General features: G+C 54.6%; 5 protein-coding genes across 23 annotated transcripts in view; 2 read left to right on the top strand and 3 right to left on the bottom strand.

The window, feature by feature from the left end:
- The window catches only part of LOC105489768 (Pim-3 proto-oncogene, serine/threonine kinase), a 3,276-nt gene extending 778 nt beyond the window's left edge, over positions 1 to 2,498 (top strand). Inside the window, exons 4-6 of the mRNA XM_011754851.3 lie at positions 1 to 259; positions 1,109 to 1,285; positions 1,360 to 2,498. The exon at positions 1 to 259 is cut by the window's left edge and continues 111 nt beyond it. Of these exons, the coding sequence (XP_011753153.2) occupies positions 1 to 259; positions 1,109 to 1,285; positions 1,360 to 1,547 (624 nt within the window). The 3' untranslated portion in view covers positions 1,548 to 2,498. The remainder of the gene's footprint in view (positions 260 to 1,108; positions 1,286 to 1,359) is intronic.
- Positions 2,499 to 29,345: 26,847 nt separating this feature from the next.
- On the bottom strand, positions 29,346 to 52,512 carry LOC105489767 (interleukin 17 receptor E like). Of its 11 annotated transcripts, none has more exons than XM_071080791.1 (17): positions 51,360 to 52,505; positions 47,389 to 47,416; positions 38,787 to 38,936; positions 38,458 to 38,567; positions 38,182 to 38,296; positions 37,885 to 37,929; positions 37,522 to 37,661; positions 37,270 to 37,341; positions 37,141 to 37,195; positions 35,973 to 36,145; positions 35,861 to 35,905; positions 35,540 to 35,597; positions 35,160 to 35,323; positions 34,837 to 34,917; positions 34,508 to 34,642; positions 33,322 to 33,376; positions 29,346 to 31,528 (listed from the first exon to the last, which is right to left on the bottom strand). In XM_071080791.1, the coding sequence occupies exons 1-17, from the start codon at positions 51,459 to 51,461 to the stop codon at positions 31,233 to 31,235; spliced, it is 1,824 nt and encodes a 607-aa protein (XP_070936892.1). In that variant the 5' UTR covers positions 51,462 to 52,505; the 3' UTR covers positions 29,346 to 31,232. The 11 variants fall into 11 exon arrangements, with proteins under 11 accessions (XP_070936892.1, XP_070936894.1, XP_070936893.1 ...); XM_071080793.1 differs by lacking the exon at positions 51,360 to 52,505 and adding an exon at positions 49,100 to 49,869 and having other exon boundaries at positions 38,888 to 38,936; XM_071080792.1 differs by lacking the exon at positions 51,360 to 52,505 and adding an exon at positions 49,100 to 49,108.
- Positions 52,513 to 53,828: 1,316 nt separating this feature from the next.
- LOC105489766 (tubulin tyrosine ligase like 8) lies at positions 53,829 to 91,684 on the bottom strand. 5 transcript variants are annotated; one of them, XM_024795387.2, is made up of 14 exons: positions 91,290 to 91,683; positions 89,741 to 89,842; positions 87,617 to 87,708; positions 86,905 to 87,043; positions 86,043 to 86,116; positions 83,968 to 84,096; positions 82,525 to 82,639; positions 81,925 to 82,056; positions 77,983 to 78,169; positions 69,659 to 69,807; positions 68,461 to 68,704; positions 66,962 to 67,385; positions 65,711 to 66,206; positions 53,829 to 54,325 (listed from the first exon to the last, which is right to left on the bottom strand). In XM_024795387.2, the coding sequence occupies exons 1-14, from the start codon at positions 91,621 to 91,623 to the stop codon at positions 54,165 to 54,167; spliced, it is 2,778 nt and encodes a 925-aa protein (XP_024651155.2). In that variant the 5' UTR covers positions 91,624 to 91,683; the 3' UTR covers positions 53,829 to 54,164. The 5 variants fall into 5 exon arrangements, with proteins under 5 accessions (XP_024651155.2, XP_011753138.2, XP_070936889.1 ...); XM_011754836.3 differs by having other exon boundaries at positions 53,833 to 54,325; positions 81,925 to 82,059; XM_071080788.1 differs by lacking the exon at positions 53,829 to 54,325 and adding an exon at positions 55,129 to 55,214 and having other exon boundaries at positions 81,925 to 82,059; positions 91,290 to 91,684.
- Positions 91,685 to 94,236: 2,552 nt separating this feature from the next.
- LOC105489808 (modulator of VRAC current 1) lies at positions 94,237 to 119,736 on the bottom strand. 3 transcript variants are annotated; one of them, XM_071080797.1, is made up of 13 exons: positions 119,585 to 119,734; positions 119,220 to 119,278; positions 118,590 to 118,825; positions 116,958 to 117,047; positions 114,299 to 114,352; positions 113,889 to 113,990; positions 111,400 to 111,501; positions 110,481 to 110,552; positions 107,078 to 107,194; positions 103,282 to 103,338; positions 101,190 to 101,312; positions 97,990 to 98,154; positions 94,237 to 94,704 (listed from the first exon to the last, which is right to left on the bottom strand). In XM_071080797.1, the coding sequence occupies exons 3-13, from the start codon at positions 118,764 to 118,766 to the stop codon at positions 94,630 to 94,632; spliced, it is 1,134 nt and encodes a 377-aa protein (XP_070936898.1). In that variant the 5' UTR covers positions 118,767 to 118,825; positions 119,220 to 119,278; positions 119,585 to 119,734; the 3' UTR covers positions 94,237 to 94,629. The 3 variants fall into 3 exon arrangements, with proteins under 3 accessions (XP_070936898.1, XP_070936900.1, XP_070936899.1); XM_071080799.1 differs by lacking the exon at positions 114,299 to 114,352 and having other exon boundaries at positions 119,585 to 119,736; XM_071080798.1 differs by lacking the exons at positions 119,220 to 119,278; positions 119,585 to 119,734 and adding an exon at positions 119,001 to 119,190.
- Positions 119,737 to 122,864: 3,128 nt separating this feature from the next.
- Positions 122,865 to 138,659, top strand: part of LOC105489765 (Mov10 like RNA helicase 1) — a 70,453-nt gene continuing 54,658 nt past the window's right edge. For all 3 annotated transcript variants that reach the window (XR_011614255.1, XM_071080785.1, XM_071080786.1), the window contains exons 1-5: positions 122,865 to 123,022; positions 124,841 to 125,025; positions 134,094 to 134,253; positions 136,879 to 136,991; positions 137,519 to 137,706. Coding sequence is in view for 2 of the 3 variants with exons in the window: in XM_071080785.1 (XP_070936886.1) it covers positions 122,926 to 123,022; positions 124,841 to 125,025; positions 134,094 to 134,253; positions 136,879 to 136,991; positions 137,519 to 137,706 (743 nt within the window). In the remaining variant the exon portion in view is untranslated. The remainder of the gene's footprint in view (positions 123,023 to 124,840; positions 125,026 to 134,093; positions 134,254 to 136,878; positions 136,992 to 137,518; positions 137,707 to 138,659) is intronic.

Raw genomic sequence — 138,659 nt, forward strand, 5'->3', positions numbered from 1 at the left:
CTGCTGGTGCTGGAGCGGCCCGATCCGGCGCAGGACCTCTTCGACTTCATCACGGAGCGCGGCGCCCTGGACGAGCCGCTGGCGCGCCGCTTCTTCGCTCAGGTGTTGGCAGCCGTGCGCCACTGCCACAGCTGCGGGGTCGTGCACCGCGACATCAAGGACGAAAACCTGCTGGTGGATCTGCGCTCCGGAGAGCTCAAACTCATCGACTTCGGCTCGGGCGCGCTGCTCAAGGACACGGTCTACACCGACTTCGACGGTGAGCGCGGGCGCGGGGCAGGGAACGTTCCGGGGGGCCGTGCCGGCGGGTTAACGCCTGCGGGGGGCGGCGCATGGAGGGGCTGGTGACTGTTGGGCGGCCGCGCGCCCTGGGTCTGTTCTCGTAGGGGCAGCGGCCCACGCGCTGCCCTGGGGAGGACTGAGCGAGGGATCAAGAGAAGGATCGTGCTGGGTGGGGGCTAGGGGCGCGCTCAATATTTCTCCCTCCGCCGGGTTGGGGGTACGGGGCCTCCTGCCCCGGTGTGGGAAGCGCGTGACAAGCTTCCGGCCCGAGAGACCCCCGGCTGGGGGCAGTAGCGGAGGAGTTTCTGCAGGGCTTGTGCGTGACGCAGGGCGCAGCTGGGCTGAGTCTGTGCTGGGAGCCTGGAGGCCCCAGCGGCGTGATTGGAGTGGCGGGGCCTCCCCTGCGTGGGGGCGGGAGCTGCGTGCGTGCGGAGCGCGGGGGCGCCGCGGCAGAAATCCCCGCATTGCGGAGCTCGGGGAAGCCGGGGCTCCCCGCCCGCCCCTCCTTCTCCCTCCCCTCTCCCCCCGCCTGGTTCCCGCAGGCAGGCCTGGCGGTAAGGGACCCGCGGTGGCCCCGGGTAGCCTCATAGCGCATCTGTTTGTTGTGAAAGCTGAACCCTTGCTCATGTGACCTGCTCCTCCCCCGCGGCCCCTCCCCCAGCCCCCCCACGCCTGCTGGGGTTTTTCCAGGGTGATGACGAGCAGGATTTTGAGGCCTGGCTCTGCTTCTTGTGACTCAGGCCAAGGAGTTAACCAGCAGGGCCCTCGCTGTCCGTTGAGCGGCTCTGCCCCTGTGGTGGGCGTGCTAAGCCCCGTTTCCCCTTAGGCACCCGAGTGTACAGTCCCCCGGAGTGGATCCGCTACCACCGCTACCACGGGCGCTCAGCCACCGTGTGGTCCCTGGGCGTGCTGCTCTACGACATGGTGTGCGGGGACATCCCCTTCGAGCAGGACGAGGAGATCCTCCGCGGCCGCCTGCTTTTCCGGAGGAGGGTCTCCCCAGGTGCGTGGGGGCTCGAGGCGGGGGTGGGGGCCTCGCCCTGCCCGGGACCTCCCTGACCTCTCCGCTCCGCACAGAGTGCCAGCAGCTGATCCGGTGGTGCCTGTCTCTGCGGCCCTCAGAGCGGCCGTCGCTGGACCAGATTGCGGCCCATCCCTGGATGTTGGGGGTTGACGGGGTCGCCCCGGATAGCTGTGACCTGCGGCTGTGCACCCTCGACCCTGATGACGCGGCCAGCACCACGTCCAGCAGCGAGAGCTTGTGAGGAGCTACACCTGACTGGGAGCTAGGGGACCACCTGCCTTGGCCAAACCTGGGACGCCCCCAGACCCTGACTTTCTCTTGCGTGGGCCGTCTCCTCCTGCGGAAGCAGTGACCTCTGACCCCTGGTGACCTTCCCTTTGAGTGCCTTTTGAACGCTGGTCCCGCGGGACTTGGTTTTCTCAAGCTCTGTCTGTCCAAAGACGCTCCAGTCGAGGTCCCGCCTGCCCTGGGTGGATACTTGAACCCCAGACGCCCCTCTGTGCTGCTCTGTCCGGAGGCCAGAGGGGCCTTCCATCTGCCTGCCGACCCGGAGCTCTTTCCGCCGGCGCAGGGTCCCCAGCCCGCCTCCTGCCCTCAGTCCTGCGGTGTGCGTCTGGGCACGTCCTGCACACACAATGCAAGTCCGGGCCTCTGGGCCCGCCCGCCCACGCGAGCCGTACCTGCCGCCAACTCTGTTATTTATGGTGTGACCCCCCTGGAGGTGCCCTCGGCCCACCGGGGCTATTTATTGTTTAATTTATTTGTTGAGGTTACTTCTTCTGAGCAGCCTGCCTCTCCCAGGCCCCAGGGGACAGTGGGGAGGCAGGGGAGGGGGTAGCTGTGGTCCAGGGACCCCAGGCCCTGATTCCTGTGCCTGGCGTCTGTCCTGGCCCCGCCTGTCAGAAGATGAACTTGTACAGTGGCTAATTTAAGGGGAGTGGGTGACCCCGACACTTCCAGGCACTGTGCCCGGGGTGCGGGTTTTAAATTATTGACTTTGTACAGTCCGCCTGTGGGCTCTGAAAGCTGGGGTGGGGCCAGAGCCTGAGCGTTTAATTTATTCAGCACCTGTGTTTCTGTGAATGCGGTGTGTGCGGCCATCGCAGATGGGGGTTCTTTCAGTTCAAAAGTGAGATGTCTGGAGATCATATTTTTTTATACAGGTATTTCAATTAAAATTTTTTTGTACATAGTGGATAATCCTGTATTTATTGGGCTGGGCATCCTGCGGGGAGAGAGGGGGTTCTGAGAAAGGGGCTTCTGGCTGTTGGGTGACCTGATGGCTTTCCTGTGGGGCTGCTAGTTTCGCCCACAGGGAAAATGGGGGAGGCCCAGCTGGGTGCCAGCCTCCCTAGTGCCAGAGGCTACTGCATGTGGCTTGTGGCCCACCCCACTACCCCATGCTGCACCCAGGGAGAGGAGCAGCTGGCTCCTGGGGTGCCTCTGGGAGGTGGATGCAGGGAGCAACCCCCACCAGTCAGGAGATCATCCCTGGGTGGTCCCAGGAGGATCTCTGCAGCCCCTGCCCAGGGAGGCCTTGCCGGTGGGAATGACCAGATTTGTACCCTGGTTGGTGGAAACAGAGATGTCTGGGGGTGGGGAGGGAGTCCATGCCGCCTCAGACGGTGGCTGGGGGTTTTGAAGGATGAGGAGGAGTTTGCCAGGCACATGGGGTGGGAGTGTGTTCCGGGCAGTGCCAAGGACGTGTGGAGGACACGCGGGTGGGGTCTGGTGGAGGGTATCGGGGTGTTCAGTCATAGACCCTGGCCTGGCAGGTGTGTGGTGAGACAGTGGGTATGAACCAGATCTGGGTGTGGCAATGGGCCTGGCCACAATGTTCCTGGTGGGTAGAGGAGGCCTGGGTGGAGGGTCCCAGTGAGACTGCTCCCCCATCCCACCTCAGGGACCTCCTTCTGCTCAACTGCTAACCCCGTGCTGGGCTGTGGGGTGCCCCATGCTGGCAGTGGGCCTGCACCTGGGACATCACCCAGTCTGCCAAGCGCACCCACTCGGCTCTCTGGCTCCTGGAGCCCTGTCTGCCCCCTGCCTCCCATCTGCCCCTCCAAATAAGAGCCCCTGCCTAAGAGCCCCAGGCAGGCTGCACAGCGGGACAGAAGATGTCCCAGGTCCAAGGCCAGAGGCTGCAGCAGAAACGGGAAGTTTGGGAAACTGAAACAGGAGAAAAGGAGTCACCCTTCCTCTGGAGAGCAGGCAGGGAAGAGAGGGCGTGGGTCGGGGGGGTTCCCGGCTCAAGGTTGTGACTGTTCAGGGCATCAGCGGGTGTCTGTGGCCTCTGCTATGGAGGCCCAGGAGCGCCTGGAGGGCAGCTGCTCAGGCAGGTCCCTCGGGGCCCTCATCTCATCCTATAGCCTCAGCCCAGCAGGGGAAATGAGGAGGTGCCGGGAAGGATGCGCCACCAGTTCCCATAGACCTGGCCCAGCCGGCCTGCCCTGAGTCCAGCCTGGTCCAGTGAGGCTTTTCCCATTACCCCACCCCCCACCGCCAAAATAGGGCCCTCGGGCAGCAGCAGTCCCAGGCAGTTGCCGCCCACCTGCTCCCAGGCCAACTTCCATGGGCATTCCCCAGCCCCAGCTTCATCCAGGCAACGGCCCTCAACGCAGGTTGCTTTCGGGAAACTGAAGCCCAGAGAGGTAAGAACCTTGGGCAGACGTCAGAATAGGACTCTGGTCCCTCCCACTGCCGTGCCCCACACACTGCTGCTGAGGGCTGGCTGGGGACCCCTCTAAGGTGGCCAAGGCCTACAGGGTGGGGACATGGGCCAGGGCTCTGGGAATGGGTGCAGAGTGCTGGGCTGAGGCTCCCAGCGAGACAGCTCTGGCCTTCTAGCACAGGGGATGGAAGGCCTTTGGACAAAGCCCTGCACTCCCTGACTCAGGAGGAGACAGGGCCCAGCCAGCCTTGGGTCCATCCTCAGGCTCTCGGCCACAGGTCATCTGCCTGGCTGAGCACCGCGGCCCAGGGGTGGAGGGAGCTGGTGGAGGATGCCTGTGGGCCTTTTCTGACTCCTGGGGGGCCCACAGTGAGCTTCCAGAGACGTCTCTGAGGGCGCCATCCTGGTCCAGAGACAAGCAGAGCTCCAGAGCCCCAGCGCCAGGAATCAGCTCCCCTGTGGGCCTGGCCCACCACAGCTGCTTTGGCTCTGCTGGGCCACTTGACTTTGGGTGCAGGATGAGGGGAAAGGATTCAGGGCCTCCCCAACCCTTCTCTGGCCCCCTCCAGCCCCACCACGGCAGTCTGGGCTCCCTCACACCCTTCTCCTAGACGCTCCCTGCGGCTCTGGTAGGATCCAAGTGACCCTAGGCCTGGTTCCTCCCCCCGGTCCCCACCCTAGACCCTGAGGTCCGGCCCCTCCCTGGGGGTTGAAGCCCAGCAGAATCCACTGTGTTCCCGCGGGGCCTCTGTGGGCTCCTAGGCGGGATGTGGCTGGGGGTGCTCAGGCCCCTTCCCTATGGACTGGGACCCTCCCACCCTGCCTGGGAGCCTCCAGGGCTGCAGCACCTCTTAGCCACTCCGGTTGAGAGATGATGCATATCCCCAACCATGCTCACCCCTGCAGGGTGTACACCAACAGGTCTGGACCTGTTGCCTGCAGGATCTGGGACCAGAGTCCAGGTCAGAATCAGCCACCGCCCTGAGCCTCTCTCAGGGGAAGATGGGGCACCCAAGCACATCCATCCCAGGGCACCCTCCTCCTAGCTTGCAGACCTGGGCCTGCTTGGTTGCTTATGACCAGATGGGCGCCTGGCCTCTGAGGCTCAGTTTCCCCCACCTGGGTCATTCAGAGCTGGGTCCAGGTGACCCATCCCCAAGGGAGGCCCCTTGCTTGTTCATGGGGGAGCAAACCCTCACCCCAGCCATCCTGGCCGACATCTGGGGCATGGTGCCCCTGGGAGAGGCTTTTCTGCAGGGCCCTGGCCAGGAGGAGGGCAGTGGCCAGGCTGGAGGGGCAGGCCCTGCACCCGCCCTGCCCAGTCAGGCCTGACTGCCGGGAACCCTGGGGGCAGAGGCTGTTTGGTTGTGAAATGAAAGCTCACGTTTTCACCAGGGCTGCCTGGGAAGCAGTGGGCCTGGAAGCCACGTGCTGGAGGATCTAGCACTGCTGAGAGGCCTCTCTGCAGAAAGCGGAAGGACTCATTGAGAAATTCCAGGGCTGGGAATCTGGCTTGGGCCCTGTACTCTCAGCCCCGGCCAGGGGTCAGGGATGGACAGAGACCCACCAAGCTCTCGTCTCCCCTGTGCTCTGTGGGGAGACTGGCTGACACCCTTCCCTAACACCTGCCTGAGACCCTAGGCCCAGCAGCACCTGGACGCTGCCCACACAGATCCCCCAGCGGCCCCCATCCAGCCTTGGGTGACCTGACTGCTTCCTTTGGAGGACCCTGGGTGCCTCAGACCCGGTGTGGGCTTAGCACCCGCTTCCGTTTCCCTTTCTCTCCCCGACTTCCCGGGGCCCAGTGTGATGCTGGTGTCATATCACACCACGGGCTCGGCCCGAGGGTCAAATGGGTGATGGTCAGCCCTCAGCCCCTGCCTGTCCAGGCTACCACCGCCAGTCCAGGGAGCTGCTCAGCCTCTGCCCACAGGACAGCCCCGCACAGCTGCACAGGTGGCTTCCTACAGTTTCCTTTTGTGCTGTTTCCGCTACAGTTCAGGGGCTCCCAAGCCAGTTGGGTGCCCGGCAGGGGGTGGGGGAAGGTTTTCAGGGGCTGCCAGGGATCACTTCCCTTTGCCGCGCAGCTGTGGCACCAAAGCCATGCCAAGGTTTCGTTTCTGGAGCTGCTTTGGAAGAAAGACACTGAACAGGGCCCTGATGGCTACAGAAAGTCTGTGTCCCAGTCTTTCTTTCTGGGAAGTTGGGCTGGCCTTGGGCCCAGAGGGTGAGGAGGCCAGGAGAGGCGGTAAGGCAGGGTGGTGAGAAGAATGGACCTCGGAGCGGAATCTTGCCCCCCATGTGGGTGCCAGGCAGGCTGTGGGGCACGGTCAGCCTTGACCCCTCCCCTGACCTATTTACTGACCTGTGGACAAACCAATCCATTCCAAGGTTGCCAAGTGAGCCAGGACGGCATCCGTGTGGCCCAGCCTGCACGGACAGCTGGAATGGCGCACTCACCACAGTAGACGGCGGTCATGTGACACCGAGGGCCACGGCCTGCTCAGGACTCCCCCCGGGGAGGATGCTTTCCAGAACTCGGCAGAATGTTTCTAAAGGACACCTTTAGACAGCAAATGAGCGAAGGACCAGCCGTGCAGAGAATAATTGGACCAGGTATGGGAAGAGAGGCCAGCGTGTGGACATGGGTGGGGGGGGCACGGAGCCTGGGCACAGTCTCCTGGGAGTTGGAGGCGAGGGACAGAGGGTGGAGAAAGAGACCCAGGAAGCTTCTAGCCTGGAGGAGGGCAGGTTGGAGTTTCAGAGGTCTTGTCTCCCAGACAGTCCTTCCTAGGGCAGCCTGTCTCCCTCCCCTCCAGCCCCAGAGCCCAGGGTCCCGCCGTGGCCCAGCCCCATCCTGGACCTGAGACAACCTGGGTCTCAAGGAGCCCCTCCCAGACCCAAGGCTCCACACACAGGCCTCGTTCTGATGAGCGATCCTGCTCCTGCAGAGGAGGGTGTCCTGCAGATGCCAGGGACCTGCAAAACCTGGCACAGGGCAGCACAGACCTCCCTGCCTCGCCTGCCCTCCACAGAGCCTCCTGGCCCCAAGCAGTGGGACAGCTGGGGGCAGTTGGAGGCACCTGCAAGCACCAGGTCCAGACCCGTCCTCCTGGCCAGGTCCCTGCAGGATCTCCCAGGGGTGCTGTGCCCCAGGTGCCGGCCAGGATGGGGGTGGGTGGGTGTTTGCTCCCCCATGAACAAGCAAGGGGTCTCCCTTGGGGATGGGTCACCTGGACCCAGCTCTGAATGATCCAGGTGGGGGAAACTGAGGCCCAGAGGCGAGGCGCCCACCCAAAGTCATAAGGGGCCAACCAGGCTCAGGTCTGCAAGCCAGGAGGAGGCTGGTCTGGGGTGGGCGTGCTTTTGGGAGCCCCGTCTTCCCCCGGAAGGCCAGGGTGTGGCTGGCTGTGAGGTGGCCCTTAACCCTGCCGCCTGCCCTCCTGCAGGGCCCTGGGCTGCCCTCTGCTGCTCTATTGACATGAGTGGGGGCCAGTTGAGGAACCGGTGGCCCTCCAGGCCCAGCATGTGCTGCAGCCCCATGCTGCTCTCCTGGCCTGAACCTCTGTGGCCACTATGCTGAGGCTGGCTCTGCGGGCTTCCTCTGGACTCTAGGGGTTGGCCTATGCAGGGCAGGTGCACGGATGTCCCGGAGGAGCTCCTGGGCAGCGTCCGTTGGGCCCCTCACCAGAACTGCTGTGATCAGTGACCCCCACCCCACTGGCCACTCCAACAGGTGGCAGGGGGCATGGAGAAGGGAAGTGCTGGTGCCCCAGTCCTTGGGCCAGACCCAGCCCAAAGGTGGTCTGAGCGTTCCCTGAGGCCTCTGAGCGTCCTGCCAGGGTCCGGGCTGTGGGACTGCCCTGGACCGCACCTGGGAAGACACTCCCATCAGGCGGCCGGGCCTGCTCTGGTTTGCAGGTGCCCTGGGTCCTGTATTCTCTCAGCCTTGGCAGGGGTCAGGGATGGACAAAGACCCAGCAAGCTCCAGTGACTGGCTCCACCCCTTGGGCCAGCCCAGGCAGAGCTGTTTGCCTGCAACCACGGACCGGGGGTCCTGGACCACTGGATGCTGCCAAGGCTACGATGTGCCCTGAAAGCATCGGGACCTTTTCTGGGCCTCTATGTCTAGAAAGGACATGAGATATGGGCCCTCATATCCCATGGGGGAGCAGGTCAGTGTAGAGAGGACCAGGGACCTGGAAACGCCAGGATTGAGTCTCAGCCCCACATGTACAACCTGCTGGCCAGGACCCCACAGAGGCAGCCCCATCCACGGAGCACCCCAGAGGGGCCACCCCAAGACTCCCAACCCCTACATGCCCCTGTCTGGTTTTCTGCTCACCAAACCCTCCCACTTTTCACTCAGGAGGGAACCAGACATTCCTGAGCCTGGGGGCTCACACCTGCCTGAGAGGTATGACTATGTGGCAGGATGATTCCAGATGCAGCAGAAGCATGTTGAGGGCTCTTTGGGGCCACCATCACTGTCAGCCTTTGCACAGGAGCGCTCCCGAGCAGGGCCTGGGAGACAGCACAGGCAGCTCCGCGGAGTTCTGGGGAGAGGGGCTTGGCAGTGGGAGCAGCAGGTGCAAAGGCCCTGAGGCAGGCGGAGGGGCAGGTGCCAGGACCACAGTCCCATCCAGCACTCGCCCTAGGCCCTGCCTCCTGGTCTGCTCCATGCCCAGGGTCCCCCTCAACAGTCTGTTCTGTGTGGGGTGAGCTGAGGGGAGAAAGAAGGGGCCTCAGAAGCACAAGGGTCCTGAGCAGAGCCCTGGGGCTACAGGCCTTAGCTCCCGCTGTGAGGACTGGGCAGGGGTCAGTAGGCATGCCTCCGGGTGGCCCATGCCAGCCATGGAGCAGGCCAGGGGCTGCTCTGGTGTCCACAGGACTGCCCATTTGCCAGCACAGGACCTGGCCCTGGGGGGTCCTGGAGTCCCAGCTCTATCCTGAAGCAACCACCTCAGTCCTCCCTCTGGAAAGGACCAGCAGGGACTACAGGGCCACCCAGGAATGCAGGCAACTCTATGATGTGTAGGGACCTGTGCGTCCATGTCTGTACACGTAGAAAAGTGTCGGTGGGTGTGTATATCTATACATGCTCCAAGTGTGTGTCTCTGAGTTTTTGTGCATGTGCATGTATGTGTGTGTGTGGATCTGTGTGCAGGTGTGATTTCGTGTGTGCATGTCTGTGTGTATATGCATGTGGGCACGTGTCTGCCATGTATGTGTGTGCTCCAGTGTGTGTGATCCTGTGTGTGCGCACGTGTGTGTGCATGCACGTGTCTGCACCTGGGCAGGACCTGTCCTAAGCAGAGCCTGGAGCCAAGACTAGCAGTTCTCCCCTCTCCCGCCCCCAAATGACGTGGCTGCTGCCACCGCGTGACTCACCCTCCCTTCACTCAAAGGGCACAGCAGCACGTGGGGGCGCCTCCTGTGACTCAGCACCTCCCGGAGGCGGGGAAGGGGGACGCTGGTGACAGGGGAGGAGCCTGGGGCTGAGAGGTGAACGGAGAGGCAGCGGAGCACACGGGGCCTGCCCACCTGCGTGTCCTGTCCAAGGATGCCGGGACCCCGACCAGTCGGTCACAGGCGCGTCCTAGCGTTGGGGGCACACGTGTGTTCCCGTGTGTGATGCTGGCTGGACCGTCCGGGGCCCCGGACGGGGTTTAAGAACATTCCCGGGCCCTGTGTCCTCCACAGTTAGGGGATCCGCTGCGAGCGCGCACAGGGGAACGCGAGGCCGGGGTGGGTTCTCGGGCGCCGAGGACGCAGGAGGGGGCGGACCCAGGGGCCGGGGGGCGGCGCAGAGACAGGGGCGCGTGGGGAGCGGGAACGCGCTTTAGGGAGCGGCGCAGGCGGAGCCGGCCAGATCTCTAAGGCGGGGGAGGATTGTGCGGATTGGGAGGTAAAACTTCGGCCTGACCCGGGAGCCGAGGAGGCCGGGCTGGCCGAAAGGACCCCGCCCACGCGAGGACGCGGCCCACGCGAGGCCCCTCCCTCCCCAGCGCCGAGGACGCGCTTGTCCCAAGCGGGCATGGCGCGGGGTCTGGGGAGAGAGTGAGGACTCGGAGCTGTGGCCCGCGGACCTCCCCGCCCCCACACCCTGGCCCAGCCTCGGTACGTTGTGTCCCCGTCCCCACCACACGCGGTCTCCAGGGCCGGCACCTGACTCCAGGCCCTGCTGCGGCCGCTGCGCCCGGCGTCCAGATGAGCTGTGGGCTGCCTGGGTCGGCAGGGGGGCCCTGGGGCAGGAGAAGGGAGGGGAGAGGGGCCAAGGTTCCACCCACCAGGGCACCTGCGGGCGCACTGTCTCCAGGACCACAGGTGCAAGCACTGACGGGGCCCCAGGCCAGCACTCCACGGAGAGCCCGGTCCCAGGAGGGCTGCGCGGCAGGTGCGGGGCCGCCCTGCGTCTGGCTGTGGGGTGCCCGTGGGGTTCTGCCCCTCGGGTCTCCTGCCTTCTGGGGAAAAGGAGCTGGAGACGGCCTGCCCTGGGGTCAGTCTGTAGGGTCGGCCCAGGTAGCAGAAGGCGAGCAGGTTGCTCACTGGCCGGTGGGTGGGGAGTGGGTGCCCCCTTCCTCCCATCCACAGCTCAGGCCCTCGTCTCTGGGGACCTCGGGGCACCGCGTGGAGGAGCTCTGGCCTGCGGGGAGGGGTCTGCGGTGGGAATGGGCAGCCAGGCTGGGGGCACCGTCGGGGCGTCTCCACCACCTCGGCGCCCACGTTGGGTTTTGCGGGGGCTTCCCAAGTGGGCCCCTGGGTGGGCGCCCACGCCCCATGCGCCTCCCTGCGCCCCAGGCGGGCAGAGTCCTCCAGGTTCCTGCCCCTCAGGCAGCCGCACCCCGCCTGGTCCGTGAGATCCCCTACAATGCCCTGAGCTTCTCTCCTGGACCCTCCTACCTGGGCCCGCCGCCCCCACCTCGGGCTGCGCGACCACCCGCGGACACCCTCCTCTCGCAGCCTCGCTGCGGCCCTCTCGCAGCCGGGACCCCCTTCCTAGCTTTGCCATCCCCAGACCCCGGCCCCACCGCCCCCAGCCTCCTGTGTCCCTCTAGCGCTGCACCCCTACCTCCTCCAGTCCGGCTCTGTGTCCCCGCGAGGTGTCAGGTCCCTTCCCACCCCCGACTCCTCCTCCCTGGTCCCACTGGAGGGGGAGGCAGGGCCGGGGCCGAGTCTCCACACCTGAGGAAATCCCTTCCTGGCCTGGGGTCCCCACGGCTGGCCCGGTCCCACCCAGAGCCACCTGGTAACCTTGCAGGCCAGTGGCCACCCTCTGGGAGGTCCCAGCAGATGGGGTGTGTGTGTGCATGTGGTGTGTGTGTGTGGTGTGTGTGTATGTGGTGTGATGTGTATGTGATGTGTATAGTGTGTGTGTGTGCGCGCGCGCTATGTGTATTGTGTGGTCTGTGGTGTGTAGTGTTTGTGTAAGATGTGTGGTTGTATATATGGTGTTTGTGTATGTTGTGTAGTGTGTACATATTGTGTGTGTTGTGTATGGTGTGTGTTGTATATGTATCGTGTGGTGTTACGTATAAAGTATGTGATGTGTGGTTGTGTGTGGTGTGTGTATCGTGTTATGTGTGTTGTGTGTGTGGTGTTTTGTGGTGTGTGGTGTTTGTGTGTTGTGTGTGGTGTTTTGTGGTGTGTGGTGTTTGTGTGTGGTGTGTGTATATCGTGTGGTATTGTGTGTGGTGTGTGCTGTTTGTATGGTGTGTGTTGTGTGTGTGTGATGTTTTGTGGTGTGTGGTGTTTGTGGTATGTATATATCGTGTATGGTATTGTGTGTTGTGTGTGTGTTTTGTGGTGTGTGGTATTTGTGTGTGGTGTGTATATATCGTGTGGTATTGTGTGTGGTGTGTGTGTGGTGTTTGTGTGTGGTGTGTATATATCATGTGTGGTATTTGTGTGTGTGTGTGGTGTGTGCTGTGTTTGGTGTGTAGTGTGTGTGATGTGTGTCGTGTTTGTGTGTGGTATGTATATATTGTGTATGGTATTGTGTGTGTTGTGTGTGTGTTTTATGGTGTATGGTATTTGTGTGTGGTCTGTATATATCGTGTGGTATTGTGTGTGGTGTGTGTGTGGTGTGTATGGAGTTTTGTGGTGTGTGGTGTTTGTGTGTGGTGTGTATATATCATGTGTGGTATTGTGTGTGGTGTGTGTGTGGTGTGTGCTGTTTGTATGGTGTGTAGTGTGTGTGATGTTTTGTGGTGTGTGGTGTTTGTGTGTGGTATGTATATATTGTGTATGGTATTGTGTGTGTTGTGTGTGTGTTTTGTGGTGTATGGTATTTGTGTGTGGTGTGTATATATCGTGTGGTATTGTGTGTGGTGTGTGTGTGGTGTGTATGGAGTTTTGTGGTGTGTGGTGTTTGTGTGTGGTGTGTATATATCATGTGTGGTATTGTGTGTGGTATGTGTGTGGTGTGTATGGAGTTTTGTGGTGTGTGGTGTGTATATATCATGTGTGGTATTGTGTGTGGTGTGTGTGTGGTGTGTATGGAGTTTTGTGGTGTGTGGTGTTTGTGTGTGGTGTGTATATATCATGTGTGGTATTGTGTGTGGTATGTGTGTGGTGTGTATGGAGTTTTGTGGTGTGTGGTGTGTATATATCATGTGCGGTGTTGTGTGTGGTGTGTGTGTCATGCGTTTACTGGTGTGTGCTGTGTATGGTGTGTGTTGTGCGTGTGTGGTGTTTTGTGGTGTGTATATATCATGTGTGGTATTGTGTGTGGTGTGTGTGTGGTGTGTATGGAGTTTTGTGGTGTGTGGTGTTTGTGTGTGGTGTGTATATATCATGTGTCGTGTGTGTGTTGTGTGTGGTGTTTTGTGGTGTGTGTATATATCATGTGTGGTGTGTGTGGTGTGCGTGTCATGTGTTTTGTGATGTGTGTGATGTGTGGTGTGTGCTGCATGTGCTGTGTGTGCTGTGTGTGGTGTGTGCTGTGTGTGCTGTGTGTGGTGTGTGTGCTGTGTGTGTTGTGTGTGCTGTGTGTGGTGTGTGGTGTGTGTGCTATGTGTGCTGTGTGTGTTGTGTGTGCTGTGTGTGGTGTGTGGTGTGTGTGCTGTGTGTGTTGTGTGTGCTGTGTGTGGTGTGTGGTGTGTGTGCTGTGTGTGTTGTGTGTGCTGTGTGTGGTGTGTGTGGTGTGTGTGGTGTGTGTGGTGTGTGGTGTGTGTGCTGTGTGTGGTGTGTGTGCTGTGTGTGGTGTGTGTGGTGTGTGTGGTGTGTGTGGTGTGTGGTGTGTGTGGTGTGTGTGGTGTGTGTGATGTGTGGTGTGTGTGATGTGTGTGAGATGTGTGTGATGTGTGTGTGGTGTGTGTGGTGTGTGTGCTGTGTGTGGTGTGTGGTGGCAGAACCCAGCTGGGAGGCAGGGAGGGTGGTGGAAATTCCTTTGAGGAAAGACTTCCTTCCCTAAGGAGGCCGGAGGGGAGGGGAGGCGGGCAGGTGCAGGCAGGGCTCCGGAATGGTCGCTGGGGGAGGCCATGGGGCCAGGACCTGCTGCTGGGGTGGGGACAGGCCGTGGGGCCATGGCCATGGTGGGAGACCGTGGGGCCAGGACCTGCTGCAGGGGTGGGGATAGGAGTCCTTGTCCAACCAGGGGCACCTCCAGGGCAGGCTCATTTCTTTCCACTGGCTAAATTAATTTTTAAAAAAAAATTCCTCTGAAATGAATACTGACTCACTTTAAACATTTCTCAGATGTAAATGGAAATCTAATAAAATCTGTGAAAGGTATTTTTAAAACAGCTTTATTGAGGTGTGATTTACATACCATAAAATCCACCCACTACCAGCAGTTTCAGTGAATCCACCCACCACTCAGTGATTTTAGTGCAACCATCACCGCCCTCCAATTTTAGAAATTTCCATTGCCTCGAAGTCCCCTCACAGCCCTGAGTAGTCACTTCCTCTTCCCACCCCCAGCCCTAGGCAAACACTAACCTGCTTTCCGCCTTGATAGATTTGCCTTTTTTGGACATTCTGTATAAATAGAATCATACAACTGGTAGTCTTTGGTGTCTGGTTGCTCTCACTGAGCATAATCCTTTGAGGCTGGTCCACACTGTAGCATCATGGGTGGGTAGTTCCTATAATCCTCTCCCATTGTACGGCAAAGCCACATTTTGTTTAGCCACTCACCAGTTGATGGACATTCGAGCTGTTTCCACATTTTGGCGGTTATGAATAAAGCTGCTATGAACATCGAGGTAGAATTGTTCATTGTTTTTTGTTTTTGCGACAGGATCTAGCTCTGTCACCCAGGCTGGAGTGCCATGGCGTGATCATGGCTCACTGCAGCCTCCACCTCCTGGGCTCAAGCAATTCTCTGGCATCAGCCACCTCCTGAGTAGCTGGGACTACAGGAGAGCATGACCACACCAGGCTAATTTTTTTTTTTTTTTTTTTTTTTAAGTAGAGACAAGGTCTCACTGTGTTGCTGAGGCTAAGGTATACTTTCTTGTGTGGACATATGTTGTCATTTCTCTCAGATGGAGACATAGGAATGGCATTGCTGGGTCATATGGTAAATATACATTTTACTTCTGAAGAAATTGGCTATACTTTTTTTTTTTTTGAGACATAGTCACACTCTGTTGCCCAGGCTAGAGTGCAATGATGTGATCTCCGCTCACTGCAACCTCCGCCTCCTGGATTCAAGTGATTCTCCTGCCTCAGCCTCATGAGTAGTTGGGATAACAGGCACCTGCCACAATGCCCAGCTATCTTTTTTCTTTCTTTTCTTTTCTCTTTTTTTTTTTTTTTTTTTTTTTGAGACAGAGTCTCCCTCTGTCACTCAGACTAGAGTGCAGTGGCATGATCTGGGCTCACTGCAAACTTTGCCACCCGGGTTCAAGTGATTCTCCTGCCTCAGCCTCCGGAGTAGCTGAGATTACAGGCATGCACCACCATGCCCAGCTAATTTTTGTATTTTTAGTAGAGACTGGGTTTTACCGTGTTGACCAGGCTGGTCTTGAACTCCTGACCTCAAGTGATCCGACCACCTTGGCCTCCCAAAGTGCTGGGATTACAGGCGTGAGCCACCGTGCCTGGCAGCTATACATTTTTCATATGTCTGAAACATATGAAGTTTCCAGTGTTCCCACGCCCTTGTCACCCCTTCTTATTGTCGCCCTTTTTTATTACAGCTAGTGTGTGAAGTGGCAGCCCACTGGGTGTTTTCCCTACTGCCCTTTGCGGAGCGGGCCTCACCCATGGGCATGTGCCAGAGCTGGCTCCCACTGGGCTTCAATTTGAATTTTCCCAGTAGTTGATGATGTTGAGCATCTTTTCATGTGTTTAAAAGCCAAAGTCATTTATATATCTTCTTTGTTGAGATGTCTAATAAAATTTTTGCCTTCTCTTTTTACTTGGGTTGTCTTATTTATTTATTTTTCTTTTTTGAGACGGAGTCTCACTCTGTCCCCCAGGCTGGAGTGCAGTGGTGTGAACCCGGCTCACTGCAAGCTCTGCCTCCTGGGTTCACGCCACTCTCCTGCCTCAGCCTCCTGAGTAGCTGGGACTACAGGCGCCCGCCACTATGCCTGGCTAATTTTTTTGTATTTGTAGTAGAGATGGGGTTTCCCCATGTTAGCCATGATGGTCTCGATCTCCTGACCTCGTGATTTGCCCACCTCGGCCTCCCAAAGTGCTGGGATTATAGGCGTGAGCCACCATGACTGGCCAGGTTGTCTTATTTTTAAAAATATGTTTATTACTAATTGTAAACTATATGTAACAAAAAACTTTTCTTTCTTTTTGAGACAGAGTTTCACTCTTGTTGCCCAGGCTGGAGTGCAATGGCGCGATCTTACCTCACTGCAGCCTCTGCCTCCCGGGTTCAAGTGATTCTCCTGCCTCAGTCTCCCGAGTAGCTGAGTTTACAGGCAGATGCCACAATGCCCAGCTAATTTTTGTAGTTTTAGTAGAGACGAGGCTTCACTGTGTTATCCAGGATGGTCTCGATCTCCTGACCTCGTGATTTGCCCTCCTGGACCTCCCAAAGTGCTGGGATTATAGGTGTGAGCCACCACGCCCGGCCAGGTTGTCTTATTTTTAAAAATATATTTATTATTAATTGTAAAATATATGTAGCAAAAAACTTTTCTTCCTTTTTTTTTTTTTTTTTTTTTGAGACAGAGTTTCACTCTTGTTGCCCAGGCTGGAGTGCAATGGCGTGATCTTGGCTCACTGCAGCCTCCGCCTACCGGGTTCAAGTGATTCTCCTGCCTCAGTCTCCCAAGTAGCTGGGTTTACAGGCAGATGCCACAACACCCAGCTAATTTTTGTATTTTTAGTAGAGACAGGGTTTCACTATGTTGGTCAGGCTGGTTTCAAACTCCTGACCTCTGGTGATCTGCCCGCCTGGGCGTCCCAAAGTGCTGGGATTACAGGCGTGATTTTTTACATTTCTATTTTGTTTTTGTAGAAACAGGGTCTCACTATGTTCCCCAGGCTGGTCTCAAATTGCTGGGCTCGTGATACTCCTGCCTTGACCTCCTAATGTACTGGGATTACAGGCGTGAGCCACTGTGCCCAGCCAATTTTTATTTTCTTAATGATGTTGTTTGAAGGACACCGTTTTCAATTTTGATGAAATCCAATTTATCTCTATTTTCTTTCATGATCCTGCCTTTGGTCTTGCATCTGAGAACACTTTGCTTCACTCAAGGTCGGTCACGAAGATTTCCCCTCATGCATCCTTTTAACCATTTCATGCCTTTAGCTCTTACATTTAGGTATCTGGTTCATTTCAAATTAATTTTTGTGTATGGAGTGAGGTAGGGGTAACTCATCTTTTTACATGTGGATATCTAACTGTCATAGAACAACTGTTGAAAAGAGTGTCCTTTCCCCAACTGAAAGCCTTGGCACCTTTGTCAAACATCAACTGACCCTAAATGTTTGGGTTTATTTCTGGATTCTCCATTGATCTATATCTTGATTCTCATGCCAGCATGCACTCTATTACTGTAGTTTTATAGTAAGTTTTAAAATGGAAAGTGTGAATCTTCCAATTTTGTTCCCTTTCAAAATTATTTTGGCTATTCTGGATCCTTTGCATTTCCATATAAATTTTATGATCAGGTTGATAATTTCTGCAAAAAAAACAAAACAAAACAAAACAAAAAACAAGCAAAACCAAAAAGCTTGTTCACATTTCAGTAGGGATTGCATTCAACCTACAAACTAATTTGGAGAGCATTGTCCTCTAAACACTGAGTCTTATAATCCATGAATACTGACTGTCCATCCATTCATTTAGATCTTCAATATCTCTTTGAAATGTTATATAGTTTTAAGCGTACTAGTCTTGCACTATTTTCATTAAACTTATTCCTAGGTATTTTACTATTATTATTTTGAGACAGGGTCTCCCTAAGTCTCCCAGGCTGGAGTGCAATGGCACAATCTCAGCTCACTGCAAACTTTACCTCCTGGGTTCAAGTGATTCTCCTTCCTCAGCCTCCCGAGTAGCTGGGATTACAGGTGTGTGCCACCACGTCTGGCTAGTTTTTGTATTTTTAGTAGACATGAGGTTTTGCCATGTTGGCCGGGCTGGTCTTGAACTCCTGACCTCAGGTGATCCACCCACCTTGGCCTCCCAAAGTGCTGGGATTACAAGTGTGAGCCACAGTGCCTGGTTGGTATTTTACTGTTTTTTAATGCTGTTGTGAATAAAATGCCTACAACTCCTGGGTTCACTCCTAATCTGCATGTGTGTGGATCTTCTAATTAGCATATCACATGCTTGGAGAATTGATCTAACAGGCCGACCTCCCCTGAGGTCTCAGAGTGACCAGTAGGTGGTGCACACGAAGGTTATTCCTGAATAGAACAGCAAAGGCTTGGAAAATGAACTGATAACTGGAACCACATTGCACAAGAGACTAAAATAAGAATGACCAAAAAAAGACCCAGAGAATCATCATTTACCACTCAACATTTCCACGATAGAAACAAAAATCACTTGATATATGAAGAAAGCGAATATCTAAACTCATGAATGGAAAAACAACGGACACCAATGATACGATGGCTCGCATGAATCATCTGACAAGGACTTTAAAACAGCTGTTGTAAAAATGCTCAAACCAGCAACTGCAAACAGTCTTGACACAAATATCAAAATAGAAGGACTCAGAAAAGAAATAGAAGATATAAAGAAGAACCAAAGGGAAATTTCAGAACCGAAAAATGTAACTGAAGAAAAAACTCACTGGATGGATTCAGCAGCAGAATGGAGGTAACAGAGGAGTCAACAGCCTCAAAGGTATGGTCACAGAAATTAATCTGAACAAGAGAGAGAAAAAATAATTTCAAAAAATGAACAGAGACTCTAGGACCTGTGGGACAGTAACAGGGCTAATATTTATGTCACTGGAGTCCTAGAAGGAGAGAGACCATGAGGCTAAAAGAACATTCGAGGAAGTAACAGCTGAAAAATTTATCAAGTTTTGTAAAAGACCCAACAGATTCAAGAAGCAGAGCAAATTCCATCCAGGATAAACCAAGAAATCCATTCCAAGACACTTCAAAGATTAAATTGCTGCAAACTACAGACAAAATAATCTTAAGACCGGGCGTGGTGGCTCACCCTGTAATCCCAACACTTTGAGAGGCCAAGGTGGGCAGATCACTTGAGGCCAGGAGTTCGAGAACAGCCTGGCCAACATGGAGAAACCCCCATCTCTACTAAAAATACAAAAATCGCTAGGCATGGTGGGTGTTTGTAGTCCCAGCTATTTGAGAGGCTGAGGCAGGAGGCAAAACCCTCCTGCCATGTTTGGCCAACATTTTTGCCATGTTTGGCCAACATGGCAAAAACCCATCTCTACTAAAAATACAAAAATGAGCCCGGCATGGTGGTATGCGCCTGTAGTCCCAGCTACTCAGGAGGCTGAGGCACAAGAATTGCTTGAACCTGGAAGGCGGAGGTTGCAGTGAGATTGTGCCACTGCACTCCATCCTGGGTGACAGAGTAAGATTCTGCCCCAAAAATAAAAATAAAAATCTTAAAAGCAGCCAGAGAAATTTGATGTATTATCTATCTACAGATGTATTATCTATAAAGAAAAATGATTTGAATGGCTGGATTTCTCATCAGAACTCATAAGGGCTACAAAGAAAAGACACAACACTTTTCAGACTTCTACGTCCAGCAAATTTCCTCAGCCTGACAAAAGACATCAACAAATATCCTACAGCTAACTGCATACTTCATGGTGAAGTCCTAGATGCCTTCCTCCGGTTCTAAGACCAGGGTCAAGGTAAGGATTTCCACCCTCACCCTCTTTATCAACACCCTGCTGGAAGTTCTGGCTACTGCAAAAGGGCGAGACCAGAAATAAAAGGCATATCAGCTGGAAAGGAAGAAATGAAAGTGTCCTGATTTGCAGACAAGCATGATTATCTATGTAGAAAATTCCAGAGAACCTATTAGAAACCAAGAACAAGGCCGGGTTCGGTGGCTAACACCTGTAATGCCAGCACTTTGGGAGGCTGAGGCAGGTGGATCACTCAAGGTCAGGAGTTCAAGACCAGCCTGGCCAACATGGAGAAACCCCCATCTCTACTAAAAATACAAAAATCACTGGGCGTGGTGGGTGTTTGTAGTCCCAGCTATTTGAGAGGCTGAGGCAGAAGAATCACTTGAGCCTGGGAGGCGGAGGCTGCAGTGAGCCAAGATTGCGCGACAGCACAACACTCCAGCCTGGGCGACAGCGTGAGTGAGACTCTGTCACAAAAACAAAAACAAAAACAAAAAACAAAAACAAAACAAAACAAAAAAACCCCAAAAACCTAGAACCAATGAATGATTTTAGCCAGGTTGCAGGTTACAAGGTCAACACATAAAAATCAATCATGGCCTAGCGCAGTGGCTCATGCCTGTAACCCCAGAACTTTGTCAGGAGATCAAGACCAGCCTGACCAACATGATGAAACCCCGTCTCTGCTAAAAACACAAAAATTAGCGGGACGAGGTGGCAGGTGCCTGTAATCCCAGCTACTAGGGAGTCTGAGACAGGAGAATCACTTGAGCCCAGGAGGCAGAGGTTGCAGTGAGCTGAGATCATGCCACTGTACTCCAACCTGAGTGACAGAGGGAGACTCTGTCTGAAAAATAAATAAATAAATAAATAAAACGTTTTATTCCCATATACAAACAATGAACAATAGGAAGCCAAAAAAATTTTAAGGTTATAATTTACAATAGCTCCAAAACATGCCTAGATGTAAATCCAACACAACTTACGAAACCTGTGCACTGGAAACTATAAAATGCTCTTGAAAATAATCAAATAAAGGGAAAGACTTATTGGGTTGGTGGATTTGAAGTTTCAGCACAGTAAAGAGGTCCATTCTCCCCAAGGGATCTACACATTTAACACAAAACCAGGCAAAATTCCAGCAGGATTTTTTTTTCCTTTGGTAGATGTAGACTGATTTTACACTTTATATGGAAGGGCAATTAATTAGAATAACTGAAATTTGAAAGCAAGAAAACAGTTGTAGGATTCAGACTATCCGATTTTCTTTGTTTTTGAGATGGAGTCTGGCTCTGTCGCTCAGGCTGGAGTGCAGTTCTCCGCGGTTCTCCTGCCTCAGTCTCCCGGGTCACTGGAATTACAGGTGCCTGCCACCAGGCCCGGCTAATTTTTGTATTTTTAGTAGAGATGGGGTTTTGACATGTTGGTCAGGCTGGTCTTGAATTCCTGGCCTCAGGTGATCCGCCTGCCTCGGCCTCCCAAAGTGCTGGGTTACAGGAGTGAGCCACGCGGCCGGCTGACTATCTGATTTTAACACTTACTCTAAAGCCACAGCAGTCATGACCACGTGGCCAAAGTGATAGAGGCGCAGATCCACAGAAGGAAAAGATAGTCCGGATACAGCCACAGACTCACCATCTCCTCTGACCTTTGGCAAAGGGGCCATCCAGTGCAGAAAGGAGACTTCCCTCAGCAAATGGTGCTGGAATAACTGGTCATCGTTATTCTGAGTTGAACCGCTTTGGGTGTTCCTGGGAAGGCCTAGGGGAGCTGGGGACGGGGGCATTTCCAGATGAGCCAACCGGCACCTCCCACTGCTCCAGGGTGTGCGGAGCTGCCTGAGGCCCTGCCCGGGTGGGAGCCCTGCCCGCTGGGCAGCCTGCCCTCGGGTCCTCGTTCGTGGATAAAAAGGCACAGGTCAGAGCTGGGGAAGCTCTCCCCGGCCACCCAGGTGGTGAGGGTCACCCCGCAGTCACCCAGGCTGTCAGGGTCACCCTACGGCCACCCAGGTGGTGAGGGTCACCCTGCGGTCACCCAGGTGGTCAGGGTCACCCTGCAGTCACCCAGGTGGTCAGGGTCACCCCGCGGCTATCCAGGTGGTGAGGGTCACCCCGTGGTCACCCAGGTGGTCAGGGTCACCCTGCGGCCACCGAGGTGGTGAGGGTCACCCTGGGCCTGTGTCCACCCGGCTCCCTCCACTGCCCGGGGTAGGGAAGCAGCGCTGCCACGCAGTGGAACCGCCAGCTTCGCAAGACGCAGGCGCCCGTGGGGTCCCTCCTGGGGTGAAGGGAGGGTCTTTCTGGGAACGCCCCCTTGGGGTGGCTCAGCTGCGAGGGAAACATGAGTCCTGGGAACCTGAGGCTAACGCAGGTGCTTGTCCTCAAAGACACCTCCCCCAATAAACGCTCAAGCGAGGGGGCGGGGAGACGGGAGACCTGGAGCCCGGCTCCCGGTTGCTGCGCGTGGAGGGAGCATCACGCCCCGCCCTTATTCCCGCCGCCACGGGGCTCCAGGGAGGCCGTCGCTCACCCACAGCAGCTGCGGGCCCGGCCCGGCCCTCCCGCGCCTGTAAGCCACGCCCGAGCTTCACCCCCCGGGCCCGCCCCTCCTCCCGCCCCTCCTCCCGCCCCTCCTCCCGCCCCTCCTCCCGCCCCCTCCTCCCGTCCCCGTAGCTGCTCCCTCTCGCCTTTCCCGGAACCGCGACCCCCGCGCCTTCCCTCAGGGCCCCGGGCGGGCGGACGCCAGACCCAGAAATCCGGGCGGGAGGTCGGGTGGTGTCTGCTCCGTCGCGGACAGGTGTCGGGGCGGGTCGGAGCCACGAGGACTCTCCGCAAAACGCCCAGCGACGTCAGTCTTCGCCAAGAGGCAGGTGGCTGCCCCGCTCCCCAGCTCGAGCCGGTTCGTCCCCACGTGGGGTGGAGGCGGCGCCGGACTCCCGTCCTCGGCAGGGCTCAGGCTCAGGGCCGGGGCCTCCTGCCGCGCGCCCGGAACGCCCTCCCCGTCCTCCCCGCAGCCCGTCCCCACCACCCGGGCGCCCCTTCTCGCCGGCTGCCACCCGCGGCCCCGCTCCCCTGGAGAGACGGGGTTTCACCATGTTGGTCAGGCTGGTCTCGAACTCGACCTTAAGTGATCCACCCACCTCGGCCTCCCAAAGTGCTGGGATTACAGGCGTGAGCGACCGTGCCCAGCCCACATTATTATTTTAGTAATAGCCGTCCTAATGGATGTGAAGTGGAATCTCACTGTGGTTTTGATTTGCGGTCCTAATGACTAACGATGTTGAGAGCGCTTTCATGTGCTTATTGGCCATTTGTGTATCTTCTCCAGAGGAATGTCTGTTCAAGTCCAGTTTTTCGTTGGGTTGTGTGTCTTTTTGCTGTTGAGTTGTTGAAATTCTTTATATGTTCCAGATACTAGAGCCTTATCAGAGATGTGATCTGCAAATATTTTCTCCCACTCAGTGGGTTGTCTTTTGTCTTTTCACTCACTTGATAGTGTCCTTTCATGCACAAAAGTTGTTAATTTTCATGAAATCCAATTTATCTATTTTTTCGTTTGTTGTTTGTGCTTTCAGCGTTGTTTTGTTTTGTTTTGTTTTTTGACAGAGTTTTGCACATGTTGCCCAGACTAGGGTGCCATGGCGCGATCTCGGCTCACCACAACCTTTTGGCTCCTGGGGTCAAGCAGTTTTTCTGCCTCAGCCTCCCGAGTAGCTGGGATTATAGGCATACACCACCACACCCGCCTAATTTGGTATTTTTAGTAGAGACAGGGTTTCTCCATGTTGGTCAGGCTGGTCTCAAAGTCCTGACCTGGTGATCCACTCGCCTCATCCTCCCGAAGTGCTGGGATTACAAGCATGAGCCACCGTGCCCAGCCTTCAGCATTATGTTTAAGAAAACATTGCTAGCTGGGTGCGGTGGCTCATGCCTGTAATCCCAGCACTTTGGCAGGCCGAGGTGGGTGGAACACCTGAGGTCAGGAATTTAAGACCTGCCTGGCGGACATGGTGAAACCCCATCTCTACTGAAAAATACAAAACTGTGGCATGTGCCTGTAGTCCCACCTACTCGGGAGGCTGGGGCAGAAGAATCACTTTAAACCTGGGAGGTGAAGGATGCAGTGAACCTACATCATGCCAGTGTACTCCTGGGCAATAGAGTGAGACTCTGTCTCAAACAGAGAGAGAAAGAGAAAAGGAAGGGAGGGAGGGGAGGGAAGGGGGAGAAAGAAAAAGAAAAAGAAAGAAAAAAAGAAAAGGAAAGAAAACATTGCCAAATCCAATATTTTCTCCTGTCTTTTCTTCCAAAAGTTTTTGTAGTTTTAGCTCTTAAGTTTAATGTTTAATCCATTTGGAGTTACTTTTTGAATATGGGTTAAGGTCAGGGTCCAAGTTCATTCTTTTGCATGTGGTTAACATTTTCTCAGCACCATTTGTTGAAGACACTGTCCTTTCCCCCATTGAATGGCCTTTTCCCCCTGTTGGGAATCAATTGATCATATGTGAGAGTTTAACTCTTAATTCTATTCCATGTCTATCCTTATGTCAATACTATACAGTTTTGATTACTGTAGCTTTGTAGTAAGTTTTGAAATCAGGAAGTATGAATCCAACTTTGCTGTTTTTCAGAATTATTTTGGCCATTCAGGTCCCTTGAGATTCCAGGTGAATTTTAGGATAGGGTTTTCTTTTTTTTTTTCTTTTTTTTTTTTTGAGACGGAGTCTCGCTCTGTCACCCAGGCTGGAGTGCAGTGGCGCGATCTCCGCTCACTGCAAGCTCCGCCTCCCGGGTTCATGGCATTCTCCTGCCTCAGCCTCCCGAGTAGCTGGGACTACAGGTGCCACCACCATGCCCGGCTAATTTTTTGTGTTTTCGGTAGAGACGGGGTTTCACCGTGTTAGCCAGGATTCTCGATCTCCTGACCTCGTGATCCGCCCACCTTGGCCTCCCAAAGTGCTGGGATTACAAGCGTGAGCCACCGCGCCCAGCCAGGATAGGGTTTTCTATTTCTGCAAAAAACACCATTGGGATTTTGATAGGGATTACACCAAGTCCGTAGGCTACTTTGGGTAGTATTGCCACTTTAGCAGTATCAAGTCTTCCAATCCATGAACACAGATGTCTTTCCATTTATTTAGGTGTTATTTAATTTCCTTCAGATGTATTTTGCAGTGTACAAGTTTTACAAGCCTTCCATATTTTTGGTTAATTCTCAAGTATTTTGCCTCTTTGGTGCCATTGTAAATGGAATTATTTTCTTTTTTTTTTTTTTTTTTTTTTTTTTTTGAGATGGAGTCTCGCTCTGTCACCCAGGCTGGAGTGCAGTGGCCCAATCTCGGCTCACTGCAAGCTCCACCTCCCAGGTTCACACCATTCTCCTGCCTCAGCCTCCCGAGTAGCTGGGACTACAGGTGCCCACCACCTTGCCCAGCTAGTTTTTTTGTATTTTTTAGTAGAGACGGGGTTTCACCGTGTTAGCCAGGATAGTCTCGATCTCCTGACCTCATGATCCACCTGTCTCGGCCTTCCAAAGTGCTGGGATTACAGGCTTGAGCCACTGCGCCCGGCCAATGGAATTATTTTCTTAGTTTCCATTTGGGATTGTTCATTGATAGTGTATACAGATGCAACTAATTTTTGTGTATTGGTTTTGTGTGCCTTGCAACTTTGCCTAGTTTGTTAGCTCTGAAAGTGTTTTTCTTTGTGAATTATTTAAGATGTTCTGCATATAAGATCGTGTCACCTACAAATAGAGATAATTTTAATTCTTTTCTAATTTGAATGCTTTTTTGTTTGTTTAATTGCTCTGGCTAAAATATTCAGTACTATGTTAGATAGAAGTGTTGAAAGTGGGGATCCTTGTCTTGTTCCTGATCTTAGGGGGAAAGTTTTCAGCCCTTCACCATTGAATATAATGTTAGCTGTGGCCTTTTCATATATGGACTTTGTCATGTTGAGAAAGTTCCCTTCTATTCCTAGTTTACTGAGCATTTATATAATGAGTGTTGGATTTTGTGAAGTGCTTTTTCTGCATTAATTGAGGAAATTATGTGTTTTTTTTCTCTTCATTCTATAAATGTGCTGAATCGCATTGATTTCTGCATGTTCAACCAACCTTGCATTCCTGGAATAAATCCCACTTGGTCATGGCATATATCCGTTAAATACACTGCTGAATTCAGTGTGCTAGTATTTTGTTGATAAGTTTTGCATCTATGTTCATAAGAGACATTGGTCTGTAATGTTATTTCTTGTAGTGCCATTCTGGCTTTAATATCAGGGTAATGCTGGCCTTACAAAATGAGTTAGGAAGTGTTTGTTCCTCCTCAATTTTTTGGAATAGTTTGATAATTCTACTTTAATTCTACTTTAAATGTTTGGTATAGTTCACCAGTGAAGTTCTTGGCTCCTGAGCCTTGCTTTGTTAGAAGGTTTTTGATGATTGATTCAATCTCTTTGTTATAGATCTATTTAGATTTTGTATTTCTTGAGTCAGTTTTGGTGTATGTGTACATTTAAGAATTTGTTCATTTCATCTAGGCTATCCAATTTGTTGCTTATAGCATTCTTTTATAATCCTTTTTATTTCTGTAAAATGAGTAGTAATGTTTCCAGTTCATTTGTGATCTTAGTGATTTTAGTCTTGTTTTATTCCTTGTCAATCTAACAGTTTATCAATTTTGTTGATATTTTCAAGTACTAATTTTGCTTTTGTTGATATTCTCTATTTTTTAATTCTCCATGTCATTATATGTCATTAATCTCCACTATATATATATATAGTGATATATATATATATATATATATATAGTGATATATATATATATATATATATATATTTTTTTTTTTTTTTTGGACACAGGGTCTTGTTCTGTCATCCAGGCTGGAGTGCAATGGCATGATCATAGCTCACTGTAACTTCAAACTCCTGGGCTCAACCAATCCTTCTGCCCCAGTCTCCTGAATAGCTAAGACTACAGGCACATGCCACCATGCCTAGCTAATTTTTTAATTCTAATTTTTTGTAGAACCAATATCTTGCTATGTTGCTCAGGGTGTTCTCAAACTCCTGGCCTCAAGTGATCCTTCCACCTCAGCCTCTCAAAATGCTGGGATTATGGCACGAGCCACCGCACTCAGCCCACACTAATCTTTATTATTCTCTTCTTCCTGCTAGAGTTGGGTTATTTTAGTTCTCTCTTTTTTTTTAGTTCCTTAATGTGGCCTGTATGAAGATGTAAAGAGATATACTTCTTTTTGACATTTAAGAAAATCTCTTATTAGATCACTGGCTGACTGCAGAGATAATGAAATAAACTTAAATGACTACTCATAAGAAGGGATACAGATTTTGCAAACATAGTTTGGAAAAGTCACTAAACATATTTCCAGGCACCATGGCTCACACCTGTAATCCCAGCACTTTGGGAGGCTGAGGCGAGCTTATCACCTGTGGTCCAGAGTTCAAGACCAGCCTGGCCAACATAATGAAACCCCGTTTCTACTAAAAATACAAAAATATTAGCCTGACATAGTGGCAGGAGCTGTAGTCCCAGCTAGTTGGGAGGCTGAGGCAGGAGAATTGCTTGAACCCAGGAGGTGGAGGTTGCAGTGAGCTGAGATTGCACCACTGCACTGTAGCCTGGGTAACAGAGTGAGACTCTGTCTTCCAAAAAAAAAAAAAAGATAATTGGCTGGGCATAGTGGCTCACACCTGTGATCGTAGCTGTTTGGGAGGCTGAGGGAGGTGGATCACTTGAGGTCAGGAGTTTGAAAGCAGCCTAGCCAACATGGTGAAACCCTGTCTCTATTAAAAATATGAAAATACTAGCCAGGCCTGGTGGCGGGTGCCTGTAATCCCAGCTACTGGGAGGTTGAGGCAGGAGAATTGCTTGAAACCAGGAGGCGGAAGTGGCAGTGAGCTGAGACTGGACCACTGCAGTCCAGCCTGGACAACAGAGTGAGACTCCATCTCAAAAAGAAAAAAAAAAAAGACAATTGTAGCCCTCAACAGCAATTTTTGAGGAGGAAGAATCTGATTTTCAGAGTTAACCACATTTATATAGCTTGGATATTTGTCCTCCAAATCCCATGTGGAAATTGGATCCCCACTGTTGGAGGCAGGGTCTGGTGGGAGGTATTTGAGTCATGGGGTGAACTCCTCGTGAATGGTTTGGCACTGTCCTCATGGTAGAGTAAGTTTTCCCTCTAGCAGCTCCTCTGAGATCTGCTTGTTAAAAAGACCCTGGAATCTCACTCCTTGTTTCTGTGTCTCTCTCACCATGTGATATGCCACCTCCCTTTCACCTTCCACCGGGAGTAAAAGCAGCCTGAGGCTCTTGCCAGAAGCAGGTGCTGGTGCCATGCTTCCTGTACAGCCTGCAGAACCAGGAACAAAGGAAACCTCTCTATAAATTACCCAGCCTCTGGTGCTCCTTTGGCAACACAAGTGGACTCAGACACACCTTATAATACTTGAAATGTCCAGTTCCAACACAAAATTACAAAGCATACAAAGAAACAGGAAAGCATGACCCATCACAGGAAAAAAAAGGTAATTTTATAGAAGTCATCTCTGAAGCTGTCCAGACATTGGAAGTACTAGACAAAAATGTTACATCAACTATCTTAAAAATATTCAATAAGCAGTCCTGGTGTGGTGGCTTATGCCTATAATCCCAGCATTTTGGGAGGCCGAGGAGGGCAGATCACCTGAGGTCAGGAGTTCCAGACCAGCCTGGCCAACATAGAGAAACCCTGTCTCTACTAAAAATACAAAAATTAGCCGGATGTGGTAGCACACACCTGTAATCCCAGGTACTCAGGAGGCTGAGCCAGGAGAATTGCTTGAACCTGGGAGGTGGAGGTTGCAGTGACCTGAGATCACACTAATGCACTCCAGCCTGGGTGACAGAGCAAGACTCCATCTCTCTCTCTCTCTCTCTCTCTCTCTCTCTCTCTCTCTGTGTGTGTGTGTGTGTGTGTGTGTGTGTGTATTTATATTCAATAGGCTAAAGGGAAATATGGACATGGAGCTAAAGAAAATCAGAAGAATAAGGCATGAAACGAGGCAATCTCAATAAGATACATAAATTATAAACGGGAACCAAGTAGACAATATAGAGCTGAAAAACAAAATAGCAGAAACGAAGAATTCAGCTGGGCATGGTGGCTCACACCTGTAATGCCAACACTTTGGGATGCTGACCCCAGGAGTTCAAGACCAGCCTGGGCAACATAGTGAGACCTTGTCTTTACAAAAAAAGTATTTTTCTTAATTAGCCAGGTGTGATGGTGCATGCCTATAGTCCCAGCTACTTGGGAAGCTGAGGTGGGAAGATTGCTTGAGCCCAGGAAGCCAAGGCTGCAGTGAGTCACATTCATGCCACTGCACTGCAGCCTGGGCAACATAGTGAGACTGTCTCAAAAAAGAAAAGAAAGATGTGAAGAGTTCACTCAAGGGGTTCAATGTCAGATTTGTGCACATAGAAGAAAGGATCAGGGAACCTGAAGACAAGGCGATTGGAATTATCCACTCTGAAGAGCAGAAAGAAAAATGATGCAGAAAAATGGAATAACCCAAGGGACCTGGGACACCATCAAGTGTACCAACATACACATCACGGGAGTCCCAAAAGGAGAAGAGAAATAAAAAAGGGAAGAAAAATTATTTGAAGGAATAGTATCCCCAAACTCCCCAAATTTGATGAAATAAATGAATCTACATATCCCAGAATCTCAACAAACTGCAAACCGGATAAACTCAGAGATCCACAGTGAGAAACACTGTTGTCAGAAAAAAACAAAGACAAAGAAAGCAGCAAGAGAGAAGCAACTGGTCTCGTACAAAGGAGCCTCAATAAGATTTTTAGCAGATTTCTCATCAGAAGCCTTGGAGACCAGAAGGCAGTAGTATAAGTAAACTACACAAGAAAATATAAAATCAAGGATTATGATAGTTTTGGTTTGTAACTCCTGTTTTTTTCTATATGATTTGAAAGACCAATTCATAAAACAGTAATTATAAATCTGTGTTAATGGACATAAAATATATAAAGATGTATCTGTGACCCCCAAATATCTGAGACAAGTGTGGGTCAATTCAGGAAGTTTATTTTGCCAAGGTTGAGGACGTGAGCCCGTGACACAGCCTCATTAGGTCCTGATGCCACGTGCCCAAGGTGGTCTGGGCACAGCTTGGTTTTATACATTTTAAGGAGACATGAGACATCAATATATGTAACGTACATTGGTTCTGTCTGGAAAAGTGGGACAGCTCAAATTGGGGGGGGGGCTTCTGAGTCATGGATAGATAAGTGACAAACAGTTGCATGCTTTTGAGTTTCTGATTAACCTTTCCAAAGGAAGAAATCAGATATGCATTTATTTCAGTGAGCAGATGGATGACTTTTTCTATCCTTTGTCCACAAAGAATTTTTCCACAAATTTGTGCACACAAATTTGTCCACCAGGAGCTGAGGCCAAAACGTTGGTCTCTTTTATTTACACCTATGTGCCAGGAACACCCCGATGGCCTCGGCGTCTGCACTTCTCCCCACCTGCCTGCCCTCCACAAGCTCACTCTTGATGCTCTTCCGCAAGGCAGTCAGGGACCTGTTAGAGCCGGGCAACGCAAAGGCCCTGCCTCTGCAGTCTCTGTTCACACTTTTTTTTTTTTTTTTTTTTGAGACGGAGTCTCGCTCTGTCGCCCAGGCTGGAGTGCAGTGGCCGGATCTCAGCTCACTGCAAGCTCCGCCTCCCGGGTTCACGCCATTCTCCTGCCTCAGCCTCCCGAGTAGCTGGGACTACAGGCACCCGCCACCTCGTCCGGCTAGTTTTTTGTATTTTTTTTAGTAGAGACGGGGTTTCACCGTGTTAGCCAGGATGGTCTCGATCTCCCAACCTCGTGATCCGCCCGTCTCGGCCTCCCAAAGTGCTGGGATTACAGGCTTGAGCCACCGCGCCCAGCCATCTGTTCACACTTTACCTTGTCTGAGCCTCCCAGGGACCACCCTATTTTTGAAATTTTATATTTTATTTATCTATTGAAATAGTGTCTTGCTCTGTCACCCAGGCTGGAATGCAGTGGTGCAATCATGGCTCACTGCAACCTCAATCTCCCAGGCTCAAACAATCCTCCTGCCTTGGCCTCCCAAAGTGCTGGGATTACAAGTGTGCAACACAGTGCCTGGCCTCACCCTATTTTATTTCATTTTAATTTTTAGTTTATTATTTTTGAGGTGGGGTATCATTCAGTCGCCCAGGCTGGAGTGCAGTGGTGTGATCTCAGCTCACTGCAACCTCTGCCTTCCGGGTTCAAGCGATTCTCCTGCCTCAGTCTCCTGAGTAGCTGGAATTACAGGCGCCCACCACAATGCCTGGTTAATTTTTGTATTTTTAGTAGAGATGGGGTTTCCCCATGTTGGCCAGGCTGGTCTCAAACTCCTCACCTCAAGTGATCCACCTGCCTCAGTCTCCCAAAGTGCTGAGATTACAGGCAGGAGTCACCACGCCCAGCCCCACCCTATTTTAGATTGCAGCTCCCCACACTCCCAATCGCTCTCCCCAGCCTCATTCTTTACCCCACGCTGGCACCAGCCACGCCCCTTCGCTTACGTATGCCACCTGGCTCTGGTTGTCTCTCCCATGCAAAGGTCAGCTCCATGATCCCAGTTTGCCCGGGACTGTCCTGGTGTCAGCACTGACATTCTGACCCAAGACCCTCCTTAGTGCCAGGCAGCCCCAGACTTGGTCCCCCAGCTGCAGGGCCCGGGATCTTTGCCAATGTTGTTTGTTCCCAGTGCTGGGTCGGTGCCCAGGGTCCTGGGCCTGCTCAGCTGTGCGTGATGAGTGAATGAGGAAGGCGGGTGTCCAAGGCTCACCCGTGTTAACACTGTGGCCCAGATGTGAGCAGGGCTGTGCGCCCTCGTGCAGCTGCTCCCGCCCGCCCCTACTGCACCCCCCATTTCTGGGGCCTGGGGTGCTCAGCACTTTTCTCCTGGCAGGTGTGGGGGTGGGTTTCCGGCGGTGGTGGTGGAGAGCGGCAGCGACGCTGGCCGAGGAGGCGGTGAGTGCACTGGGCTGTGGACGCTCTGTGTTGGGTGCTGGGGCGCCTGACCCGGCTCAGCACCGGCACTGAGAGCCACTGCCACCTGGTGGCAGCATGCGTGTATCCTCCAGCAGGTGCCTCCCTTGTCTGGGAGGGACAGTAGGACAGCTGAGATCTGAACACAGCCTCTTAAGAGTCCCAGAAGACTCAGTTTCCCCCATCTGTGGAAGGCTTGAGGGAGCCCACACCCAGTCAGGCAGGAGCTCAGCTCCGTGACCCTGCTCTGGCAAATCCTCCCTAGCTCCAACTCCACACTGGCCAGGATTCCCGGAGTAGCCCCGGGTCAGAGCAGGGGTCTTTGTGCACCACAGGGAGCACCCCTGGCTGGTCCAGGAGGCAGGAGCAGGAACCTGGGTCGGGGGCTGCCCTGCTGAGCTGGGACACTGGTCTTCTGGCTGGGGGTGGACAGGGGTATCCAGAGGAGACACGGAGAGAGCAGAGTGGCAGCCTGTGCTGAGCCCCCCGCCCCCACTGTGCCCCTGACCTCCTCCACGTTAGGGAGGGGCACCTGGGCAAGTGGCAGCCTGCATCCCCCCATGCCCCCGATGTGCAGGTTAGGGAGGGGCACCCTCTCCATGCCCCCACTGGCCTCCCTGCCCCTTGTGCCCAAACCCAGCTTCTCAAGCCCCTGACCTGGCCTGACCTCTGCATCCCCAGGGTGTCCCCACCACTGCTCCTTTATGGGGACACTTGGATGAGGATGTCTGGTCACACCATGTGACACTGACCTTAGCTGACCCCAAATCCACTCCCAGAGACCCTGCCCCTCCCCTGAGTCCCAAGGTGCTGCCTGCCCCTGACATGCCCAATGGGGTGTGGCCTCCCACGCCTTTGGGGTACTCTCGGGTCCAGCCTCATGGGGATGGCTCCACGACACCCACAGTCCAGACTTGTCCCTGATGCCGTCACCATCCAGCCAGGCCCAAGCTCCATTCTGACAGCTACCCCTGGACCAGCGTTTACTGAGTGGAGGGGACTTGCTCGCTCTGCAGTCCCCTCTCCAGTCTGTGGGGCAGAGCAGCCTCCATTGCAAGAAGGGAAAGAAGGCCCAGGGCCCATGGCAGGCTGGAAGACGGCAGCCTGGGCCCAGACTGCGGTGGGAGCGCATCTGCAGATGGGGTGCGACCACCGCCAGGACAGGCCGGGCACGCAGCCCTGCACAGCACTCAGGTGAGACGTCCAGGCTCCAGAGGGCGGCTCAGCGGGGAAGCCAGGGAGCCTACGTGACCCACACAAGAGGTCTTCGAGGGCCGACCCCACGGCCCACTGCACAGGCCACTGCTGGGGACCCCTGGCTGGGGTCTAGATGTGCCACTTGGAACGTCTCAGAACCACACATCCCAGCAGGTGGCCCCCAGGCAGGTGGCCTCTGAGACTACGGGAAGTGACTGACCCTTGCTGGGTGAGTGGGGCTGGGATCTAGGGAAGCTGAGACCCTCTGGAGGGGTCCAAGTGGGGCGGGTGCCCCAGTGAAGCTCAGCACCCAAGGATGCACAGATAGGGGAGGTGGACTCCAGCCAGTGTGGGGTGCCCCGGGCAGAAACAGGTGCTCCTTGACCACCTCGGGCTTGGTCAGCTACAGGAAGGGTGGGGTTGCACCTTGCACCCCAGAGCACTGGGGAAGCTCTGGGCAGCTGCCAGGGCCTTGTCTTCAGGGCCAGGCTCAGTGGCCATGACCATGAATTGTCTGAGAGGGAGGCTGGGGTCCAGCACCTGGGCCATTCAGGGAAGGGGTAGCCCACCCGGCTCCTGCTATTCCCAGGGGACTCAGGACAGGGTTGAAGGTCTTTTTTGTGACCCAGAGCCCCTGAGGGCCCCATGGAGCTGTAGCCCTAGGAGAGCCAGCAGATGCCTGGGCCCCACAGTCAGGTGAAACCACCCCACACTCTGAGGGGGGCCTGGCTCAGCTGTCCGAGGCTGTGCCTTGGCCTCCTGCCCCCCAGCAATGTGTCCCTGGCACCTACTTGTTCTTGAGGAGATTCCTGGCCTCAGGCTGCCATCCCATGGGGGTGGGTGCAACTGGAGAGAGATGTGGAGGTGGTACTGGCTGGGGCACCCCCTCCCAGCCCTGGCCCCACTGTGCGAGGCTGAGACAATGTGAGGGAAGGGGAGGGGGCTGCCCAGTCCTGGGGGTCAGTGGCTGTGGACAGCAGCCTCCTGTCTCCAGGGAGGCTCAGCAGACAAGTGAAGGAGGGGCCCACCCTGGCCCCAAAAGCAGTGTGTGTTACCTCCAGATCCCCCCACCTGAGCCAGGCCCAGTCCTCCTGCTGCCTCCAGGCCTGTCCCTGGGGCCGTGGACTTGCCCAGCATAGCATGGGCACTCCACAGTGGCAGGTGCCAGCCCCAGGGACACCTGACCAGCAGGTGTCCTTTGCCCCTTTCGTCTGTGAGCTGCTGGAGGTGACCTTTGCTGGGGAGGGGGACCCAGGCTTGGCCAAAAATTATTGCTGGGAGAAGGGGGAGCTGAAGGTCTGCGGGTCCTGCCATGGCCCTGGGCATGTCCTGTGGGCAGCAGGCCAGAGGCTGCCCTGAAATGGCTGTGGCTCGGCTGAGCTGAGGAGACATTCCAGAGACCCCTGCCTGGCGCACTGGTGCTCCCTGGAAAGGGTCTCCAGAGGCCCTGGGTGCCTGGCTGTCCTATCCACCCCCTCCCACCCCTCCCACCTCTGTGGCTCTTGCGATTCACCCCACCTGAAGCTAGGCAAGCTCTTGAGCTCACAGGGAGGGTGCAGGTGGGAGTGCCAGCTCTGACCCTTCCTGGACTCCAAGGCAGAGCCACGCTCCTGACCACACCCGGACACACGTGCTTAGTTCTATCCACTGGGCAGAGTCCTGTCCTGATGTACCCTGGGTCCTGGGAGCCTGGGCCTCAGTGGCTCGTTGGCAAAGGGACATCCCAAGTCACTGGTGGTTGGAACCAGAGCTCTGATCAGGGAAGGTGGACCCCCAGGGAGGAGGAGGCAAGGCCAGTGACAGAGTGAGACCAGGGAGGGTGTGCGGGAGGCCCAGCGGTATGTGGTGGAGGGAACTGCGAGGCTGGAGGGCAGTGGTGGGCACAGGCCTGGGTTTGGCACGGAAGCCTGACCTGTCTCAGGGCTGGGTGGTCTCCCCGTCTCCCCCACCCAGTCTTCTGTTCAGTGCACGCCATACCCAGCCCACTGTGGGAGGCCGGGAGTGCCTGGGTCTAGTCCTCAGCCTCCTGTGGCCCCTGAGAGCTGGGCACCCGCTGGAGTGGAGGTTGCAAAGCTGCTGGGGGACGGAGAAGTGTACATCGGTCCTCCAGCCCTGCAGGCACAAGGCAGCTACGTCAACACGGCCTCCTGCTTCCCCCGAGGATGATGGGAAGGGGGGGTGTGAACTGAGCTCCATCAACACGGCCTCCTGCTTCCCCCGAGGATGGGGATGGGAAGTGGGGGGTGTGAACTGAGGTCCTGCAGTGGAGGAGATGGGTAGGGGCTGGGCACAGCAGCAACACCCACCTGGATGCAGATGCCTGGGGCACAGGCCTCCTCCCTGGGAAGGTCCAGGAAGGCAAAGGCAGGGGCGGCTGCGGGGTCACCCTGGGATGGGGGAGGGCAGGTCACAGGCAGTGGGAGGAAGGGCAGATCAGGCTAAACCCTGTCCTTCTCCCACATCCTCTCAGCACAAAGCAGGGCTGGCCCCCTACCCCTCCCTGCCAGGTAGGCTAGACCCTGGGTGGGCTCAGGGCCCAGGTGGGGCAGAGACCACTACAGGGAAGTGATGGGGTCCTGCTGTCCCCCCCCACCCACTTCCCCAGGATGGAGCCCCTCTCTCGGCTCACTGAGGCTGGAGGGAGCGGGCTGGCCTGGAGTGCGGGTTGGCAGGCAGGGAGCTGTGACTTCCTCCTGTGACACAGGTGCACCTGGAAGTGGGCGGGGCTGGACGAGAAGAAGGTGGCCCGGAGGTGGCCCTTCATGGGCGAAGGCTGGATGGTCATTTTCCAGGCTGTGGGGAGTGAAGGGTGAGACTCCCATCTGGCCCAGCACCCCACTGCCTCCCTTCCTTCCCCAGAGGGCCCAGTGCCTGCCCACTGTACCTCCCCCAACCCACCCGGTCCCTCACTGGCCCAGCACTGTTATCCCACCTCCCCGACCAACACAGAGTGACATAAAGGATATTCTGTGCTGCGTCCACGCTGTGCAGGCCCCATGGAGAACTTACTTGGGAAGCGACGCTGTTCAAAAGGGCACCGCACCCAGGACCCCCAACTGGTGGAGAACTGCAAAGTGGGGTGAGGGGTGCAGGAGGGTGGAGTGTGTGCAGGGCAGGGACAGAGACAGGCTGGGTCAGCTTCAGGGTGCTCTGGCCCAGATCCCCTCCTTAGGCCCTTAGCTCACCCACTGTCAGACCAGAAGGGGGCTCTGAGGGACGGCTGGGAGGGTGGGCTCCAGGGCTGGGCAAGGGCCCCTGCCCCACTTCCTGTCCTGATGCCCCCTGGCCCCTCCCCAAATAGGGCACTGGCAGGCTGTGGCAGCCCCTCACCTTCAGGCAGAGCTGGGGTTGGGTGTCCACCAGCGGGTACTGCACCTGAGGAGGGCTGGGGTCAGGCTGTGGCATCCATGCCCACCCCCATCCCTGCCGAGCAGGCACTCACTCTTCGATGCACCAGCTGGCTGGATCGCTGCAGCTTACGACAGCCGGCCCCGGGCCCCGGGCGCCAGCACAGGCTCACATGGCCACTCACAGGGCAGGTGGGCTCCCAGCTCAGTGTCTGGCTCCCTGGGTGGTAGTAGACCATGTCCCACAGCACCTCCAGTGCCTCAGTGTCTGCAGGAACCCTCCCCCAAACACAGGTCAGTTGGCCCCTACTCTTGCTGCCAGGCCCATGGGGTCTAGCACCCACTCAAGTGACCACTGGGCCAGGGTCCAGAGCAGTCCTCCTATGGGTTGCTGAGCCCTGTCCCAAGTCTGTGCATGTGTGTGCATGTGTGTGCGCGCCTATGTGTGTGCCTGTGCATGGGTGCGTGTCCATGGGCATGGGTGCGTGTGCCTGCCTGTGCATGGGTGTATTCATGTGTATGTGTGTGCACGTGTATGGGTGTGTATGTGCATGGGTGCGTGTCATGGTGTGGGTGTGTATATGCATGGGTGTGCCTGCCTGTGTATGGGTGTGCGTGTGTGTGCATGTGTATGGGCGTGCATGTGCATGGGTACGTGTGCATGTGTGTGTGCAATGTCGCTGAGCAGAACCGAGAGCAGGGCATCTCTCTTTTATTTTTTTCAGACGGAGTCTCTCTCTGTCCCCCAGGCTGGAGTGCAGTGGCGTGATCTCAGCTCACTTGCAAGCTCCGCCTCCCTGGTTCACGCCATTCTCCTGCCTCAGCCTCCCGAGTAGCTGGGACTATAGGCGCCCCCCACCACGCCCGGCTAATTTTTTGTATTTTTAGTAGAGACGGGGTTTCATGGTAGCCAGGATGGTCTTGATATCCTGACCTCGTGATCCGCCCGCCTCAGCCTCCCAAAGTGCTGGGATTACAGGCGTGAGCCACCGCGCACGGCCTGGGCATCTCTCTTGTGCCCCTCAGACAGCCCCTCTTGACAGCCTTGATTTTCCCAGGTGAGCTGGGCCACGTGAGCACACACACACACACACACACACACGTGCACATCCACATCTGTGCACAGGTTCCCTTGGTGACAGGCCCAGGGATTTAGGCTGGGCCTGCCCCTTATCTCATCCCCCCACGTCAGTCCTCATGGTGGGATCAGCCTGGCCGCAGCCATTCCCACCCTCCCGCCCTTTGGCATCGCAGGACACTTGCCGTTTTCAAAGGGGCAGATCTGGGTCCGCACCGCATCAGGGGTCGCAGACCAGCCCTGTGGGAGGGGTTGGGGTCAGCGCAGCCCGCCCACCCCTGTGTTCCCCCACCTGCCCCAAGTACAGGCCACACCTCCAGGCACAGGCACGGCAGTTCCTGGCTGTAGGGCAGGGAGACGACCCGGGAGACGTTGTTGGCGGTCACCTGCAACCCAGAAAGGGCGGTTGAGGGGCTGCGCGGGAGGGCGGGGGTGGTCTGAGGTGGGCGGGGCCTGGGCCTGAAGGGGCGGGGACGGGAGGTGGGCGGGGCCTAGGCCTGACCGGGGCGGGGACGGGAGGTGGGCGGGGCCTAAGGTTGACCAGGGCGCGGGGCGCAGGCGCTCACTTGCACCGGGGCGCCCACGTCCTCGCAGGTGAACCGCTTGTGGCAGAGCCGCACGTAGTAGTCGGGGCTCCCAGAGGCCCTGGGCACCTGCACCAGAATCGCCTTGCGCCTCCGGTCCACCCAGTAGCTGAGCTTCCCGGCTGCAGGAGGCCGCAAGTCGGGGCCGCGCTGGGACCAGGGGTCACCGACACGGGGCTCTGTCCCGAGAGCCCCGACGTGGCGGCTCCTGTTTGGTTCAGGCGTTTGGCAGCCGCCCACCCGAGGGCCCCTCAGGATTTCCCAAACGGTGCAGAAGACCCCGGGAGAGGAAGCCTGTCGCAGCGTCCAGGGGTCTTCGCCAGGGCGTCGAAGGAGGGAACTCACCGAGGCAGTCAGGCACGTTCCTCCCCACGTCCTCCTCTCCGCAGTCTGCAAAGCGCAGAGGCAATGGCGGGGTGCGGGCTGCCCTGCCCTGGGGGCAATCCTCCTCCACCCGCCCCCTCCGCACCCCCTGCCCCCACCCCGCGCTGTGCCTCCGCCATGCGACCTCGAATTAAGCCAAAGGCCTTGCGGGGATCTATCCAGTGTGAGGGCCAGGCCCCTGCCCTGGGAAGTCCCACCCCAAGCCAGGCCCTGGAGGCTGAACGGCAGCTGTGCCCAGGGGGGCCCTGGGGACCCTACCTTCCACGAGGTGCTTCTGATCCAGCTGGACCCCGCAGAAATGAGGGATGGTCCTCAGGGTGACATAGAGGTGCTGGGCCACGCTCACCGCAAAGCAGCCAAAGTACACCTGGAGCTGAGCAGGTGCAGATGTGAGCTGCGTGGACTCAGAGGCACTGCCCTCCCCAGCCGGCCAGCTCCATTTGCGTGGCTGGAGCTCAGAGCGAGGGATGGCGCCCAGGAGGAGCGGTGCCCAGTCTTCGGGACGTGGGTGGCAGAGCCCTGCCCTGGCCTCACCTGCTGCCCCACCTGCTGCCGGTGGGAGGCCCTGGCCACCCACACGCTCTGACACTGCGTCTCCTGGGTGTCCAGGCTCACGGTGCAGGCCTCCAGGCCCCGCAGGTGCTCTGGGTGGAGGAAGGGCCCAGCAGGGCACGTCAGAGTAGGGCTGCCCCTGGCTCCAGACGGGGCCGTGGGACCCTGTTCCTCTGCCTTCTCTCTGTGAAGTGCGGTTAGCAGCGCCCCGCTCCCTCACCAGGCTGCCCAGGGTTTGATGGGAATAAAAGTCACCTGGGCCCACTGCTGGACCTGTGGGTGTTACTCCCACCCTCGAGGCCACCTCTCACCATGCAGGGTGATGGAGGCGCGTACACGCAGGAACAATGAGCAGCCGTCAGAGGGGATACATTGCATGGCAGTGTAGGACGTCAGGGCCTCCAGGACTGACCTGGACATGGACACAGGGCGTGGCCGGCAGAAGCTGTTAAAAATGTTCCCTGGGGAGAGAGAAGGCGTGTGAGGCCTCGAGTTCCCTGGTGCTTGGAAAGGCTTTGTGGTTGGTTCTGTGAAGGGCGAGAGAGCCCTGGGACTGCACAGTCTTTGCTGGGGGGTCTTTACTATCTTGCCCCAAGCCAAGTGGGGAGCACGCCCTCTGGCATGTAGTGAGCCCACCCTGAGACACACTCTGAAATGTCTGTGGGACCCCAGCAGTGGGCCCAGGTCAGTGGGGCAGGCTGCACACCAGTCTGCATCAGAGCAGTAGAAGCTGCTGCCCCACCTGGCCAGCAAGGGGGCAGGGAGCCCACCTTGACTTGCCGGCAAGCTCTGTCGCCTCTGCTCAAAGACGAACAGCAGAAAAGGCCAACGTGGGCTTGCTGGGACACCTGGGAGGCGACCGCAAGGTTGCTGCAGCCCAGACCTCTGTCCACAGGGAAGTGGCCACATCCTTGCAGGGAGGGTTTGCCTCCAGGGCCTTTTGCTCGGAGACCAAACACCATTCCAGGCAGCCGCATCAGACCTGCGCAACGGGGAGCTGGGGTATCATTTTGGGCACCAGGGGCTCAGCAATTTTGCTGCCTTTGCTCAGCCAGGTTTGCAGGTGGGACTCAGAGCAGAACTTCACGTGAGCCACAGAGCCTGGCAAGCCGGCATTCCACAGGAGGACTGCCACCCTCTTTATAGAAGGCCTGGCCACCGAGGCATGGCACCTCATGCTGTTGGTGAGACAGTGCAGCTGCTGCTCAGAGGAGCCCACACTGAACACGGCACCCTGCTGAGGCAGGAGAGGAAGGAATGAGGGTAACCAGGAACGAAGGGATAAGCAAAAGAACAGCAGGTGCAGCCAGTTCCAGGCAAGATGAGGCAGCACACAGGCCACAGCCTCCCTCCTGTGATAATGAGACTCCACTTCAGTCTCTGATTGTTGCAGACTCATCCTCCACAGGGTGTAACCCACTGGAAACCTCCAAAGGGCAGCTAGGGGTGTTACCAAATTCTTTTAGCTTTATGAAAACCTTGGGGCGCATTGCAATCGGGGTCCTTGGCCGCTCGCTTGAGCCTGCTCCCACTCTGTGGAGTGCTCTTTCTCTTCAGTAAATCTGTGCCCTCCTTACTCCATTCTTTTTTGTTGCTTTACTTGTGTGTTTTGTTCAGTTCTTTGTTCAACACGGCAAGAACCTAGACAACTGACAGCTGAGACCTTCCACCCAGTAACTCTGTGCCTCAAAGGGGCAATGGGAACGAAGAGGTCCGAACATACTATGGGTAAGAAATCCAACTCTTTCTCCTTTTTTTTTGTTTCAAGACGGAGTTCCGCTCTGATGCCCACGTTGGAGCACAGTGGCGTGATCTCGGCTCACTGCAACCTCTGCCTCCTGGGTTCAAGCAATTCTCCTGCCTCAGCCTACTGAGTAGCTGGGATTACAGGCATGCACCACCACGCCCGGCTAATTTTTGTATTTTTAGTAGAGACAGGGTTTCACTATGCTGGCCAGGCTGGTCTCAAAGTCCTGACTCAGGTGATCCGCCCGCCTCGGCCTCCCAAAGTGCTGGGATTACAGGTGTGAGCCACCACGCCCAGCCAGAAATCCAACTCTTACAAATTCCCACTGCAGTCCAGAGAGACTCACAGCAATCTGATTTACCCTCCTGCCTGAGATAGCGGGAAACCAAGGCAAAATCCATGAGCAATGGTTTCAAGACAGTGGGCGTGAGGAAGTCAGGGCCTGTGAGTCCTGGGAGACAGGAAACAGTCACAGTGAGCTCTGGGAATGTGCCACTGTCTGGGAAGTGTTTCCAGGCAGTGGTGGGGGTGAAGTCCCAAGTGGAGCTTGGCACACTCCCTGAGAGGAGGAACTGGGATGGAGGGTCTGGGCAGCCAGGGCCTTCAGGACCGAGTATGAGAGGGGAGAGGATAATGCAGAGAGAGAACTCTGGGGAGCATCCACTTTGCTAATAATCAGTGGAGTATTCATGAACACACGCATGTGAGGGAACACCCAGAGGTGGAGAAAGAACCACCCCAGGGAATTTGAGGGAGTGGCCGGGCAGGGCTCACACCTGCAATCCCAGCACTTTGGGAGGCCGAGGCAGGCGGATCACCTGATGTCAGGAGTTTGAGACCAGCCTTGGCAACATGGTGAAACCCCGTCCCTACTAAAAATACAAAAATTAGCCGGGTGTGGTGGCGGGCGCCTGTAATCCCAGCTACTCAGTAGGCTGAGGCTGAAGAATCACTTGAACCCAGGAGGCGGAGGTTGCAGTGAGCCGAGATCGTGTCACTGCACTCCAGCCTGGTGACAGAGTGAGACTCCATCTCAAAAAAAAAAAAAAAAAAAAAAAAGGCTGGGCATGGTGGCTTACGCCTGTAATCCCAGCACTTTGAGAGGCCACCGCACCCAATCAACAAAATTTTAAAAATCACTTATGATTATCTCAATAGTCACAGAAAAATTTTTTGACGAAGTTCACCATCCATTCCTGATTTAAATAAAAATCTCAGCAAACAGGGAATGAAATTTCCTTAAACTGATAGAGACAATCTGTGAAAAACCTATATCTAACATCACATTTCATAGTGAAAGAATAGATTATTTCCCTGCCCCCCAGATCAAAAACAAGACAAGGATCCCTGCTCTTCTCACTTTGACTCAATACTGCAGGGGGGACCCTACTCCATGCAATGGGGCAGGAAAAGAAATAGGCTTCTTGCTTGGAAATGAAGAAGTAAAGTTGTGTTCTTTTGTAGATGACATGATTGTCTCTGTAGAAAACGCTAGTATCTACAAAAAAGGCACTGCAACTAATAAGTTTAGCAAAGTTGCAGGATACAAGATCAGTATACAAAAATCCACTATTTTTTGTTTTTCTGTTTTGTGTTTTGTGTTTTTTTGTTTTTGTTTTTGTTTTTGTTTTTGAGACGGAGTCTCGCTCTGTCGCCCAGGCTGGAGTGCCGTGGCGCGATCTCCACTCACTGCAAGCTCCCCTGCCTCCCGGATTCACGCCATTCTCCTGCCTCAGCCTTCCGAGTAGATGGGACTACAGGTGCCCATCAGCACGCCCGGCTAATTTTTTTGTATTTTTAGTAGAGATGGGGTTTCACCGTGTTAGCCAGGATGGTCTTGATCTCCTGACCTCGTGATCCACCCATCTCGGCCTCCCAAAGTGCTGGGATTACAGGTGTGAGCCACCGCGCCCGGCCATGTTTTGTGTTTTTTTGAGACAGGGCCTCACTCTGTCGCCCAGGCTGGAATGCAGTGGTGCGATCTCGCCTCACTGCAACCTCTGCTTCCCAGGTTCAAGTGATTCTCGTGTCTCAGCCTCCCGAGTAGCTAGGACTACAGATGCGTACCACCACACCCAACTAATTTTTAAATTTGTAGTGGAGACGGGATTTCGCCATGTTGGCCAGACTGGTCTTGAACTCCTGACCTCAAGTGATCCACTTGCCTCAGCCTCCCAAACACTGTATTTCTATATACTAGCAAAGAATAGCTATAAATTGAAAATATAGAAATAAAATAAAGCCGGATGGTTTGGGGATAAAAAGCCAGGCTGTGCTAGGGAGCGGGGCGGGGACTGAGGGGAGTGAGGAGCGCTTCATCCCCAAGGCTGGTGTTTCCTTCCCTTGGAGGATCTTCCCTGGGGCTTGGTATGCAGCAATCTTCAGAGAAATGACTGTGCCTTAGAACTCGGTGTCTATGTTGTCATCTGTGTGTGTTCGGCCAACAACTCCCCTTTGATGCCAGCACTTTGGGAGGCCGAGCCAAGCAGATCACCAGAGGTCAGGGGTTCGAGACCAGCCTGGCCAACATGGCGAAACCCTGTCTCTACTAAAAATACAAAAATTTGCTGGGGATGGTGGTACGCACCTGTAGTCCTAGCTACTCGGGAGGCTGAGGTAGGAGAGGAAGGGAGGCAGAGGTTGCAGTGAGCACAGAGCACACCACAGCACTCCAGCCTGGGTGACAGAGTGAGACTCCATCTCAAAAAAAAAAAAAAAAAAGACAACCTCCTTTATGCAAGAAATGAGAAATCTGCATCTTTTGACCCTTTCCAGAAAAAAGACAAAGACTTATTCCAGACAACCAAGAAAGGAATCAAAACCAGAAAGTTAAAAAAAAAAAAAAAAAAAATGGTAAAGCCACAGAGGAGAAGGACTCACGGTGAGCACGGAAAATGAGGACATGTACAGAGTTAGTGAAACGCGTGCAGGAGGAGAAGCTGCTCATTGAGAAATAAAATGTACAAAAATAAGAACAGGCTCTTGTCCCAACTAAGCTGACAAAATGAAGAGGAGGCTATGTGGAAGGAAGGGTGAGTAAAGCAGAAACACACAAGATTAGTGTGGTACAAAACAGAATTCATTGTTACTGTGTGGAAAAAGCTGTGAAACTACAATTCATCATAAACTCTTAGAAATAAATGTTTTGCCTCATCCAAAATAAGGCACATAAATAACACCCAGAGACTTACCAAAAGAGTGCCTGACAGATGTGCTTCCTCCAGGAAGGAGAAGGGAGCTCAACAGGAACAAATCGGTTACGGAAAGGACTGGCGAGCGCGGAGAATGGGAAACACAGTGGGGAATTGGGAATTCAAACTGGTGTTGACAGAGGAGGAGGCTGAGGACAACTGTGTGTGTTTAAAAACACCTGGGCCGGGCATGGTGGCTCACGTCTGTAATCCCAGCACTTCGGGAGGTCGAGGCAGGCGGATCACTTCAGGTCAGGAGTTTGAGACCAGCCTGGCCAACATGGTGAAACCCCATGTCTACTAAAAATACAATGATTAGCTGGGCACAGTGGTGCTGGGAGCCTGTAATCCCAGCTACTGGAGAGGCTGATGCAGGAGAATCCCTTGAACCCGGGAGGCGGAGGTTGCAATGAGCCGAGATTGCGCCACTGCACTCCAGCCCGGGCAACAAAGCAAAACCTTGTTCCCCACACCCCTCCAAAAAAAAAAAAAAAAATACAGTATAACAAAAATAAAAATTAAAACACGCTGGGACTACACTTCCCTAATATGGGAGACCAGGCCATTTACACCGACTCAACTGCTGAAAAGTACTAATTAGGCTGGAGAAAAAACATACTTTTTAAAAAAACTTCCTAGGCCGGGCGCGGTGGCTCAAGCCTGTAATCCCAGCACTTTGGGAGGCCGAGACGGGTGGATCACGAGGTCAGGAGATCGAGACCATCCTGGCTAACACGGTGAAACCCCGTCTCTACTAAAAAATACAAAAAACTAGCCAGGCGCGGTGGTGGGCGCCTGTAGTCCCAGCTACTCGGGAGGCTGAGGCAGGAGAATGGCGTGAACCCGGGAGGCGAAGCTTGCAGTGAGCTGAGATCCGGCCACTGCACTCCAGCCTGGGCGACAGAGCGAGACTCCGTCTCAAAACAAAAAAAAAAACAAAAAAAAAAACTTCCTAGAAAGGTATGAGAGCTGCGAATGTATCAGGATGGGGGGCTGAGGAAAGCGGGGCGTAGGAGGTTGCTTTACAGGGATGGGGGATTGGAGGGAGGGTTTCTAACCCAGTGGGAGCTGAGGGCTTTGTGGGGAGGCCCCAGCACATGGTGAGGGAGAACTTCCCCAGGTTGAGCTGGGCCTTGACCTGGGTTAGCGAGAATTGGACCGATCCTCTCCCCAAAGCCCAGAGTCACTGAGTGGAGTAGCGGGGAGTAGAAAGTTCCAGAGTCGCTGAGTGGAGTAGCGGGGAGTAGAACGCTCCCCAAAAGCCCAAAACCGAGTACAGATTCACAGCCCAGGCTGGGCCCACCAGGAAGACCCATGAAACCTCAATCTGTGAATCTGGTTTAAACGGCGGACAGTCAGGCACTGCTCCTGGCGCCACCCAGCAACAATGGGAATCCAACCCCGGGGAGGCCCTCCATCCTGGGACTTTGAGCCACTGAAGGTAAACAAGCACTCCAGGAAGCAGAGAGCCTGGAGTGACGCTGCAGAGAGGCCTGGGCCCACGGTGTCCTCCAGTGACCAGCCACAGGCCAAGCAGGAGAAAAAACAGGCTTGAAAATACAGGCAGTGGGAAAGGCTGTGACGAAGGACCGGGCACACTTGAGAGAAACGGAATTCCTAGAAACAAAACCACCGCGACAGAATTAAAATGCAATGGGTGATTTTTAAGAGCAGATTGGGGCCGGGCGCGGTGCCTCACGCACCAGCACTTTGGGAGGCCGAGGTGGGCGGAACACGAGGTCAAGAGATCGAGACCAGACTGGCCAACACGGTGAAACTCCGTCTCTACTAAAAATACAAAAAAAGTTAGCCAGGCATGTTGGCACATGTCTGTAATCCCAGCTACTCAGGAGGCTGAGACAGGAGAATTGCTTGAACCTGGGAGGCAGAGGTTGCGGTGAGCCCAGATTGCACCACTGCACTTCAGCATGGGCAACAGAGCGAGACTCTGTCTCAAAAAAAGAAAAAAAAAAAAAAAGGTGGGGGAGGTTAAAGTAAAAAACCTATATGATAATTTTCATAGATGCAGACATTTTACATAAAATTCAATACCTATTCATGATAAAAGAATGCTTAGCAAGCTAGGAAAAGAAAGGTACCTCTTTGTCTAGATCAGGGACATCTAGTGCAAACATCCAATAAACTTAACACTGAGCAGTAAACCTTCGGAATCATTACCACTAATATACCATTAATATCAAGACTCAGACAGGAATTCCCTCTTTCAACATTGCCCTGGAGATCTGAACCAATTCCACAAGATCCGCACCCTCCACCCAATGCACAGGTTTACAAGCTGTCATTAGCTGCAGAATATGTGATCAGCTATTTAAAAAAGGAGACTCAATAGGAAATCTATTAGAAATACTGAACAGGATTGTATTTTTTTACTTATTTATGTTTTTTTGAGGCAGAGTCTCACTCTATCGCCCAGGCTGGAGTGCAGTGGCACAATCTCGGCTCACTGCAACCTCTGCCTCCTGGGTTCAAGTGATTCTCTTGCCTCAGCCTCCCAGGTTGCTGGGATTACAGGCAAGTGCTACCATGCTCAGCTTTTTTTGTTTTGTTTTGTTTTTGAGATGGAGTCTCACTCTGTCGCCCAGGCTGGAGTGCAGTGGTGCAATCTCGGCTCACTGCAAGCTCCGCCTCCCAGGTTCACGCCATTCTCCTGCCTCAGCCTCCCGAGTAGCTGAGACTACAGGTGCCAGCCACCACGCCCAGCTAATTGTTTTTGTATTTTTAGTAGAGATGGGGTTTCACCATGTTAGCCAGGATGGTCTCTATCTCTTGACCTCGTGATCCACCCACCTCGGCCTCCCAAAGTGCTGGAATTACAGGCGTGAGCCACCACGCCCGGCCTTTTTTTTTGTATTCTTAGTAGAGACAGGGTTTCACCGTGTTGGCCAGGCTGGTCTCGAACTCCTGACGTCAGGTGATCCGCCCGCCTCGGTCTCCCACAGTGCTGAGATTACAGGTGTGACCACCGCGTTGGCCATGCTTTGCGTTTGTTGTTTGTTTGTTAATATCATCTACTTTGTGAATTAGCATTTCATCCTTGCGCTGGGACCAGGCTGGTCTAATCTCCTCCCCTAAACTTAGAGGTCCTTGAGGCAAAGAAACATTTAATTAAAGTTTAGCCATCTATTTTTCTGTTAAATTCAAGTAAAAATAAATAAAATACTTTAAATGACATAAGGTAATTTCATTTCTATAAAATAATTTTTATCTGTTTATCCTGCAAATATCTGTATGTTTGGCTACACAAATGTCTAGAACAGGCCAGGCACGGTAGCTCATGCCCATAATCCCAGCACTTTGGGAGACTGAGGCAGGAGGATTGCTTGAGCTCAGGAATTTGAGACTAGCCTGGGTTTGGTTGACCAACCAAAGATAGAAAGACCTCATGTCTATGCTTATAAAAATCAAAAATAAGAAAAAAAAAAAAAAAAACCCAAAATGTCCAGAGCAATGTTGGTCTAGGTAAGTACTGTTTATTTCTACATGGAGGCTTTTCGTTGAGCTTTAACTTTCTTCCTTATAGCGTCTGCATCACTCAGAGCCCTTTTATAAATAGATACGCTGTTTACAAAGAAAATCAGGGTAGTTGTGAAAGGCCCAGCAGGGATCACTTTACACGGGGAAAAAGCTTTGCTAGAAGAGATGGGGTTTTCCACCTGCTGTCAACCGGGCCGCGGGTTTGGAACGCAAGGAGGCAGAGGCATTGTGTGTTAAGTGGAGACGTGGGACTCTCTGGCAGGCCTACCTCTGGCCAGGAGCAGGGGCGGCCTTGCCTGGGTGTGGCCAGGGTCACACACACATCGATGAGTGATGGTGGTTTGCCCTGCCCAGAAGGGAACCCCAGCTGCTGGGGACAGTGCAGGACAGACCTGCCTGCCACGGTAGACAAAGCGGCCCTGGTGGCCTGGGGTGGGGAGTCCAGGCCCTGAGCAACCCCTAGGGCTGAGATGTACTCACGGTTCCTGTGGCTCCTGCAGGTAAAGCCCTGGGGACAGAAGAGTGAGAGGGGTGAGTGACTGAGGGCACCCCCTCCCCAGCCCGTCCTGCTCCTGCCCTGTCCCTCACTCCTGGGGGTCCTGGGCTGCCCTCAATCCCGGCTCCTCCTCAGTGTCAGGGGCCTGGCCCAAGGCTGGCATGTGGCGGTCACTTAGTAAACAGTGTGGTCTGAATCTCTGTGGACCCTCAGGCCCCAGGTCCCCCAACCACTTGTGTGTTTGTTAAGTGGACACCAGCAGAGCACCTACTATGTGCCAGGCTTGCTTGGGAGAGCACCTACTATGCGCCAGGCTTGCTTAGGTGCTGGGACTCATGAACAGAGGAAAACTGAACCATCCCTGCCTCTCCGGGAGCTCACATTCCGAGAAGGGGGAAACAGAACAATTTCGAACCTGGGAAATCAGCAACTTATATTTTATGCAACTAAAATAAAGAGGTGGGAAAATAACAGAGGGAGCAAGAGGAGCAAGAGGGGTCCGGAGAGTGTGGGGGGTTCAGGTTATAAATCCAAGGGGTGCTTGGGGGGCCTTGTAGAGGTCAATTTCATGGACTTGGAAGGAAGTGAGGCTGAGCTGGTGGTGGGGGGTGGAGGCGTGCAGTGCGGTGAACAGGCCCTGGATGGTCGGGGTCCAAACTGCACTCCTGATTTGTTATCATCCCCAGCCCAACCTGACCAAGGGTGCCCAAAGAGGGGCACGAGGACTTGTGGCCAGGTTCCTGGGGGCAGAAGGGTCCTGTGGGACAGGCTGCTCCCAGACAGCCCGTGGGTGAGGCAGGAGGTGCCCGGCACCCCAGCACTAAAGGCGTGGGAGCTGAGGGAGCACAGGGTGGCACTGGCACCCTCAAAGCAGGGCAGGACCCCCAGAGTCCAGGCCCCCTGGGGCGGCCACTGAGCTGGGGCGCTGGACTGTGCATCCCGTGGTCAACACAGCCGCTCCATTCTTGAAAAAAGCTGACCCTCTACTGACGGGATGGGGAAGCCCAGGCTGTCCGGGTTGGGGTGGGGGTGGGGGGAGCTCCAGATGGAGACCTGGACCTCTGCTCCTAGCCCAGGTGGAGCATGGAAAAATAAAACTCGGCCCACTTCTGTTCCTTGAATTGTGGAGCGGGTATTACCGGTGGCTACATCTCTTTCTAAATATTTTTTATTTTGGAATACGTTTAGATTTACAGAGAGTTTACCCAGGATTCCCTCATCTCAACAGTTTCCAGGGCATTTGCAAAACCTGGGGAGCCACATGGGTGGGCGGCAGTGAGTGACACTCAGTCTAGTGTGGAATCCGAGGCAGTGAGTGACACTCAGTCTAGTGTGGAATCGGCGGCAGTGAGTGACACTCAGTCTAGTGCGTGCTCCTAGTGAGCTGTTTTCTGTTCCAGGGTCCAGGCCAGGACCCCACCCTGCAGACGGCCTCCGAGTCTTCGTTCTCACCCCACTGTCTCCACCCATTTGCCGACCACCCCAGTAAATCCCCAGAGACTGCCATGCGTGACCCTCCTCCGCCCGCCATGGCCACGAAATGCGCTGCCCTTGGGCGGAGTGCAGGCTGGACTCAGCGTCCTGATGGAAACCCCGCCTCGGCCCCTGGTGGGGAGCAGGGCCTCAAACGAGGGGCTGGCGGAGCCGACCCCAGGCTGCTGAGGGCTCTGCCCAGGCAAAAGGGGCCAGGCTCACCTGGGGCAGCCTCTGGGGAACATGATCCGAGCAGGCCTCAGGTGGGCAGGCGATGGCAGCCCAGACCGGCCCTGGCACAAAGGGAGCGGCGGAGGCAGCGCTGGGAGGCCCAGTGAGGCCACCTGTGCGGAACTGCAGGGGGGCAGTGGCGTGGGTCCCCGGCCCTCCCTGTCTCCCACCAGGTGCCCTGAAGCCCCTCTGGGCGCCCACAGTGGCCTGGACTCCCCGCCTCCAACTCCAGGAGAGAAAGAATCCCTGGGGGCTCGGAGGCCGGGGTGGGCTGGAGATGGGAGGGGCGTCCGCTCTTTCTCCTGACTTCCCGGACTCTGAAGCCCACCCAGGGCTGGCCCGGGGCCCGAGTGTCTGGGGCTGCAGGAGAGGCCGCTGTCCGGGCGCAGGACTTCGCACGGCTCTGCCCCGCCCCTCCCCTTCCCCGTGGGCCACGGGAAGCAGGACCTGGGCGCGCTGCGGGGAAGGTGGGGGGAGCTGGGAGGCCTGAGCCTGGGCCCTGGGCGCCTCCCCCACACGGGGTTTTCCGTCGTGCTTCTCGGGGCTTCCCAGCGGCCGGCGTTGGGGGCGGTCTGTAGGGAACCCCCAGGTCAGCTGCTCGCGGCCCCAACCGGCTCAAACTCCCCTGCATCGGGCCCAGCTTCCCGCCGTCACCCGCCCGGGTTCCCCCCGGGGCGCGGCTGTAGCCCCGGCCTCCCCTACCTGGCTTCCCGCGCCCCCTCGCATCCACCTCCCTGTCCAAGGCTGCCCAGGCAGCGCCCCTACACCCACCTCCAGCTTCCCGCTCCCCCTCTCACCCCTCGACCCCTCCTGCTCCTGCTCGGCCCTCCCCACCCCATCTTCCATGAGACCCTCCCTCAGCCCCGTCAAACCCCTGCTCTCCCCTCCCCTCCAGCACTTCCCCTCCTTCCTCGCCTCTTCCACCCGCCTCAGCCCCTGCCCTTGCCCCTGCCCCTTTCCTTGGAGTACCAAGGGCTCAGTCTTGGTCCCCACACATTCCCCAGGATCACCTGCCTGTCCCAGCGGAGACAGCCCCATCACCCCTCCCACCGGGAGGCTGCCTGCACACCCCGAAGCCGCCTCAGCAAAGCTTTCCAGCTTGCATTTCAAGGCTGCCTTCCCCCAGGTCTCCCAACTCAGGGACCATTTCCTCCCAGGCAAAAGTTGACTCTGAGGTCTCATCTCTCACTTCTCCTTCCCCCTCCCAGCCAGAATCCCCAGGCCTGCCCCTCCCTGTTTTGCATCTTCACTGCAGGGTGGGATCCGGTGGACTCCCCTCCCAGGTGAACCCCTCCATCTCCCCTGCTCCCACCGGTTCCCACACATCCCAGCCTGCTTTCTTCCTTGTTCCACGAATGCCCCGCGGATCTGAGCCTGCCCACGGCACCCAGCACTCCAGCCCCCATACCCATGGCTCCCCTCCCTGAGCTGAGCCCTCTGCTGGACCCATCTCAGGCCTGCGGAGCTGCTGGGTGTCCCACAAGTGTCCCCTGAGGTGACCAGGGCACCACCCTAAAGACACATCTTGCTCTCTGCTGTCCCCAAGCCAGGAACGGTGCAACCAGCAGGTCCTCAGCGAGTCCTCCCTTTCTGGGACACCTTCCGTGCTCTTTCCATGCCTGGGTTCCCACTGTGCCTCAGCCAGCCTTGGGCACCGGCGCCCCTTCCTGGGATGCGGGGTACACTTCTTGCTGCAGGTGCTGATGAGGCGCCCTCTCCTGTAAGGCTGAGTCAGCGAGCCCTGCAGCAAGACCAGCCCCCCACCCCCACCCCCAGCCCCAGCTCCCAACCCAGGCACCTCCACTGCCAACACCTCACTCTCAGCACATTTCCCGAGTGTTTCCTTGGCAGGTGTCTACACAAGCCCAGGTGCTGCGGTTCCCATGGCTCAGAGCAGCCGCAGGGGGTGGGGTGGGAGCCCCGGGTGTTGGGGTGGGAGCCCTGGATGGGCTTGCGGGCTGCCCTAGATTCTAACACAGCCTCCTTGGAGGTCACAGGTGGGTCCGAGGTGGGCTCACCCTGCCTTGAGCTTCCAGCAAACACTTCCCGAAGCAGCTCAGAAGGGTCAGGCCGGGTCTCCCAGCCTCCTTTCACCAGCGCTGCCTTCGGGGCCCCCCGGCCCCCCCGGCCCCCCCGGCCCTTGCAACCCCTTCCTGTTGATGTGCTGAGAGCATCAGGCCAGACCCACCTGAGGAGAAACCAGGGCCTTACCTGCCATAGTGTAGGGGCCTAGGAGGAGGCAGGAGCTTACCTGAGAACAGGAGAGGCCACATTCTGTAATCCGGGGGATGGCTAGGCTCTGGAAAGTGCCCCAGGTCAGGCCCAGGAACGCGAGTGCTTGCCCAGCCAGCATCTGGCTGTGCAGTGACAGCTCCCACTGGTGAGCGTGGATGTGAGTGGGGCAGGTTTTCAGGGTGCCCTGTGGCAGCGGCTCCAGGCTGACCCTGCAGCTCCAGCCCCAAAGACAAACAGAGGAGTGGAGTCTGCTCCTCACAGCAGAGCGAGCGGGACACTCCCCCTCCCGGCAAAACAGGGCTCGCTTCACAGACAGCAGCCCAGAGACTTTCCACCGTCTGGGGCCGAGAGACTGTGGCCAGACGCTTGTGGAGTTTCTAGGTTTCCAAAGGAAGCATCCAGAAACCTTGGGGCCTTTGGGGTCTGAGGACACCCTAATGGGGTTCCCCACAGGGCGGCCACTGGAGCAGAGATGGCTCCAGGCCAGTGGGATAGGCTGCCACCTGTGTGCACTCCCCTCAGGCGTTCGTGAGGCCAGGATGGTAGACAAGGGCCCTGGAAAGCTGGCTGGGCTGGCAGAGGGGCAGAATCTGTCTTGGGCACTCACCCCAGAGCCCCTGGCTTCAGCTCCAGCCCCTAAGGGAGAGCCCTCTCCTGGGACCTGAGACTCCACCCAAGTCCCTGGCCTCCACCTCCCCTCAAGATACGAAAGGCCACCTCCCCTGTGCGGTCCTCACTGTGAGGTCCCCCGTTCTGGAAAGCAGCCCCTGAGGCCCTCACTGTGAGGTCCCCCGTGCCAGAGAGCAGCCCCTGAGGCCCTCACTGTGAGGTCCCCCGTGCCGGAGAGCAGCCCCTGAGGCTGGGAAGTCTGGGGCTCGGCCTCTGCTCGGGGAGCTGTTCCGTGTCCTCTTCTTATTTGGAGCATCAAATGCATAGGAAAGTTTCTGGGCAGAAGCTTTACTGCTTCCCATTTGCCTCCAGCCAGGGCAGGGGGTTGGAGAGAACCCGGGTGTCGTTCTGGGCTCCTCCTGGCTCCTCCCTTCCTGGACAGGCCCAGAGTCCCCGTGTCCAGCCCAATCTCTATGCTGCGGCCAGGCAGCACTGAGGCGTCTGCACCTGCCTCTGGTTCTGGGAGGGCCCTGCCCCACGTGTGTGCGTGTGTGTGTGTGCGTGTGTGCGTGTGCGCGTGTGTGCGTGTGCGCGTGTGTGCGTGTGCGTGTGTGTGCGCGTGCGCGTGTGTGTGTGCGTGTGTGCACGCGCGTGTGTGTGTGTGCGTGTGTGTGCGCGCGCGTGTGTGTGTGTGTGTGTGGTTGGGGGATGCAGGGAGTCAATAGCTGGGGAGCCTGGGAGTGTCTAGCCGGGGTGCTCTGCCTGGAATACCCACAGGACTCCCCAGGTGTGGAGGGCGGCACCACCCGCAGGCTGGGAGAGGCCGTGGGCCTCACACTGTGGGCTCGGGTAGTCAGGAGGGAGCTTGGGAAGCAAGCTCTGGGGCTTGGTCCCAGGGAGGGAAGGCGGCCGGGACCTGCTGTGACCGTGAAGTCCTCCGTCCCTCCCACCAACCCCACTGCCCACCTCCCTGCATCCTGGACCAGCACCTCCACCCTGCCCCCACCTAGCCTAGAGCCCTCCATGGGCTGGAACTTATGCGGTCACTGCTGGGCAGAGTAAATGGGGCTGAGCCCGCCCCCTGCAGCAGCGTGCCTGTGGCCATGGTGCCCCAGAGAGAGTGGCCAGTGCCAGCCTCCATGCCACAGCATGGTCAGCAGCAGGCAGGCAGGTTTGGGGGTAGCCCAGGACGGGCCACTGTCATCCCCCATCCCAGGCCGGCTGGGGTGTAAGACAGATACTCCAGCCGGGCCTTGCCCCTCAGCCTGGCCTCCAGCCCTCCTTATACCAGGGGACAATGGGGGCTGCTGTGCTGTGGCAAGGGTGTCCCAGACGATGTCCATGGCCACGACCAGCAGGATCGTTGAGAAAGGACAAATGTCCCTTCCCCGTGGGCCCACTCACACCCAAACCTCTCTCCAGGTCTCTCTGGGACAGGCCCCCACCATGACACACCCATCACCTGAAGGCACCATCCCAGCGTGCCATGACGCAGGCAGGGGCTGCAGGTGGCCAGTAGTCGGTGACCTCCTGTGGGGACGGCCCACGGGATGTGGCTGGCGCTGGTCCCAAGGCCCAGGGAAGGACAGTGGGGCCAGCCTCTGCCCTCTGCCCCAGGCCCACGGCCACCCTCTCCAGTCTGAGGTCAGGGGGCTCCCCGCCCTGTCTCTGAGGGCTGGGGGATTGGCCCTGCTCAGTATCCATGAAGAGCCAGGCCACCGACTCCTGGGCAGGCCCCAGCCACCGAGATCACCCACCGCAGCTGGACGAGGCCTGGGGTGGGGATGGGGTCCTTGCAAGTCTAGGTCCCCAGGGCAGCACGGCCACATGGCCCACTGACCATCCGTGCGCCCGGAAGCCCAACGGCGAAGGGCTCTGAGGGTCCAACCCCGAGGGCTCCCTCCGCGCCCGCGCTGGGCACCAGGTGGGAGGAAACGGGGTGCGGAGACCCTGGGCGGCGCCGAGACTCGTCGGACGAACGCGGGAAGGAACGAACTAGCGTCTGCCTGGGATCCGGGCTGGAGCTTTCCCCAGAGGGCTCCGAGGGGCCGGAGGGGCGCGGGGGTGCTGGGCGCGGGGCTCCCAAGAAAAACACGGCGAGGACGCGGGTTCTCCACAACAGCGCTGTGTTCTCGGCCTCAGCTCCGCGCAGGTTTCCACAAAGACGCGCGTGGCTCCGGGTCGTTGTCCTGGTCCCCGCGCCGGTCCCGACTCACGGGGTCCGCGGGCTGCAGCTCCGCCCGCCGAGCGGCACGAAGGACGCGCCCTGCAGGACCGCGGCGCGGAACGAGCGGCAGCGCTTGCAGGGCCAGGCGGGCGGCAGCAGCCCGCGGCACACCAGGCAGGGCAGCCCTCGGGGGTCCCTCGGCAGCCCTGGGGAGGGAGGGGCGCTGAGACCAAGTGCGCCGGCCCCACATCCCCCCGGCCGCGCCTCCCTCCACCCCGACAGCACCCGCCCGCCCGGCGCGCGCCGGGACCCCCTACCCGCAACAGCGCCTTCCTCCACCAGCGTCCCCAGGCCCCGCACCCCCACCACCGCTCCTCCAGTCCCCTGACCGTCCCACACGCCCCGGGAACCCTGGACTGCGTCCACAGACCCTGAGCCCACAGACCCCTCAAATCTCGCCCCTGTGCTCTCTTACCCCAGCCCATCCCCGACTGCGCCCCAGGCCCCCTGATTGCGCCTAGCGCCCCTTGACCTCGTCCCCAGGCCCCCAGACCGCGCCCAGCCCTCCCTCAATCCACACCCACCAACAGGCGACGCCCACGCCCCTCAAGGCCACGCCCCCCCGCAGGCCCCCCAGGGCCACCCTCGTCACCTGCAAGACCAGCCCAGGCGGAGAGTCCAGCCCCAGATGGCTCCCAACTCGCTCCTACATGGAGCCCACATGCTTCCCCCAGCTTTTGGATAACCAAGACCTCCACTCAAACGCGGGCCGGGGGGCGGGAGTGGGGCGTCATGCCTCTGGGATGAAGGCTCTGCGGATGGATGGTACCCTTCTCCACCCCCCTCACCCTCTGTAACACTCCTCTGCCCGGGCCCCCACCCCAGAGGGGCAGTCCAGCTCTGCCTCTAGCTCATCAGCCTCTTCCAGGCGAGTCGTGCCTAGAAGGACCCAACCCACCAGGGCATTTGGAGAAGATCAGCCGCCGCCCCAACTCCTCCTGCTCTGCTGTGCCTGGGCTCAGGCTCAGACGCCTGGTGCTGAGGACCTGTCCCCACTGGGCCGGGACCACGTGGGTGGTGGGCACAGGGCGATGCCTGCAGACAAGGGCCAGCAGCGTGCTGGGTCAGCCCCAGAGTCCCAGGATGGATCAGCGGCTGGAGGGCTCAGGAGGGAGGTGGGAGTGTTAAGACTAGGGGTGCTCCAGGAGCCACCGAGCCCTGTCCCCACGAGAGGCTGCACTGGGTGCAGGCCATCTGGTCACGCTGGCACCTTCGAAGTGGACCTGGGCTGGGGCTCCCAGTGGAGCTAGAAGACCTGCTGCCCACAACCTGTGGTCAGACCTCACTAGGACCCATGGGCTGTTCTGATGCCAGGAGCTGCTGGAGGGAGCACGCCCCAGGCCAGCCATCCCATGCAGTGCCCGTGGTCTGGCAGGTGGCTGCAGTCCGTGCCCCCTCCTGCATGGACTCAGAGGTGGCAGCCATGATGGGCGAGAGCAGGTAGGTGCCATCCACTGCGGGGCTGGCCACTCAGCGAGGCCACCCCCTGCATGGGAGCTGCTGCTTTTCAAGGACTTTCACACAGTTCCTTGGAGCGTCACAGGACAGGCAAGGCTGGCAGGCGTGACCACCATGCGTCCCTTTCACCCAAGAGGCTGGGGCCTTGGCCTGGCTCTCACTCGCCTCCAGCCGCTGCCCTTGCCCTGGGGCTGTCCCATGGCTCTGGCCAGCCCTTCTCAGTGGGGTGAGCCGGTGCCAAGCCTCGTCCCCCATGTACTAGGGCCGGTGAGTCAAACTTCAGGTTTCCCAGGCCAGGAAGGGCTAGGGTAAGGCCAGCCTGCATGTTTGCTGCAGCTATAGCTGGTGGGGGAGGGAGAGAAGGAGTCTCAGGATGGGGTAGGGATGTGGGGTGAAGGGGGGACTCCCCGATTTTCCCAGCCTCCGGGGCTAAAGGTTCCCAAGCAGCCACAGCCCAGCCCAGAAGTGCAGGCACCACCCTGCTGGGGCACCCACCGCCAACAGCAAACTCCGGGCCCCAGGCTGAGTCACTCTTCCCGGGGGTCTGGGTGGGGGGAGCCCCCAGTGCCTGTGCAAAGCAGTCCTTGGTTTCCAGGAACCTCGGAAGGGCTGGGACAGCCTGGCCCACGGGACAGGCCAGGACCCGCATGGCACAAGCAGGGCATGAGCCGCAGGAAGAACGAGGTGGGAGCAGCTCCCACTCCCCGGGGCTCTCATCCCAGCGGAGAGACGCAGAGAGGCCAGGCACAGGACTGGGAGGTCAAGTCTGCAAGGGTGGCCCAGCAGGCCAGTCAGCACTGTGGGGCAGGGCCTTGTCCCCCAGGCACCCAGGGCCTGATAGGAGCCACCGGGGTGCCCAGAAAGTGTGTGTCCAGTGAGTCCGGGCAGAGGCTGGGCCCGCCCTAAGCCAAGGAAGAGGGGACATGGTGTCTGCAGCTCTCCGTGTGTCTGTGCGTGATTAATGGAGCGTGCATGAGCTAGCCGAGAGCTGGTGTGGGGCCTGGACCCTGCTGAGGGAGGGGAGGCCCAAGGCCTGGGCCCCAACCCTGTATGGAGGCCGGGGCTGGGGTGAGACTCACTGCGGGGCGTCAGCAGGCTCTGGGGAGCCACTAAAGCTCATGGGGTACACTCAGTACCAGGGAGTCAGTCTGGGACCCAGACCAGCCCTTCCAGGGAAAACCACCAAATAGGCGCATAAGATTGGAAAAGCGTCACAAAAGCAAGCAAAAGCAGCAGGCAACCAGGTAAGGGTGGACCAGGTCCAGGCCAGGGAAGGTGAGTGAGCCAAGGAGAGGGCGCTCTGAAAGGTACCCGGCCCCGAAGCTCCTCACTCGGAGGCTTCACCACCAGGGCCACCTGGAGCTCTGGGTCCTGGAGTGTGGCGACAGAAGACACCCCATGCCCCCAACAATGTGGCAGCCCCAACATTTGGGTGCCAGGATGAATCAAAAACAGCTGGGCGTGGTGCACACCTGTGGTCCCAGCTCCTCAGGAGGCTGAAGTGGGAGGATAGCGTGAGCCCAAGAGTTGGAGGCTGCAGTTGGAGGCTGTGACTGCACCACTGCACTCCAGCCTGGGTGACAGTTGGAGGCTGTGACTGCACCACTGCACTTCAGCCTGGGTGACAGAGTGAGATCCTGTCTCAAAAAAAAAAAAAAAAAAGAGAAAGAAAAAGTAAAAAGGTCAAATAATTTTATTAAAAAGTAGAACTTCTAAAAATGAAAACTTTAAGAAATTAAACTTGAATGGGTTGATAGCATCCTTAAATGAGCTGGAAGACAGGTGAGGAGACATTTTTAGAATGCAGCACAGGCAGCTAAATAAATCAAAGAAGTGGGAGATTAAAAGATACCAGGAGAGAGAGAGAAGGCTTAGCAAACATTTAGTTTGTGTTCCAAAGGGAAGGAGACAGAACGGGGTGGAGGCAATATTTAAAGACAAAATGGCTGAGAGAGTCCATAATTGAATAATGACACCAGCGCACACATCAAAGACATTCAAATTCCAGATCGAATAAGTAAAAATCAAATTGAATACTCAGATATCGTATTAAAACAGTCTTAAAAGCTGGTAGGTAGAACCGACAGCTCCCCTTGGAGAGTGATGGCTGACTCTGCCGATTTTCCGAGAGCCACAGCAAAAACAAGACAGTGGAAAGACATATTCAGTGTTTGGTGGGAGAGTGGCTGCAACCTGGACTCCTGCCACGGAGAATCTGACTCTGTCATGAACCTGTGTGGAAAAGATATTGACAGACCAAAAACTCATCCGAGTGTCCCACCACTGGCGCCTCCCTAAGGGACACTGTCTTGAGCAGAATGAAAGTGGTTCAGAATGAACATGGCTGGAAGTCTGAGACTCAGGAAGAGTGAAGGGCAAAGAGGAATGTATGTAGTAAATCTAAAAACCAGTGACTGTGCAAGCGATGATGATAATGACGCCCAGTAGACTGTTAAAAACATTATTAAACAGCCTGACAGCAATAGCAGTAAGTCAGAAGGGAGCAGGGACTTCACATTTTCCAGGCTTCAAAGTCGATGTATTGTCAGGTGGGTATAAGTGTCACTTCCTTCACTTTAGATTTTGGTAAGTTAAGCGTGCAATGAGTCATTTGTAGGCAGTTAGTAAAACACTAGAAACAGAGTCTGTAACCTCCAAACCAGAAGAAGGAAAAACCAAAATGAGAGAAGAAGCATCATTGAAAACTAAGGCAAGAACAGAGAGAAAAAGGAACATAGAATAGATGAGATCAACAAAAGTTAAATGAAATCAGATGCTAGATACTGTGGTCATCAGGCTCCAAGGCAGCCCGCAGTGATCCTCATCCCCAGGCACTCATGCATGTGTGCTCCCCTCCTGTCTGGATCAGGCTTGGAGCACGTGGCCAGTAGAACATAGGAGCAGCAGGGGTACGTGATGTCTCAGGTGAGGTCATAAAGACCTCATGACTCTAGTGGTCTCTCTTGAATCACTCACTGGAGGAAGCCAGCTGCCATGTTGTGAGGACACTCAAGCAGCCCTGTGGAAGGTGCACGTGGGAGGGACTGATGGGGGGTGCACCATCAGGGAGGTGGGTCCCCAGCCCCAGGCAAACCTTCAGATGAGGCTGCCTCAGTTGACACTGGAACTGAGCCTCAGGAGCATCCCTGAAGCAGCACCATGCCAATGAGCCCTTCTCGGATTCCTGAGCCACAGAAAACGTGGAGGGTAAGTGTTTGCTTTGTCAGCAGCTCTGCTTTGCAGTGATTTCTTAAGCAGAATCAGTCACCACAGAATCCATGTACACAGTTACCTTAAACGTAAATGTTACGTGCACTGGTTAAAAGATTAAACATTGGCAGTCTGGAATTTTATGCAGAGGAATATGTAAAACATAAGCTTATATAATGATGAAAGAAAAAACATACCAGGCAAATCCTCATCAAAATAAAATGAGTAACAATCTGAAAACTCTAAAGCAAGGACTGACAGAATTATATGCATCTCCAAGATTCTTATCATACTTTGCTTAGTAACTGATAAGCAGACGAAGAAAATGAAATATGTCAACAACACAGTAAACAAATCTGGTCCAACTCGTGATGCTGAACAGTCTCAGAACCGCACATTATTTGCACCAAGAAACATTTACAAAAATTAACCTCCTAAAGCAACTGACAACCATCTAACGACGCGCAGTCCTCCATCTGACGTGCACTCCTGCACCTGACGACGTGCACTGATGAAGGCCTGGCATCCCCTGTCGCAGTTAATAGACTCCTGCCCCCTCTTACCACTGCAGGTCCATGCAGGTGTGGAGCAGCAAGTATAAGACACAAAAGGCATAAAGATCATAAGGGAAGAAGTGAAATGGAATTTGTTTGCAGGTGATGTGACTTTGTAGAAAACCCAGAGGCATCTACAAATTGCCAGAACCAAGAGGTGAATTTACCAACACGCTGGGACACAGTGTCCATGTACAAAAGCCATTGCATTTCCCACATTTTAGCAACAAACAAGTGGAAAAATAAAATTTCAAATACTATTAATAAAAGCATCAAAATGTATTTGTAAAATATACTTACAAAAGTATCAAAAATCCATCAAATACCTAGGAATAAATATAATGAAAACTATGCAATAATATTGCTTGGAGAAACTGAAAAATACCTAAATAAATGTTGAGATACATCACGTGCAGGGATCAGAAACCTCAATATTGTAGGATATCAATTCTCCCCAAAACGATCTATAGATTTAATGCAATCTCAATAAACATCCCAGCAGGTCTTTTTAAAACTTAACACGAGACTGGACGCAGTGGCTCATGACTGTAATCCCAACACTTTAGGAGGCCGAGGCGGGTGGATCACAAGGTCAGGAGATCGAGACCATCCTGGCCAACGTGGTGAAACCCTGTCTCTACTAAAAATACAGAAAAATTAGCTGGGCGTGGTGGCGCGTGCCTGTCATCCCAGCTACTCAGGAGGCTGAGGCAGGAGAATCGCTTGAACCTGGGAGGCGGAGCTTGCAGTGAGCCAAGATCGCACCACTGCACTCCAGTCTGGCAACAAAGAGAGAGTCTGTCTCAAAATAAATAAATAAATACTTAACATGAAAATTCAGGCCAGGTGCAGTGGCTCACGCCTGTAATCCCAGCACTTTTGGAGGCCGAGGCAGGCAGATCACAAGGTCAGGAGTTCGAGACCAGCCTGGCCAACATAGTGAAACCCCATCTCTACTAAAAATGCAAAAATTTAGCCGGGTGTGGTGGTGGGTGCCTGTAATCCCAGCCACTTGGGAGGCTGGGGCAGGAGAATCACTTGAACTCAGGAGGCGGAGGTTGCAGTGAGCTGAGATCACGTCACTGCACTCCAGCCCCAGCGACTATGTGAGATTCTGTCTCAAAACAAACAAACAGACAGACAACAACAACAGCAACAACAAAACCATTCAAATGACATAGAGTAGCCAACACAACTTTGAAGAAGAAACAAAGTTGGAAAATGTACACTCTCATGTTTGGTTTTGTTTTGTGTTTTGTTTTTGAGGTGGAGTCTCTGTCACTCAGGCTGGAGTGCAATGGCGCAATCTCAGCTCACTGCAACCTCTGCTTCCTGGGTTCAAGCAACTCTCCTGCCTCAGCCTCCTCAGTAGCTGGGATTACAGGTGCCTGCCACTCGGCCTCCCAAAGTGCTGGGGTTGCAGGTGTGAGCCACCACACCCGGCCCACTGTCATATTTGAAAACTTCAAAGACAGTGTGGTATTGATATAAGGATAGGTAAATAGATTGTTGAAACAGCATAAATAATCCAGAATTCCTTCAAGACAGTCTGTTTTTGACGAAGATGCCAAAGTAATTCAGTGGGAGGAAGGATGGTCTTTTTGATGATGGCGCTGGAACAACTGGACCGCCACAAGAAAATCTAAATTTAACATTTTATTTAGGAAGCAAGAATGCAATTCAGGGCATACACACAGACGGGGTGATCTCACTATGTCTGAAGAACCAAGAGAAGGTTGGGAGTTTTCTTAGAGAAATGCTCTGTGATGTTTCACAAGCAAGCTCACTAGAAAGACCAGTAAGCACCAGGAGACTTGTGGGGCTCTGACTGGTGAACGATGGCGTGGGTGAAAGTACTTTCAGAGTCCCAGCAGGTTGTTTCAGCAGCTCACAGATAAAACTGTCTTTGGATTACATGGGCTGTTTTAGGTGCTGGGCTCATGAAAAGTTTAATTTTTGGAGTAGGTGCCAGGTTATGTTCTGAGTATTTTTTTTCCTTGCCCCTTGATTCTGAATTAGTTGTGTAGGACAAGAATGAGCCCATTTGTATCACTGGCTTTTACAACACCATACACAAAAATTCACTCAAGATGCATCATTGACCAAAATGTGAAAGTCAAAACCACAAAGCTTGTAGAAGGAATCACATAAGAGCATCTAAACACCTGAGAGGCTGGACACCCTGTTTACCCTGAGCGATTATTACACAATGCATGTCTGCATCATCCTATCTCATGTAATCCACAAATAAATACACCTACAGGGCACCCACAGGAAAAAAAAATTAGCAAAAACTCCAAAAATAAAAGAATCACTAAGAAAGCAAAAAGGCAAACCACAACCTGGGAGGAAACAGTTCCATTGTGCATATCTGACAAATAAATACACAGAAGAGGCCTGGCGCAGGGGCTCAGGGCTATAATCCCAGCACCTGAGGTCGGGAGTTCAAGACCAGCCTGCCCAACATGGTGAAATCCCGTCTCTACTAAAAATGCAAAATTAGCTGGGCATGGTGGTGCATGCCTGTAATTCCAGCTGCTCAGGAGGCTGAGGCAGGAGAATCACTTAGAATCCCGGAGGCAGAGGGTGCAGTGAGCCGAGATCGCGCCATTGCACTCCAGCCTGGGCAACAGAGTCAGACTCTGTCTCAAAAATAAATAAATAAATAAATAAATAAATATAAAGAATATATAAAAGCCACTGTTAGTAACCAACCAAAGACAAGCAACCTAATTTTACAACAGTAAAAAGACTTAGTAAGACATTTTGCAAAGCAAAATATCTGCATGGCTAATGAACAAAGTGCTTAGCACGGCTGGTCACCTGAAAAACAAGAGTTAAAACCACGATGAGATACCTGTACACCTACCAGACTGGCTAAAAACAGAGCCTGACAATACCCAGTGTTGGCAAGGATGTGGGGCAACCAGGACTCTCATGTGGTGGGTGGGAGTGCAAAACATCACAACCACATTGGAAACTGGAAGTTTCTTCTAAAGCAAAACCCAAGCATCCTTCATGACCTAGTGGTGAAACTCTTGGACACATGGCCGAGACAGACAAAAGCACACGTCCCCGTAACGGCCGGCACGGGATGATCAGAGCAACTTCATTTATCACAGTCCTACACTGGAAGCAAGGCAGCTGTCTGTCAGCAGAGGACCAGGCAGGCTCTGGCACATGTGTGCAATGCAGTACTGCTCTTCACCAACAAAGGGTGCACACCTGTCACACTATACAGCCACTGCACCTCAGAGCGGAGGGTCAGTCACGGAAATACACCGGCCACTCTGCACAGCCACTGCACCTCAGAGCGGAGGGTCAGACACGGAAGTACACCGGCCACTCTGCACAGCCGCTGCATCTCAGAGCAGAGGGTCTGAGTTCGAGATTAACCTGACCAATATGGTGAAACCCCATCTCTACTAAAAATACAAAAAAAATTAACTGGGTGTGGTGGCACAGGCCTGTAATCCCAGCTACTCAGGAGGCTGAGGCAGGAGAATCACTTGAACCCAGGAGGCGGAGGTTGCAGTGAGCTGAGATTGTGCCACTGCACTCCAGCCTGGGCAATAGAGCGGGACTCCATCTCAAAAAAAAAAAAAAAAAAACAGATCTGCCGGGCGCAGTGGCTCATGCCTTTAATCCCAGCACTTTGGGAGGCCAAGGCAGGTGGATCACCTGAGCTCAGGAGTTTGTGACCACCCTGGCCAACATGGTGAAACCCTGTCTCTACTAAAAATACAAAATTTTAACTGGGCATGGTGGCAGGCGCCTGTGGTCCCAGCTACTCAGGAGGCTGAGGCAGGGGAATCGCTTGAATACGGGATGTGGAGGTTGCAGTCAGCCAAGATCGTGCCATTGCACTCCAGCCTGGGCAACAGAGTGAGACTCTGTCTAAAAAAAAAAAAAAAGATGTCTGTTCTTCCCAAGATCTGCAGATTCAAGGTGATCCCAGCAGTTTGCTGTTCTTAAGCCGACAAGCTCCAAGGGCAGCGTGCACTTCCTGTCCTGCTGGCCGGACGAGGCCAGGTGACCCTGTCACCACAGGCATTTTGCAGCACAGGCTCTGAGTGCACCGGTGCGGTTGCCTGACTGTCACGGAACAAACACACCCCAGGTAGCCACTAGCGTAAGGCCGAGGGGCACGTGGAGCCGGCCTGAGCCCAGCCAGGAGTCTGGAAGCAAGCCCAGCTACTCCCAGCCGTGCCCTCGCCTGACCGGGAAACGCTCGTACGCACGGGTTGGAGTTGCTTGCCATGCATGGCAACCACAGCAGGAACCCGACTCACGCACGGACGCCAGCACCCGCGAGTGAGAGGCGCCTCCGACACGTGGTGTCGGCTTTGGAAGCAGCTGGTGGGTGGTGAGGAAATGTCACAGATCTGGAAAGAGAGAGGCCTCTGTAAGGTGGTGTCAAAACGCCAGGTTGAATCAACAGTCATCTGTGGGGACTCCGAAGGCAGGCAATCTGCCCAGTGAACTCGCAGCACCGGGCAGAAGGGTCTGGAGGGAGAACCCTGGTGGCACGGCTGGTATGTGAGGATCAAAGGCAGAGGAGATCTTTCCTCTTCAGCATGAGAATCCGGCACTGGGCTAAGCCTCCAGCTGCCTCCCGCTGGTGACCTGGTAAAGGGGAACATAAACTCCTTTGGTCGGCGACATTGCTTACGGCAAAACTGCCCTGTGGCGGGCAGACCACGTGGGGACTGGGGAGGTCACTGGTGTCTGGGGCCACGTCACGGGCCTTCCTGAGTGATCCCCACACCTGGGCGTGTGCCCTGCGGGCCGTAGCCATGGGGCTGCTGCAGGAGGAACTTCACCTCCTCTGGGGCAAGAGGCATCTCCGTGAGTGGTCCCAGCCCATGAATCTCAGTGGGAATCAGGGAGGCGGCAACACCTGCACGCCATGGTAAAGACCCCCATCATGCCCTTGTAAAGACCCCCATCATGCCCTTGTAAAGACCCCCATCATGCCCTTGTAAAGACCCCCATCATGCCGTCCTAAAGACCCCCCCACGCCATCGTAAAGACCCTCATCACACTGCCCTGAAGACCCCCATCATGCCCTTGTAAAGATCCTCATCACACAGTCCTAAAGACCCCCATCACGCCTTTGTAAAGACCCCCATCGCGCCGCCTAAAGACCCCCACCACACGGTCCTGAAGATCCCCACCACGTCCTCATAAAGATCCTCATCACACCCTCGTAAAGACCCTCATCACACCGTCCTGAAGACCCCCATCGCGCCGCCTAAAGGCCCCCACCACACCCTCCTAAAGACCCCCCCATGCCGTCCTGAAGACCCACATCACACCCTTGTAAAGACCCCCATCACGCCACCTAAAGACCCCCCCATTGCCAGGCGCGGTGGCTCAAGCCTGTAATCCCAACACTTTGGGAGGCTGAGGCGGGCGGATCACGAGGTCAGGAGATCGAGGCCATCCTGGCTAACACGGTGAAACCCCGTCTCTACTAAAAACACAAAAAACTAGCCGGGCGAGGTGGCAGGTGCCTGTAGTCTCAGCTACTCGGGAGGCTGAGGCAGGAGAACGGCGTGAACCTGGGAGGCGGAGCTTTCAGTGAGCCGAGATCGCGCCACGGCACCCCAGCCTGGGCGACAGAGCGAGACTCCGTCTCAAAAAAAAAAAAGACCACCCCATCACACCACTAAAGACCCCCATCACGCCGTCATAAAGACCCCCGTGTGGGAGGAGCGGGCGATGCTGCCCTGCTGGCCGCCGTGTCCCTGCCCCACGTCCTTCTCAGCGACTCTGAGGCCAGGAGCAGCCTGTGGCAGCCCTTGAAGTCTGAATGTTTAGCCGAGGCTCAGAAGAGCCCGATGGGGACCAGGCGTGGTGGCTCAGACCTGTCATCTCAGCCCCTCAGAGCCTTCAGAAAACCACACGCAAGAGCCCGGCAGTCACTTTTGCCGCCTCACTCAGCCGGGGAGTTTGGGGCTGTTCATGGAGCTGTTCAAGGTCCTAACTCAAATCCTCCTGACCCGCACCACACCCCAGAGGTGTGGAGACAACGGCATCACCCGCTGGGTTCTACAGAGGGGACCCCACTATCCACCCGGCCGGCACTCCCACTCCCCCCACGCCGAGACCCCCGTGCCGGGCTGGGACAGGTGCCCCAACCCCGCTCCCCGGTTCCCGCCGGCACCTCTGTCGGGGACACCCCGGGACCCCGCACCGAAGCCTGCCCTGTGCCCTGCTCTGGAGGATGCAGCGGCTGCTGGCGAGGGCTGGGGATGGAGTAGACGGCCCCCAACCCCACAGCGCACCGCGAGCGGCGCAGGTTACCTTTGCCTCCGGGCGGCGGACGCAGGGCACCCTCCACTGTCTTCAGGTTCTGCGGCACAGGTGCCGGGGGGTGTGCATTTAGCTGGTTTGGATCCCAGTGTTTGCTGGGCTGGGCTTCGGGGACATCGGTGTTTGGGGCCTGACTGTCCACATGGCGACAGGGGCAGGCCGGGAGCTCCACCTTCCCAGCAGCCTTGGTGCGGATAGGCTGCGGGGTGCCACTGCTCTCGGGCAGCCCCCTTAAGGGTGCCAGCAAGGCCAGGGGGTGCCCCTTCTCTTCCTTCAGTCCCAAGTCTCGCTGGAGAGCTGGTCGTGGGGATCCCTGGGCAGGGTCGGACATGGCCGAGGGGCCCTGTGCCTCCAGTGGCTGCGTGTCCAACGGCAAGGCCGAAGCCTTGAGGTTGCAGGCAGGCAGCACTTGCCTCCTGGCTCTCCTCACACTGACGCCTGCCACGCAGAGGTCGGACCCGCTGAATGGGGGCAGCTCGACCACAGGCTGTGGGGAAGGAACAGGTGGTGGGTGCTGGGCTGTGGCTGGGATGGTGGGGTCCACGCAGGAGGGGTCTGCACAGGAGGGGCTGGTTGGGGCACAGACCCCCACCTGACTCAGGAGTGAACACCTGGGGTCCCATGCAGACCACCAGGAGGCTCCCAGGCTCTGGAGAACCCACGGGGAGCCAAGGCTTCCTGAGGCTTGGGGGTCAGCCTGGGGGGCCCACACCCAGGAACTGGGCTGCTCTTTTCCTGAGTTTAGCCACAAAGAGGCCTCAAGAGAGAGGCACTGGCCATGCTTCCCAATGGCTCCAGCACATCTGCAGGCACAGGGAGGCCCCCGGAAGATCCTCGGAGTAGAGGAGGCACTGCAGGCCAAAGCAAAGGAGCAGCACAGGGGGCCTGGAGGCTGCAGGCATGGAGCCCCCCACCTCTAACCAGTCAGGGCTGGGTGAGACGGGGAACAGGACGGAGGCACTGAGCCTGAGCCACCCCGCTCGCCTGGACACCTGGAGTAGCCCCTTCCCCGGTGCCGACGCGACACTGAGCCCCATGGGAGAGCAGGACAGGCCTGGACCCTTGGCGGGACCGAGCGTGGTCACAGAGCAGGATTGGCGTCCTCCACGGACCCCGCGGCGCTGGCGGCCTGCAGCTCCACCCTCGCCCAGCGACCAGGTGGCAAAGCATCCGCATGGCGGGCAGCCACCAAACCCCCAGGGGATGGCGCCCACCGCCCGGGCAGGGGCGGACGTGGCTCACCTGCCTCCACAGGAGCTCAAAGTTGCCGATGTCACAGCTGCGGTCCACGGCCACCTTGATGGTGTCCTCCTGCACCTGTGCACACAGCTGGGCCGTGACCGGTGTGGACGGGTGCATGGTGGGGCTGGAGTTGATCTCGATCAGCCAGGGCCTGAAGTCCCTTCCAAGGACGAAGTCGGCCCCGTAGAGCTCAAAGCTGTTCTTGCGAGGCTCCACGTGGTCCTGGGCCACCTTCATGGCGTGGATGATGGCCTTCTTCATGGACGGGTAGATGACACTGCCCCACACGGCACCACGGCCCTGGCGCTGCAGGTACTCCTGGAACTTGGCGCTGGTCCACATGTTGTGTGCGGGCAGCAGGGGGCTGCGGCCCACGTCATTCTTCAGGTGCTTCTGGACTGCGTTGTTGCACAGGTGGATGGCACTGTGGGGGGGACAAGGGGCAGGTGCTCAGCCTCCGCCGGCCCAGGAGGGCACCCAAGGCCGGTCCTCCCAGCCATGCTGCGTCCACCTAGCTGGCTCTAGAGAACCCTGCCCCCGAGGACTCCCACCCTTTGCTGGAGGGGCCTAGTTGGGATGAGTGTTACTGTCCCAGATGGAGAAACAGGGCTCAGATTGGTCATGGGATTGGCCAGGCGCACAGCTCATGGCTGGAGGCCCAGAAACGGGTGCTGGAAGGGGGCCCTGGCTTCTCACTGCCTGGGAGCTGCCTTTGCACAGTGAGTTCCTGGACCCCCTCCAGGCCCACTTGACCAGAGGCAGCGAGCAGGTGAGGTTCAAAGCACCTAGCCGGCTCCTCCCAGGCCTCTTCTGGGTGTGACTTCGAGCATGACCCACCAGGCATGACCGCAGCCCCTCGCCTGGGCCAGAGCTAACTCCCCTGCAAGGTCTCTGTTACGTGACTCTCGGGCCTCCCTGGATCCTCACTCTCTTGAAAAGCAGACCCCCTGCCTGCCCAGCCATCAGGCCCCCCAGCACCTCACACCAAGGGAGAACCACAGAATGGTCAGAGGAAGGCTTGGCACAGACAGAGGCTGGCAGGCCTCACCGTGCGGGCAGCACATTTCTGAGGACTCCACAGGCTCTCGCCATCCTGCCCACGAGGGGTCCCGGGTGAGGCGCGGGTCCATCCACCCCGGGCAGCACACTCGCCTCCACCAGGCGCCCCACACGCCACCGCCCCTGAACCGGGGCCCAGGTGCTGCCCACTCCATTCCGATCCCCCGGGCACAGGCAAAATGGTGCCTTTTAAGATTTTCCAGAAATGATACAGAGTGTGGGGTGTAGGGTGCTGGCTTTGAAGGTCAGTGGGCCTGGGCCTGTCCCTGGGGGAGGTCATCAGCCTCCCAAGCCTCAGTTTCCCCCCATCTGTGCCTCTCGTGGTGGCAGGTGGCAGTGAGGGGGTCCTGCCCGTGATGCTTCTCACTGCGGCTGCCCCAGGCAGGTGGGCAGCAGCCTGTTCCCTGGCCTGAGGCGTCCAGCTCACCCACCGCACTGACCTGTCCAGCTTGTCCAGGGAGAAGCGCTGTGTTGAGAACCGCAGGTAACTCTCCTTGTAGAACCAGATGGTCAGGGGGTTCCAGTCCGTGACGAGGAACCACTGTCTGATGTCGAACTTGGTGTCATAGATGAGCAGTGGCGTCTCGATGTACTTCTGGACCACCCACTTGTTGTCCCTGGGAAGAGGGTGGTCTGTAGCCGCCAGCTCCAGGATCTCTTCCACACGGTCCATGCACACTATGTCTGCAAGAGGCCACCGCTCAACCCAGCATGCCCAGCCCCTGTGCAGCGGGACCGAGCTCCTGAGCCCTGGGGCAGGGTCGCAGCTTGGCCCTGAGACCTGCACTGGCTTTGTCCAGGGCCAGCAGGCAGCATTGCTGGTGGGGGGACCGGGGACAGGGAAGGCTTAGCGCTCATGGATGAGGCTGAAGCCAGTGCCAGTCTCCCCCAGGCTCTCCCCCAACAGAACCAGCCTCTGGACTCCAGAGGGGACACAGAGATCAGTGAAGGGGCAGGGACAGAGATACTTTTAAAAGGGAGCCAGCAGGATGGGCGTGGTGGCTCAAGCCTGTAATCCCAGCACTTTGGGAAGCTGAGGCAGGTGAATCACTTGAGGTCAGGAGTTCAAGACCAGCCTGGCCAACATGGTGAAACTCTATCTCTACTAAAAATACAAAAACTGAGCCGGGTGTGGTGGGCACCTGTAGTCCCAGCTACTCAGGAGGCTGAGGCAGGAGAATCGCTTAAACCTGGAAGGTGGAGGCTGCAGTGAGCCGAGATCATGCCACTGCACTCCAGCCTGGACGACAGAGCGAGACTCAGTTTCAAAAAAATAATAATAATAAAAATAATAAAAAGAAGAGCGTAGACCAGTTTGTGAATACAGAGGAGGAAATCCTGATTAACCCGTCAACCCAGATTCAGCCTTGTGATTGGAACACATGCTGTGAAGACGCCTCCAGGTCTGCCCCAGGGCCAGAGTCCTGACCTCCACGCCTGCCTCTGCGTTCTGCTCCCACCCTTCCTTCCCTGTGGCGCTGTGGGCCTGAGCCTGCCTCTCACTCACGGCCCCTGGCATCAAGTGCAGGCGTTGGTGGCTATGAACTTGGTGCAGGGAGCGCCCGCACCAGGGGACTTATCCCGCCCAGATGAACGTGATGAACAAGGTGCAGGGAGCGCCTACACCAGGGGACTCACCTCGGCCCCGAGACTTGGCCGCAGGCTTTATAATCCAGATGTTCCGGAACCCGTCGATGTCCGTCTGAGGGTTCACGGATGTGATTTGATTCAGCAGAGCCTGGCACTGAGGAAAGTAATTTCTTGAATCGGAGATGAAAGCATCGCCACTACAAAGCAAGATCCAGAAAGTGCATGAGACTTGGAGGCCTGGGTCCCGCCCCACCCACCAAGCAGCACTCTGCTCTAGGATGGTCTGTAGCTGACCTGGCGGGAAAGGGCTGCAGGTCGGCCCAGGAAGTTCTGCCAACAGTATGGACACCTGAAAACACAGCCCTGTGAGGCTGCTCCAGACAAGGGCTGTGTTAAGACACTGGGGACCCCAGTGTGTGGGTTGGAGCCAGCCACAGGCCCCAAGCAGCACCCTGCCTGGGTGGAAACGGTGGGAGGCACGGGGCGGGAGGCGTAGCTATGGTGGAAACGTGGGAGACACAGGCCGGGGGCGGATGCAGCCATTCCCAGGTGGCTTTTAGAACTCAAGGGTGCACTAGAGCTGTTTGAGTGACTTTTAGAGCTCGGGGGTGCACTAGAGCTGTTTGAGTGGCTTTTAGAATTTGGGGTGCACTAGAGCTGCTTGAGTGGCTTTTATAACTCGGGGGTGCACTAGAGCTGTTTGAATGGCTTTTAGAGCTCGGGGGTGCACTCCTGCTGCCCGGATGGTGGGGGGGAAGCCATGCCAGTACCAGCAGCTGCCCCAGGGCCTGTTGGACCCATCCTGCATGGGCAAACTCAGGGCTGTGAAGACCCAGTGTGGACCCCACGACATCCTAACAAGGTGGCCTTGGTGCAGGAGGGGGGACCAGCAGGGCTCTGAGGACACCAGCCATGACTCTCGCAGCCAGGCTGGGCTGGGGTGGGGAGGCAAAGCCCCTGAGGACACAGGACATCAGGGTTCCATTCCCACCTGCTGGGGGCAGCTTGAAGGGAGAAGTAAGGCTGGGGTGTCCCTGACAACAGGGGAGGGGCCCCACCACTGTGGAGCTGTGGCCGGGGGGGGGCTTGAGTGAGAGCCCCTGTGGTGACAAGCCCCTCCCGGGGAAGGACTGAAGGTGATCTCAGGCAGGGGCACCTCCCGGCTCTCACTGACTGCCACGTCTCCTCCGTGGTGAGCACCGCACACTCCTGACCCCAGGATGGCAACAGGACTGTGATGAGGACTTGGAGCAAACCGGATGCAACCAGCTCCCCCCACCCCTGAAACATCCCTGTCTGTGCGGCACAGGCCAGCCCCAAACTATTGAGGTCTAAACAGGGTGGGTCACCCATGACATCCACCATGCTGGTCACAGCCAAGGCCGCCCAGGATACCAGCAAGCTCCCAGTGACACGGGGCTACAGCGACTCACTCAGGAGGATGAGCTGTGGGAAGGAATCCCTCACAGCCTCCCAGCACAGCCCAGCCCCGAGCCTGCCCTCACATTGGGAGGTGGTATCTGGGCAGGACCACCCTCCCCACAAGTGCACGCACCACTGTGTTGCCCCTGCTTTGTGGGGAGAAGGCTGTGAGCAGTGAGGGACAGAGCCACTCAGGAGCCCAGCGGAGCATCGCACAGGAGCTGGCAAGGTCCAGGAACCATGAGATGCACACCCCAAACTCGTCAGAGAACAAGCACGGGCCTCCAGATGCTGACGGCGAGCAGGGGCCACAGCCAGGGTTCTCTGGGTCCTGACCCCAGGGCACACCTGCCAGGGATCCCAGCTGAGCCCAGTAGGTGAGACTGACGGGCGGAGGCACCGGGGACTCCCAGAGAGATCCCCTCCGGCAGCAGCTGGGAAGCTCCCCTGCACGCACCTGACGTGGTTTGGGATGAGTCAGCCACAGGGACCTGCGGGGGTCCGATGCTGCCACCTGGTGGTCACCCCTGGGTCTTCCTTTTAATTCAGGTCTAAGAAAACGCAGTGGGGTGCACCCTCCCATACTCGAAAAAGTCAAGTTGCACAGTGTGTACGTCCATGTGCGCTCGTGTGCACGCCACCCGGATCGAGACACGAACGCCTCGGCTTCTCAACAGGCAAAGAGACCAGTTACCAGGCTATCACTGCAGACGGGGCTGGCCTGCTCCTGAACTGTCAATGAAACCACACAATTTGTGCTCCTTTGTGTCTGGCCTCTTTCTTTTCTTTTCTTTTTTTGTTTTTTTTTTTTTTAGACGGAGTCTCGCTCTGTCACCCAGGCTTGAGTGCAGTGGCATGATCTCAGCTCACTGCAACCTCCAACTCCCAATTAAAGCAATTCTCCTGCCTCAGCCTCCCAAGCAGCTGCGATTACAGGCATGAGCCACCATGCTCGGCTAAATTTTGTATTTTTAGTAGAGGCGGATATCACCATTTTGGCCAGTCTGGTCTTGAACTCCTGACCTCAGGTGATTCCCCCTGCCTCAGCCTCCTAGAGTGCTGGGATTACAGGCGTGAGCTGCCGCGCCCTGCCTGTGTCTGGCTTCTTTCGACAGGACTGTGAGAGTCATCCACGCTGTAACGTGGCTCAGCCCCTCCTCCTTGAACACAGTTTGGCAGTTTCCAGATTTGGGCCATCAGGAATGAAGTCCTTCTGAGGACACGTTTCCATTTCTCCTGCATAAATACCTCGGAATGGATTATCTCGGTCATTGGATATGCAGATGCCTAAACAGATAAGAAACTGTCAAAGACTTTTCTAAATGGGTTGTGCCAATTTACACTCCCCTAGCCATGTCTAGAGTTCCAGCTGCTCCACACATTGGCAAACACTTGGTGATGTCAGTTTTTACTCTTTTTTTTTTTTTTTTTTTTTTGAGACAGAGTCTCACTCTGTTGCCCCAGGCTGGAGTACAGTGACACCATCTCAGCTCACTGCAACCTCTCTGCCTCCCGGGTTCAAGAGATTCTTCTGCCTCAGCCTCCTGAGTAGCTGGGACTACAGGCACCCGCCACCACACCCAGCTAATTTTTGTGTTTTTAGTAGAGACCGTTTTCACCATATTGGCCAGGCTGGTCTTGAACTCCTGACCTTGTGATCTGCCCACCTCTGCCTCCCAAAGTGCTGGGATTACAGGCGTGAGCCACAGCGCCTGGCCCAATGCGTTCCCATTTTTAAAAGCCTTTCACGTATCAAATGATATATCAAACTAATTTTTGTGTATTTGTGAAGCAGAATTCAAGGTACATTTTTTTCATATGGCTGACCATTGCTGGAGCACCATTTAGTGAAAAGACCAACCTTTCCCTAATGATCTCAAATGCAGCGATCACAGATGGGAGGATCTATCTTTAGACTCTATTCTGTTACACTGAACCTATCCCAATGTCACATCTTCGCTGTTGTAAATCTAGAGTAAGTCTTGAAATTTGGAGCACAAGTCCTCTGATTTTGGTTTTCTTTATCAAGTCTGTTTTGGCTTTTCTTAAATCATTCATATTTCTATATAAATCAGTTCATTAATTCCTCCTGCCCCCTCCCCGCCCTGCAAAAGAAATACCTCTCGGGATTCTGGCTGGGATTACATTGACTCTATTGATTAGTCTGAGAAAAGCAAACATGTCTACACTATTAAGTCTTCTAAGTCATTAACATGTTATACACACACACACACACACACACGTTTATTAGGTATTTACTGTCACTTTAACTTCATAACTTTCAATTTAGGGTCTTGAATGTATTTTGCTATATTTATTTCTAGAGGTTTGTTATTTGATGTTAGTGTATTGTGTTTTTAGAATTTCATTTCACAGTTTGTTGCTAGAACATAGAAATATGATGGAGTCTCGTATATTAACTTTGTACCCAGTGGCCTTGCTGATTTCACTTAATTTTAACACATTACCATTTATTTAAATTATTTAAATATTAAATTTTCTATATGAGCAATCATACCATCTACAAATAAGAATTTTATTTCTTCCTTTCTGATCTTTATGCCTTACTTTTTTTTTTCCTGTACTATTAAACTAGTCAGACCATTCAGTCTATGCTGAACAGAAGTCTGATGGTGAGCAACTTTGTCTCATTCTGATTTCAAGGAGAACACTCTCAATAGTATATAACCACTAAGAAATATATTAGCTGTTGGACTCTTAAACTTTCAAATGAAGAGATCTGGCTGTGTGTAGTCAGACACGCCTGTAATCCTAGCACTTTGGGAGGCCAAAGCAGGATTGCTTGAGGCCAGGAGTTCAAGACAAGCCTGGGCAATATAGCAAGACCCTGTCTCTATAAAAAAAATTTAAAAATTAGCCAGTATTGTGGCCTGTGTGTGGAGTCCCAGCTACTTGAGAAGCTGAGTTGGAAAGATTGCTTGAGCCCAGGAGTTTGAGGTTGCAGTGAGCTGTGATTGTGCCACTGCACTCCAGCCTAGGTGGATAGAGTGAGACCCTATCTCAAAAAAAAGAAGAGTTTTTTTCATTTCCAAGTTGGCTAAACAAATTTACAAGGACAGGTATTAAGTTTCATCAATTTTTGCCTCTTGAGGTGATTTTTTTTTTTGCCTATTGAGATAATCTTACAGCTTTTCTTTTCCATTCTGAAAATGTAATAAAATTAACTGATTAACTTTTTAATGTTAAACCAATCTTGCATTCTTGGAATAAAGCCCATTTGGTTCTGATGCATTATTTCATTCACATTTCACTGGTTTCATTAAATAATATTTTGGTTAAAGTTTGTATATATGTAATCATGAGAAATACTGGCCTATAATTTTTTGTTATTTTACTTTTTCAAGTTTTGGTCTCAGGCTTTTCTGGCCTCATAAAATGATTAGAAAATGTTCTCTCCTTCTCTGTTGCTTGACAGCATTTGTGTGTTATTGGAATCAATTTTAATTAATGAATTAATTAAATTTAATTAACTAGTGAAACCATTATGGCCTTGGATCCTCCTTTGTAAGAAAGTTTTTAAATTACAGATTTAGGCTGGGTGCAGTGGCTTATGCCTGTAATCCCAGCACTAACACTTATGTAACTGGAGCCCCAGAAGAAGAGAAGAGAGAGAGAATAGGGCAGAAGGAACAGCCAAGAAATAATGGCCTAGAGTATTCTAAATCTGAGGAAAAATTCCAACCCACAGATCACAATGCCCCACAAACCTCAATCAGGAGAAATACAAAGCAACTACTTGTAGAAGTGTTATAATCAAACTGCTGAAAACCAAAGACGGAATGTCCTGAAGCATCAAGAGGAAAAGACATGACCTTCAAAAAGAACAAAACTCGTAACTATAGATGTGCCAGCGTGGACGGACCTCACAGACCTCACGTGTATCAGCGTGGACGGACCTCACAGACCTCACGTGTATCAGCGTGGACGGACCTCACAGACCCCCACGTGTGCCAGCGTGGACGGACCTCACAGACCCCACGTGTATCAGCATGGATGGACCTCACAGACCCCACGTGTGCCAGTGTGGACGGACCTCACAGACCCCCATGTATCAGTGTGAACGGACCTCACAGACCTCACGTGTATCAGTGTGAACGGACCTCACAGACCTCACGTGTGCCAGCGTGGACGGACCTCACAGACCCCCATGTATCAGTGTGGACGGACCTCACAGACCTCACGTGCATCAGCGTGGACGGACCTCACAGACCCCGCGTGTATCAGCATGGATGGACCTCACAGACCCCACGTGTGCCAGTGTGGACGGACCTCACAGACCCCCATGTATCAGTGTGAACGGACCTCACAGACCTCACATGTATCAGTGTGAACGGACCTCACAGACCTCACGTGTGCCAGCGTGGACGGACCTCACAGACCCCCATGTATCAGTGTGGACGGACCTCACAGACCTCACGTGCATCAGCGTGGACGGACCTCACAGACCCCGCGTGTATCAGCATGGATGGACCTCACAGACCCCACGTGTGCCAGTGTGGACGGACCTCACAGACCCCCATGTATCAGTGTGAACGGACCTCACAGACCTCACGTGTATCAGTGTGAACGGACCTCACAGACCTCACGTGTGCCAGCGTGGACGGACCTCACAGACCCCCATGTATCAGTGTGGACGGACCTCACAGACCTCACGTGTATCAGCGTGGACGGACCTCACAGACCCCACGTGTGCCAGTGTGGACGGACCTCACAGACCCCCACATGTATCAGTGTGAACGGACCTCACAGACCTCACGTGTGCCAGTGTGGACGGACCTCACAGACCCCCACATGTATCAGTGTGAACGGACCTCACAGACCTCACGTGTATCAGTGTGAACGGACCTCACAGACTTCACGTGTATCAGTGTGGACGGACCTCACAGACCTCACGTGTGCCAGTGTGGACGGACCTCACAGACCTCACGTGTATCAGCGTGGACGGACCTCACAGACCCCCACATGTATCAGTGTGAACGGACCTCACAGACCTCACGTGTATCAGCGTGAACGGACCTCACAGACCTCACGTGTATCAGCGTGGACGGACCTCACAGACCTCACATGTATCAGCGTGGACGGACCTCACAGACCTCACGTGTATCAGCGTGGACGGACCTCACAGACCCCACGTGTATCAGCGTGGACGGACCTCATGGACCTCAACATGCCAGCGTGGACGGACCTCATGGATCTCACGTATGCCAGCGTGGATGGACCTCACAGATTTCATGTTGGGCAAAAGAAGTCATAAACGAGAGAGCACAGACTGTTCCCCAAATGTGAAATCTGAAAACAAAACTGGTTCATGGTTGCAGGAGCCAGAATAGGTGTGACCCCTGTGGGGTTCTCCCGAGAAAGGTTAACAGGAGCTGACCGGGGACTGGAAACGTCTTCTGTCTCAAGTGGACTACGGCTACGCAGGTGGACACGTGAGCAAAATTTCATCCACATGTACAGATAGGATTATACACTGCGTGCCCTTAACTGTAGTTATGTAATCTCTCAATAAAAGGAAAAGAAAAATACTTGATTAATTAAAAATACTTAATTAGGCCGGGCGTGGTGGCTCAAGCCTGTAATCCCAGCACTTTGGGAGGCCGAGACGGGCGGATCACAAGGTCAGGAGATCGAAACCATCCTGGCTAACACGGTGAAACCCCGTCTCTATTAAGAAATACAAAAAACTAGCTGGGCGAGGTGGCAGGCGCCTGTAGTCCCAGCTACTCGGGAGGCTGAGGCCGGAGAATGGCGTGAACCCGGGAGGCGGAGCTTGCAGTGAGCTGAGATCCGGCCACTGCACTCCAGCCTGGGTGACAGAGCGAGACTCCGTCTCAAAAAAAAAAAAAATAATAATTAATACAAGACGAAGAAAGAAACAAAAGAATCAACACCACCGTGGGATGAAGCATGAAGCTGCTGCAGACCCTCTGAATCAAGTCACTTTCCTGACTCTCCCATTGGCCGGCAGCTGCTCATGCTCCGGGGGGGCCAGGCCCCCCTCCGCCGAGCTCCTCTCTCTGGTGGCCACTGCCAAGGGAGTGCTGAACCCCTGGCCCCAGGAAGAACTGGGCCCTCAGCAGGGGCAGGAAGGCCAGGGTCAGCCTGTGGACCCCTGGAGCGGTGAATGGTGACGATGAGAGTCAGTGAGCCAGGAGCTCTGGGCCCAGGCACCCCTCTGCCAGTCACTCGCCAGCTGCCAGGAGCTCTGGGCCCAGGCACCCCTCTGCCAGTCACTCGCCAGCTGCCAGGAGCTCTGGGCCCAGGCACCCCTCTGCCAGTCACTCGCCAGCTGCCAGGAGCTCTGGGCCCAGGTATACCTCTGCCAGTCACTCGCCAGCTGCCAGGAGCTCTGGGCCCAGGCACACCTCTGCCAGTCACTCACCAATGACAAGAGTGAGGCAGGTGTCCCAGCTGTGAAACAGACAAACCCCACCTGCCTGTCTCGGGCTGTGGGGGGCCCAAATGACATCATACCTTTCTGGATTTTGAAGATACACAAGACAATGCTACTTCCTAAAGGCCCCCTGAGGGGGTATCATCCTCTCAACAGTCATCAGGGGCCTGGTGGGACAGGCAACAGAGGGCCTGAGCACCCCGACACCCGTAAGGCACCCCAACATCCAGGCACACACCCCAATACCAAACAAGCATCCCAGACATCCAGACAGGTGCCCCAATACCCAGCAAGCATCTCAGCACCCAGACAGAAGCCCCAAGATCCAGACAGACACCCCAGTACCCAGCAAGTATCCCAGACATTCAGACAGGAGTCCCAATGCCAGGACAGGCAACCCAACACTCAATACTCCACAGGTACCCTGATGCCCAGACAGGTGACCCAATTCCCTGAGGCTGCACTGCCCCGGAAGCTCCTGCAGTCCGCGCTCACGGCTCCGACACGTGCTGGGGGCCTGCGCGAGTCTTACTGAACGAGGGAGTAGTACTGCTGTGTCAGGTCCTCCCACTCGGCCTCGGTGAGGTCCTCCGCGGCGTCCGCCGACATGTCGATGTCCTCATGCTCCAGCTGCCCCAGGTAGGCCTGGCACACCTTGCACGCGATGTCCACAAGCTGGCCCGGGAGACCCCTGAGCTTTGCCTCAGCATTTTCGGCATCTGAAACCCAGACACAGGCACATGGAGTGGGAACCCCACCCAGGGACAGCCCTGCCCGCCTCGAGGGGTGAGGCCTAAAGCCATGGACAAAGTTCGCTCCACTCCCTCTGTGCCCCAATACCCAACAAGTACCCCAGACCCCCAGACAGGCACTCCAATACCCAACCAAGCTTGTCTGGGCGGCCACCCTGGATGTCACGCCTGTGTCTGGGCAGGTGACTTCCTCCCTCCTGAATGGTCCCAACCTCCAATGGCTCTGTGAGTGCTATGTCCTCACAAGAAACACATGGACCCCGCCAGACCCTCAGCTCCTCAGTGGGCCCCACCGCCAGACCCTCAGCTCCTCAGTGGGCCCCGCCGCCAGACCCTCAGCTCCTCACAGTAGCAATTACTGATAAGTTCAACGTCATTAAAATGAAAAACTTCTGTTCTGTAAAGGACAATATCAGGATGTCAAGACAACGAGAAGACGAGTCATAGATTGGGAGGAAATACTTGCACACATCTAATAAAGGAATATTACCTAGAGTATACAGAGAACTCTTGAAACTCAACAACAAGAAAACATAATTTTATTTTTTATTTTTATTTTTTTAAGACAGAATTTTGCTCTTGTTGCCCAGGCCGGATGGCAAGATCTTGGCTCACTGCAACCTCTGCCTCCTGGGTTCAAGTGATTCTCCTGCCTCAGCCTCCAGAGTAGCTGGGACTACACGTGTGCACCACCATGCCCGGATAATCTTGTATTTTTAGTAGAGATGGGGTTTCACCATGTTGGCCAGGCTGGTCTCAAACTCTTGACCTCAAGTGATCCACCCACCTCAGCCTCCAAAGTGCTGGGATTACAGGTGTGAGCCACCGCACCCAGCAAGGAAACAATTTTAAATGAGCAATCTGAACAGTCACCTCGCCGAAAATACATACAGATGGAAAACAAGCATATGAACACATGCTCGATATCATATACCGCTATGGACTAGCAATTCCATATCTACAAGTTTTTTCTATAAAATACCCTCAGAAATTCACAAGGAAATGGAAGCTGGGCACAGTGGCTCATGCCTGTAATCCCAGCACTTTGGGAGGCTGACACAGGAGGCTCGCTTGCTCCTGAAAGTTTGAGATAAGCCTGGGCAACACAGTGAGACCCTGTCTCACAACAAAATCACGACAATAATGAGACACTAATACAGACCCAGGAGAATGCTGCAAACAGAACACTGACCACATCAAAGGCTTGTGAGGATGTGGAGAACAGGAACTCTCCCTCATTGCTGGTGGAAATGCAAAATGGTGCAGCTACTTTGGAAGACAGTCTGGCAGTTTCTTACAAAATGAAACATACTCTTGCCATGCCACCCAGTAAGTGCATTCCTTGGTATTTACCCAAATGAATTCAAAACTCATGGCCACACAAAGACCTGCACACAGATATCGTATCGAGAGAAACGTTATTCATGATAGTCAAAACCTGGAAGTGACTGAGATGTCCTTCAGTAGATGAATAGACAAGTAAACAGTGGTGGATCCAGACAGTGGAATATTACTCAGCCCTAAAAAGAAATGAGCTCTCAAGTCATGAAAAGACCTGGAGGAATCTGAAGTGCGTATTACTAAGTCGAAGAAGCCCATCTGAAAAGGCTCCATGCTACGTCGTTCTAACCAAATGGCATTCTAGAAAAGGCAGAACTGGCCGGGCGCGGTGGCTCAAGCCTGTAATCCCAGCACTTTGGGAGGCCGAGGCGGGTGGATCACAAGGTCAGGAGATCGAGACCACAGTGAAACCCCGTCTCTACTAAAAATACAAAAAATTAGCCAGGCGCGGTGGCGGGCGCCTGTAGTCCCAGCTACTCAGGAGGCTGAGGCAGGAGAATGGCGGGAACCCAGGAGGCGGAGCTTGCAGTGAGCCGAGATCGCGCCACTGCACTCCAGCCTGGGCAACAGCGTGAGACTCCGTCTCAAAAAAAAAAAATAAATAAATAAATAAAAATAAAAAAAAAAGCAGGGCCGGGCGCGGTGGCTCAAGCCTGTAATCCCAGCACTTTGGGAGGCCGAGGCGGGCGGATCACAAGGTCAGGAGATCGAGACCACAGTGAAACCCCGTCTCTACTAAAAAAAAAAATACAAAAAATTAGCCGGGCGCGGTGGCGGGCGCCTGTAGTCCCAGCTACTCAGGAGGCTGAGGCAGGAGAATGGCGGGAACCCGGGAGGCGGAGCTTGCAGTGAGCCGAGATCGCGCCACTGCACTCCAGCCTGGGCGACAGAGCGAGACTCCGTCTCAAAAAAAAAAAAAAAAAAAAAAAAAAAAAGCAGAACCATGGAGACAGGAAAAACATCAGTGGTAGCCAGGAGCTCGGGGCAGGGGGATGAAGAGACAGAGCACAGGGAGTTTTAGGGCCAGGGATCGTCTCTGTCTGATGTTGGAATGGTGGATACATGGCATCATACATTGTCCAAACCTGTAGAATGTGTAACACCATTTGGGTTACCATGATGTGTCATTGTAGGTTCACCAATTGTGTTAAAATCATTAATTAGGCCGGGTGCGGTGGCCTGTAATCCCAGCACTGTGGGAGGCCGAGGTGGGTGGATCACCTGAGGTCAGGAGTTCGAGACCAGCCTGGCCAACGTGGCAAAACCCCATCTCTACTAAAAATACAAAACATTAGCCGGGTGTGGTGCTGGGCACCCAACTACTTGGGAGGCTAAGACAGGAGAATCGCTTGAACCCAGGAGGCGGAGGTTGCAGTGAGCCAAGATCACGCCATTGTACTTCAATCTGGGTGACAGAGCAAGACTCCATCTCAAAAAAAAAACCATTAATTAGGAGGCCATCAGACTGAGGTGGCCCAAGTGACCTGGTCTCCGACAAACGCAAACCACAACCTAACTCAGAATTGAAAACGAAACTTAAGCACAGCCAATCACAGGCAACCAGCTGGGTTGTCACTCAGCACAAACAAGGCCACCGCTCCAGCGTTCACCAATCAGGATTTATTTCCTCCGTTTCCACGTTTACCTAGAAGGGTTTTCCCCTCGGTGGAGCCCTGCAGCCGTCTGATTGGCACAAATCACTGTTTGCTCAAATACACTCTAAGAGTCTAATGCACCAACGTTCATCTGTCAACAGCTGAAACGCACTGCTTTGGTGGGGGATGCTGGCGGTGGGGGAGGCACGGGGGCAGCAGGGTGTGGCAAATCTTGTACCCTCTGCTCAGCTGTGCTGTGACCCAAAACTGCCCTAGAAAGTACATTTTATTAAAACCAACCACCACAAAAAAGATTTGGGTTTTGTCCAAAAACACGACGGCTGGTTCACATCCCTGTGCCACCCAGGGCGCCTCTCCCTGGGGCTTCCTGTGTCCTCTCCCTGGGGCTTCCTGTGTCCTCTCCCTGGGGCCCCTTTGGGGAGACTCAGGATGTGGCGTCGTGGTGGCCGTGGGGCAGGGCAGGCTTCTGACCACAGGCTGGAACCACATCCACGGCACGGGACTGTGGCGGTGAGTGTGGGACTCAGACGTCCCAGGGCTGCGTTAACAGCCAGGTGCTTTACAAACGGGGTGACTTTGACGTTCAGCCCCACGGTTAGAAGAGAAAACCCATTTGCCATGAGAATCGAGACAGTCTGAGGCATCGCTGCATCCGGTCCCGGCTGCCACGACCCTCAGGACTGACCACACCCAGGAGGCGGGAGGGACCCTGTGGAGTCCCCGAGCTCTGGTGGCCTGGCCCTGCCCTGCCCCGGCCCAGCGCACCTTGCCTGCTGCTCAGGTCGCTGTTTCCGGCCTCCTCCCTCCGGCCCCTGGGCTTGCTCCTGCCGCTCCGGCTGCAGCTCTGGTGGCTGACCACCCACTTGAGGATGCTGGATGCCATGGTGCGCCGGAAGTCTTCTGAAAGGACAGCACGGCCTCGTCCCATCTGCCCAAGCCGGGACTGGGGACTGGAGATGGGGCCAGGGCAATGGAGGCTCCCCGACCCGCCCCACTTCCCGCCCTCACAGCCGGTGGGGCCCAGGCCTGCTCCCACACCCCCACTCTGCCCGTCCTTCTCCCTGCAGCGCCTCTGTGACTGCAGCCATCCAACTGTACCCCTCGGCCTCCAACCATGGAGCCTGCCTCGCCCCAGCTGCTCGCTGCGCTGTCCACAGGCCTAGTGCAGGACCACACACTCCCTGCCTGCTGCCCTCCCTCCCCGGGGTCCCCGGCCCCTGTACTGCCACGACCATGGCCATGGGAGGCCTCTCTCCGGTCCTCTGTCCTCAGACCCGGCCCCATCAGTCTGTCTCAGTGCCGGGGGATCTTTCTAGAAGCCTCTCTGCTGACCGCCCTGGGGTCCTCTGCCATCTCCTCACTTACCCAGGAATTCCCGCTGCTCGCTCTCGGTGCAGAGGCTGTAGCAGCGTGGGAAGAAGGAGTCGGGGTTGGCCGGGACGTACCAGGGCAGGCTCCGCATGTTCACGCACAGCCCGATCTCCAGAGACAGCAGCACGTTAGGTACGAGGGGCAGCTCAGCTCAGCTCCGCCTCGCTCACAAGGCGAGGACAGACCGTCCACCTCGGACTTGCCTGGCCATGGGGCACCACACAGCACCCCTAGGGCGGATCCCTCCCCCTCCCCAGACACACGGTCCCCCAGGGCCCCAGGCCGCCCCCTCCAGCCGGTCCCAGCAGTGGGTATGTGGATGTGCAAGCCAGGCTGAGACGCATCCTTGAGGCAGTGGGGGACGTGGCAGGTCCCGGGGAATGGGGAGGCTGCAGCTGAGGGCACCGAGGGTGGTGGGCACTGGGGCTCCCTCCAGGCCCCTAAACGGGCCACAGGATGTCCCACAGCTCAGGCCCCAGGAGAGGGAGGACCGGCTGCAGGACCCGGAATGCGGCCACACGCCCAGCACTGCCCACCACACATGATGCAGCACTGGCCATTAGAGAGGCATATCGTGAAGTCCCCGCACCCCAATGTCTGGTCTGTCACCGTGTTAAGGAAAAAAAGCAGCCGGCCCCCAGAAAACACAGCACACGCTGACTGGCTGTGCACACCCCCCAGAAAACACAGCACACGCTGACTGGCTGTGCACACCCCGCAGAAAACACAGCACACGCTGACTGGCTGTGCACACCCCCCAGAAAACACAGCACACGCTGACTGGCTGTGCACACAGGGTCTTTGAAGGGGCCGTGTTTCCATAAGCAGCACTGGCGCTGGCCTGACCCTGGGGTATTAGGTGCAGCAGGGAGCCTCCGCCCCACGCTGTGCTGAGGCAGCCGCACCTGGACTGCTGAGAGGGACCTCTGTGCCAGGGAAGCCCCTCTTCCTGGACCCCTCCCTCAGCAGGGTCCCCACACCCTGCGTCCTGGGCAGGCCCCACCCCCGGGCCTTGGTGGGAAGGGTATGGAAGCTGCCTTGTGCAGGGCTGGAGGCTGGGGGAGGTGGGGGAGTGCCCAGTGCTGCGGGGAACGGCACCTCTTCCCCTGGGGACCCACAGCCCTTTCAGCATCCAAAGCCCTGTGGCGGCCCCCACTCAGCCCCATCTTTGGCCTCTGTGCTCTGAGGAAGGGGCTTCTGTGGCTCCGGATTCACCCAGAGACACAGAGCAAAGGGCACAGGGGTGCAGGGGGTGGGGTGGGCACTGAGTGATTCTGGCCACGGCCTTAGACCAGGAGTCCTGGGAGGCGCCCAGGAGGTGGCTGGTGGCTGCCGATGGCCACCTATGGTCACTGACCAGCCACCGAGGGTCCCTAATGGCTGCAGAAGCCCCTCCCCACCACCCTTGCCGGCTCCCGCCACGCCCAAGCAGCTCACCTTGGTGGTGAAGGAGGCCGTCTTTGCGTAGTGGTTCAGCATCTGGTCGCAGGTCAGGCTGTGATAGTCAATGGCGTCCCTCTTGATGGTCCAGAGGAGGTACGGCATCTCGTTTTTTACCAACCTAGACTGGCAAGAAAAATGTCTTTATTGATGCTCAACATCCAACATTCACACCACCCAGGATGGGACGGAGCGAGGCCACCATCAGCGGATACATGGCGTGCAGCGTGAGGATCCCAGCCGGGCTCTGCTGCGGGCAGCAGTGCTCCTTGTGGTCCTCCTGTGCACGGGATGTGGGGCGCAACCAGGACCACGCAGGGTTTCCACGGAGGGGCCTCGGGCTCTGGGGAGCCACCCCGATGTGGGGCTGCAGGTGGGGCCTGAGCCCTCCACACGGGGTCTACGTGGGTGTGGGGATGCACCACTTGTCGAGATGACACGACACTTCATAACCCAGAGCTCACAGTCCCCAGGACGGAAGCCCCCAGGCCTGCACTGTGGGCCCTGCGCACCCCTCCCTGAGCCCCAGGCTCTGGCCTCCCGCTCCTGCCCTGCTGATAGAGGGGCTGGGCGTGGAGCTGGGGGTGTGTGGTTGGTGCTTTTCTGTTTACAAAATGGCATCTGTTAAGTCAAAATTCCAACCAGGCTGGGTGCAGTGGCTCACGCCTGTAATCCCAACACTTTGAGAGGCCAAGGCGGGTAGATCACCTGAGGCCAGGAGTTCAAGATCAGCCCGGCCAACATGGTGAAACCTCGTCTGTACTAAAAATACAAAAATTAGCCAGGCTGGTGGTGGGCGCCTGTAATCCCAGCTATTCGGGAGGCTGAGGCAGGAGAATCACTTGAACCTGGGAGGCAGAGGTTGCAGTGAGCTGAGATCGCACCATTGTACTCCAACATGGGCAACAGAGTGAGACTCCATCTTACAACACGCCCCCCCGCAAAAAAATATGTACGTGTGTGTGTGTAAATAATAGCACACTAACTGCTAACCACTAACCACTGTAGGGGTGAGAAACAGCATCATCAACAGAGCTGAAGTTCCCCAGCCACCCCCACCAGGTAACTGCCACCTGCAGCTGTCTCCTCCAGGCGCAATGACCAGAGTGTTTCTGTCTCTCCGGAATGCATGTGTTATAATCCTCACTCCCAGGGCGATGGCATAGGAGGCGGGCTTTAGGATTAGGTCAGGAGCCTGAGCCCCTTACGATGGGCTTGCACCCTTACAAAGAGGCCCCAGGACGCAGAGAGAAGCCAGTTGTCTGTGAAGCAGGACACTCTCAGAGAGCCCAGCCACACTGCCCCGACCCAGACTCCAGCCTCCGGAACAGTGAGGAATGTTCTGTTGTGTCCACACCACTGCCCACGGACCTGTGGGAGCCGCTGGAGCACCCACGACGCTCTATGGGAAAGGCACTGACTCCAGGAACCTGGAAGGACAAGCTCACTGGTCGTGTGGGAGGCGCCTCATCAAGTCTGGGTCCATTTTTCTATTTGTCTTTTCATTACTGATTTGTGAGTTCTTCATATATTTTGGACATTTGATCTTCTAAATTTTAAGTACTGCAAATGTCGCCTCCCACTCTGGTTTCTCTTTCGTCCTCTTTATGGTGGAGGGTTGGGAGCCCTCAGGGACTAGGCTGGGCTGGGGAGGTGGGGAGGCGCATACTGCCGTGTTGCTGGAGACCCCAGCTCACTCGCTGGCCAGGCCCCATCCTGCAACACACCAGCCGAGCTGTCCAAGCCCTGCTGGGCCTCAGTGCCCTCAGCTTCCACGTGCACGCGGCAAGCCAGCCTGGTGTGGGTGGAGGGGAGCTGGGAGGACAGGGTCCACTCACTGCACAGCGGCTCATCCAGCACCAAAGGGTTCACCCCACCCCTGGGGGCGGCCAGGTCCTGCTGCCCGGTCAAGGGGCCCTGCTGTGACTGGGGCTTTGCCCCCGCTGGGCTGCCATCCCCCTAGGACATGGGCGGGTGGGCATGGAGCAGGGTGGTGGTGTGAGAAGCCTTGGAGAGGCGCGGCTGACCACAATGCATGCAGGGGATGCCCACGATGCACGCAGGGGACGTACCATCACGTTGTGGATGTCGTCTGTTTTCTCCAAGGCCATTTCTTGATTTTCTTTGACTTTGCCACATGTAACATCTGCCAAGGAAACACAGGGGAGGCCTGAACATGGAGCCTCAGCCAGACTTCCCACGCCGTGTCCGTTACCACCACCACAGGTAGGACAGCAACTTGTTTACTTCCAGAAACCTTGCTCCAGGTGGGGCCTTCCCCTGGTGGAGCAGGTGCCTTTGTGGGTCCTGAGTCAGGCTCGGGGCGCTCTGGCAGCCCCCATACATCCAGTGAGCGTCCACTGCATCGAACCTCCCCAGGGCTGTGACAGGGCTTGGGGGCCCGGGATTCCTGGAGGCCCAGGTGTCCCCGGGTGTGGAACGGTGGAGACAGCCCGGGATGGGGGTGGGAGTGATAGAGGCTGAGGGGCCACGGGCAGGGTGGAGGAGGAGGGGGACATTTGATTCGGGTCTCAATGGGGCCGAGAGGACACAGACACAGCTGTGCAGATGTCAGCCAGGAGCAGCCAGCGCCGCGGGGGCCTGAGGAGTGGACTTCGGGGACCTGGGGCTGGAGGAGGGACGGCCGGGGTCAGGCAGAGAGAGGATGACAGAAATCGCCCGGGCAGGAGGAGGCCTGGGCGGGGGCCACAGGGACTCTGAGAAGGGAGCAGGGCTGGGGACTTGAAAGAGTTTGCCTGGCACGACCATCTGGGGCAGTGAGGCCAGGAGGGCGATGGAGACCTGGGGTCGGAGACACCCCATCAGGCACACCAGGACCAAGGGGCAGGCACCACAGTCAGGCCAGTGCCGACTCCCCCTGCCTGTGACAGACACACACGCCCTGAACTGAGACGCGCGCCTCCGATACGCTACCAGCAACCCCAGCACCTTCGTCCTCGACATCCGGAATGACCTTGGGCAAAAAGTGGAACTTCTTCTCCACCCAGCCCTTCCTTCGCAGAGCGGCCCGGACCACCGGGTAGTGTCCGTAAATAGAGAAAATCTTCTTCTCCTAAAATGGCAAGAGGATATTTTATTTTATTTCAATCATTTTTGGGGGACAGGCAGACTTTGGTTGCATGGATAAGCTCTTTAGTGCTGGTTTCTAAGATGTGGGGGCATCCATCACCCAATAATGTAATTTTTTTTTTTTTTTGAGATGGAATCTCGCTCTGTCACCCAGGCTGGAGTGCAGCCTGGCCAACACAGTGAAACCTCCATCTCTACTAAAAAATACAATCTCTACTAAATAAATCTCTACTAAAAATTAGCTGGGCATGGTGGCATGCACCTGCAGTCCCAGCTACTCGGGAGGCTGAGGCACAAGAATTGCTTGAACCCGGGAAGCAGAGGTTGCTGTAAGCTGAGATTGTGCCACTGCACTCCAGCCTGGGCAACAGAGCAAGACTTCATCTCAAAAATAAGTAAGTAAATAAAAGGTAATGTCAGCCAAGTCCCCACAGGGAAGAGGCTGCAGCTCGGGGACACAGTGCGTCAGAGACCAGACAGATAGATTCCAAGTCCCAAAACAAATGTCCTTTTAAAAAAATGTCCCCCTCCCCACTGAGTCCCAGGGAGCATTTACCTTAATAGCTTTTTCCGTTAACTGCCTTGCTATCTTATATCTGTCTAATCTGGAGGAAGAAGCCAAGTCTTGGGAAATTCCTTGTTTTAATTCTGCAAAAGAGAAAGAGGACATCAAATCAAAGGATAAGGCATCCAAGGCCGGGCGCGGTGGCTCACGCCTGTCATCCCAGCACTGTTAATCCCAGCACTGTGGGAGGCCGAGGCGGGCGGATCACCTGAGGCCAGGAGCTCGAGACCAGCCTGGCCAACATGGTGAAACCCTGTCTCTATTAAAAATACAAAAGTTAGCCGGGCGCAGTGGCTAACACTTGTAATCCCAGCACTGTGGGAGGCCGAGGCGGGCGGATCACCTGAGGCCAGGAGTTCGAGATCAGCCTGACCAACATGGTGAAACCCTGTCTCTACTAAAAATACAAAAGTTAGCCGGACATGGTGGCTCATGCCTGTAATCCCAACTACTAAGGAGGCTGAGGCAGGAGAATCACTTGAACTGGGAGGTGGAGGTTGCAGTGAGCTGAGATGGCGCCATTGCACTCCAGCCTGGACAACAAGAGTGAAACTGTGTCTCAAAAAAAAAAAAAAAAAAAAAAAGACATGCCTCTGATGAGGCCAGACATGAAATGGCATATTCTGAGAGGCGCCATCCATAAGCCAGCAAAATTCATCCACAGTCCACAGTGATGGAGACCAGAGCTGTGAGAGAGGGCGTGTGGCCGGACGCTGGTCCACGGAATGGTGGTAGAAGTGTCAGAGGTGTGTGAACCAGAGCAGCTCCATCTTGAATAGGGGCTGGGTAAAATGAGGCTGCATTCCCAGATGGTGAAGGCGTTGTAAGTCATAGGATGAGATAGGAGGTTGGCACAAGATACAGGTCATAAAGACCCTGCTGATATAAAACAGGTTGCCGTAAAGAAGCTGGCTAAAGGCTGGGCGCGGTGGCTCACGCCTGTAATCCCAGCGCTTTGGGAGGCCGAGGCGGGCGGATCACAAGGTCAGGAGATCGAGACCACGGTGAAACCCCGTCTCTACTAAAAATACAAAAAATTAGCCAGGCGCGGTTGTGGGCGCCTGTAGTCCCAGCTACTCGGGAGGCTGAGGCAGGAGAATGGCGTGAACCCAGGAGGCGGAGCTTGCAGTGAGCCGAGATGGTGCCACTGCACTCCAGCCTGGGCGACAGAGCAAGACTCCGTCTCAAAAAAAAAAAAAAAAAAAAAGAAGCTGGCTAAGACCCACCAAAACCAAGATGATGATGCCAGTGACCTATGGCCGTCCTCACTGCTGCACTCCCACCAGCGCCGTCTCAAAAAACATAAATTGAATTAAATTAAGAAGCTCTGATTATCAAAAGGAAGCATGAAGTGACTGACAAGCTGCATCCATCTGACAAAGAGCGTGTATCCAGGACATACAGAGAACTCCTCCAAGTCCGTGAGGTCACAGAGCAATCTCACCGCGGCCTGCAGACCCAGAACCACACTCCGGAAGGAAGAGCTCCAAATGGCCAATAATCAGGTGAAAAACAGCTCAACACCTTGAGCTGTCTGGAAATGCAAATTAAAACCAGTGAGATTTAATTAATGCAAATTAAAACCACACCCACCAGAGTGCCCGGAGTGGCAGTGAGGACACCCACTGCTGGTGGGCACGGCGGAGGTGGGGGGCCACCGGAGCTCTCAATTGGGCCCTTAAATGGTTGGGGGAGCTTCTAAAGCTAAGCATGAGCCCACCCTGTAACCCAGGCGTTGACCCCTAGGGAGCATTTACCCACGAAGAGGAGCCTGAAGAGGGCAAGGGCAGGAAGGAAGAGAAACGCGAGTACAGGGCCCCCCATGACCCACCAAGGGAGCCCTTCACACCCACACGTTTAATTTCCCAGTTTCCCAAGAAGCTGGACAGTGGGATCGGGGTGCAGGAGGCAGGAGCCAGCGCCCCCCAACACTCCTGGGGTCCTACACCTGGACTGCCCAAGAGAAGGCACCTGGCTCTACAGCTCAGTGAAGTGCCCGCCCCCGGATTCCCCGATTTCCTGGCAGCAGGCTGCAGCCAGCATTGCCTCTGAGCTCGGGAGCTGCAGCACTGCTCTGGGCGAGTGGCTGGTACGCAGGCAATACACGATACGCACTATTTTCTTCTCTCCCGTCTCCGTTGGAAGAAGCCGACCAGAGCCCCTTCCTCTCTGGCTCCATGCTGGCCTCCGACAGCTCGCCCTTTGCTCCTCTGGACCCTAGAGGGGAGGGTGTGGTGGTTATGCGGAAACCGGGAGGGTGTAGGGGGCCCTGGGGATGGAGAGGGTTCTGAGGCCCATGCTGAGGGTCAGGTCTGGGGTTGGGAATCAGGTCTGGGTTGGGGTCAGGTCTGGGTTGGGGGGTCAGGTCTGGGGTTGGGGGATCATGTCTGGGTTGGGGGATCAGGTCTGGGGTTGAGGGTCAGGTCTGGGTTGGGGATTAAGGTCTGGGTTGGGGGATCAGGTGTGGGGTTGGGGGATCATGTCTGGGTTGGGGGATCAGGTCTGGGGTTGGGGGATCATGTCTGGGTTGGGGGATCAGGTCTGGGGTTGGGAGATCATGTTTGGGTTGGGGGATCAGGTCTGGGTTGGGGGAATCAGGTCTGGGGTTGGGGGATCATGTCTGGGTTGGGGGATTAGGTCTGGGGTTGGGGGATAATGTCTGGGTTGGGGGATCATGTCTGGGTTGGGGGATCAGGTCTGGGGTTGGAAGATCATGTTTGGGTTGGGGGATCAGGTCTGGGTTGGGGGATCAGGTCTGGGATTGGGGATCAGGTCTGGGTTGGGGATCAGGTCTGCACTGGGGTCAGGTCTGGGTTGAGGGTCAGGTCTGGGTTGGGGTGAGGTCTAGGTTGGGGTCAGGTCTGGATTGTGGGATCAGGTCTGGGGTTGGGGGTTAGAACTGAGTTTGGTATCAAGTCTGGGTTGAGTGGCAGGTCTGGGAATTGGGGGTCAGGTCTGGGTTGTGGGATCAGGTCTGGGGTTGGGGGTCAGGACTGGGTTTGATATCAGGTCTGGGTTGAGCGGCAGGTCTGGGAATTGGGGGTCAGGTCTGGGTTGTGGGATCAGGTCTGGGGTTGGGGGTCAGGACTGGGTTTGATATCAGGTCTGGGTTGAGTGGCAGGTCTGGGAATTGGGGGTCAGGTCTGGGTTGTGGGATCAGGTCTGGGGTTGGGGGTCAGGACTGGGTTTGATATCAGGTCTGGGTTGAGCGGCAGGTCTGGGAATTGGGGGTCAGGTCTGGGTTGTGGGTATCAGGTCTCAATTGGGGATCAGGTCTAGGTTGAGGGGGAGGTCTGGGCTGGGGGGGCAGGTCTAGGCTAATGAGGAGAGGTATGGGGTTCTGAAGGCGGAGGGGAGTGGACAGTTGTGGAGTTCCCAGAAGATGGGGGAAGGTGGGGAGAACAGCTCTGGGCTTTCGAGTGCGGGCGGGTGGGTAGAGGTGGGCAGGTGTCGAGGGGGAGTTCTGTGGTTCCGAGCGAGGATTCCGAGTCTGGGATTCCTAGAGGGAGGCATCTAGAATTCGGAAGCCCGGGGCGGGGAGAGGGGGTAGCCTGTAGCCTGGGTTTCGAGATGTGGGGGGCGGGTCTGGGGTTCCGAAGGCAGGTGTGGGGGAGGGATCCGGTCGGACGAGCCTGGGGTTCCGCGGTCGGGGGGTCGTGCTCACCGGGGACCGGGTCAGTGGCTCGCACCGCGCCGCCCGGCGTCCTGGGGTTGCCCGGGGCAACGTGCTGGGGCGGCCACGCGCATTGTGCACCCCCGGTGCGGCGGCTGCTGGGCCCGGAGCCTGGGGCTGTGCGGCGGCGGCGGCCCCGGGGCGTGGGGCTGCGCGGGCGGCGGGGGACGCGGGGGCGCTGGGGGCTGCGGCGTGCGGGGGGCGCGGGCCCGGACCGGTAGCAGTCGGCGGCGCTTGGGCTGGGCCCGGGTTGGGGTCCGGGTCCCGGGCTGCTGTCGGAGCAGGCGCGGTTGCGGGGTCCGGGGCGCGGGACGGTGCGCGCCATGGTGTCCGCCCCGGGAGGGCCCGAGTGTAGCCCCAGGTCACGCGCTGCGGCCCCGCGCCCCCCTGTGAAGGTCACACTCAATCCCCCACCAGGTCACAAAGACCCGCGGGTCACATCCTGCCCCTCCCCTCAGGCCTCCTGGGCCCGCCGGGCCTTCTCGCCCTCCCCGGGGCCCTCACGCCACCCTGTCTCCCTGGGCCCTGCCCCACGCGAGGCTGGAGCGGCGGGGTGAGGACGCCGCGGACGCTTCGCTCCTCCCGGGCTACGCGCTGCGGGTCCTGGTTGTTGGGGGCGATGGGGTGACCGCAGCAGCGCCCCCGTCCTGCGGTGGAACCTGGGGGGGCCTTGGTGCCCGCAGAACCACTCGTGGGGTTCCACGCCGCTGTCCCCCGGGTGTTCTGAGCCCACCCAGGTCCACACGGCCCGTGTCCTATCCCCTCCGACCCCGCAGATCAGATCACCCCACCCCTCATCACCCTGCCAGGGGTAGCTGGTGTCTCATCCGGCACCTCGGGGTGGGGGTAGGAAAGACACACCCGCCCCACCAGGACCCTCACTCGTGGCAACTTTCCAAAGCCTAGATGTCTTTGGTTTTAAATCAACTTTATTTTGCATTTAACTTCCCAAGATACCCCAAAAGGGAGTTTCTGCCCCGACTCTGAAGGGACTGGTGGGGGACTTGAGGGGCAGGGAGTAGTTGCGTCCACTGGCCGGGGTGGTTCCTTCCCAGCTCCCTCCCTCTTCCCCCAGGAATGCCACTGGGCTCTCACCAGCCCCCTGTACTGGCCTCTAGGGGTTACACAAATCAGTGAGTGAAAAGCTGGCCCTCCCTTCACCCTCCTCCCTGTGTCCCGAGGTTTCCAGTAGTGACAGAGCCGACCCGCTGAGACCCAACGTTAAACAGCCACAGCCACGTCTACAAGGCAGCGTTTATTGCTCAAGCATATTAAACCAAAACGTAGATTGAAAGAGACAGTTCTTTTAAACCCCATTTGTCCGGATTTTTTAAGCGCTCTAAAATAAGAAAGTGAAAGCCAGTAAAAACGCTCCAAGTGCCTAATTCTGGCTCTGAAACTTGAGCTCTCTGGTCTACCCCCAAGAAGACATCAGTGCTGTCCCTGTGGCTCCCACCCCATTCCCAGGAGCAGACCCCACCGGCCTCCAAGCTGCAGGGAGGTGGGAGGGTCCTGCAGACGGGGTGGGGTCTGCATCCAGTGCCAGGAAGGGTGGCCTCTCCTCTCCCACAGTGGCGCTTGTTTGGGACCGTGGCCAAAGCGTTTGCCCGGCCCCTGTCTCTGTCGTTCTGGAGCTGCTGAGGGCTGCAGAGGGGGACTGGCTTGTCCCCTCTCGGAGCATCTGGGGGGACGTCTTGCCTGCATTCCCCTTGAACGGTGGAAAATAATGATCCCACTTGTTGTGAACACCATGACGGTATCTTGGCAGCCAGAGTTACTCCTGCTCAGCAGTGGGAAACCTGGGAGGGTCCTCAAAGCCCCTAGCAGGCAGCCCCATCCAACTGCATCTCCCAGGCCTCCTGGTTCTTTGATCCTGATGGCCCCAGGCCACAGAATGAATCTCTGGGCCTTTCCAGCAGCCCATGGGGGACCAGTCAATACACCCGAAGGCAGTAAAGGGAAAATGTTCATGTGTTCTCAGACCAGAAGGAAAGAAACAAAACCACTGTGAAGAAAAATACCTGCTGGAAAGTAATGACCAAAATAACAAGATTCCTAGTTTTACAGTCACCCCAACTCACTGCAGATTTACTGGGAGGATCCAGGCGCCCTCGGGGAAGAGGAGACGCAGGGAACCCACTCCTGGCCATGGCACTGCCCAAAGCCAGTGTTATTCTCACACCCAACTGTCCCTGCAGTCTGGCAGGTGGGCAGTGACTGCCTGGGCTGTACCCTAAGACCCCAAAACAGCAGAGATGGAGAAGACCACTGGCCCTGGGGTCTTCTCAGTGAGGATCAAGACAAAGTACTTGCTAGGAGGTAGAGGGGGCTGGGTGAACCTGTGAGGATTCCTGGGCTCTGACCTGATCTGTCCTACATTTTGAGTAATGGGAGCAAACATAGAAGGGAGCGGCTCAGCTTCCCCCGGTCACTGGGGCCAGGGAGTCACTGGGGCCAGGGAGACGTGGTCGAGCCCGTTTACAAAGCCTTAGATGCAGTCCCACCCCCAAGAACACTGCCTATCACAGTAGCGGCCACGTGGCACTCCAAGCTGGGCATGACAGTGCCCAGGATGTGGGCAGTGCCTGGGACGTGGGCCAGCCACTGTGGCGGCGGATTCCTCTAGAATGACTGGGTCTATGTAGGAAGACAAGGCAGGCGACCCGGTGTGGACCGGTGTGGATTTCACCTGGGAGAGCAGTGGCAGCCCGTGTCACTTGCACCTGGGCTCTGGAGGAGGGGCCCCCACGGCTCCCGGGCCAGGACAGAGGTGCCCAGCCTTGTTCTCACTGTCCAGGAAGAGCCGCTGGGCAGGCTGAGCCTGGGGCAGGTGCACCTTGCAGGGAAGTAGGTAAGATCCCACTGGGCTGACTGAGCACCCAGGATAGACCCAAAGAGTGGAAGGAAGAAGCCGGGTCAGAGGGGGCAGGAGACGCAAGGACCCACAGTCTGACCCCGGTCAGGTCCAGAGAGCCCACTCCAGCCCAGGCCATGAGAGAGGCAGGACGCGGAGCTGGGGCCTGCTCAGCGGTGGGGCTCTCAGAGGCGGAACCAGGGGGCCCTTCCTCGGCCCGGGAAGCTGCGGCCATGCTCCTGCTGTTAGGACACGGGAGCCCTTGGCACTGACTGATCTGACTGAAACACAGACTAGCCAACATTGGCCTATTTTAAAATTAAACTACCCTAGGAAGTGAAAACCCCACTACAGCCTGGTCTGCCCTCACACGGGGGAAAAGAGGTGTTAGAAGCAGTAGCTCGGGTGATTAGGGGTTGTGCGTTTCCGTGCTTGGGGCCAGGCTGGGCACTGCCACCCAGTTTCTGCGTCCAGGGGTCACTGGGCCATCTGCACCACGACGGCTCTCCAGGCTTTCTCCTTGTCAAACTCCTTCAGGGGGCTCCTGGCCACCTGCGACCGAGACAGGAAAGGTGTTACTTCACCAGGACCACCTGTGCGGCGGGAAGCTGGACACGCCACTCGGCCACAGGCAGCAAGCAGCCAGCATTCTTTTAACTTCAGAAGTTTTCTTTGAATGTGAAGGAAGTGGGGGAACTAACCCCTGGGCCTCTATGGAAAGAGACAAAGGCCTTTACTCCCTCACTGTCCCAGCAACGCCCGCGTCCCCACACATGCGGTGTCTACGGAGCCTGGGATGGAGCAGCCCTTCACTCAGTCCCTTGCCCTGGCTCCGGGGCGGGGGGCGGGAGAGGCCTCCCAAGGGTGGACATGTGCCTGACGGCCGAGGAAGAAAACACTTAAGGCAGAGGTGACCAGATGCCTCCAGGCACAAGGGAGGACAGCGCCAGCCCCAGCTGACTACCTGAGCCCCAGCCGTTCATCCTGAGCCCCAGCCACCCACCCTGAGCCCCAGCCGCCCACCCTGCGCCCCGGCCGTCCACCCTGGGTCCCGGCCGCCCACCCTGAGCCCCGGGATGAGCAGTTCTGGGATCTGGGGAGAGCACCTCATGCATCCAACTCTGGGCCTTGCTAGTCATGACAGAAACCCAGGTGGGTCTCATTTCAGGCCCAGGGACTGCCGTCCTAGCAGGAAGATTGACCACAGCCAGGCAAAACAGCAGCAAAGCAGCTGAGGAGGCAGGTGAAGGGAATGTCGGGGGGGGGGGGGAGGGTGAGGGCGACTGGGTCAGCTGAGAAACGAGCCAAGGGCAAGAGGGCGTCTTCCAGGACTTAGCGGGCACTGGAGGCTCTGCACCAAGACTCTGAGGCCGGTGGTGTGCCGGACACAGGAGAGCAGGGTATGCAGGGCAAGAGCAGCGGCCAGTCCGCCCAGGGTGGCCTGGAGGTGGGGCAGGACTCAGAGCCCTGCTGAGAGGGTGGCCTGGAGGTGGAGCAGGACTCAGAGCCCTGCTGAGAGGGTGGCCTGGAGGTGGGGCAGGACTCACAGCTCCCCTGAGAGGGTGGCCTGGAGGTGGAGCAGGACTCAGAGCCCCCCTGAGAGGGTGGCCTGGAGGTGGGGCAGGACTCAGAGCCTCGCTGAGAGGGTGGCCTGGAGGTGGGGCAGGACTCAGAGCCGTGCTGAGAGGGTGGCCTGGAGGTGGGGCAGGACTCAGAGCCCTGCTGAGAGGGTGGCCTGGAGGTGGGGCAGGACTCACAGCCCCCCTGAGAGGGTGGCCTGGAGGTGGGGCAGGACTCAGAGCCCCCCTGAGAGGGTGGCCTGGAGGTGGGGCAGGACTCAGAGCCCCCCTGAGAGGGTGGCCTGGAGGTGGGGCAGGACTCACAGCCCCCCTGAGAGGGTGGCCTAGAGGTGGAGCAGGACTCAGAGCCCTGCTGAGAGGGTGGCCTGGAGGTGGGGCAGGACTCAGAGCCCTGCTGAGAGGGTGGCCTAGAGGTGGAGCAGGACTCAGAGCCCTGCTGAGAGGGTGGCCTGGAGGTGGGGCAGGACTCACAGCCCCCCTGAGAGGGTGGCCTGGAGGTGGGGCAGGACTCAGAGCCCTGCTGAGAGGGTGGCCTGGAGGTGGGGCAGGACTCAGAGCCCCCCTGAGAGGGTGGCCTGGAGGTGGGGCAGGACTCAGAGCCTCGCTGAGAGGGTGGCCTGGAGGTGGGGCAGGACTCAGAGCCGTGCTGAGAGGGTGGCCTGGAGGTGGAGCAGGACTCAGAGCCCTGCTGAGAGGGTGGCCTGGAGGTGGGGCAGGACTCAGAGCCCTGCTGAGAGGGTGGCCTGGAGGTGGGGCAGGACTCACAGCCCCCCTGAGAGGGTGGCCTGGAGGTGGGGCAGGACTCAGAGCCCCCCTGAGAGGGTGGCCTGGAGGTGGGGCAGGACTCAGAGCCCCCCTGAGAGGGTGGCCTGGAGGTGGGGCAGGACTCAGAGCCGCGCTGAGAGGGTGGCCTGGAGGTGGGGCAGGACTCACAGCCCCCCTGAGAGGGTGGCCTGGAGGTGGGGCAGGACTCAGAGCCCCCCTGAGAGGGTGGCCTGGAGGTGGGGCAGGACTCAGAGCCGTGCTGAGAGGGTGGCCTGGAGGTGGGGCAGGACTCAGAGCCGCGCTGAGAGGGTGGCCTGGAGGTGGGGCAGGACTCACAGCCCCCCTGAGAGGGTGGCCTGGAGGTGGGGCAGGACTCAGAGCCCCCCTGAGAGGGTGGCCTGGAGGTGGGGCAGGACTCAGAGCCGTGCTGAGAGGGTGGCCTGGAGGTGGGCAGGACTCAGAGCCGTGCTGAGTGGCCACCCGGGTGTTTGGGCATCAAGCTGACCATCCTCGTGGTCACTACACCTGAGGGTCAGCGGGCAGGTTTGCCCAGGGGAGCACCGCCAGGACCTGTAGCTCAGTGTGGGGAAGACGCTGAGCCTCCGCCTTTCAGTTGAGGGGGCAGCGAGACAGTAGGCAGGGCCCAGGGGAACATTGTTCAGGCCGTGACAGCCAGAAGTTGTTGACACCCCAGCTCCACGGAGCCCCACGTGCCAGGCTGGGTGGGCAGTGCCTTCCCTGCAGAACTGTGTCCCCACCAGAGGCCAGGGGAGGAAACCATGACCTGCCGGAGCCCCCACAAAGCCCTCTTCTGTGTCTCTGAGAGCAAATCTGAAAGCATTAAGTCCAGAATATTTCCCAGGGGTGGGTCTGGGCTTACCTAGGCTTTGTGTTTGTATTTTTAAAAGACATTTTACGGCAGGGCGCGGTGACTCACGCCTGTAATTCCAGCACTTTAGGAGGCCGAGGCGGGCGGATCACGAGGTCAGGAGTTCGAGATCAGTCTAACCAACATAGTGAAACCCCGTCTCTACTAAAAATAGGAAAATTAGCTGGACGTGGTGGCACATGCCTGTAGTCCCAGCTACTTGGGAGGCTGAGGCAGGAGAATCGCTTGAACCCGGGAGGCGGAGGTTGCGGTGAGCCGAGATCGTGCCACTGCACTCTAGCCTGGGTGACAGAGCGAGACGCCTTCTCAAAAAAGGAAAAAAGAAAAAGAAAAAGACATTTTATTTCTTCGGGGTTTTTCTGGGGCGTTTTTAAAAATACAAAGTGGCACAAGGAGCCTTCGAGGGTCGTGGTGTGTGGCCCTTGGAGGCCCTCACCAGGACAGGTGCCCCCACCGCAGGCCTCTCACCTCCCCAGCAGGCGCTCCTGTGGACCACTCACCTCCCCAGTGCCCCCTCCCCCTGCAGGCCACTCACCTCCCCAGCTGGGCACCCCTGTGGACCACTCACCTCCCCAGTGCCCCCTCCCCCTGCAGGCCACTCACCTCCCCAGCCAGGCGCTCCTGCGGGCCGCTCTGGGTGTCCCAGGACGCGCCCTGCAGCCTTGCGCTGACCTTGAAGCGCACACACTGGATGGCGGTGCCCGTGTTGAGGCCGGCCTGCAGCAGGAGCACCAGCAGCAGCAGCAGCAGCAGCACGTCGTAGGATGGCTGCAGGTAGAAGGAGGAGTGAGCAGGGTGGCCCAGCCGCCCTCCAGCCCAGGAGACCAAAGCTCCCTCGTGCCCGCAGCCTTCGCAAAGAGCAGGTGCCAGGCTCGAGTTGGAGCCGCAGTAACCCAAACGCACTGTTATTTCAACAACCTGATGATAATCATTCTAGCTCAATTAATGAGGTCAATTCTGCCTTAAATTCCATCAGCTTGTGTTCAACAGACAGGAATCAAAGTGACCGAAACACTGCCAGGCCCTGTGGACAGTGCTGGCTGCTAGTGGTCAAGTCGCTCCACCCCTCCTGCCCCAACACCCACAAGGCTCAGTCCTGGAGCCAGCAAGACCGTCTGCAGGAGGCAGAAGCGCTGACCATTCCGTGACAGCAGGATTCTGAGCAGAGGAGAGAGGGGGCAGCCATCCTGGGGGGTGGGGGCACAGGCCCCCAACAGCTTCACCCCTGAGCCCCCGCTGCTGGGAAGGAAGAGGCAGGAGGCAGCGTGGTGAGCTTGGCAGGGAAGAGGATGGAGGGAGCGACCAAGGATGCAGGGAGCCAGAGAGTGACCACAGAGCACCCAAACCCTCTGTGCCCGTGGATAGCTTTCCAGTGTCGGCCCAGGAAAAACAAAGCAGCTACATGCCGGAGTGATGAAGGAATTCAGAAGAGCTCTGACCCCCTCGGGTATCAAGGAAACACCAGGATAAATTATTAAGTTTAAAAAAACAAGCAAGGGGCCGGGCACAGTGGCAGGAGCCTCTCATCCCAGCACTTTGGGAGGCCAAGGTGGGCGGATTGCTTGAGCCCAGGAGTTCAAGACCAGCCCTGGCAACAGAGTGAGACCCAGTCTCTGAAAAATAAAATAAATAAATACATAATTAAAAAGTGAGGTACATGGCTGAGCACGGTGGCTCACGCCTGTAATCCCAGCACTTTGGGAAGGCGAGGCAAGCGTATCACTTAAGGTCAGGAGTTCGAGACCAGTCTGGCCAACATGCTGAAACCCTATCTCTGCTAAAAATACAAAAATTAGCCGGGCGTGGTGGCACATGCCTGTAATCCCAGATGCTCCAGAGGCTGAGGCAGGAGAATCACTTGAACCCGGGAGGCAGAAGTTGCAGTGAGCCAAGACTGTGCCACTGCACTCCAGCCTGGGCGACAGCGTGAGACTCTGCTTAAAAAAAAAAAAAAAAAAAAAAAAGCAGCAAGGTACAGAATAGTAATTGTGATTCTAGTGTACACGCTATTTTGTAAGAAAGGAAAGAAAATTATCATCTGGTTGCCCATAAGAGAAGCAGGTCAGTCGGGCATGAGACCATAGCTTCTCTGAGCTCATCTGTTAGAGTTTGGCTTTTGAACCACATAAATATTTTATATATTCAAAAAATGTCATTTTGAAAAAAGCACCAAGCCCTAAAATGGAATACAACCAGAGGCCATTAAACTTAATGGGGCATCAAACCCAAAAGATAACCCCACACAGAAAGGGGCCGACTTCGCTGGCGTGTGGCTGTCCCCTCCTAGCAGAATGCAAAATGGAAGCCTCAGGCTCACTCAGGAGATGGCCCTGGGTGGTAATATCCTCTCTCGTAATCGTGAACAATTATATGCATATTGTAAGACAACGTGAAGTAGCAGATATATTAAATGTCACAGGAAACAAAATATTTGGAGTAGGAGTGGGGGAAGCAAACATAAGAGAAGTCAAGAAAAAACCCCAGGCCAGGCCGTTGTAGCTCACATCTGTAATCCCAGCACCTGTGGGAGGCTGAGGACACTATCCCCCATCAGACAGTCAGACGGTGACTCCATCCCCCATCAGACAGTCAGACGGTGACTCCATCCCCCATCAGACAGTCAGACGGTGACTCCATCCCCCATCAGACAGTCAGACGGTGACTCCATCCCCCATCGGACAGTCAGACGGTGACTCCATCCCCCATCGGACAGTCAGACGGTGACTCCATCTTCCATCAGACGGTGACTCCATCCCCCATCGGACGGTGACTCCATCTCCCATCGGACGATGACTCCATACCCCATCGGACGGTGACTCCATCCCCCCAGTGATTCCATCCTGCATCAGGCAGTGACTCCATCCCCCATCAGACAGTGACTCCATCCATCAGTGACTCCATCTCCCATCAGACGGTGACTCCATCCCCCATCAGACAGTGACTCCATCCATCAGTGACTCCATCTCCCATCAGACGGTGACTCCATCCATCAGTGACTCCATCTCCCATCAGACGGTGACTCCATCCCCCATCAGACAGTGACTCCATCCATCAGTGACTCCATCTCCCATCAGACGGTGACTCCATCCATCAGTGACTCCATCTCCCATCAGACGGTGACTCCATCCATCAGTGACTCCATCTCCCATCAGACGGTGACTCCATCCCCCATTAGATAGTGACTCCATCCCCCATCAGATGGTGACTCCATTCCCCCATCCATCAGTGACTCCATCCCCCATCGGCACAATCATGTTGACCTGGAGCAAACAGCTTGAATACAGGTCTTCTAATGATTTGGGTGGCAAAACCACTTATATTGGAAACAAGAACAAACAAACAAAGAAACACACCAGGTATCCAAGAAATATATGTAGCTACACGTGCCTAAGCCTTGAAAGTCGTGTTGGAGATAAGCTCCTACTGGGCCAGCTCAAAGTCACGGGACTTTGAATTCTCCTTAAATTCACCCATTAAACTCAATGCAGTTCTGGTGCAAATCCAAAAAACGTGTCCAACAAACTCAGGACAGATTCTAAAATGGGCTCAGGGACAGAGGGGTCCCAGGTCCCTGTGAAGCAGGTGGTGGCCCCAGATCCAGGGCGGAATTGAGGCCCCGAGGCCCTGGGGCCAGGCTGGCGGTGGGCAGCGCAATCACCGCTGCCCAGGAACAGTGGAGGAGGCCCCACCTGGAGCTGCCCCTGAAGCCGGGGCCCACAGAGTCCTAGGCAAAGCCAGCAAGGGCCAGGCCAACACGCAGAGCACTGCATGTCTGGAGCGCCCCGAAATAAAACACAACTCACTTTTATGGCTGGCGGGTAATCTTTAAACATCTCCACGATTCTCATGACGCTGAATGACAGATATCCAGAGGCTGTGAACAGCAGCGGAGACGTGAGGCTGCTTATGGCTATCAGCACCTCCACCTGGAAAAAAGCGCGGGTTGCAGGGCCAGGGCCGGAGCCCGGGAGCCCAGGACAGGGGGCGTGGCCAGGGCACAGGGGGGCGTGGCCGGGTGCTCAGGGGCCTAGTCCCAAGCTGGTTCCCAGCATGGCTCCTGCTGAAACCTCTGCCTTTTCTTTTTTCTTTTTCTTTTTCTTTTCCTTTTTTTTTTTTTTTTTTTTTTTTGAGACGGAGTCTCACTCTGTCACCCAGGCTGGAGTGCAGTGGCGTGATCTCGGCTCACCGCAACCTCTGCCTCCGAGGTTCAAGCAATTCTCCTGCCTCAGCCTCCCAAGTAGCTGGGATTACAGGCGCCCGCCACCACGCCCCGCTAACTTTTGTATTTTTAGTAGAGACGGGGTTTTGCCATGTTGGTCAGGCTGGTTTCAAACTCCTGACCTCAGGTGATCCGCCCACCTCAGCCTCCCAAAGTGCTGTGATCACAGGCGTGAGTCACCACGCCCAGCCTGCCTTTCTTTCTTTTCTGAGATGCAGTCTCGCTCTGTAGCCCAGGCAGGAGTGCAGTGGCACAATCTCTGCTCACTGCAACCGCTGCCTCCTGGGTTCAAACAATTCTCCTGCCTCGGCCTCCCGAGTAGCTGGGATTACAGGCATGCGCCACCACACCCGGCTAATTGTTTTGTATTTTTAGTAGAGACAGGGTTTCACCATATTGTCAGGCTGGTCTCGAACTCCTGACCTTGTGATCCACCCACCTTGGCCTCCCAAAGTTCTGGGATTACAGGCATGACCAGCCTGCCTTTTCATTCAAAGCACAGTGCCACGAGTTTTTAAATATTTACTACCTAGGCATGGTGGCTCACGTCTGTAATCCCAGCACTTTGGGAGGCCAAGGAGGGCAGATCACCTGAGGTCACTAGTTCGAGATCAGCCTGGCCAACATGGCAAAAGCCCCATCTCTACCAAAAATACAAAAACTAACCGGGCATGGTGGCACATGCCTGTAGTCCCAGCTGCTTGGGAGGCTGAGGCAGGAGAAAACTTGAACCCAGGAGACAGAGGTTACAATGAGCTGAGATGACACCACTGCACTCCAGCCTAGGTGACAGAGCAAGACTGTCTCAAACAAACAAAACCAAGAAACAAAAAACATTTACCTGCAATTCTCCATGCTTGAAAAAATAACCCTTTGGCATGGGTCACCTCCTTCACTGTTCTGAAGTCTGTCCTGCCCTTTTAACCCAGCCCAAATTCCTGTTTGACCCGTCAAGTCTCAGAGACAGCCTTCACTCATGCCAAGCACGGGCAGTCACCTTGCAAAGCACTCAGGGTCCACGTTTTGGCAGCAGTCATTAATAATCGGCCAGTCCGTATCCCACCGTTGCCAGTTTGTGGCAGTTTTGGCCGGGCGCGGTGGCTCACGCCTATAATCCCAGCACTTTGGGAGGTCGAGGCAGGTGGATCACCTGAGGTCAGGAGTTCGAGACCAGCCTGGCCAACATGGTGAAAACCCGTCCCTACTAAAAATACAAAAATTAGCCGGGCGAGGTGGCAGGCACCTATAATCCCAGCTACTCAAGAGGCTGAGGCAAGAGAATCGCTTGAACCCAGGAGGCGGAGGTTGCAGTGGGCCAAGATTGTGCCATTGCACTCTAGCCTAGGGACAAGAGCAAGACTGTGTCTCAAAAAAAAAAAAATAATAATAATGAAATCGACCAGCCTTAGGAGGTGCAGATGATGCTCAGGCACTGGTCTCCTTCTGTGGTTAGGCATGGAGAGCGCTTCCAGAGTCTACACCGCCTTGCTCAGGTCTGCCTGTCCCTGGGAACAGTCCCTGCTGGGCGGGCCAGCCTCCGCCTCCCACAACCTCCACCTTCCTCAGCCCACAGGCCCTGCAGCTGGGTCCCTACAGTCTGGGGCTGGAGCCTGGTCACATGGCACCAAGGGAGGGCGGGGCCGGGCCCTGGCACCTGGGGTGAGGGGTTCACCTACCAGACACTTGCTGGGACACTCTGCTGTCACGTGACTGGCAATGGCACTTGGAAAGCACTAGGAGAAAGGAAAAGGGAAAGATTTTAGGGGAAATAGTCCAAGAAGTCAAATTCCAAACGTGCTCTCCCACCAGTGACCCCTCCATCCAGGCTGCCTGGCTGGTGCAGGGTTTGCGCTGGGGGGGTGTGGCGGTGCCCAAGGGTGCAGCTGGGGCAGGGACGGGTCCGCAGGGAAGCAGGGGTAGCCTCTCAGAGGTTTTGTGTGCTCTCTGTTCCTCAACCATTGGTTTAAAATTGTAAGCCTGTAGAAGAGCTGCCAGAGCAGTGCAGTGGTCATCTGAGGCATCTGAGGCCCCAAAATCACCAGTCCTTGACAGTCACATCTGTGCTCTCTCCAGCTGTCCCAGACAGCCTGACGCCTGAACACCCGAGTGTGCTGGCTGAGCCCAGGGCACTCGTGCACACACCCAAAGCAGCACCACGCCCGAGAGACTGCATGTGGGGCCGATGTGGTCCATGCCCAGATTCTTCCACTTGTCCTCAGCATGTTCTTTTTTTAAATTTTTAAATTTTTCTTTCTTCTCTTTCTTTCTTTCTCTTTCTTTCTTTCTTTCTTTCTTTCTTTCTTTCTTTCTTTCTTTCTTTCTTTCTTTCTTTCTTTCTTTCTTTCTTTCCTTCTTTCCTTCTTTCCTTCTTTCCTTCTTTCTTTCTTTCTTTCCTTTCAAGACAGAGTCTTGCTCTGTCACCCAGGCTGGAGTGTAGTGGCGCGATCTCAATTCCCTTCAACCTCCGCCTCCCAGGTTCAAGCCTCCTGAGTAGCTGGGATATAGGCGCCCGCCACCACGCCCGGCTAATTTTTGTATTTTTAGTAGAGACAGGGTTTCGCCTTGTTGGCCAGGCTGGTCTCGAACTCCCGACCTTGTGATCCACCCGCCTTGGCCTCCCAAAGTGCTGGGATTACAGGTGTGAGCCACCGCACCCGGCCCTGATCATGTTCTTTCTAGAACTGTTTGTTTGTTTCTTCCTGATCCAGATTCAGTCGCCATTGTGCTCATAGTCTCCTTGTGGGTCTCTGTTAATCGGGGAGTCCCTCAGCCTCTGTCACCTCCATTACCCGGACGCTTCTGGGGACCGCAGCCCGTCAGCTGCGGTCGGGCCTCCGTGTGGGACAGGATTTCTTCACGATGAGCCTTGGGGAGCCTCGGAGGGCCTCTGCAGTGCCCCAGGGTGTGGACTGCCCCTTCCTGATGATGCTGACTTGACTCACTGGGTTAGGGGGATCTGCGGGTTCCTCTGTTGGATGGATGCCTCTTCCTTTTTATAACCAAGAAATGCCCTTTTCTCACTTATTGTGAGGAGCCTGCCTTAGTTCCACATAATGTGGGCAGAGGGAGGACGCATGATCTTCGTCCTCTTCATCCCCCCGAAGGCGTCCAGGTGCCAGCACCCCAGCCCGGCCTGCTGGGGAGAGGGCTGCCTCAGCCAGGTGAGAGGGTGGGCAGGACAGAGACAGGCTCCGAGCAGGGGAGCCTGGGCAGCGAGGGGAAGACTGGGGAGCTGAGGGGCTGCTGGTGCAAAGGCCTCAAGCCGTCTGCAGAGGGGGGTGTGGCCCTGGCCAGGGAGGCTGAGGTGTCAGTACAGGGGTGTCTCCTGGGCTTGGTGCTTCTGAAAGGGCCTTCTACCTGTAAGCAGCAGTGAGGGCACAGGAAGGGATGGTGGCTTCAGGGCGGCCTATTCAAGGCCCCAGTGAGCCACAGGAGGGCGGGAGTTTCCCTGTTTACCCAGCACGGTCACTCCGACCCCTGCCCTAGAGGGCCAGGAAGCTCAGCCATAAGGGCTGGGGCAGTTCAGTCAAGGGCCCTGCCCTGGAACGGTCTGGACCTGCAGCCCAGCCCCCAACTCCAGCCCCCGGCACCTGGTGCAGGCCCTGGGCCCCTCTGCCACACCCAGGGCAGACTCAGGCAGGCGGAGCTGGTTCCCCCATCACGTGCACCTCAGTGCCCTCCCCTCCTCCTGGGGTCTCCTGGGCTGCTCCTGCCCTGAAAAGAGGATTGGGAGTGTGGGTGGATTTAGGGATACCCAGGAGGCAGCACCTGATGGGTGTGGGGTGCTCTGGGGAGAGCAGAGCAGCCCCCGGGGCAGGAGGGGTCTGCGGGGCGGGAGGGGCCCTGTGATGAGGGCTGACTGCAGGGGCAGGGAAGGGGGTGCCGTGAGTGCCTTTCATTCTCAACTTTTTGCAGGTACATGGTCTCCATCCTCCCTTAGCTTCCGGATGTAATCCCTGCATGTCAGACCCCAGGGTCAGATGTGCACACCTGCAGGCGTCATTCTCTCTGTACAGACCCGCTTGGGTGGGCACCCACGTGAGTTCTGTGTCTCGGCAGCCGGCCCTGGTCCTGCCCCTTCCAGGGCTGTGGCTCCATCCCAGCTCGGCCCTGCCTGGGTCTCTTTCCGGCTCTGAGCGCCTCAGCAGCCCACTAGGTCGGGCACTGGTGCCCTGGGGGCATTGCTCTAAGCCTACTGACCCCCACAGGGAGCTGAGCCACAGCTGCCACCAATGGGATGTGTACACCCAGCACGTACGGGCCTTCTCGGCAGTCCACCCGGCCGTACCGCTCCCGGGCAGGCGTGGGCCCCTTCTCGGCAGTCCGCCCGGCTGTACCGCTCCCGGGCAGGTGTGGGCCCCTTCTCGGCAGTCCGCCCCGCCGTACCGCTCCCGGGCAGACGTGGGCCCCTTCTCGGCAGCTTCAGGAAGAGCCCCCCTGCTGCCCAGGAGGAGCCCGTAGCTGATGCTGGGTGCTCACCATTCCTGCTCATGTACATAAGAGAACAGGGGCAAAATCTAGAAATCCACACAGCATGAGACAAACCAGGGGCTGGCCGTCAACACCGGTGTGCAGGCCACTACATGGCAAGGTGCCGAGGACCGCTCGGGGTTTCGCCCGGAGGCAGGTGGGCGGTGGCTCTGGGTGGGCCACAGGCCCTGAAGGGATCTGGCGTGTGGAGGGGTTGCTCTAGACTCAGTGTTCTGAGGGAACACACCTGTGATCCCGGCACTTTGGGAGGTCGAGGCAGGCAGATCACTTGAGGTCAGGAGTTCAAGACCAGCCTGGCCAACATGGCAAAACCCCGTCTCTACCAAAAATACAAAAAAATTAGCTGGGCATGGTGGTCCACACCTGTAATCCCAGCTACTCAGGAGGCTGAGGTGGGCAAACTGCTTGAACCTGGGGCGGGGCAGAGGTTGTAATGAGGTGAGATCACGCCACTGCACTCCAGCCTGGGCGGCAGAGTGAGACTCCATCTCAAAAAAAATAAATAAACAAAATAAATTAAAATAAATAAAACGCTGCCCATGTATTGAGCATGTGGCATGTGCTAGGTGCTGTGTGACACATCTGCTATGGTAACATTTAATATAAAGTAATAACAGAAATACGCTGCATTGTATAAAAGACATGTTGTAATATAAATGCATTATATATTAGAAAATTATATAGAATAATGAACATCTATGGCCTGACATTCATATGTTTAAAAAATTAGAATAATAAAAATAATTGGTATTTTTTTCAGGAAAAATAATATAAAATAATCATACAAACTAATATAAAAGCAGTTAATTCTTTGACTCATTTAATCCTTAACTCCCCAGTTCTTCTGAACTGGGGTCTGGCAAGGACCTTCTGTGGTGCCTCCCTGTCTGAGTGCACCAAGACTGACCTCGGGGCCCAGCCACGCAGGATCTGAGCGGCGTGGCCCACAGCGGCGGCGGGCGGGCCAGAGGGGGTACTCACGGCCACTAGGATCCAAAAGAACGTCACTGAGAGGTGTGGGCCTGAGACTGAGTCATCCACGTTCAGGGCAATGATCCCCCCGAGGACGGCAGAGATGCCTGCGATTACCTCGACGACCTGGAGGGGACGGGACAACACCGGCTCATGGGGGCCGCCCCAAGGAAGTGGAGACACCCCCAGATTCCCAGAATGCACTGTGCAGACACGGACCCCCAGGAGCAGGGTGCGGTGGGCTGGCCCCGGCTCTAACCGTGGAGGAGCCCATTTGGACAGACCCCCAGCCTCACCTGGCCCAGCCCCCTCTGCCCTCAGCTGCAGCTTTTCACGTCCCTCCTGGAGGAAAATAGCTGAAGGGGTGTCTCCCCCACTGCTGCTTTTGTCTACGGAGACTGAGGATATTGACCTGACTGGTGAGGGCAGAAAATCAAGACCCTCAGACCCCCTTCCCTGTCCTCACAGTGTGGCAGGCGGTGGTGCCCAGACCCTGGACCCCACTGAGGGGACTCGGGAAAACAGGCCTGTGGCAGAAGCAGCTTCCCATAGGACACGCCCACCCACCCGTGCCATGTGGGTTTGCCATCGCCACGGCAACACTGGACGCCACCACCCCTTTCTGTGCCAATGATCCAACCACCTGGATGCTACCACCCCTTTTCTAGAAATTTCTGCATAATCTGTCCCTTAATTAGCATATACTTACAAGAGGGTATAAATAGGAGGCAGAGCTGTGTCTGAGCTGCTGCTCGAGGCGCCCTGTCGGCTGGGGAGCCCTGCTCAACTGCCACTGCAATCAAAGCTGCTGTCTGCCACCAGCAGCTCGCCCTTGAATTCTTTCCTGGACAAAGCCAAGAACCCTCGTGGCCTAAGCCCTGGCTGTGGGCTCATCTGCCCTGCACCATCAGGGCTGCAAACAGCACTGACAGACCCAGGGAGGGCTGGGGAAGAAACCAACGCCCGAACGCCTGCTCGCACGAAGGATCTCTGTGAGGTGCACGTGCAGAGCTGTGGCCGGCAGGAAAGCCAGGCGTGAGGAGCCGGCCAGCAGGGGCCTGGGGGCCAGACAGGACCTGGGCAGCCAGGCCTCGCATCCAGAAGGCACAAAACTCCAGATGCACAAAGAAAGCTGAATTCCCAGCCAGGCACGGCGGCTCACGCTTGTAATCCCAGCACTCTGGGAGGCCGAGGCAGACAGATCACGAGGTCAGGAGTTTGAGGCCAGCCTGGCCAACATGGTAAACCCTGTCTCTACTAAAAACACAACACTTAGCCCAGCGTGTTGGCGCATGCCTGTAATCCCAGCTACTTGGGAGGCTGAGGTAGGACAATCGCTTAAACCCAGGAGGCAGAGGTTGCACTGAGCCCAGATCATGCCACTGCACTCCAGCCTGGGTGACAGAGTGAGACTCCACCTTAAAAAAATAAAATAAAATAAAAAATGAAGCTGAATTCCCACCTGACAGAGACCATGACCACCATGCAGAAAACTCCGGAAACAGAGAGACCGCCCACAAAGGACAGCACCTGGGCCTCCGCAGACTCAGACGGTGGAATAAACACGTCCTCGGGGAAACTGTCAACCTGGACCTCTCTGCAGGTGAATTGTCACTTAGGAATGCGGAGAACCAGCCCAAACTGGAGAAGCCTCTAGAAAACCGACTTCTAAAGAATGAAGCAGAGTGGGCCGGGCACAATGGCTCACGCCTGTAATTCCAGCACTGTGGGAGGCCGAGGCCGGCAGATCACCTGAGGTCAGGAGATGGAGACCAGCCTGGCCAGCATGGTGAAACCCTGTCTCTATTAAAAATACAAAAATTAGCTGGGTGCGGTGGCAGGCGCTTGTAGTCCCAGCTACTCAGGAGGCTGAGGTGGGGGAATCGCTTGAACCCAGGAGGCAGAGGTTGCAGTGAGCTGAGATTGCACCACTGCACTCCAGCCTGGGCAACAGAGCAGGACTCCGTCTCAAAATAAAAGAAAAAAAAAGAAGCAGAACAGAAATGGAACCTAAAAGAGAATTGAAATGCTAAATAAAGGGAAGCAAAGGCCCTGGGAAATGCACAGGGACCAAGTCAAACACACAGGAGGCTGTCCCATTGTTAGAGTCAAAAGGCAAAATGTCACTAAACATCACACGCTAGACAACAAGGCCAAGGCAGAGGCAAGCGGGACAGACGTCGCATGATCCGTTTATCAAGGAGCACGTTCGAGTATGAAGGGCAACTGCCAAAAGGATACTGAAAGCTCTCCCATCCAAAATTAGAGGGAAAAGGAAGGATGGAGCCTCTGCCAATTCAAAAGAAGGCAGGGAAGGAGGGAAAAAGACAAAATCGGGGAAAATGGAAAACTCAAAAGATGGTGAAAATAAGTAGAAATTTATCAGTAATAACTCTCAAAGGAAATGGGCTACATTCAAAAGGCTAGGGAGAGAGAATGACATAAGATAAAGAACAAAATGCAGTTACGTGCTGCTTGTAACAACTATACCAAGGTATAAGGCAAGAAAAGTTGAAAGTAAGAAGAAGAGAGGCCGGGTGCAGTGGCTCACGCCTGTAATCCCAGCACTTTGGAAGGCCTGGGTGGGTGGATCACTTGAGGTCAGGAGTTCAAGACCAGCCTGGCCAAAACGTCGAAACCCCACATCTACTAAAATTAGAATAATTAACCGGGTGTGGTGGCGGTCGCCTGTAGTCCCAGCTCCTCAGGAGGCTGAGGCAGGAGAATCACTTGAACCCGGGAGGCAGAGGCGGCAGTGAGCTGAGATCGTGCCACTGCATCCCAGCCTGGCTGACGGAGTGAGACTCCGTCTCAAAAAATAAGAATAATGATTCCTGGCCGGGCGCGGTGGCTCAAGCCTGTAATCCCAGCACTTTGGGAGGCCGAGATGGGCGGATCACGAGGTCAGGAGATCGAGACCATCCTGGCTAACACGGTGAAACCCCGTCTCTACTAAGAAATACAAAAAATAGCCGGGCGAGGTGGCAGCGCCTGTAGTCCCAGCTACTCGGGAGGCTGAGGCCGGAGAATGGCGTGAACCCGGGAGGCGGAGCTTGCAGTGAGCTGAGATCCGGCCACTGCACTCCAGCCTGGGCGACAGAGCGAGACTCCGTCTCAAAAAAAAAAAAAAAAAAAATGATTCCTCAGGGACAGCAGTGTTGACACACCTACAGCGATAACCAACTCCCCCCTAAAACTTAGGGAACACCAGCAGCACCTTTCACGATAAGGTACATTGTTACCAACGACACTAGTAACAGACTAGAGTCTCCACACATGAGGCGCACGCTGCCCTGCAGTCTAGACAGCCAACTCTTAGCCAACTCGGAATAGAAACGTGACATTTAATCCAGCCTCAGTCACCCCCGACAGAGTACGAGAGAAAAGAGAAAGAAAAGGGAAGTTTTCTTACTGAATAAGATTTCAGGACCCGAGCAGGAAATGGTACTTCGCCCAGAATGTTGGTGCCGTCAGACATGGAGCCCTACAAAGAAACGGAGCTGTCACCCCGGACGCACGGGCACAGGGACTTGGCACTGCTGCTGGATCCGGCCGCCGTGAGCAGTGGGCCAGGTCAGCCTGCGGTGTAGACGCGAGAGGACCTTGGAGTCGCCCATGGATCTCTGGGCTTGAGGAAACATTCGCACACATGGTCCTTGCACACGAAAACACGTTTACAGGTATTTTTTTTTTTTTTTTTTTTTTTTTGAGACGGAGTCTCGCTCTGTCGCCCAGGCTGGAGTGCAGTGGCTGGATCTCAGCTCACTGCAAGCTCCGCCTCCTGGGTTTACGCCATTCTCCTGCCTCAGCCTCCTGAGTAGCTGGGACTACAGGCGCCCGCCACCTCGCCCGGCTAAGTTTTTGTATTTTTTAGTAGAGACGGGGTTTCACCGTGTCAGCCAGGATGGTCTCGATCTCCTGACCTCGTGATCCGCCCGTCTCGGCCTCCCAAAGTGCTGGGATTACAGGCTTGAGCCACCGCGCCCGGCCACGTTTACAGGTATTTTAGCAGATGTGGTGTCTCCTGGTCATCCCCTCGGGACGAGCACCGAGCGCCGGACTGAGTCAGGCTTAGTGGGAGGGGAAGGGTGCAGCATCTGTCCTCACCTCCCTGTAGCCAGTGGCCACCAACCCCTCACCCAGCTCCCGACCTGCTTCTGGCCGGGGTTTCTAAGACCCAGGAGAGTGGGGTCTCGTGGGAACGCCCTGGAGCAGCCCAGATCGGTCCAAAGGTGACGCTGAGACCCACTCTGCAGATGGGGGTGCAACTCGCTCACCCTGGGGCAACGCCTCTGCACCCCCTGCCCTGTGGGGCCAGAAGCTGCACCCACCTTCTTTTTCTTGCAGTACTCCTCGCTGGACCGTGCAGACATGATCACCGTGGCTGCCATGAGCAGCTCCAGCAGGAGCAGCAGGATAAGGTTGAAGTTGATCTGCCAAAGGGCACACACGCTTCAGCACCGGGCCCGCCTTTCTCACGCCACTGTGCTTCAGCGTCCACGGGGCCACCTCCTGGGCAGGCTGCGCAGGACTCTGGGCCACGGTCCCCACTTTTCCGGTCCAGGGCCGGCTGTGAGGCACTGTGAGCCACACAGTCTCTCTGTCTCACATGGGTCTTTGGGGTCTTTCAGTTTTTAAAACCATGCTTAGTTCAAAGGCTGTACAAACGCAGGCCAGGGCTGGATTTGGCCTTGGGCTCTGGTCTACCGACCCCAATCTGAACGTTCCTTGTTCCCACGAAAGCCTGCACTGGAATGTTTAGAGCAGCTTCATGTATGATTGTTAAACTCTGAGAACATAAGGTTTTTTGGAGGGTAATGAAACTACTGTGGGCCCTGACCATATTGGCAGTCACATGAATTTATACGTGTGTTAATATTCATAGACGCATACATTTTAAAAAAATCAGTGTAGCTGTCTGACAATATGACAATTTTTTATCTTTATTTTTATTTTTATTTTTTTTTGAGACGGAGTTTTGCTTTTGTTGCCCAGGCTGGAGTGCAAATGGCGCGATCTTGGCTCACCGCAACCTCTGCCTCCCAGGTTCAAATGATTCTCCTGCCTCAGCCTCCGGAGTAGCTGAGATTACAGGTGCCCACCAGCACACCCGGCTAATGTTGTATTTTTAGTAGAGACGGGGTTTCTCCATGATGGTCAGGCTGGTCTCGAACTCCTGACCTCAGGTAATCCACCCACCTCAGCCTCCCAAAGTGCTGGGATTACAGGTGTGAGCCACCACACCCGGCCTGACAATTTTTGAAATACATTTTAAAAAGAAAGAATGCAGAACCATATTCAACTAAAAACAGAGCCTCGAAATATATGAAGTCATAACTAACAGAGCCACAGGAAGATGGAAATGCACCAGCAGTGGTGGGGAAGGACTTGAAACACTTTTCGTAGAAACTGACACATCAGGTGGAGGGCAGTGGCTTCTCTTACTAAAAATACAAAAATTAACCAGGCGCGGAGGCTCACGCTTGTGATCCCAGCACTTTGGGAGACCAAGGCGGGTGGATCGCCTGAGGTCAGGAGTTCTAAACCAGCCTGATCAACATGGTGAAACCCCTTCTCTACTAAAAATACAAAAATTAGCTAGGCACGGTGGCGCACGCCTGTGATCCCAGCACTTTGGGAGGCCGAGGTGGGCGAATCACCTGAGGTTGGGAATTCGAGACCAGCCTGACCAACATAGAGAAACCCTGTCTCTACTAAAAATACAAAAATTAGCCGGGCATGGTGGCACATGCCTGTAATCCCAGCTACTTGGGAGGCTGAGACAGGAGAACTGCTTGACCCCGAGAGGCGGAGGTCACAGTGAGCCGAGATGGCACCACTGCACTCCAGCCTGGGCAAGAGAGCGAGACTCCTTCTCAAAAAAAGAGACAAAAACAAAAAGGCAGTGTAGGTGTTCCCACTGGGTTCTCCTGTGTCTGCTCTTTTTTCCTGCCCAATGAGAGTGTCCAGGACATACTCAAGGCTCCTCCAGCTTTCCCCAATCATAAAGTGCATTCCACATGTCACACAAAGCAGGAGGCCCTCCTTGCAGTATCTCAGATGAGGTCCTGGTTTCCTTTGAGATTTTTATCCTTTTTTTTGTTTGTTTTTTGAGACAGTGTCTCGCTCTGTCTGCCAGGCTGGAGTGCAGTGGCACCATTTCGGCTCCCACAACCTCTGCCACCCACAATTTCCCATTTTTGTTTAGAGGTTCATAGAACAATTGTCTCACACAGATTGGATGAAACATGGTATTATGTTACTGTTAATTTTTTTTTTTTTTTTGAGACGGAGTCTCGCTCTATCGCCCAGGCTGGAGTTCAGTGGCCGGATCTCAGCTCACTGCAAGTTCCGCCTCCCGGGTTTACGCCATTCTCCTGCCTCAGCCTCCCGAGTAGCTGGGACTACAGGCGCCCGCCAACATACCCGACTAGTTTTTTTGTATTTTTTAGTAGAGACGGGGTTTCACCGTGTTAGCCAGGATGGTCTCGATCTCCTGACCTCGTGATCCGCCCGTCTCGGCCTCCCAAAGTGCTGGGATTACAGGCTTGAGCCACCACGCCTGGCCGTTACTGTTAATTTTTAAGGATCGTTGCAAAAGACATTGTTTACCAATAAATCTGTCCAGCAGAATCACAAGACTTCAATAAAGACAATTATTTTCTTTAGACGCGTAAATAAAACTCTCAACGTTTGTCAAATTCAAGAGCTATGAATAACATTTACCACCTATTTCCAGCTCGACAAACATTTGCTGACACCATTCGTGGGGGTGGGGCTGTGGGTGTCAGGCCTCAGCGCGAAGCTCGCGTGAACTTACATTTATTGCTGATGGGTTCAGGATTAGTTTGCATCCAAACCAAATTAAACACGTAGTGGTCACAGCAAATGTGGAAACGAACAATATCTGAAAGTTGGGAATCTGAAAAACAAGGCAGGAGGGGTTTTCCTTCTCTGAATAACGAAAGAAAAAAGGTAACAGATAAACCACACTTGAGGCCATTAACTAAAAATTATCCTGATTAGGACACAATGGTGGGGAGTCCTGCGTGCTCAGCCTGCTCTCCCCTCCGTGCAGCAAAGGCTGAGCTGGGCAGGAGCTTCACTGTCTGGGGGGCAACCTCAGGGGCCCCTCTCGGTGCCACAACGTCCGTGTGTGGGCACACACGGGCACACTGTCGGCCCCTCCGGCTTTCTCCCTGGCAGAGGCTGGGTGCAAGCTGGACTCACCACATTGGCATTCCTCCTGGAGACAGTGAAGCTCACAATTGCCGAGGGGATGCACTGGAATGAAACCAGAATCCCATGAGTCCACCGCTCACCCAAGCAACTGAGACCCTGAAATACTCTAACATTTGCGCTTCCGGAAGGATCCGAATCATATTCGCAAAACAGTGTTGCCAGCCCACGTGACACAGCGGGTTGGCTTGACTAGAAGGCCCCCAGGTACTTCTCAGTTTTAATTTTTTGTTGAGATGGGGTCTCACTGTTGCCCAAGCTGATCTTAACTTTGGGCTCAAGTGATCTGTTCACCTTGGCTTCCCAAAGCACTGCGGTTACAGGCGTGAGCCACTGCACCCAACCCCCAGGTACTTCAAAATAATTTATTCTGAAAAAAGTTTTTATTTTTCTGATGTGCTAAAAAGATATTTGTGAATGAAGGCTCTTCCAGCTGGATAAGCTTTGAAGTCTAGAATGTAACTCATGCAGGCACAAGACCTGGTCTTTGCTGAAAATCACCCAAAAAGGAAAACGTATCAGCCAGTGCAGTGGCTCACACCTCTAATCCCAACTACTCGGGAGGCTGAGCTGGGAGGATCTCCTGAGCCCAGGAAGTCGAGGTTGCAGTGAGCTGGGATTACACCCTGCACTCCAGCCTCGGTGACAGAGCGAGACCTTGTCTCGAAAAAAAAAAAAGAAAAGAAAAAAAGAAAGAGGAGGCCGGGCGTGATGGCTCACACCTGCAATCCCAGCACTTTGGGAAGCAGAGGCAGGTGGATCATGAGGTCAGGAGTTTGAGACCAGCCTGGCCAACATAGTGAAACCCCTTCTCTACTAAAAATACAAAAAAATTATCCTGGCTTGGTGGCGGGCACCTGTAGTCCCAGCTACTCAGGAGGCCAAGGCAGGAGAATTGCTTGAACCCAGGAGGCGGAGGTCACAGTAAGCTGAGATCGCCCCACTGCACTCCAACCTGGGCGACAGAGCGAGACTCCATCCAAAAAAAAAAAAAAAGGAATCAAGGAAGGAAGGAAGGAAGGAAGGAAGAAAAAGAGGAAGGAAGGAGCGAAGGAAGGAGCAAGACTCTGCATGTGAGGGAGGCCGAAAGGAGTCCCAGAGCCCCTCGGCCTTCTTGTCTCCAAAGGGCCACACCAAGGCTAGGAGTACAGGGCCAGGGATGGAGGTTGGAAAGTCAGGGGCAGGGAGGTGAGCGGAGTCGGGCCAGCCCAGGCCTGTGGCCCTTGCTTCCGCAGCCATGGGACCCCGGGCTCTGAGGCGGGGGTGCGGGCAGGGGCATCTGAGGGACTGAGCACAGCAGTGCTGGGTGAGGAGGCAGGAGAAGCCCCGTTGGGGCCTGAGTGAGGGGCAGAGCTGGGGCCAGGACAGTCAGGCTCAGTTCAGCACCCACTCAGGTGCCACGAGGGCCCAGGGTAGAGAAGAAAGGCCAGGGCAGGGCCAAGTGGGGCCAAGGCTGGGCACGGGTGGGCACTTGCCCATATCTGGCAGCCGCTGAAGCTGAAGGGGCACAGCCCACAGCTCCACTGGGACAAGGGCGGCTCCCATGGTGAGGACAAAGGCCACGGAGAAGCTTCCAGAGAGGGCAGCAGAGTGGGACGAGTCACCTGCCCCAAAGAGCTTTGTTCTAAGGGAGCAGAGACCCAGGACAGCACAGGACGGGGTGTCCACTTTGTTTTTAAGACTTTGGAGGGCGCTGCTGGGGACAGTCACCAACAGTGTCCCTAGAGAAAGGGCAGGGGCCAGAGACCCAGCAGGCGTGGGGAAGCGAGAGGAGGGGAAGCGAGAGGAGGGGAAGCGAGAGGAGGGGAGTGCTCGGAACTGGCTGAAGCAGGAGGGGCATGGGGTCAGCGGGTTGTGGGCCAGAGCCCAGGGGTCGGCCAGCACTGTGCTCTAGCTGCAGGCACGCTGGAGAGGCAGTGGCCGGGGCTCTCAGAGGACCAGGGGTCAGCGGTCGTCTGTCCTCCTTTGCTCTGAGGATCAGTGGGTGCCCCCACCAGCCTTGGCACTGTGTAAGATTCTAGAAAAACAGCATGAAGCTTTGGGAGGGTGTGGGGCGCAGGTCTCAGTCCCAGTCCCCTTGAGGGCAGATGCTGCCAGTTTTGGCAAGATGCAGCCGCAGGATCAGAATCAACATGCAATTCCCTGCACAGGCATCTGCAGAGCAAGGTTCAGACCTGCTTCGTCGGATTCTCAAAGGTGATGAATCCTATGTGAAACTAAAGTCATATGAAGAGATTTTTTTTTTTTTTTTGAGTTGAAGTTTCACTTTTGTCGCCAGGCTGGAGTTCAGTGGCCCGATCTCGGCTCACCGCAACCTCTGCCTCCTGGGTTCAAGTGATTCTCCTGCCTCAGCCTCCCGAGTAGCTGGGACGACAGGCATGCACCACCACGCCCGGCTAATTTTTCTATTTTTATAGAGATGGGGTTTCTCCATGTTTGTCAGGCTGGTCTCAAACTCCTGACCTCAGGTGATCCGCCTGCCTGCGCCCCCAAGGTGCTGGGATGACAGGCGTGAGCCACCGTGCCCGGCCCATATGAGGAGATTTGACTGAGGTACAGGTGACAGAAACCTGCACATCTCAGAGCAAAGAAACCGGAGCACGTGCCGGCGAGCTCGGGCACCAGAAGAGACCTGGAGGAAGCTGCTTACAGAGCCTGCAGCACAGCGCAAGTAATCCATCTCGGCAGGGAACACGTTCCCCAGGTACAGCGAAAACCCTGAGGTCACCAGGAGGCAGCTCTGCAAGACAGCGACAGAAGCCCAGGTTACAACGCACCCCGTCCCCGGCTGGACACCGACCTTTCAGCTTCCACTTCACTGTCTCTGCGTGTTGGTGACTCACCCACGGCCCCCAGCATCAGCCGCACCCGCACCCGGGGCCCGCCCAACCTGGACTCCTCCTGTAGGACAGACGCAGCCCTGCTGCAGCCCAGGACATGGACCAGCCTCCCCCAGCCACGTCCGAGCATGGACCCCCATGCTGTTACCTGGAGGAGAGAAGGAAGGGGATCTGCCAATATTTAGAGCAAGGAATGGCACCTCTCCCCACAAAATACCCCCGTCCCAAAATGTTGTGTGTACAGAGTCTTCCGGATCCCATACTCAGGTCCAGATGCGAGACTGGAAAGCAACTGCCCATCCCCCTCCATCTGCAGAACCTAATTTCCAGATCTGGAAGAAGATCCCTCCAGGCACGGGCTCCAGGCCTAGGGGCTCCCGAGCAGGGAAGACCCTAGCAGGAGGTGGAGGGGGGTCTCTCTCTCACGCACAGCACCGCAGGGGTGAGGCAGGGAGGGTGCTCTCTCTCATGCATAGCACCCCAGGGGTGAGACAGAAGGGAGTCAGTGTCAAAGGTCACTGGGACCCAGGGTCCTGGCAGAGGAAGTGAGGTCTGGGACAGAGGGGACCTGGCCTGGGCAGGGGAGGGGCTGCAACCAAGTCCAGGGCACCGGGCGGAGGAGGGCAGAGCCCGGAGATGGCCGCCACCACCCGGGAGCCGCCTGTCCCCAGCTCCGAGGCGGATGCCTGTCTTGGTGAGGCATGCTCAGGCCATGGGAGGTGGACAGGACCACTGTGGGTGCTGCAGGGGCTGCCGGCGGAGGCGAGGGCACAGGGAGGCGGCCTGGATCTCATTCTCAGCCCAAGCTGCACGGAACCTGGAGTGCCTGCAGAGAGGCCTGTCCTGCGGCCTGGCTCTGAGCAGCTGCACACACTCAGGCCCAAGTGGCTCCGCCAATCATCTCTGTGCCCACGACGGTGCCGGGAATGGCCAGGACCCCAGGGAAGTCCCTCGGACATCTGGCGCTGCCCGTCCACCCTAGGCCAGTTCCTTTACACACCAGCTCCCTCCCAGCCGACCCCTGCGGCTCTCCCTAGGAGGAGGAGGTCCCTGAGGTTCTCTCACTGAGGCCTGACCTGAGGGCCTGAGACACCTCCTCCCACCTTTGCAGGTGACCCCTCGGAGGACTCTGGACCCCCAAAGCCGAGGGTCATGGAGGCTCTCGGGGCCCATGGGTAGTCCCGGGACTGTCCCTGCCCTGGTGGGACTCAACCACAGCCTGGAGCAGCTCGAGGCTGGCACAACAGACACCCATAAATTAATAAAAATAACTGTGAAAACACAAGCAAAACAAGCTCGTCAGCACCCAAGAGTTCTGCAGCATCAGGGTTAGTCTGAGAGTTGCTCTTTCTGTCCCACCCGGGGCTCCAGGGTGCCGCGGTCCATCACCAGAGGGACCAGGTGCTCGTGGCCCTCCAAGGTGTTGATGTAGAGCTACTCACCCCCATCAGCACGGAGAAGACCCACGTCTTGGGGCTGAAGCAGGGGGGCAGTCTCTTCGACAGCTGCAGGTCGCTCGGCTTCGTGTCTGGTGCGTAGCTGGCGGGGTCTTGCCGGCCCCGCTCCAGTGTGGGCATCCGGTCATAGGCCAGCTCCTCTCTGAATGGCTCCTGGGTCATGGCACTTGGGGACACCACAGCTATGCTGAATGTACAGCCACGTGTCACCAGTTCTTTATCTGGAATAAAATTATCATTGGTTTTGGCCACTCTGAAGAAACTTCAATAAGTTGTTTCCAAGAAATATTTTTTAACAGAAGAAATATTGTTCACACTGAAGTACTCTAAATTTGAAGAAGAAAATGAGCACTTGAATCTAAAAGTGAAAAAAATAACTTTCCTGGAAAAACAGACCTGAATAGTCTGGGTTCAGGGTGAGATTCTATGCTTTAAATGCCTCATTGATCCATGTGGGCCCTCCAGGTGCAACAACACCTGACAACTTCCATGGGCAACTTCGTCCATGAACCCATCACGCCGGGGACTCAAGCACATTAAACTGCTCCAATTGGTAGCTAAACAAGAGATTGTAAAATACGCCTCTACTTAACAGCTTAATGTCTGAGCACTTACCTCCCCGCCGCTCGGCAGTTGGGAGCGCTGGTCTCTGGGTGAGGGACTTCCAGCGAGAACTATTCACAAATGAAACAAAAGCTCAGCAAACTTGCGCTGAAGGCAGGGGAAGGAGAGCTGCTTCCTGAATATCAATGAGGGGAGGAATCGGGTGGATCCTAGAAATGTTTCGTGTTGGTTGTATAAACCACTGCCTGGGAGCTGTCAGAACCCAACTAGGAAAGGAAGGGCCATCCTGTGTCACTCGCCAAAGACCTCGGGTATCTCAGAAGAAAGAAGTGTCCCTAAGGTTAGAATCCCACCAAATACACATTCCGAGCAGGCCCTGTTTCTGAAACATAGCTGTTTGCTCAAAGGTCTCATACATCTTTCCAAGCAGACTTTTTCTATCCCCCACAGCCACACGGTGGGAATCGCCTTCACAAGGTCACACAAGCATTCTCGCACTCGGCTTAGCTGTGTGGCCCTTGGGCTGCTCCAGATTTGGCCCTGTGGTTTGCGTGGGCAGCCTGGACGGCTGGTAGGCCCAGTCCCGCTGCCCCCTTTATCTCTGCTCACCAAGCAGAGAGAAACCACAGCAATGTGTGTCGCCCAGAGACACTGGCACCCTGACAGTTACAGGGGCAGATTCTTTGTGCACATTGTAAAAAGGCTGAAACCAAAGTTTCTGAAAAACCAGCTCCTTAAACCATGAACCCACATTAAAACTTGAATAAAGTCATCAGGTTCCAGACCATGGAATGTTCTGTTGTCTTTGTTTCAATCAAGGAAGATGCTTTTAATAAGCTTTTATTAGCTTTTAGTAATATTATACATGCAAGCATCCCCACCCCAGTGAAAATGCCCACTAAATTACCTCGATCAAAACGAGTAAGTATCAAGTACACATAAATGCAGCTCAAAACACTTTGCTTAACCACATCCCCACGGGAAACAGCAGTGATAAATCGTTAGCAATAAACGAAAGTTTAAGCTATACTGATATTTTAGGGTTGGTTAATTTCGTGCCAGCCACCGCAGCCAATGTTCTGTTGTCTTCGTTTCAATCCAACAAGGATGAGAAATAATTTTCACAAACTATAATCCATGAAGTCAAGAACTATTCTGAATGGATTGAGAAACCTCCCAAACTTCTTTTCTGTCTTTTAAAGCGATAAACGGGATTAGTGGGAATTAGTCCAACTGGATCGAATCCTCCTGTGTTTCTTTTTGTTTGAAAAAAATGTGAATCGGATTTCAACATTTTTTCTTTCAAAAGTTCTCCACTTAAAAATGCAAACAGGCTGCCCTGAACCAGAGGTTGCAGAGCAAACCCCTCAGCTTCCCAGATCATAAGTCGTCATTGAGAAATGCTCCCATGTTACCGTTGGCAACGCTAGTTTCTAGAACAGGCCCTGTTCTTTCATACGATCTTCCAACAAATTCTTGCTCCTAAAATGCCCTTCCTCCCTCTGCCTGCTGACGTTCCATCATCATTCAACATTCAACAAACATTTACGGGGTGGACAGAGAAGTGACATCCTTCCTATAGGCTGTTTACAATCAATGGGGGCACAGGAGTGCACAGGATAAACAAATAGGGTGTTATTCCGTGATATGGTTTGGCTGTGTCCCCACCCAAATCTCATCTTGAATTGTAATTCCCATAATCCCTATGTGTCATGGGAGGGACCTGGTGGGAGGTAATTGAACCATGGGGGTGGTTACCCCCGCACTGCTGTTCTCCTGACAGTGAGTGAGTTCTCATGAGATCTGATGGTCTTTTATAAGGGTTTCCCCCCTTTTGCTCGGGACTTCTCCTTCCTGCTGCCTTGTGAAGACGGACATGTTTGCTTCCCCTTCCACCATGATTGTAAGTTTCCGGAGGCCTCCACAGCCCTGTGGAACTGTGAGTTAATTAAACCTCTTTCCTTTATAAGGACCTGACCCTAAAATTACCCAGTCTTGGGTATGTCCTTATAGCAGCATGAGAACAGACTAGTATGTCCAGCGACACATATGATTTCCTCTATGAGGGAAAATAAGTCAGGGGAGAGAAATGAGGGGCTGCTGTTTGCAGGGGCCAGGGCAGGCCTCAGTGAGAAGGAGGCAGGGAGGGGAGGCTGGCAAAGCAAAGAACACAGGTGGGGGAGGGCAGGCGAGGACCACGCAAGGGGAGTACAGGTAGGACAGCTGGGTACTAGCACCTGTGGGTGTGGAGACGACTCTGCTTCGACTCTGAGGCAGACCTGCTGGAGGGGTCTGGGCAGAGCAGCATCCGGTCACTCACTGGGTGGAGAGCAGGCTGGGGGGTGGGAGGAGCAGGTGCTGCCTGGCATTGAGGTGGCAATGGGCAAGCGGTGAGGAGGGACTGGGCTCTGAATAGGGTTTGAAGAGCAGACGCAATCTGCTGTCAGAGCGATGTTGCCGAGTTCTGTCTGAGCAGTGAGGACAGAGATGAGAAGACCAGGGTGGAGAGAGTGTGGAGCAAGGATCTTTTAGTAGAGCCGGGGTTTTGCCATGTTGGCCAGGCTGGTCTCGAACTCCTGACCTCAAGTGATCCACCCACCTTGGTCTCGCCAAGTATAAAGATATTTTTAAAATAGAGAAAAATCAATGAAATCAAGAGATTTTTTAAAAAAAAATCAATGAAATTGATAAATATAGACTGATCAAGGAAAATGAGAGGGATGAGATAAATTACCTATGTCAAGAATGAACGATGGTTCATCATTATGAACCATACAGACAATAAAAGGATAATAAGAAAATATGCTGAACAACTTTATGCCAATCATCTGACATCTAATAATTGGATGAAATGGACAAATTCCTTAAAAGAATTACCAAAGTTTACTCAATATTACCCTGATGACTTTAATAGCCCTCTAGCTGATGCAGAAGTGAACTTCTCATTAAAAACCTTCCCACAAAGAAAACTCGAAGCCCAGATGGGTTCCCTGGTGACTACTACTACAGTTTTTAGGGAATAAGTTACATCATCCTACTCCCTGGTCACTGCAGGCCCAGCTTAAACGGACCCCAAACCAGACAGACACAGAAAACGGGAGGTCGGCCACAGAGCAATCTGCTTCACCAGCACCGTCCCCAACCCTGGAGCAAGCGTCACCAAGCTGAGTCGGGCAATACACGAAAAGGATAACGAATTGCGACCAAGTGAGTTTTCCCAGGAGAGCCAAGCAATGAAATTCCCTATACAGGCTGAGATAAAAAGCTACAGGATCATTTGAATACACGTAGAAAAGCGTTGCAGAAAATTTCACACCCACTTGTAAGAACTCTTGGAAAAATAGGACTAGAGGGAACTTCCCCAACTTAATAAAGAACACCAACAAAATACGACTCCTAACACCACTCTGGGCGGTGAAAGATCGCGCACTTTTCCCTAAGGTGTGGGCGGCAAGAAGGCGGACCCCCGCGAAGCACCGCCCACCCACGCGAGGCCAAGCCCCCTCCCGAAGCCCCGCCCATCCGGCGGGCACACCGCCTTGCGCGCCCGGCATGACGTCACTCCCACCAGGCACCTCGCCTCGTCACGCGCTGCCAGGCGCCAACCGCCGCCCTCTATACGGGTCCCGGCTCGCGCGACGACCCCAACGCGCATGCCCAGGCGCGGCGACCCCATTGGTCGCGGGCGGCGGGAGCGGCGCGGTCGCGTGCGGGCGGCGGCGGCGGCGGTGGCGGCGGCCGAGGCCGGGCGAGGGCCATGTTGAGCCTCGCGGCCAAGCTGGTGGCCTTCTTCTGGAGGACGGCGGACACCGCTAGGGAGGAAGCCGGGCGGCCGGAGCTCGAGCTCGCGGAAGGTGGCTCGCGGGAGGCGGCGGGGAGGCCGGGCGGGAGGCGGGTCCCGGGCCCTCGCGTGTCAGCCACCAGGGAGCCGCGCCCGGAGGTCTTTGAGTGCAGTGCGGCGGGCGGGAGACGCTGGGCCCGGCCTTTCCTCATCTCCCCTCGCTCGCCTCAGAGGCTGCGGACCCCCCACGCCCCCGCCCTGGGCGCCCGTCCTCCGTGAGGTCTCGCCGGTGTCACTAGCCCCCCTGGCCGCCCTCACTTTGTGTTTCTGCGCCGAGCAGCTGCCGAGGCGCCTGTCCACGTCGCTCCTCCCTGTGGGCAGCGCCACCGGCGGCTGTGTGCCTAGAAAGCCCCAGAAAACGCGGCCCCGCCGACCTCGCCTGTCCTTTCAGAACGCGCTGCGCCCACGCGCGCCTTTTCCTTGCCTTGCTTCCGAGCCCATCTTCCTAAAGCCGGGGATGCGCTCGGATTCCCGCACGATTCCTTTCTCCCGAGGTGTTTTTTTGTTTGTTTGTTCGCTTTTGTGAAACAGAGTTTTGCTCTTGTCACCCAGGCTGGAGTGCAGTGGCGCGATCTCGGCTCACCGCAACTTCCGCCTCCCGGATTCAACCGATTCTCCTGCCTCAGCCTCCCGAGTAGCTGGTGTACAGGCACCTGCCTCCACGCCCGGCTAATTTTTGTATTTTTAGTAGAGAGGGGGTTTCGCCGTGTTGGTCAGGCTGGTCTCGAACTCCTGATCTCAGGTGACCCACCCGCCTTGGCCTCCCAAAGTGCTGGGATTACAGGCGTGAGCCACCGCACCCAGCCTCTCCCGAGGTTCTGATGGCTTCTCCCGATGTTTCCTTCTGTGGGAATGAAAGCCACGGTAGTCCCTAGTTGCCTTCTGTGAGAGAAACCAGGAGCAGGCTTCAGGAGGGGAGCTTCCTGCTGCAGGCAGCGTGTTCAGGGCCTCTGGATCCACAGGGGCCGATGCCTGAGGGGCCGGCGCCCGGGGGGCCGGCTGTGTTACCTGGAGCACTTGCTCCGCAGATCTGGGTCTCTTCGGTAGAACGCTCTCAGCCGTAGCTGGAGCTCCAGCTCTTGGCAGCGCTAAGATTCCTTGCTTGTACCGTAACCAGCGCCCCAGGTTCCTCCCGTGGCTGGGAAGCTGCAGGAAAGGCGCGTTCAGGACTCAGGACCATGGCTGCAGCAGTAGCCAAATGGCTGAGGGGTGCCCTGCTCCTGGGTCAGACTTGCCTGCAAAGCCCCGAACCTTTTCTAGCAGCATATTTGTTGAGATTCTCTAGTTTTCTAAGACTGCTGCTGATGGTGATGAAAGAAGATAATCGATAGTGCTAATAAAACCGTGCATGCTAGTATCTCCCAGATGCTGATATACGTGGCAGTTTACGTAGCACTTAACTTGTGTCAGCCACGTAGAGGTCCATACATGCATGTGTGTTCTGCCACTGAACCCTCCAGCAGCTCCCTTGGGTAGTGACGATTAGTCTCCATCTTACAGATGGCAACAGGCCCAGAGTAGTTAAGGACCTCGTCCAGGTTACACCAATGGCGGTAGAAGAGCTGGAAGTCAACCCCCGCAGTCCGCTGTGGAGTCAGGGCTGTCACCTCCACAGCCACTACCTGTGCCCTTCAGAGGAAACTGGGCTGTCTGCCCCCAAACCCCACGTTCCAGACACAGCACTCTCTGATGGGATTCTCTCTGTCTCAAGTCAGCCCATTAGGCGACAGTCCTTCATGGAGGCTTTTGCACTCTGCTTTTCTCTGGTGGGACTTCACTGTAGTGTGCCCTTGCTTTTATGGCCAAGATAACTTTTGTTTACCCATCTCAGGTGACACTAAGCTGAAAACTGTACGGGGTGTCGTGACAAGGTACTGCAGCGATTATGGCATGATTGATGATTTGATCTACTTCTCCAGTGATGCTGTGACTAGCAAAGTGCTTCTGAATGTTGGACAGGAAGTGATTGCAGTTGTGGAGGAAAATAAAGTGTCCAATGGACTGAAAGCAATCAGGGTAAGGTTTGAGTTCATTTGGGAAGAGTTTTTCTTTGCCACAGTACTTTGTGTTGTTTTCCTTGTGTTTAATCTATCAGACATGACCCGGCCAAGGGAGAGAGAGTGGAATATACCTTCAAGGGGATGCTTTTGCTCTGTATGATTTCTGTTTTAAAAAATAAACAGACTGGGTACAGTGGCTCATGCCTGTAATCCCAACACTTTGGAAGGCTGAGACAGGCAGATCACTTGAGCTCAGGAGTTAGAGACCAGCCTGGGCACCATGGTGAAACCTCGTGTCTACAAAAAAAACCTCCACAAAAAGTAGTCTGGTGTAGTGGCACATGCATGTAGTCCCAGCTACATGGGAGACTGAGGCGGAAGGATTGCTTGAGCCCAGAAGGTTGAGGCTGCAGTGAATTATGATCGCATGACCATACTCCAGCCTGGGTGACAGAGCAAGACCCTGTCTCTATAAATAAACAGCAGTCATTGTAAATCATTCAAACAACATAGACATGTATACTTTAGAAAGTAAAGCTTGCCTATGAATTTATGCTGTGGAAAACATAGCAATTATGTATCTATTATTTTTGTGCTTTTTGAACAATGTAATGGTTATCACCAAAGTAACATCAATAATACACTAATTTATATTCTTAGGAGCAGAATGAGAGACTGCACTTGATTTGCATTTAAGCCTTAAGTATGGTAACTTTTCATGTTTTTTCTTTTTTTTTTTCTGAGACGGAGTCTCTGTTGCCTAGGCTGGAGTCGGCTCACTGCAAGCTCCGCCTCCCGGGTTCACGCCATTCTCCTGCCTCAGCCTCCTGAGTAGCTGGGACTACAGGCGCCCACTACCATGCCCAGTTAATATTTTTGTATTTTTAGTAGAGACAGGGTTTCACCGTGTTAGCCAGGATAGTCTCGATCTCCTGACCTCGTGATCCACCAGCCTCGGCCTCCCAAAGTGCTAGGATTACAGGCGTGAGCCACCGCGCCTGGCTTCATGTTTTTTCTGTGAATTATTTTTGTGTCCTTTGTTCACATTTTTGTTGAGTTCGACCTTTTCTCTTGTTAAAGCTTACATATTAGGGAAATTAGAGCTTTTTTTTTTTTTTTTTTTTTTTTTTTTTGAGACAGAGTCTTGCTCTGTCGCCCAGGCTGGAGTGCAGTGGCGCGATCTCCACTCACTGCAAGCTCCCCTGCCTCCCGGATTCACGCCATCCTCCTGCCCCAGCCTCCTGAGTAGCTGGGACTACAGACGCCCGTCACCACACCCGGCTAATTTTTTTGTATTTTTAGTAGAGACAGGGGTTCACTGTGTTAGCCAGGATGGTCTCGATCTCCTGACCTCGTGATCCGCCACCTTGGCCTCCCAAAGTGCTGGGATTACAGATGTGAGCCATTGTGCCCGGCCGAAATTAGAGCTTTTTAAGGAAAATTATTATATAAAAGTGTTAGGAATATTTTCCCCAGGATCATCTTCGACTGTGTTTTATAGTTTCATTTTTTGTAGTTAAGTGTGCCTCTTTTCCATGTAGCTTTTGGATGCTGTAAGAAGCCTTAGGGAGGCTTATTCCACTTCTTATTTCTAATATTCAGATTTTACCCTGAAAATTGTTTATTGACAATTGGAATTTTTTTTTTTTTAATTTTTGAGACAGAGCTTTGTACTGTCACCCAGGCTGGAGTATAGTAGTGCCATTAGCTCACTGCAGCCTCAAATTCCTGAGCTCAAGCGATTCTTCCACCCTAGCCTCCTGAGTAGCTGGGACCACAGGTACACACCATCTCACCTGACTAATTTTTAAAATTTTTTGTAGAAATGGCATCTCTGTTGCATAGGCTGATCTGAAACTCCTGGCCTCGAGTGATCCTTCTACCTCGGCCTCCCAAAGTGTTGGGATTACAGGCATAAGCCACCATGCCTGGCCTGTTTGTTGATATTTAAATATTTGACCGGCCTGGAATTTATTTTAGTGCACAGACTGAGAGAGGGAACCAGACATTGCTTTCCTAATGGCTAGCCAGTCATCTGCATTGCTCACTTTTTCCCTGCTGATTTGGAAAATTCTTTAATCATGCACCAGAATCCCACCTGCATGTGATGTGGTCCTGATGCTTATAAGGGGGTCTCATGGCATGGGTGCTGTGATAGGTGGTGAGCAGGTTTCCCTTCCTTGCTCTTATTAGCATATGGTATTTTTCTGGCTCTTCAGTTGTTCTGGATGAGTTTTGGAATCTTTTTGCTTCTCCCCCTCTGCCCAGATTTGCTTTGGGTTTGCAGATTTGCACTGAGTTTATGGATTTCATTTAGAATAATTGATATTTGGGTCACGTGGAGTCTTTTCCAACAACACATTATGTTTGTGCATTTATTTAAGTCTTCCTTTGTATTCTGTTTTTGTTTCTGAGACGGAGTCTCGCTCTGTCGCCCAGACTGGAGTGCAGTGGCGCGATCTCGACTCACTGCAAGCTCCGCTCCCTGGGTTCACGCCATTCTCCTGCCTTAGCCTCCCAAGTAACTGGGACCACAGGCGCCCGCCACCACGCCCAGCTAATTTTTTGTATTTTTTAGTAGAGACGGGGTTTCACTGTGTTAGCCAGGATGGTCTCGATCTCCTGACCTCGTGATCTACCCTCCTCAGCCTCCCAAAGTGCTGGGATTACAAGCGTGAGCCACCACGCCTGGCCCTTTGTATTCTTTTTATAGTTCAATAGTTTTCTTCATTTAGGTCTTGTGAATTTCTTATTAAATTTATCTTCAGGAGTTTTTATGTGTTCTATTAACATCATTTTCTATTGTATTTTCAAATTTATCTTTTTCTTCCTATATGGGAAAGCTTTTGGTTTTTAAATGTAATTTGGAATCTGGCAAACTTATTGAGCTATTAACTATTTTTTAAAAACACTTAAGATGGCCAGGCACAGTGGCTCATGCCTATAATCCCAACACTTTGGGAGACCAAGGTGGGTGGATCATCTGAGGTCAGGAGTTCAAGACCAGCCTGGTCAACATGGTGAAACCCCATTTCTACTAAAAATATAAAAGTAGCTGGGTGTGGTGGCACACGCCTGTAGTCCGAGCTACTCGGGAGGCTGAGACAAGAGAATCACATGAACCCAGGAGGTGGAGGCTGCAGTGAGCCAAGATCGTGCCACTGCACTCCAGCCTGGGCAAGACAGAGTGAGACTCTGTCTCAAAAAACTAAATAAATTAAATAAAATGCTTGAGACGTACTTTATTATACTATTATAGTTAGTACCATCTAATGCTTAATATCATCTTTCTCAAATTAAGAAAAATGCATACCCAATAAAATAATTCAAAGTCTAGAATTCCATCATTCAGTATGGTAGCCACCACTCATGTGCAGCTGTTTAAATTTATTAAAACTAAATGCAACTTACAGCCAGTCATGGTGGCATAAACCTAGAGTCCCAGCTACTTGGGGAGGCTGAGGCGGGAGTTCGAGACCAGCCTGGGCACATAGAGACCCTGTCCCTTAAAAATAAATGAATAAAATTATTTCCTTGGCCACATTTCAAGTGCTAAATGAAGCCTAGTGACCACCAAATTGGGCAGCACACATAGAGAACATTTTTGTCAGCTCTGGCTTAGAGACTGAATACAAAGTAGAAGAGCCTCCCTCCATGTTTCCCACCTGCACGTTCATGCTGCAGACCTGATGCTCTGGGTTTCTGTATTTACCTCATCTGGTGGGTAGTGGAGTCACTCAGACAACATGCTTGTATCTTTTATTAATTCACCAATGTTAGTATTTATGGACTTCCATCATCAGAGATGTACAACTGGCTCGTTCACACTACCCTCTTTCCCTCTCCCAATTTTTTAATTATATTTTTTCCTCCAAAGATTTCCTTTTGAACTTGAAATTACACCATAGTCCTCATGTTTTTATGTGTATTTAAAGGAGTACTCTGGGTTCAGAGTCTTTCAAAGGGGATCTGGAACTCAGAACCTGTGGAGATGATGTTTGCCTCATTCTCTGAGCTGTGGTTGTGTAGCTCACAAGCAGCCTTCCAAAGCAGGTTCTCGTACCAAATTCCTGTTGATTTTAAGACACACCATTAATTTGATAATGAAAATTTAAAATGGAAACATAGGTCTTGAGACTCATTCTGATCTCAGAAATGTGAGAATGTGGAAAAACTGGCCCCTGGGTGTCCAGCAAGTCCCAGCCCCTTTGGTGGTCAGCTGCCCTTCGCTCGTTCCATCTTGTTAGGAATGCAGGATCTTTTTTGTTATGGTGAAGAGTGTTTGTCTGTACTCACAATCTTGCTTTTATAAATTAGTAATGGATTTTTCAAGTACTTTTCAGTATCTTCCACATGATGCCATGGTTTTTGTCCCTTTGAACTGTTAACATGGTTGGAAAACATGAGCAGTTTCTGTGTTGTGAGCCGTTCTCACTTGACGAGAATGATCCCCATTTAGTATAAACCTGAATGTACTTCTGGATTTATTTTTTATTTAGGTATTTTTCTTGTGGTAAAATATGCATAATATACCATTTTAACCATGTTGAAGTGTACGGTTCAGTGGCATTAAGCACATTCACATTGTTGTGCAGCCATCACCACAATCTGTCTTCAGAACTTTTTCAGCATCCCAGTAGACACTCTGTACCCATTAAACAGTTATTCAGTGTTCTACTTTATGTCTTTATGAATTTGCCTATTCTAAACACCTCATATAAGCGGAGTCATGTGTCTGGCTATTTGACTTAGGTTTTCAAGATTTGCCCGTGTAGCATGTATCAAAAGTTAATTCCTTTTTTATGGCTGAATATTCCATTGTGTGATTTTGTTTCTCCATTCATCTGTTGATGGACATTTGGGTTGTTTCTACTTTTTGGTTGTGAATTGTGCTGCCATGAACAAGTGTCTGTCTGAGTCCCTGTTTGGTTCTTTGGGGCTGTGCCTAGGAAGAGAATTACTGGGCCATATGGTAAGTCTAGGTTTAACTTTGTGAGGAACCAGATGTTTTCCACAGCAGCTGCACCATTTTATGTTCCCACCAACGGTGCATGAGGTTTCTACTTCCTCTGTATCTTTGCCAGCACTTGCTATTTTCTTTTTCTTTTTTTTTTCTTTTGGCAGTAGCCATTCCTCGTAGTTGTGAGGTACTATCTCACTGTGGTTTTGATTTGCATGTCCCTAAGGATTTGTGAGGACATCTTTTCGTGTGCTTATTGGCCGTCTGTATATCTTCTTGGGAGAACTGTCTACTCAAATCCTTTGCCTGTTTTGAAATTAGGTTGTTTTCTTGTTGTAGGAATTCTTTATATATTCTGGATATTAATCTCTCATCACATACTTGATTTGCAAATATTTTCTCTCATTTTATCAATTGTCTTTTCACTTTCTTCATAGTATCCTTTGATGCACAGATGTTTTAAATTTTGGTGGAAGTCTAATTTGTCTCTTATTGCCTGTACTTCTGATGTCACAGTCAAGATACCGTTGACTAATCCAAGAATATTAAGATTTTTTTCTACTAAGAGTTTCATAGTTTTTGCTTTTAAATTTAAGTCTTTGATTCATTTAAAAAAATACTTTTTGAGACAGGATTTCACTTTGTTGCCCAGGCTGTGGTGCAGCAGCACAGTCACAGCTCACTGCAGTCTCAACCTCCCAGGCTGAAGTGATCCTTCCACCTTAGCCACCTGAGCAGCTGGGACTACGGGTGTGTGTCACCTCACCCAATTTTTGTATTTTTTGTAGAGATGGGGCCTCCCTATGTTGCCCAGGCTGGTCTCGAACTCCTGGGCTCAAGTGATCCGCCCACCCCATGCCTTCCCAAATGCTGGGATTATAGGGCTGAGCCACTTTAATCCATTTTGAGTTAATTTTTGTGTATGGTGTAAGATGAGGGTCTAACTTTATTATTTTGCCCATGGTTATTTTTCCCGCACTATTTTTTTTTTAAAGACTGAACAATTGCAGTTTATCGAATGGTCCTTGTCAAAAATCAGTTGACTGCACATGCAAGGGTATATTTCTGAACTCTCTTTACTATTCCATTGGTTTATATTTCTCTCCTTACACTGGTGCCACACTAGTTTGATGACTGTGACTTTGTAGGAAGTTTTGAAATCAAGGGGTATGAGACCGTCAATTTTGTTACTCCTTTTCAAGACCATTTTGGCTATTCATGGTCCCTTGAGATTCCATTAGAATTTTAGATGGGTTTTTCTATTTATATACAAATAGACCCATAGGACTTTGATAGGGATTGCATTGAATTTGTTGGGGTTTTTTTTTGTTGTTGTTGTTGTTCTTTTTTTGAGACGGAGTCTCGCTCTGTCGCCCAGGCTGGAGTGCAGTGGAGCAATCTCTACTCACTGCAAGCTCCGCCTCCCGGGTTCACGCCATTCTCCTGCCTCAGTCTCCCAAGTAGCTGGGACCACAGGCGCCCACCACCTCGCCCGGCTAGTTTTTTGTATTTGTTAGTAGAGATGGGGTTTTACCATGTTAGCCAGGATGGTCTCGATCTCCTGACCTCGCGATCCGCCTGTCTCAGCCTCCCAAAGTGCTGGGATTACAGGCTTGAGCCACCGCCCTCGGCCTGTTGGAGTTTTTTTGTTGTTTGTTTGAAATAGAGTCTTGTTCTGTCGCCCAGGATGGAGTGCAATGATGCGATCTTGACTCATTGCAACTTCCGTTTCCTGGGTTCAAGCAATTCTCATGCCTCAGCCTTCCAAGTAGCTGGGACTGCAGGTGCTTGCCACTACACCCAGCTAATTTTTTTTGTATTTTTAGTAGAGATGGGGTTTCACCATGTTGACCAGGCTGATCTTGAACTCCTGACCTCAAGTGATTCGCCTGCCTCGACCTCCCAAAGTGCTGGAATTACAGGCGTGAGCACCACACCCAGCCTGAATTTGTGTAATAGATCACTTTTGGTAGTATTGCCATCTTAATAAGTCTTAAGATTGTCATCTTAATAATTAGGTATTAACATCTTAATCTCTTATAATCACTTTGGGTAGTATTGCCATCTTAATAGTTAAGTTTTTTTTTTTTTTTTTTTTTTTTTTTTTTTTGAGACGGAGTCTCACACTGTTGCCCAGGCTGGAGTACAGTGGCGCGATCTCGGCTCACTGCAAGCTCCGCCTCCCGGGTTCCCGCCATTCTCCTGCCTCAGCCTCCTGAGTAGCTGGGACTACAGGCGCCCGCCACCGCGCCCGGCTAATTTTTTTGTATTTTTAGTAGAGACGGGGTTTCAATGTGGTCTCGATCTCCTGACCTTGTGATCCGCCCGCCTCGGCCTCCCAAAGTGCTGGGATTACAGGCTTGAGCCACCGTGCCCGGCCAATAGTTAAGTTTTAAGATTGTCATCTTGGCCGGGTATGGTGGCTCAAGCCCGTAATCCCAGCACTTTGGGAGGCCGAGGCGGGTGGATCGCAAGGTCAGGAGATCGAGACCATCCTGGTTAACACGGAGAAACCCCATCTCTACTAAAAATACAAAAAATTAGCTAGGCGTGGTGGCGGGTGCATGTAGTCCCAGCTACTCAGGAGGCTGAGGCGGGAGAATGGCGTGAACCCCGGAGGTGGAGCTTGCAGTGAGCAGAGATTGCTCCACTGCATTCCAGCCTGGGCGACAGAGCGAGACTCCATCTCAAAAAATAAAATAAAAAGATTGTCATCTTAATAATATTAGGTTTTCAAATTCATGATCATGGTTGTCTTGCCGTTTATTGAGGTATTTAATTCATTCATTAGTGTCATTGTACGCATCTTCCATCTCCTTAGTTAGGTTACTAAGTGTTCTTAGGGATTAACCTATTAACCTAACAATGCTGTTATAAATGGAATTGTTTGCTGTTTCTTTGGAATCCTTTTTCTTGATTTCCTTTTTGGATTTTTCATTTCAAATGTATGGAAATCTGATTTTTGTATATTTGCGTCCTGTGCTTGGATTCATTTATTAGCTCTAACCATTTTTTGTTTTATTTACATGTGTGGAATCTTTAGAGTTTTCCACAGATGAGATCCTACCATCTGTGAATAAAGATAATTGAAATTTGAAAGTCTTGAAGTGAGCATGGGCATCCTTACCTGGTTCCTGATCTTAGAGGAAAGCTTTCGGCCTTTCACCATTGAGTGCGGTGTTTGTTGTGAGTTTTTTATTTATGGCCTTTCTCGTGTTGAGATTTCCTGCAATTCCTAGTTTATTGAGTGTGCATCATGAAAAGTGTTGATTTTGTCAAATGCTTTTTGTGCATCAGTTGAGATCATCGTGATTTTTTTCCCTCATCAATGTAATATGGTGACTGATTTTCCTATGTTGAAACACTTGCATTCTGGGATAAACCCCATTTAGTCATGGGATATAATCCTTTTAATATGCTGCTGCATTCAGTTTGATAATATTTTGTTAAGAATTTTTGCATCAGTGTTCATAAGGGATTGCTGTAGACTCAATGTAGGTGTCCCCCAAAATACGTATGTTGAAATCCTGACCCCAGCGCGATCTTATTAGGAGGCTTTGGTGGGTGATTAGGTCACGGGGCAGAGCCCTTAAGAAACCTTAGGCCGGGCGCGGTGGCTCAAGCCTGTAATCCCAGCACTTTGGGAGGCCGAGACGGGCGGATCACGAGGTCAGGAGATCGAGACCATCCTGGCTAACACGGTGAAACCCCGTCTCTACTAAAAAATACAAAAAACTAGCCAGGCGAGGTGGCGGGCGCTGTAGTCCCGGCTACTCGGGAGGCTGAGACAGGAGAATGGCGTAAAAACCCGGGAGGCAGAGCTTGCAGTGAGCTGAGATCCGGCCACTGCACTCCAGCCTGGGCGACACAGCGAGACTCCGTCTCAAAAAAAAAAAAAAAAAAAAAAAGAAACATACCCCAGAGAACCCCTTTGCCCTTTCTGCCAACAGCAGGAAGACACCGACTGTGAACCAGGAAGAGGGCCCTCACCAGACCCGGAATCTGCCAGGGCCTTGATCTTGGACTTGCAGCCCTAATGGACTCAGACAGGCATTCCAGCCTATAGTTTGCTTTTCTTGTAGTTCTTGTATTATGGTTTAAAGAGCAGTTTGTGTGTTTTACAGGTAGAAGCTGTCTCTGATAAATGGGAAGACGACAGCAGAAACCAAGGCAGTCCCTCAGACTGCAGCCCCCGAGTGTTGATTGGCTGTGTGACTTCTCTGGTGGAGGGCGCAGGCTGTATCAGTCAGACCACCTACTTCTCTCTGGAGAGTGTGTGCGAAGGTACGCTCAAGGGTCTGTTTCACATTTAAAATTAGGTTTTGTCTTTTAAATGATTGTTATGGGCCAGGCACAGTGGCTCGTGCCTGTAATCCCAGCACTTTGTCAGGCTGAGACGGGAGGATCGCTTGAGCTCAGGAGTTGGAGGCTGCAGTGAGCTATGATCCAGCCACTACACTCCAGCCTGGATGACGGAACACAACCCTGTGTCTAGATTTGTGATGGCTACACACATCATTGAAGGGATCAGGTTTGGGCATGCTTTGTTGAGAGGGTTTGGGGATTAGAGTAGCTCCTCCAGGTGTTGGCTTTACACAGAGGGTCTTGGATATTGAGTGGACTTTGGGAGAGGGGACCAGGTCACTGTTTTGTTTTTGTGTTTTTGTTTTTGTTTTTCGAGATGGAGTCTCACTCTGTTTCCCAGGCTGGAGTGCAGTGGCGTGATCTCAGCTCACTATAACCTCTGCCTCCTGGGTTCGATTGATTCTCCTGCCTCAGCCTCCCGAGTAGCTGGGATTACAGGTGTGCACCACCATGCCCAGCTAATTTTTTGTATTTTTAGTAAAGATGGGGTTTCACCAGGTTGGTCGGGCTGATCTGGAACTCTTGACCTTAGATGATCCACCCACCTCGGCCTCCCAAAGTGTTGGGATTACAGGCATGAGCCACCGCACCCAGCCAGGTCACTGTTGAAACTTGTGTTTTTATGTGTTTTGTGTTCATTTGTTAAATGTAGTCGGTAATTTCTGGGTAGTTGTTGCTTCCATTTAATTATAGTGTTTTGATCTAAGTTAGTGTTACAGGAATACTGAGGTACTATTTAAAGTACTTTAGATGTTTTAAAATAGGGCTTGGGGATAACACTGTTTCTTTCCAAAAGTATATATCCTTTTACTTTCTTTTTTTTTTTTTTTTTTTTTGAGACGGAGTCTCACTCTGTCGCCCAGGCTGGAGTGCAGTGGTGAAATCTCGGCTTACTGCAAGCTCTGCCTCCTGGGTGCACGCCATTCTCCTGCCTCAGCCTCTGGAGTAGCTGGGATTACAGGCGCCCGCCACCACGCCCGGCTAATTTTTTTGTATTTTTAGTAGAGACGGGGTTTCGCTGTGTTAGCCAGGATGGTCTGGATCTCCTGACCTCATGATCCGCCCGCCTCGGCCTCCCAAAGTGCTGGGATTACAGGCGTGAGCCACCGCGCCTGGCCCTAGGACATGGTCTTCTTAAAATACTCCCTGACCTTGAAGTCAGTGCCCTAGCATATTTTAATGTCTTCTGTTTTCTTTCTGTTCTTTTTTTGAGACGGAGTCTCGCTCTGTGGTCCAGGCTAGAGTGCAGTGGCACGATCTCGGCCTCCCAGGTTCACACCATTCTCCTGCCTCAGCATCCCGAGTAGCTGGGACTAGAGGCACCCGCCACTGCGCCCGGTAATTTTTTGTGTTTTTAGTAGAGACAGGGTTTCACCGTGGTCTCGATCTCCTGACCTCGTGATCTGCCCGCTTCAGCCTCCCAAAGTGCTGGGATTACAGGCGTGAGCCACCGCGCCCGGCCTCTCTTTTCACATAGACAGTAATTTCACCATGGCTCACATGTTGAATGTAGATGTCAGCTGATATTTGTGCTGTTACGTGTTCATCACCAGCTTTCTGGATAAAGAAACTCAGTATTCAATTATACTCTTTTTTTTTGAGCTTCCAGAGTGCTTATTGCAAAATAACAAAAAGATTTTAACTACCTGTACCATGGCACACCTGTGCAGACCACCTCTCTGTTCTGTCAGCACTGCTCAGCCACTTCATGTCACTGAACCTGCAGTTTTCCACCAGCTGCGGAAGGCCCAGTGGTGTCTTGCGTCTGGCAGGCCATGGCTGGGGCCATAGCCCAGCTCTCTGGCACACTGAGGGGCTGGCTGGACCATTGAGTGCTCCCCTCACACCTGAGCGCAGGTGTCTCTCTGTCCCTGAGCACTGTGTGTGTCCCTGACAGGGAGGTGCCACAAACACTACAGGACAGGGGAAGGGGGATGCCACCTGCCCTCAGATGTGCCACATGGGGCAGGACTGCCATGAGCATGCACAGTGCACCTTCTGGAGCCTAGAGGTGTGAGTGAGAGGCTCCAACTCAGCTCATTTTATTGCAGTGGTTAATATTAATACTTCGGCCGGGCGCGGTGGCTCAAGCCTGTAATCCCAGCACTTTGGGAGGCCAAGGCGGGTGGATCACGAGATCAGGAGATCGAGACTATCCTGGCTAACATGGTGAAACCCCGTCTCTACTAAAAATACAAAAAACTAGCCGGGCGTGGTGGCGGGCGCCTGTAGTCTCAGCTATTTGGGAGGCTGAGGCAGGAGAATGGCGTGAACCCGGGAGGCGGAGCTTGCAGTGAGCCGAGATCACGCCACTGCACTCCAGTCTGGGAGACACAGCAAGACTCCGTCTCAAAAAAAAAAAAAAAAAAAAAAATTAATACTTCAGGGTTTTTAATTCCAAAATATGTTTCTCACAGTAGTAGAAAGTGCCTTTTAAATGTTCAAATGTATCCTCAGATATGATAGAAATGATTTCAGTCTACCACGACCTCAGAATAACTTACGCACTTTAACACTGCTATGGCTTTTCCCTGGCGGTTTTAGGCTTCGAGCCCTGCAAGGGAGACTGGGTAGAGGCTGAGTACCGGATCCGGCCTGGCACATGGAACAGCGAAGCCACCTCGGTGAAGCCGCTGAGATACAAGCGCGTGGACAAGGTAGCGTGCCGACGGGTGGCTCCTCTCTGTGCTTCTAGCAGACCTGCCATCAGGGGTAACTTGCACAGCCCAGGCTGCTTCTGCATGTGTTGGGAGCCTGGAAAAATACAGCTTAGTCATGGCCAAAGAGGAGTGTGTTTTCCTATTGATAATGCTGTGTTTCCTTAGGAAACAGTAACCCTGAGTGCTTGCGTAGCTAAATTCTAAGGTCTACAGCTTACGCGACAGTACTAAAATGTTCTAAGGAGAAAGGTGTGTTAGAGAAATATTGGACTATGTAACAAACCTGCACGTTATCCACATGTACCCTAGAACTTAAAGTATAATTTAAAAAAAAAAAAAAAAAAGGAAAGAAAATATAGAAGGAAAAAAAAAAAAAGAGAAATATTGAACGAGTGCTATGGGATGGCGGACTTGAGCTTCCTGGTGCAGCTTGTGTGCTTTGGGCTGACTTGGGTGTGCATTAGAGCTGTGCCCTGGCGTCGTGCAGCACCTGCTTCCCGTGACGCTCAGCTCTGTGCTCCCAGGTCTGCATCTCTAGCCTCTGTGGAAGGAACGGGGTGATAGAGGAAAGCATCTTCTTCACCTTGGACTCCTTGAAACTGCCAGACGGGTACACACCCCGGAGAGGTGACATGGTCAATGCAGTGGTGGTGGAGAGCAGCCAGTCGTGCTACGTCTGGAGGGCACTCTGTATGACCCTAGTGAAGAGGCGGTAAGAAAACGCTTTTCTGGCCAGGCGCGGTGGCTCACGCCTGTAATCCCAACACTTTGGAAGGCCGAGGCGGGTGGATCATGAGGTCAGGAGTTTGAGACCAGCCTGACCAACATGGTGAAATCTGTCTCTACTAAAAGTACAAAATTAGCTGGCGCTGGTGGTGGGTGCCTGTAATCCCAGCTACTCGGGAGGCTGAGGCAGGAAAATTGCTTAAACCTGAGAGGCAAAGGTTGCAGTGAGCTCAGATCGCGCCACTGCACTCAGGCTTGGGCGACAAGCAAAACTCTGTCGCAATAAATGAAAACGCTTTTCTTCTTTGGGATGTGAAAGGCCCAATTTAAGCATATTTTGAAAAGTTACTTTAGTAAGCCAAATAGTAGACATTTTAAGCCCTGAGTTGTTGAGGTAAAAGGAGAGCATCCCTAGCACTTCGGGAGGCCGTGGCAGGAGAATTGCTTGAGCCCAGGAATTTGAGACCAGCCTGAGGAACATAGTGAGACCCTATCTCTACAAAACATTAAAAAATTAGCCAAGCGTGGTGGTGTGTGCCCCTGGTCCCAGCTAGGCACGAGGCTGAAGCAGGAAGATTGCTTGAGCCTAGGAGCTTGAGGCTGCTGTGAGCTGAGATCGTGCTACCGCACTCTAGCCTGAGCAACAGAGCAAGACTCAGTCTTTAAAAAAAGAGAAAGGAAAAGGAGGCTGGGCATGGTGGCTCACGCCTGTAATCCCAACACTTTGGGATGCCAAGGCGGGTGGATCACAAGGTCAGGAGTTTGAGACCAGCCTGGCCAACATGGAAACTCTTGTTTCTGCTAAAAATACAACAATTAGCTGGGTGTGGTGGCAGGCACCTGTAATCCCAGCTACTCGGGAGGCTGAGGCAGGAGAATCACTTGAACCCAGTAGGCAGGGGTTGCAGTGAGGTGAGATCGTGCCACTGCACTCTAGCT

Source organism: Macaca nemestrina, chromosome 15, assembly GCF_043159975.1.
Source record: "Macaca nemestrina isolate mMacNem1 chromosome 15, mMacNem.hap1, whole genome shotgun sequence".
NCBI lineage: Eukaryota > Metazoa > Chordata > Mammalia > Primates > Cercopithecidae > Macaca > Macaca nemestrina.

Coding starts and splice junctions, on each gene's coding strand:
- LOC105489808 (XM_071080797.1), bottom strand. CDS start 118,766: ATGACCCAGGAGCCATTCAGAGAGGAGCTGGCCTATGACCGGATGCCC. Junction 117,048..118,589: donor TCTTCTCCGTGCTGATGGGG/GTGAGTAGCTCT, acceptor GCTGTCTTGCAG/AGCTGCCTCCTGGTGACCTC. Junction 111,502..113,888: donor TGAACCCATCAGCAATAAAT/GTAAGTTCACGC, acceptor GCCCTTTGGCAG/ATCAACTTCAACCTTATCCT.
- LOC105489766 (XM_011754836.3), bottom strand. CDS start 91,623: ATGGCGCGCACCGTCCCGCGCCCCGGACCCCGCAACCGCGCCTGCTCC. Junction 89,843..91,289: donor AGCCACTGACCCGGTCCCCG/GTGAGCACGACC, acceptor CCTCCCCTCTAG/GGTCCAGAGGAGCAAAGGGC. Junction 66,207..66,961: donor TTGAGCTCCTGTGGAGGCAG/GTGAGCCACGTC, acceptor CCTTCCCCACAG/CCTGTGGTCGAGCTGCCCCC.
- LOC105489767 (XM_071080789.1), bottom strand. CDS start 39,384: ATGTGGCCACTTCCCTGTGGACAGAGGTCTGGGCTGCAGCAACCTTGC. Junction 38,297..38,457: donor GGCAGCAGGTGGGGCAGCAG/GTGAGGCCAGGG, acceptor GCACCTGCTCAG/CTCCAGGTGTACTTTGGCTG. Junction 34,643..34,836: donor CCCCAGGCATCTGCATCCAG/GTGGGTGTTGCT, acceptor TTGTGCCTGCAG/GGCTGGAGGACCGATGTACA.